General features: G+C 56.1%; 3 long non-coding RNA genes and 4 gene segments (V, D, J or C); 3 read left to right on the top strand and 4 right to left on the bottom strand.

The window, feature by feature from the left end:
- Nucleotides 1-4,596: 4,596 nt before the first annotated feature.
- LOC147579628 (Ig gamma chain C region-like) lies at nucleotides 4,597-6,403 on the bottom strand. The segment is given in 4 exon segments: nucleotides 4,597-5,049; nucleotides 5,158-5,487; nucleotides 5,614-5,646; nucleotides 5,923-6,403. Coding segments are annotated over 4 exon segments (1,158 nt in total).
- A 21,009-nt stretch (nucleotides 6,404-27,412) lies between these two features.
- LOC147579627 (Ig gamma-2 chain C region-like) lies at nucleotides 27,413-35,991 on the bottom strand. The segment is given in 5 exon segments: nucleotides 27,413-27,865; nucleotides 27,974-28,303; nucleotides 28,431-28,487; nucleotides 28,765-29,055; nucleotides 35,910-35,991. Coding segments are annotated over 5 exon segments (1,074 nt in total).
- A 1,170-nt stretch (nucleotides 35,992-37,161) lies between these two features.
- Nucleotides 37,162-67,938, top strand: LOC147579626 (uncharacterized). The gene is made up of 4 exons (XR_015251962.1): nucleotides 37,162-38,240; nucleotides 52,789-52,920; nucleotides 61,457-61,651; nucleotides 67,816-67,938. It is a non-coding gene; the product is annotated as an uncharacterized LOC147579626 (long non-coding RNA).
- LOC147579625 (immunoglobulin heavy constant delta-like) lies at nucleotides 58,199-87,598 on the bottom strand. The segment is given in 8 exon segments: nucleotides 58,199-58,429; nucleotides 58,758-58,906; nucleotides 69,421-69,735; nucleotides 69,895-70,221; nucleotides 70,475-70,543; nucleotides 71,635-71,724; nucleotides 72,372-72,653; nucleotides 87,004-87,598. Coding segments are annotated over 7 exon segments (1,074 nt in total).
- LOC112855920 (immunoglobulin heavy constant mu-like) lies at nucleotides 75,507-88,389 on the bottom strand. The segment is given in 7 exon segments: nucleotides 75,507-75,761; nucleotides 75,864-75,979; nucleotides 78,440-78,772; nucleotides 78,865-79,179; nucleotides 79,464-79,802; nucleotides 79,890-80,207; nucleotides 88,254-88,389. Coding segments are annotated over 7 exon segments (1,551 nt in total).
- Nucleotides 88,390-112,195: 23,806 nt separating this feature from the next.
- LOC147579624 (uncharacterized) lies at nucleotides 112,196-115,832 on the top strand. The gene is made up of 2 exons (XR_015251960.1): nucleotides 112,196-112,887; nucleotides 115,303-115,832. It is a non-coding gene; the product is annotated as an uncharacterized LOC147579624 (long non-coding RNA).
- A 1,829-nt stretch (nucleotides 115,833-117,661) lies between these two features.
- On the top strand, nucleotides 117,662-120,639 carry LOC147579623 (uncharacterized). Of its 2 annotated transcripts, XR_015251959.1 has the most exons (3): nucleotides 117,662-119,066; nucleotides 120,006-120,118; nucleotides 120,353-120,639. It is a non-coding gene; the product is annotated as an uncharacterized LOC147579623 (long non-coding RNA). The 2 variants fall into 2 exon arrangements; XR_015251958.1 differs by having other exon boundaries at nucleotides 117,662-120,118.
- Nucleotides 120,640-139,558: the final 18,919 nt, after the last annotated feature.

Genomic DNA, 139,558 nt, shown 5'->3' with positions numbered 1-139,558 from the left:
ATTCAAATCTTGAAGCCCTGACCCCCAGGACCCCAGAATGTGACTGTATTGGGAGATGGGGTCTGTTGAGAGGTAATAGGTTAAAGTGAGGTCACTAGGGTGAGTCCTGATCCAGTGTGACTGGTCCTCACCATGGACTCACTCCTCCTCTTGTAAGAGGAGGTCGGGGCACAGACACGCATAGCGGGCCGGATGTGTGAGGACACGGCGTCTACGTGCTGAGGGGCCACCGGCCCCATGACACCGGGTCTGCTTGCCAGCTTCCAGAATCGTGGAAACATCAGTGCACGTTGTCCACACCACGGGACTGTCGTGCTTTGCTAGCAGCCCGTGCTAATACACACCCAATAGGTGCCTCTTGCGGTGCCCTTGGCCAGGTCAGGATGCTCCCCCTGCGCCCCACAAGGCGTCACGTGACCCCTCGCACCTGCAGCGCACCTCACCCCCCGGGAACCCCAGGGGCCGGGGGTCCTGCTCCCACGGCTGGAGGGACCGACACACGGCACGGCCAGTCTGTGGATTTCACGGGGCGCGTCAACAGAGGAAGACTTTCCCCAGCCGGGTATGGAGTTTTTAAGGATATTTTATTGTCATTAAAAAAAAAAAAAAAAAAGAAAAAGAAAAAAAAAGAAAGAAAGAAATACAAATGGAAATCAAGGAGCTCCAGACATTTAAAAAGAATAAAACAAGCTAGCCAAGCTTCAGCAGTGGCTTTCCCATGTGTGGGAGCCCCGGGCGTCTGTCCCTGGGACTGGGGGCTCTGATTCTCCTCCCCTGCATGGCCATCTCTTCCCATGTGGGGGCCCTGACTTGGCACCCACCCAAAGACAGGGCGGAGAGCCAGTCCTGGGGGTCCGCCCGGCCGTGGGCTTGTCTCTCTCTCCCACCCCCCGTGTGAGCCTGTTGGGACTCAGGCCCCGGCCACAGGGTGGGGCGGGCTGGGCCTGCCGCCCTGGCCTCCTGGCACCTTCCACCTGTGTCCACCGAGGCTGTGTCCCACTGGCCCGGGGACCAGGTCACCAGACCCCTCTGCAGGAGGCCTGTCTGGCTGGATGTCACTCTGTCCCCGGCATCCACGGGGCTCCTGCAGCAGCCACAGGCCCAGGCCCTTGTCTGCGCGGTCTCCTCCGGCGCAGAAGATCTGACTGACCGTTAGTGACACGTCGGAAGCTTCCTCAGGATCTGGGCCGACGTGGCTGCTCTGGGGAAACCCTGCGTCCTGGAGCGTGGCCTGGACGGGGTTCGCACAGAGGCCGGTCCCTGCCAGACAGACACTGGGATCGCCAGCCGCCCGCCTCCTCCAGGATGAGCGTGCCCGCTGACCGTGCGCGGCCACAGCGGTGGCCTGGCGGCCGCCGTGGAGGGGCCAGCGGGCGTCCACCAGCTCAGGTTGGGGCACAACCTGCCGTCCACGCGATTCTCCAAACGGGGGGCTCAGGGCACAAGATGCAGCTCACAGGGGCCGCGAGGCCAGAGGGCGAGGGCGCAGGCCCAGGGTGGCTGTGAGGTCAGAGGGTGGCGAGGTCAGAGGGCGGGAGAGCAGGCCTGGCAGCAGGCTGATGCACCGGGATCCTGTGCAGGGTTGGGGCAGCGCTGACACCCGCCCAGGAGGGCTGGCCCTAGGCCCCCTGCCCGATCATGTTCCTGTAGTCGGGCGCGATCGTGCGCTTCAGCTCCACCACCGAGGAGAAGATCCACTTCACCTGCAGCAGGAGGGCAGGAGGTGACGTGGCTGGGACCCCCGAGGACAGCCCCCCTTCCAGGCGCCCCCCTCCCCGGGACCACTTGAGTGGGAGGGAGTCTTATGGGGATGGCATGGGGACTGGGAGGGGACAGAGGGGATAGCGTGGGGGTCAGTGTGGGAACAGCCTGGGGTCAGTTTGGGAACAGCGTGGGGACAGCATGGTGACAGTGGGTCCACTGCATGGGAACAATGTGGGGTCAGTTTGGGAACAGCATGAGGACAGCATGGTGACAGTGAGACCACAGCTTGACGTCAACGCGGGATCTGCAAGGGGTCACTGTAGGGACAGTGTGGGGACAGCATCCGGTCACTGTGGGGTCAGCGTGGGGTCAGCATGATGAGGACAGTGGGTCTACAGCATAGGTCAGCGTGGGGTCAGTGTGAGGTCAGCATCGGGTCACGGTGGGGACAGTATGGGGTTAGTGTGGGGACAGTGTGAGGTCAGCATGGGGTCAGTGTGGGGACAGCGTGGGGTCATTGCAGGGACAGCTTAGGAATAGCATGGGGACAGCGTGGGGAAAGTATGGGGTCACAGTGGGTCAGCATGGTGACAGTGGGTCCACATCATCGGGTCAGTATGGGGTGACAGGGGAGACAGCATGTTGACAGTGGGTCCACAGTATGGGGTCAGTGCAGGGGCAGCATGGGGTCAGCGTGGGGTTAGTGTGGGGACAGTGTAGGGTCTGGTATCATTGCGGTGACAGCATGGGAATAGCATGGGGAAAGGCTGGGGTCAGCATGGGGGTCAAAGGCAGGACAGCATGGGGTCAGTGTGGGGTCACAGGGGAGACAGCATGGTGACAGTGGGTCCACAGCATGGGGTCAGTATGGGGTCCAAGTGGGGACAGCGTGGGGTCATGGTGGGGTCAGTGTGGGGGCAGCATGAGGTCAGCGTCTGGTCAGTGTGGGGATAGCGTGGTTCCAGTGGGTCCCCAGTGTGGGTGTAGCGTGGGGTCAGCGTGGGGTCAGCGTGGGGTCAGTGTGGGGGCAGCATGAGGTCAGCGTCTGGTCAGTGTGGGGATAGCGAGGTTCCAGAGGGTCTCCAGTGTAGGGGCAATGTGGGGTCAGCATTGGGGTAGCCTGGGGGCATTGTGGGGTCAGCATGGGGTCAGTGTGGGGTCAGTCTGGGGGCAGCATGGGGTCAGTCTGGGGGTAGCCTGGGGGCAGTGTGGGGTCAGCACGGGGTCAGAGGCGGGGCAGCGTGGGGTCATTGTGGGGGCAGCGTGGAGTTTGTGGGGACAGGGTGAGGTCTGCGTGGGGGCAGCGTGGGGTCAGCGTGGGGGCACCATGGGGTCAGCGTCGAGTCAGTGTGGGGTCAGCGTGGGGTCAGTCTGGGGTAGCCTGGGGGCAGTGTAGGGTCAGCACGGGGTCAGCGTGGGGTCAGCGTGGGGGCAGCGTGGGGTCAGTGTGGGGGCACCGTGGGGTCAGCGTCGAGTCAGTGTGGGGATGGCATGGTTCCAGCGGGTCCCCAGCACTGGGACAGCGGGCCACAGTGCGGGACGGTGCGGGGACACCCACCTTGAAGAGGGTGACAGTGGCGCTGTAGCACACGCTGAGCAGGAAGAGCGTGATGAAGATGGAGATGGTGGTCCACAGCCCATCCAGCTCCCCGTCCTGGTCCTCCGCACAGCTGTCGTCCAGGAGCAGCTCTGGACAGGAAGGGAGTGGTCAGTGCCATGCCTGCCCATAGGAGTGGTTCCCGGGGCGACGGTCGCGGCCCTCCGTAGCCTCAGGGCACCGGCCTCGGTGCCCCCATCCTCCCGCCTGGGCCTGGCCCGTGGGGACGCGCTCCCTCTCTGCTCTGCGCTGTGCTGGGGCTGTCTGGGGGGAAGGCAGCCTGACCACCACACCCGTTCTCCTGGGGACCCGGCCCGGAGGGCGGGAGGGTCAGCAGAGCCCAGGGAAGGGTCGAGAGGGTGGCAGGGAGTGACCCTAGCGAACGAGTGGGTGCGAGTGTGGGGGCCAGCTGGGGGTGGGGGTTGGTGTGTGTTGGGAGGGGCCCCAGTGTCCTGGGGAGAAGAAGGGCTGGTCAGTGTGGTCGGCGAGCGGATGGGCTGCTGAGCGGCCGATGGGTGTGGGAGGGGGTGGGGACCAGGCTGGGGCCCACGGTGAGGGTTCCCAAGCCTGGTTCTGGTCTGGGCCCTGGCACATTGTCCCGTGTGAGGCCCGGTGGGTCAGGTGTGCGTGTGTGCGTGTGTGTGTGTGTGTGTGTGTGTGTGTGTTTGTGAAGGTGGCCCTGCTCAGTGGGAGGGGCTTGTTTTCAGCGTCCATGTGGGTGTCTGGGATGGTCCCTCCCCTGGGCACTCAGGACTGCTTGCCTCTGCCCGTTTGGGGCACCGGGGTGAGTGTCCCCACGAGTGGACAGGCCTGGCCCCAGGCAGGATGAAGCCAGGCGGGGCCACCTCATCTGAGGGAGGGTGAGGGCCTGTCCTCACAGCATGGGTCAGGCCTGGCTACTGCACTGGCACAGAACTACGGCTCAGAGCTGTCAAGAGGTCCAGGGGACGGGGGGAGCAGCGGAAGAGGACAGGCCAGCGTCCCACAGCTTGGGCGGGTCCAGACGTGGGAAAGACCGTGCGCCCCGTTCCCTGAGGGGCTCTGGAGGGCTTCTCCGTTCCCTGTCGGCCCCCTCCGGCCTTGAGTAGCCCCTGGCCAAGCCCTCTCTCTGTCCCAGGCGGCTCCCGGCCATGAGGTTCGCCCGCCTGTGCAGACCTGCCCACTCAGGTCCCGGCCCCTGGTGGGACCCACGCTCTCCCGTGAATGGTGACCCCTGAGCCTCGGGGCCTGGCCTGCCCACACCTCCCAGAGGCCCGGGTGTCCTGAGCTCTGCCTCGGAAAGACGCACGACAGTGTCACGGGTCCCAGGGCAGTGCTGGGTGCTTTATTCACGCAGGGTGCCTGCCCGGGGTGGGGGGATGTACACAGGGGTGGGCGCTCAGAGCCCGCGGGGGCCTGCTGGGGGGCCGGGCGCGCTGCTCATTTACCCGGAGACTGGGTGAGGGATTTCTGTGTGTGGTGGCTGTGCAGAGCTTCGTGTGACACCGAGCAGGTGTAGGTGTTTCCACTCTGCCAGCGGGACTTGTCCACCGAGAGCCTGCTGTACAGGAAGTAGGTCCCGTCGCTGTCCAGCTGGGGCGGGGTCGTCCGGTAGTTGTTCTCTGGCTCCGGCTGTCCGGTGATCTCCCACTCGACGGCAATGTCAGGCGGGTAGAAGCCTTCGATCAGGCAGGTCACACTGACTTTGTTCCTGCTGAGCTCCTCCTGGGCTGGAGGCAGGACGTACACCTGGGGCTCGTGGGGCTGTCCTGTGGGGTCAGAGGTCAGCACAGATGGTCACTCCCAGGGTGGAGGGCTGGCCTGGGTCCACCAGGCCCCACTCGACCTCCCTGTGCCCCATCTGTCCTGTTGCCCACCTTTGGCCTTGGAGATGGTCTTCTCGATGGGGGAGGGGAGGGATTTGCTGTTGACCTTGCACTTGAACTCCTTCCCCTTGAGCCAGTCCTGGTGCAGGATGGGGAGGACACTGACCACACGGTAGGTGCTGTTGAACTGCTCCTCACGCGGCCTCGTCTTGGCTGTGTGCATCTCGGTGTTATCCACAAACCATGTGATCTGGACATTGGAGTCATCTGGGCCCAAGTCCACCACCAAGCACGTGACCTCGGGCGTCCGGGAAATCGAGAGGGTGTCCTTGGGTTTTGGGGGGAAGATGAAGACGGACGGTCCCCCAGGAATCTCAGGTGCTGGTGTGGGAGACACAATGCAGGGTTAGCATTTGGGGGGTGCTCCTCTTGAACATTCCCCCCACCAGGCTGTCCCTGGATGCGGGCTATGGCCTTGGTGTGCAGGGCGGTGCCCTGCTGACTCACCTGGGCATTTGGGACACTTGCAGGGTGGGTGCACTGCAGAGAGACCAGACTGGAGGTTAGTGGGGCCAGGGGTGGGGACAGCTCTTGGGGTGGGCTAGGTCAGGGCAGGTCAGGGGGGCGTCCCCAGACTGGTGCCTGCCAGTGGAGATGAAGTATGGTGGGGCTGTGCAGCCTGTGCTCACACTGGACCAGGCAGCCAGGCCCAGAGGCCCTCCTCCCCGAGCTTGGGGGACAGAGGTGCCTCTCCTGTGCCCCGGGGTCCAGGTGGACCGGCTGACCTGGCCTGTCTCCCAGTGGACACCCTCTTACCGGACTTGTCCACCTTGGTGCTGCTGGGCGGGTGGGCCACGTTGCAGGTGAAGGTCTCACTGAGCCACCTGCTGGAGGGCACTGTCACCATGCTGCTGAGAGAGTAGAGCCCCGAGGCCTGCAGGACGGACGGGAAGGTGTGCACACCGCTGGTCAGGGCGCCGGAGTTCCAGGACACGGTCACCGGCTCAGGGAAGTAGCCTAACACCAGGCAGGCCAGGGCCACGGTGGCGCCAGATGTGGTCCCGCAGCTGGGGGCCAGTGGGAACACCGATGGGGCTGTGGTGGAGGCTGCAAGAGAGGAGGCCGTGTGACCACAAGGGTCTCGCTCCTGGGAGGGTCCGGGCAGGGTATCAGGTGCCCGGGCTTGGGGTGGCCCTCCGGGAAGTCTGCAGACCAGCCGCCCGGCGTAGCTCTCTGCCGCCCCAGGGCCTCGTGTTTCTGCGGCTGCACGTGCTGGCCCCATGGGCCTGGTCGGTGCTGGGTGACCTCCTGCTGGATTAGAGTCTCCTGGGCCCAGCCCCTGGGTCCCCACTCGGGCTTCCTGTGGGTGCTCGGCCTGAGCGAGCCATCTGTCTGAGCTCTGACCGGTGGCCCCTGCTCCCAACGGGCCTCTGCTGAGGCCCTGAGCCCACTGCCCTGTTGTCCCAGCCTGAATCTGCCCTGGGCCAGCGGGCCCTTTCTTGAACACAGCAGGCCTCTGCCACCCGCTGCCCGTGCCCCTCAGCCCGGAGTCCTCGTCGTGGCCTGCTGTCTGCCCTCCAGGCCTCACATCTTCTGGGTCAGCTCTGCAGCTAAAGCGCCCGGGCGCCGGATCCCGTCCCTGCCCTGAGCCCCTCCTCAGGCCTTCCTGGGCTCACTCAGTGCCCGTGCCCTGGGGCCTGTCCAGCTCCTCCCTGTCCCCAGAGCCCTCTTTCAGCAGAGGTCTTTCCTGAGCCTGCCTGCCCCTCAGTGCCGGTGGGAGGCTTGCCCCGCCCTGGCTGTCGTCTCGTGCACGGTGCCAGCACCTCAGAGCCCACGTCCCCAGCCAGACCCGACCCCTCTGCCAAGTCTGATGGCCCTGCCTGGCCTCCCCTCCCACCCACACTCCAGGCTGGCGGCCCTGCCTCAAACTCCCAGGCTCCCCCTTCCCTGCACCGGCTCCACTGCCCTGAGCCACCCCTCCTGGCTTTGTCATGTCCAGCCTTCTGTCCCCCATCCCCACGAGCCTCCAGAGCGGGGTCAGGGCCCCTGAGCCTAAGACTGTGGCCACCCCTGTCCCTTCAGCCCCAGAGACCTTCCTACCCAGGCTCGCCTCTCCCCCCTACCTTGTCCACCGGGCCTCAGGCGGCTCACGCCCTCCCGTGTCCAGGGAGGCTCTCCTGGGCCCGCGCCCTCGTGGTCTCTGTGCCGTACCGCTCTGCTCCCACCTAGTCCAGGGCTGCTCTTAGCTCAGTCCCTCTGCCCTTCACCCCTGAGGCTCCTGGGGCAGCCCTTGCTCCTCCTGCCCCCCCACCCCCGCCCCTGCTCACCCTCACATGCCCTGCCTGCTCCCCTGAGCTCCTGGTGCAGCCCTGCCTCTCCTGCCCTCTCCCTGCCCCTCCTGCTCTCCCCCTGCTCCTCCTGCCCTCCCATCCCCCTGCTCACCCTCACATGCCCTGCCTGCTCCCCTGAGCTCCTGGTGCAGCCCTGCCTCTCCTGCCCTCCGCTTGCCCCTCCTGCCCTCTCCCTGCCCCTCTTGCTCTCCCCTTGCTCCACCTGCCCTCCTAATCCCCTACTCACTGTCATAACCCCTGCCTGCTCCCCAGAAGTCCTGGGGGTGTCCCTGCCCCTTCTGCCCACCCCGTGCCCCTCCTGCCCCCCCCCCCCCCCGCCCCTGCTCACCTGCACAAGCTCTCTTGCTCCCCTGAGCTCCTGGCCTGGTGGTAGCTCCGAGCTGTCTGTGCTCCCCATAGGTTCACCTCCTTCTAGCAGCTCCTCCACCTGCCCCCACCCCTTTGCCTGGCCCCTCATGCTGAGCCCAGGCCTTGGATCCTTCTAGCTTCTTGCCTCTGCATGTCTGAGACCTGGTCCTGCCAGTTCAGGCCTCAGCTCCCCCTGCCCTGCAGCACTCCTAACCTCCCCCTGCCCTGCCGCCCTCAGCACCTCCTGGCCAGAACTCCCACCCCCGAGCCCCTGCAGACTCCAGACCTCACCAGAACCCTGCCTGCTGCAGGAAGCCCTCTCAGCTCAGGTCCCTGGGGACAGTCCAGGGTCACTGTGTCCTCCGGCCTACAGCTTGTCTGAAGCAACCCTGCCCCACAGCAGCCCCTGCCCCTCTTGCCGTCGCCCCTGCCTCTGCTCACCCTCACAAGCTCTGCCTGCTCCCCTGAGCTCGTGGTGCAGCCCTGCCTCTCCTGCCCTCCCCTCTGCCCTTCTTGCCCTGCTTCCTGCCCCTACTCACCTGTACCAGCTCTGTGTGCTCCCAGGGAGCTCCTGGGGCAGCCCTTCATGTCTTTCTCTCCCCCTGCCCCTCCTGCCCTCCCCCCTTGCCCCTCCTGCCCACTCCCCAGCCCCTCTTGTCCTCCCCCTGCCCCTCCTGCCCTCCCAACCCCCTGCTCATCCTCACAAGCTCTGCCTGCTCCCCTGAGCTCCTGGTGCAGCCCTGCCTCTCCTGCTCTCCCCCTGCCCCTCTTGCCCTGCCCCCTGCCCCTGCTCACCTGTAGCACCTCTGTGTGCTCCCTGGGAACTCCTGGGGCAACCCTGTCCCTCCTGCTCTCCCCTTGCTCCTCCTGCTCTCTCTCAACCCCTCCTGCTCTCCTCCTCCCCCTCTGTTCTCCCCCCTGCCCCTCCTACCCTGCCCCCTGCCTCTGCTCCCTATGCCAGCTTTGTGTGCTGCCTGGGAGCTCCTGGGGCAGCCCCCTGTCCCTCCTATTCTTCCCCTGCCTCTTCCGTTCTCCCCCTGCCTCTCATGACGTCCCCCTGCCCCTCCTGCCCTCTCCCTGGCCCTGCTCACCCTCACAAGCTCTGCCTGCTCCCCTGAGCTCCTGGGGCAACCTTGCCTCTCCTGCCCTCTGCCCTGCCCCTCCTGCCTTGCCCCCTGCCTCTGCTCACCTGTACCAGCTCTGTGTGCTCCCTGGAGCTCCTGTGGCAGCTGCCTGACCCTTCTGCTCTCCCCCTGCCCCTGCTGTCCTTCCCCTGCCTCTGCTCACCTGTACCAGTTCTGTGTGCTCCCTGGGAGCTCCGGGGGACAACACTGCCCATCCTGCCCTCGCTCCTGCCCTCCTGCCCTCCCCCTGCCCCTTCTGTCCTGCCCCCTGCCCCTGCTCACCTGTACAGCTCTGTGTGCTCCCTGGGAGTTCCTGAGGCAACCCCTGCATCTCCTGCCCCTCCCCTGCTCCTGCTTACCCTCACAAGCTCTGCCTGCTCCCTGAGCCTCTGGGGCAGTCCTGCCTCTCTTGCCCTCGACCCTGCTCCTCCTGCCCTGTCCCCTGCCCCTGCTCACCTGTACCAGCTCTGTGTCTCCCAGGGAGCCCCTGGGACAGCCCTACCCCTCTTGCTCTCCCCCTGCCCCTGCTGCCCTCCCAGGAACCCTGCTCACCGGCAGAAGCTCTGCTGGCTCCCCTGAGCTCCTGGGGGAGCCCTGACTCTCCTGTCCTCCCTCCAGCCCCTCCTGCCCTGCCCCTACCCTCCTGCTCTCCCCCTGCCCCTCCTGCTCTTCCCCTGCCCCTCCTGCTCTCCCCCTGCTCCTCCTTCTCTCCCAACCCCCTGCTCATCCTCACAAGCTCTGCCTGGTCCCCTGAGCTCCTGGGGGTAGCCCTGCCTCTCCTGCTCTCCCCCTGCCACTCTTGCCCTGCCCCCTGCCCCTGCTCACCTGACTAGCTCTGTGTGTTCTCTGCTCTCCCCTTGCCCATCCTGCTCTCCCCCTACCTCTCCTGATCTCCCCCTGCCCCTCCTGCCCTGCCCCTGCCCCTGCTCCCTGTACAAGTTTTGTGTTCTCCCTGGAGCTCCTGGGGCAGCCCCCTGTCCCTCCTGTTCTCTCCCTACCCCTTCTGCTCTCCCCCTCCCCCCTGTTCTCCCCCTGCCCCTCCTACCCTGCCCATCTGACCCTGCTCCCTATGCCAGTTTTGTGTGCTGTCTGGGAGCTTGTGGGGCAACCCTCTGACTCTCCTATTCTTCCCTTGCCTCTTCTGCTCTCCCCCTGCCTCCTATGCCCTCCCCCTGCCCCTCCTGCCCTCCCCTTCCCTACTCACCCTCATAAGCTCTGCCTGCTCCCCTGAACTCCTGGGGGTAGCCCTGCCCCTCCTGCGCAGCCCCCTGTACCTACTGCCCTGCCCCCTGCCCCTGCTCACCTGTACCAGCTCTGTGTGCCCCCAGGAGCTCCTGGGGCAGCTGCCTGTCCCTTGTGCTGTCCTCCTGCCCCTCCTGACCTCACCCTGCTGCTCCTGCTGACCTCCACAAGCTCTGCTGGCTCTCCCGAGCTCCTGGGGCAGCCTGCCTCTCCTTTCCTCCCCCTGCGTCTCCTGCCATGCCACTACCCTCCTGCCCTCCCCCTGCCTCTCCTGGTCTCCCCTGCTCCTCCTGCTCTCCACCCCCTGCCTACCCTCACAAGTTCTGCCTGCTCCCCTGAGGTCCTGGGGCAACCTTGCCTCTCCTGCCCTCCCTCAGCCCCTCCTAACTTGCCCCCTGCCCCTGCTCACCTGTACCAGCTCTGTGTGCTCCCTGGGAGGTCCTGGGTTAGCCCCCTACCTCTCCTGCTCTTCCCCTGCCCCTCCTGCCCTGCCCACAATCTGCTCACCTCTACCAGCTCTGTATGCTCCCTGGGAGCTCATGGGGCAGTGCCTGTGCCTTCTGCTCTCCCCCTGCCCCTCCTGCCATCCCAATCCCCTACTTACCCTCATAAGCTCTGCCTGCTCCCCTGAACTCCTGGGGGTGGCCCTGCCCCTCCTGCCCAGCCCCCTGTCCCTACTGCCCTGCCCCCTGCCCCTGCTCACCTGTACGAACTCTGTGTGCCCCCAGGAGCTCCTGGGGGCAGCTGTCTGTTCCTTCTGTTGTTCTCTGCCCCTCCTGACCTCACCCTGCTGCCCCTGCTGACCTCCACAAGCTCTGCTGGCTCTCCCCAGCTCCTGGGGCAGCCTGCCTCTCCTTTCCTCCCCCTGCGTCTCCTGCCATGCCACTACCCTCCTGCCCTCCCCCTGCCCCTCCTGGTCTCCCCTGCTCCTCCTGCTCTCCACCCCCTGCCTACCCTCACAAGCTCTGCCTGCTCCCCTGAGCTCCTGGGGCAACCTTGCCTCTCCTGCCCTCGCCCCTGCCCTTCCTGCCCTGCCACCTGCCCCTGCTCACCTGTACGAGCTCTGTGTGCCCCCAGGAGCTCCTGGGGCAGCTGCCTGTCCCTTGTGCTGTCCTCCTGCTCATCCTGACCTCACCCTGCTGCTCCTGCTGACCTCCACAAGTTCTGCTGGCTCTCCCGAGCTCCTGCGGCAGCCCTGCCTCTCCTTTCCTCCTCCTGCCCTTCCTGCCATGCCACTACCCTCCTGCCCTCCCCCTACCCCTCCTGGTCTCCCCTGCTCCTCCTGCTCTCCAAACCACCTGCCTAACCTCACAAGCTCTGCCTGCTCCCCTGAGCTCCTGGGGCAACCTTGCCTCTCCTGCCTTCCCCCCTGCCCCTCCTGACTTGCCCCTTCCCCTTGCTCACCTGTACCAGCTCTGTGTGCTCCCTGGAGCTCCTGTGGCAGCTGCCTGACCCTTCTGCTCTCCCCCTGCCCCTGCTGTCCTTCCCCTGCCTCTGCTCACCTGTACCAGTTCTGTGTGCTCCCTGGGAGCTCCGGGGGACAACACTGCCCATCCTGCCCTCGCTCCTGCCCTCCTGCCCTCCCCCTGCCCCTTCTGTCCTGCCCCCTGCCCCTGCTCACCTGTACAGCTCTGTGTGCTCCCTGGGAGTTCCTGAGGCAACCCCTGCATCTCCTGCCCCTCCCCTGCTCCTGCTTACCCTCACAAGGTCTGCCTGCTCCCTGAGCCTCTGGGGCAGTCCTGCCTCTCTTGCCCTCGACCCTGCTCCTCCTGCCCTGTCCCCTGCCCCTGCTCACCTGTACCAGCTCTGTGTCTCCCAGGGAGCCCCTGGGACAGCCCTACCCCTCTTGCTCTCCCCCTGCCCCTGCTGCCCTCCCAGGAACCCTGCTCACCGGCAGAAGCTCTGCTGGCTCCCCTGAGCTCCTGGGGGAGCCCTGACTCTCCTGTCCTCCCCCCAGCCCCTCCTGCCCTGCCCCTACCCTCCAGTCTCCCCTGCCCTTCCTGCTTTTTCCCTGCCCCTCCTGCTCTCCCCCTGCCCCTCCTGCTCTCCCCCTGCTCCTCCTTCTCTCCCAACCCCCTGCTCACCCTCACATGCCCTGCCTGCTCCCCTGAGCTCCTGGTGCAGCCCTGCCTCTCCTGCCCTCTCCCTGCCCCTCCTGCTCTCCCCCTGCTCCTCCTGCCCTCCCATCCCCCTGCTCACCCTCACATGCCCTGCCTGCTCCCCTGAGCTCCTGGTGCAGCCCTGCCTCTCCTGCCCTCCGCTTGCCCCTCCTGCCCTCTCCCTGCCCCTCTTGCTCTCCCCTTGCTCCACCTGCCCTCCTAATCCCCTACTCACTGTCATAACCCCTGCCTGCTCCCCAGAAGTCCTGGGGGTGTCCCTGCCCCTTCTGCCCACCCCGTGCCCCTCCTGCCCTCCCCCCTTGCCCCTCCTGCCCACTCCTCAGCCCCTCTTGTTCTCCCCCTGCCCCTCCTGCCCTCCCAACCCCCTGCTCATCCTCACAAGCTCTGCCTGCTCCCCTGAGCTCCTGGTGCAGCCCTGCCTCTCCTGCTCTCCCCCTGCCCCTCTTGCCCTGCCCCCTGCCCCTGCTCACCTGTAGCACCTCTGTGTGCTCCCTGGGAACTCCTGGGGCAACCCTGTCCCTCCTGCTCTCCCCTTGCTCCTCCTGCTCTCTCTCAACCCCTCCTGCTCTCCTCCTGCCCCTCTTGCTCCCTCCCTACCCCTTCTGCTCTCCTCCTCCCCCTCTGTTCTCCCCCCTGCCCCTCCTACCCTGCCCCCTGCCTCTGCTCCCTATGCCAGCTTTGTGTGCTGCCTGGGAGCTCCTGGGGCAGCCCCCTGTCCCTCCTATTCTTCCCCTGCCTCTTCCGTTCTCCCCCTGCCTCTCATGACGTCCCCCTGCCCCTCCTGCCCTCTCCCTGGCCCTGCTCACCCTCACAAGCTCTGCCTGCTCCCCTGAGCTCCTGGGGCAACCTTGCCTCTCCTGCCTTCCCCCCTGCCCCTCCTGACTTGCCCCTTCCCCTTGCTCACCTGTACCAGCTCTGTGTGCTCCCTGGAGCTCCTGTGGCAGCTGCCTGACCCTTCTGCTCTCCCCCTGCCCCTGCTGTCCTTCCCCTGCCTCTGCTCACCTGTACCAGTTCTGTGTGCTCCCTGGGAGCTCCGGGGGACAACACTGCCCATCCTGCCCTCGCTCCTGCCCTCCTGCCCTCCCCCTGCCCCTTCTGTCCTGCCCCCTGCCCCTGCTCACCTGTACAGCTCTGTGTGCTCCCTGGGAGTTCCTGAGGCAACCCCTGCATCTCCTGCCCCTCCCCTGCTCCTGCTTACCCTCACAAGCTCTGCCTGCTCCCTGAGCCTCTGGGGCAGTCCTGCCTCTCTTGCCCTCGACCCTGCTCCTCCTGCCCTGTCCCCTGCCCCTGCTCACCTGTACCAGCTCTGTGTCTCCCAGGGAGCCCCTGGGACAGCCCTACCCCTCTTGCTCTCCCCCTGCCCCTGCTGCCCTCCCAGGAACCCTGCTCACCGGCAGAAGCTCTGCTGGCTCCCCTGAGCTCCTGGGGGAGCCCTGACTCTCCTGTCCTCCCCCCAGCCCCTCCTGCCCTGCCCCTACCCTCCAGTCTCCCCTGCCCTTCCTGCTTTTTCCCTGCCCCTCCTGCTCTCCCCCTGCCCCTCCTGCTCTCCCCCTGCTCCTCCTTCTCTCCCAACCCCCTGCTCATCCTCACAAGCTCTGCCTGGTCCCCTGAGCTCCTGGGGGTAGCCCTGCCTCTCCTGCTCTCCCCCTGCCACTCTTGCCCTGCCCCCTGCCCCTGCTCACCTGACCAGCTCTGTGTGCTCTCTGCTCTCCCCTTGCCCATCCTGCTCTCCCCCTACCTCTCCTGATCTCCCCCTGCCCCTGTTGCTCTCTCCATGCCTCTTCTGCTCTCCGTCTTCCCTGTCTGGTCTCCCCTTGCCTGTCCTGCCCTGCCCCCTGCCCCTGCTCCCTGTGCCAGTTTTGGTGCTTCCTGGGAGCTCCTGGGGCAGCCCCCTGTCCCTCTTGTTCTCCCCTGCTTCTTCTGCTCTCTCCCTGCCTGTCATGCCCTCCCCCTGCCCCTCCTGTCCTCTCCCTGCCCCTGCTCACCCTTTCAAGATCTGCCTGCTCGCCTGCGCTCCTAGGCAGCCCTGATTCTCTTTCCCCCACCCCCCTACCCCTGCTGCCCCGCCCCTTGCCCCTGCTCACCTGTACCAGTTCTGTGTGCTCTCTGGGAGATCCTGGGGCAAGCCTCCTGTCCCACTGTTTTCCACCTGCCTCTTCCCACTGCCCCTGCTCACCCCCACAAGCTCTGCTGGCTCTCCTGAGCTCCTGGGCTAGCTCTGTCTCTCCTGCCCCCACCCCCCTACCCCTGCTGCCCTGCCCCTTGCTGCTACTCACCTGTACCAGCTCTGTGTGCACCTTGGGAGCTCCTGGGGCAGCCCCTCCCCCTCCTGGCCTCCCCTGCCCCGGCTCACCTACACAAACTCCACCACTGGTCCTTGGAGCTAATGGACCACAGCTGCTTTCTGCCCTTGCTGCCCCATGACCTCTCCCCCACAGGCGAGCTCAGCCCGCAACTACTCTGTGTTCTTAGGGCTGCCCCGGTCACAGCTGCCCATCCCAGACTCCTTAGCCCAGGTTTGGCTCCTGACCGTCTGCCCCTGTGCTACTGTCTGGGTTCTGAGCGCACGGGAGCCCCTGCCAGCCCCTCGTGCTCTGTCCCCGCTCACGGGCTGCAGTCCAGGACCCCATGGCCAGCACCTCTGACCCTGGCCTGGGGCCAGAGCCAGCCCCAGTGTCCTGGACAGGACCCTCGGGCCATCTGGGGTCCTCTTCTTCCCCTGTGCTGGGCCGGCCTCTCCCTGTGTCCTCACCTTAGGCCTGTCTGTCCATGTCGGCCTTGGTCCTGCAGTAGCTCAGTCCAGCCCAGCCCTGGGCTCCCAGCACAGATGGCAAAGGGCAGGCCTCAGGCCCACCATGGCCATCATGTTCCTTGAAGGCCCAGTTGCCACGTCCGGTGCGTCCAGCAATGTTGGCGTGGGCGCTCCTGCCCATGCCTCCCTCGTCCCTGCCCTGGCCGGTGCCCTGGCCCCCCAGGCAGCCTGTGTCCCCCATGCTGGCTGCTCCGGCCCGTCCGTGGGGCCCCGTCTCTCCTTGGCTCCTGCGCTGCTTCTGCTGCCCCCACGCCGCCCTCTCTCCGTGCGGAGCCTACTCACCAAGGGTTGGGGCGACGGAAGGCTGGCCCCAGCACCTCGGCCCTCCTCGCTCTGGCCCCAGGCACATGTGGCTCCTTGTGGCTGAGCTCTGTGCCCATAGCCCCCTTCCTAGCCCCCAGGCAGCCGTGGGAAGACTAAGAACAGGATTGAAACTAGGTGGCTCGGCGACACGCTTCCTGAAGTTCCCTTTTCTTCTGGGTACTTTCTGTCTCAAGGGCCTGAGTGTGCGGGGGTGGGCTGTGGGGGGTGGCTGGGGTCCCAAAGGAGGGCACAGGAACCCCGCTCTCACCTGGGCGTGTGTTGTGGGCACAGGTTGACCCACCCATAGCCTGAGGCCCCACCCTGGGCCTTGTCCCATCCACTCAGCAGTGTGGCCTCCCTGGTGGGACGCTGTCTTCCTCTGGCTTCAGCCACGGTCACTGTCATCTGCCCACGGTCAGAGGGAAGCTACTACCCTAGAGGACAGAGAGAAGCCTGATGTGCAGGGACAGAGTTCGTGGTGGTCACCGGACCTGAAAATGTCCTTGCAGCTGAGAGACCCTGTGTGGTCCCTGTGCTGCCCGTGCAAGGGGGCCGTGACCCCTCAGCCCCTGTGTTTGGACAACCACAGTGTGCACCCCAGGCTGCCACTTCCTGCGGTGTTAGGCCTCGATGGGGACGCCTCCGCACCACGTCCAAGTCCCAATCCGGGCCTGCGGGGCTGTGGGTGTGCCTGGAGCCCTCGGCCTGTGGTGCGAGGCTCTCTGCCCTGCTCACACTCATGTGAGCGAGGGCTCTGGGCTCCTCCTGGGGTCTGGGGCCTTGGCTGGGTGGGTCCGGCCCGCTTGGTCCCCGGGGCTCCCCAGAATGGCACCTTGGCCGTAGCTGGACGGCTGCACTGGGCCCAGGGCCTGACTCCCACGAGAAGCCACGTCTCCTTAGGTCCTGAGCTTAGGAATCCAGCAATGGCTCTTCTGTGCCCCCATCCCCACGGAGTTCACAGAGACCCTTGGGCTTCTGGAGAGGGGAGCAGACCCCGTCCCCTGCATGGGGCAGGGCAAGGTGATGGAGGAGCCCGTGGTCCTGGAAATACTGCAGTGGCCACTTTGCAAATGCCATCGGTCACCGTGTCGGTGAAGGGAGTGTGCACCCCACACTCTGGGCTCCCGCAGCCCGGCCCCCTCTCGCGGTGCCCGGCAGTTAGGGTCCTCTGCAAGCTGTGGGTCCCTGGTTGCTCAAGAAGCACATCCATCTACACAACTCTGGTCAGGTCACGGGAACCGATGAGTTTGACAAAACCCTCGAAGGTGTCCCGGCTACCGTGCGTTAGGGACATGGGGCCCCAGGCACCTGTAAAGGCAGGGTTTTGGCAAGACAAAGTGGCACATCGTACTTCCCTTGGACAGCTAATTCCCTCCCCTGGTCCCCATGCAGTGCCCCTGGCGTGGTGCCGGGTCGCTGTCCCTCGTGGGGGTCATCACGGGGCTCTGGGGCACCTGCTGTGCCGGATCAGTGTGGGGGAGGGCTGCCTTGGCTGCCGAGGGCGTGGCAGTGGGCCGTGGGCCGTCAGGCACTGGGTTTTGTCGGAGACCACACACCTGTCCCAGCCTAGGTTTGCAAGGCCCGTCCTTTCCAGAATAATCCTTTCACAGAAAAGTTGGTGAGGCGATGAAATTACCTAGTGTTGACGCTTTTCAACCATCATGCTGAACTCTGGGTTTGGCTTTCAGAAACATTCACCCTGTGGTTACAAGAACAAAGAGATGCTTTGGAGGTGTTCACGGATGTCCCTTCCAGGGGCCTCTCGCCGACCCGCGGCGTCAGAGCCTGCGGTGGTGGTCGTCCAGGGCAGGCGTGAGACAGCAGCCTGGCCCGGGGCTGGCTCATTCCAGCCTGACTTGCTGCCACAACGTCTCAGCAACCCCTCCCCTCCTCTTATGGGCACCTGCTTCCGGGTACCTGCAGATGCTTACTGTGTATATGTAATATTTTGTGCAGGCATATGAGGTATTTGTGTAGTACCCTCACGTGGATGGTGCGGACCATCCCCCCCCGCCGGGGGTGCCTCTTTCAAGCAAAGTGACCTTGGATGACATGATATTCTTTCTTTCAGAATGTGGAGGAGGGCTCGGGCTGCCAGGCCAGCACACACACCTGCCCTCCTCGTGGAGGAGGGCACTGGAAGGTCTGTTCGTGCCGAGAAGCCCTATAGTCAGCACCCCGTGGGCACATGTGGGCCGCGTGCCGGCCCGTGTGCCCTGAGGGGAGGCAGCCAGCTGGAGAAGGCTACACGCTGTACCATCGGCACTGCGTGATGTGGGGGACAGCACATGTAGTGTGACGGCGCGAAGGTCAGCGGTTGCCGGGCGTTTGGGGGGAGGGAGGAAGGAATAGGTGGGGCAGAGGGGATCTTCGGGCCGGGCGATTCTTCTGTAGGAAACGGTAGTGGGGGAAACTCGAGGACAGCAGCCTGAACAGCAGGCTGACCGGGGCAGCACCGCGGACAGGGTGCAGGCTCAGAGAACCTACTAGGGGTGGACCTTACTGTGAACTCCGGACTTTACTCAGCTGTCATCAGTTCACATTGGCTCAGCGTACACAACAAACGTGCCTCAGTCCAGCCCGGTCCACCTCAGACCAGTTCAACTCAGCCCAGCCCAGCTCAGCTCAGCTTAGCCCAGCTCAGCCCCACTCAGCACAATTCAGGCCAGCCCAGCTCAGCCTGCCGAGCTCAGCCTAGGTTAGCTCAAGCCGGCCCAGCTCAGTCTAGCTCAGCCCAGCTCAGCCCAGCTCAGCCCAACCCAGCCCAGCTAATCCCAGTTCAGCCCAGCTAATCCCAGTTCAGCCCAGCTCAGCCCATCCTAACTGAGTTTAGCCCAGTTCAGCACAACCAAACTCAGCCCTATTCAGCTCAGCCCAGCCCAGCCCAACCCAATTCAGCCCAGTTCAGCCTAGTTCAGCATAGTCTTGCCCAGCTCAGCCCAATTCAGTCCAGCCCAGCCCAGCCTGCCCAGCTCAGCTTAGTTTACCTCAAGCCAACCCAGTTCAGCCCAGCTCAGCCCACCTTAGTCTGGTTCAACCCAGCAGCTCAGCCCACACTAGTTCAGCTCAGCCCAGCTCAGCCCAGCCCAGATCAGACCAGTTTGGCCCAGTCGAACTCAGCTCAACCTAGCCCAGTGTAGTTCAGTTCAGCCCACCCAGCCTAGCCCAGTTCAGCTCAGCTCCACTCAGCTCAGCTGAGTTCAGCCCAGTTCAGCTCAGCCCAGTTAAGCCCCATCCAACTCAGTTCAGCCCAACACAGCCCAGCCAAATCCAGTTCATTTCAGCGCAGCCCAGCCCAGTTCAGCCCAGCTCAGTTCATATCAGCTCAACCCAGCCCAGCTAAGTCAAGTTCAGCTGAGCTCCACTGAGCCAAGCCCAACCCATTTAGCTAGCTCATTCCAGTTCAGCCCAGTTCAGCTCAACCCAGTTCAGTCCAGCTCAGCTCAGCCCAGCCCAGCTCAGCCCAACTCAGCCCAGTTAAGCTCATTCCAGGGCAGCTCCGCTCTGGCCTCTGCCTGTGTCCTGCCTGCAGACAGGAGACAGGCGACCCTGCTGCGTCTCGACTGTGGGTGTGTGCCCGGGTGTGTGCTGGGGGAGCAGGGGGAAGGTGACCCCCGCCCAGCCCTTGGAAGGCCCTGCTGACGGTGGAGGGCTGGGTGCGGGGGCAGTGTGGGCAGGGCGGGCAGGTGTAGCGTGGCATCCACAGTGCCGGCCCGCCCCCGAAGGCGGTTTTCTCCAGACACTCGGAGCCCTTTCAGGTCCGTTGCCGGAGTTGCCGTTTCCTGGGCTTTCTTTCTTCGGAAAGTCCTTGGATTGCTGTGAATCGTGCCTCGTTTTCGATGACGCGTTCTCAGCAGGTTGTTGCGGACACAGCGGAACACGACTGCTTCCTGCGTTTGTTTGGAGCCCCTGCTGCTGTTCTTGCTGGTTCGAAGGGCTGTCTGGATTCCGCTGCCTTTTCATCGTACGTGCTTGTGTCGTCTGCATTAGTGACAGTTTGACATCTGTCCTTTCAGTCTCAGCAGCTCGTTTTCGTCCTTTGTCACACAGCATTGGCCAGGACCATCTCCAAACTGTTTGACCGCACTGCTCACAGGGAAAACATTTGTATTGTAATCTAACACCCATACATATGTTATGAGCAGGTGGCACACACATGTTACCCTTCCATACATACGTTGTGTGTGTTCTTACGTGGCTGAAACATCTTCACACACAACACTTACATGGTACGTTCAGCGCATTACGATTTCTGTCCCCACCTGGCTGATTTCAGTCTGCAGGTTGGCCCGACACACGTTGTATAAAGGTCATGATGCGGCACCCTGGCCTGGTCGCCGGTCCGCACTGTCTGAGGTGGGGCCCCGAACCCCACGACCTGCCCCTGTGCCTGGACGGCAGCCCGCTCCCCCTGCATTCTAGCTGCAGCTGTGGCAAGGACTGGGCTTTGCCCTCAGACCAATCTCTCCAGGGCACAGTCTTCCCCGGAGTCTGCCCGTTTCTGCTTGTCCTCTGATGCCTTCCAATCACTGTCTGCCGGGCAGTTTTCCACTTTGTACTTGTGCCTGCAAAGGTTTAGTCTGAGACAAGGCACCGCACCGACCGCCGTTGGAATCAGAACCACTTTCTCTCCTGTGGCTTTTCAGAAATTTTCACTTCCCTGTCACGGGTGGAGCGCAGCGTCCTTTCTGTATGTTTGAGGGCTATTTGGATAGCCTCTGTGAAACATCTGTTCAATTCTCGTGTCCATTTCTCTACCGAATTGTGCGATATTCCCGATTGATTTGCCGGAGTGCCCTGCATATTCTGGATACTCTGAGAGCGAAATATGTCTACAGGAAATATTTTGCAAGACTTTGAAATGCACCAAAAGATTACTCCTTACAGGGGGCGCCTGGATGGCTCACTCGGATGAGTGTCTGATTCTTACTTTCGGCTCAGGTCTGATCGCGGGGTCCCGGGATCGAGCCCTGCATGGGGGTCTGTGCTGAGTGTGGGGCCTGCTTGGGATCCTCTCTGTCTCTGTCTCTGTCCCTCCCCTGCACCCTCTCTCCCTGTAAAAAGAAAAAGATGACTTCCCCGAGGGACCAGGCGGTCAGCACCCTGGTGCCTGCGGATGGGGCGCCGGGTGCGGCAGCTCAGGCAGCGGGGTGGGCGGGGCTCGGGCGCCTCTGAGGCTCTGGGCGTGTCTGTACTGGCCCAATTCCCTGCAGACTCAGTTGCCTGGTTCCCGGGGCAGTGTCTGAGCGTGGGGTGTAGGGGGTGTAGGGGGCCCTCCCCTGTGCAGTGACCGAGCCGCCATCTGGGTGCCTCTAATAGTCCACTGCCTGCTGCGTGTGGTCCGGGAGCCCGGGGCTGATGTCCCTGCCCCACGCAGGCTGGGGCTCAGCAGCACCCGGGGGCAGTCTCGTGGCCCTGTACCCCGCTGATGGCCGGCCGACCTGGGTCCCGGGGGTAGGGGGTTGGGCAGGGGGCCTGGGGGACCCCGTTCTTCCAGGCCCGCCCGTCCAGGTGGCTCCTGTCCAGCCGTCTGGCTGGCCCGACAGAGACCGCAGACACTCCTCACGGGTGTGGAGGCTGGATGCCCACATCAGGTACCAGCAGGCGTGGTGTCTGGGGGGTCCCCGCTGCCTGGCTCACGGACGGCGTCTTCTCTCTGCCCCTTCACGTGCCGGAAGCGGGGAGGCAGCTCGCTTTTTCATAAGGGCACTAACCCCAGTCGTGGGGGCTCCACCCTGACGACCTCTGGTGCCCCAAAGCCCCGCCTCCTAACACCATGACACTTAGAGCTAGGATTCCAACACACGCCATGTGGGGACACAGGTGCATCCTCCCCTTCCCGCCCCCACCCACGCTGACGTCTGTGCGTCTTGGGCCCCCCGTGGGGACAGGGTTCAGGCGCCAGCTGGTTCCCTCCCAGTGCCAGTGGGGGGGGGGGGAGGGCGGGACCAGGTGGGTCCCAGGTCCAGGAGTGAGGCCAGCCCGCTGGTCCGTGTGTGTGTGAGGCACAGGTGGAGGTGTGAACACGGGCAAAGGGAGATGGACCCGGGCCTGTGTCTGAGCGGAAGCCCAGGGTAGGGGGCCGCCGAGGAGCGGCAGGCAGCAGGAGGCCGACCTCAGGGCTCACACAGGAGCAGCCTGCAGGACCTTAGGGGGTCTGAGGGGTTGCATGGAGAGGCACATAGGTGTGTGTGGGTCCCTGGGGGAACGTGGGGGGGGGCCCACGTGGTATGGCGTTATCGGAAGGTCACAGGTGGGGGCCTCAGGGCCTGCTGGGAGATTGCTCTCAAAGAGCGGGCGTTCCTGCCCTCAGAGTGGAGGGTACGGTCATGCCCCGTGTTCCCGCGGGGGCCATGGGGTCAACCAGCTGCCGAAGACCCCGGCGTTCCGGTGGCAGGGTGGGAAGGATGGAGACTGATCTCGGGTCCAGGGGATGGAGCGGGGGCCCCGGCCCGGGGACCGAGAGGGAGGGGGTGCTGGGCAAGCTGTGTGGACGGTGTGGTCACCTGGAGCCCCAGGATCCCTGGGGGCCGGGGCGTTCTCCCCACGGCCGCCCTGTATTTGGTGCGGCCCCCACTGGTGAGGCAGCCCCTGCCCCTGGGGAGGTGGGAGGTGCTCCCTGAGCGGTCCTGAGGCACCGCGGCCGCGCTGGCCACGACTCTCTGCCCGCCCTGGGCCTCGGGCCGGGCTGTTGACCTGCACACTCAGAGCCCACGCCCCACTCCCACTGCGTCCCCAGAAGACCGCAGCCCCTCGTGCTGGCTTCCCTTCCCCAGGGCCCTTACTGGGAAGGCTGGCAGGTGTGGTCCCGCCTCTGCCCTCGAGGTGCACGTGTCTCCTGCAACCCGGGGCACCTCCGGGACCCGAGATCCCCAGGCACTGCAAGGACAGAATCCCGACTCCTTCGCTGCTGGCCAGGGACCCCATGGCCTCCTGACGCCAATGGACTGCCCGCCCCCACTTGGCATTCTTCCTGTAGAACTTGGTCTTTTCTGCCCCCCACCCCCACCCCCATCCCCACCCCCGGGTGGTGGTGTTCTCGCTGGGCCTCCCCCCGACTGAGTGTCCTGACCCCTCGGGCTGGTGTCCAGCTTCGCTTACCTGGGACAGTGCTGTCCCCCCGGGCCTCACCCGACCTGGCCTTCACTGGTGCTCCCACCTGGGCCCAACTCTCCTGAAATGCGTTCCCCAAATTCAAATCTTGAAGCCCTGACCCCAGGACCCCAGAATGTGACTGTATTGGGAGATGGGGTCTGTTGAGAGGTAATAGGTTAAAGTGAGGTCACTAGGGTGAGTCCTGATCCAGTGTGACTGGTCCTCACCATGGACTCACTCCTCCTCTTGTAAGAGGAGGTCGGGGCACAGACACGCATAGCGGGCCGGATGTGTGAGGACACGGCGTCTACGTGCTGAGGGGCCACCGGCCCCATGACACCGGGTCTGCCTGCCAGCTTCCAGAATCGTGGAAACATCAGTGCACGTTGTCCACACCACGGGACTGTCGTGCTTTGCTAGCAGCCCGTGCTAATACACACCCAATAGGTGCCTCTTGCGGTGCCCTTGGCCAGGTCAGGATGCTCCCCCTGTGCCCCACAAGGCGTCACGTGACCCCTCGCGCCTGCAGCGCACCTCACCCCCCGGGAACCCCAGGGGCCGGGGGTCCTGCTCCCACGGCTGGAGGGACCGACACACGGCACGGCCAGTCTGTGGATTTCACGGGGCGCGTCAACAGAGGAAGACTTTCCCCAGCCGGGTATGGAGTTTTTAAGGATATTTTATTGTCATTAAAAAAAAAAGAAAAGAAAAGAAAAAGAAATGCTAAAGGAAGTCAACGAGCTCCAGACATTTAAAATAATAAAACAAGCTATCCAAGCTTCAGCAGTGGCTTTCCCATATGGGACCCCCGGGCTCTCTGTCCCTGGGGCTGGGGGCTCTGCTTCTCCTCCCCTGCGTAGTCATCTCTTCCCATGTGGGGGCCCCAACTTAGCACCCACCCAAAGCCAGGGCGGAGAGCCAGTCGGGGGGTCCCCACGGCCGTGGGCTTGTCTCTCCCTCCCACCCCCGCGCGAGCCTCATGGGACTCAGGCCCCGGCCACAGGGTGGGGCGGGCTGGGCCTGCCTCCCTAGCCTCCTGGCACCTTCCACCTGTGTCCACCGAGGCTGTGTCCCACTGGCCCGGGGACCAGGTCACCAGACCCCTCTGCAGGAGGCCTGTCTGGCTGGATGTCACTCTGTCCCCGGCATCCACGGGGCTCCTGCAGCAGCCACAGGCCCAGGCCCTTGTCTGCGCGGTCTCCTCCGGCGCAGAAGATCTGACTGACCGTTAGTGACACGTCGGAAACTTCCTCAGGATCTGGGCCCACGTGGCAGCTCTGGGGAAACCCTGCGTCCTGGAGCCTGGCGTTTGCACAGAGGCTGGTCCCTGCCAGACAGACACTGGGATCGTCTGCCGCCCGCCTCCTCCAGGATGAGCGTGCCCGCTGACCATGCGCGGCCACAGCGGTAGCCTGGCGGCCGCGGTGGAGGAGCCAGCGGGCGTCCACCAGCTCAGGTTGGGGCACAACCTGCCGTCCATGCGATTCTCCAATCGGGGGGGTCAGGGCGCAGGATGCAGCTCACAGGGGCCGCGAGGCCAGAGGGCGAGGGCGCAGGCCCAGGGTGGCTGTGAGGTCAGAGGGTGGCGAGGTCAGAGGGCGGGAGAGCAGGCCTGGCAGCAGGCTGATGCACCGGGATCCCGTGCAGGGTTGGGGCAGCGCTGACACCCGCCCAGGAGGGCTGGCCCTAGGCCCCCTGCCCGATCATGTTCCTGTAGTCGGGGACGATCGTGCGCTTCAGCTCCACCACCGAGGAGAAGATCCACTTCACCTGCAGCAGGAGGGCAGGAGGTGACGTGGCTGGGACCCCCGAGGACAGCCCCCCTTCCAGGCGCCCCCCTCCCCAGGACCACTTGAGTGGGAGGGAGTCTTATGGGGATGGCATGGGGACTGGGAGGGGACAGAGGGGATAGCGTGGGGACAGTGTGGGAACAGCCTGGGGTCAGTTTGGGAGCAGCGTGGGGACAGCATGGTGACAGTGGGTCCACAGCGTGGGGTCTGCATGGGGTCACTATAGGGACAGCATTGGTTCACTGTGGGGTCAGCATGGGGTCAGCATTATGGGGACAGTGGGTCTACAGCATTGGTCAGCGCGGTGTCCGTGTGAGGTCAGCATCGGGTCACTGTGGGGACAGCATGGGGTTAGTGTGGGGACAGTGTGAGGTCAGGTTGGGGTCAGTGTGGGGACAGTGTGGGGTCAGTGTGGGAACAGCATGGGGACAGCATGGTGACAGTGGGTCCATAGCATGGAGTCAGCATGAGGTCATTTCAGGGACAGCATGGGAATGACATGGGGTAGAGGGGAGAGCGTGGGGGTCAGTGTGGGAACAGTGTGGGGATAGCATGGTGACAGTGGGACGACAGCATGGGGTTAGTGTGGGGTCAGTGTGGGGTCAGCGTGGGGTCAGCGTGGGGGAGCATGGGGTCAGAATGGGGGCAGTATGGGGTCAGTGTGGGGTCAGCATCGGGTCATAGTTTGGACATGTGGGGTTAGTGTGGGGACAGTGTGAGGTCAGCATGGAGTCAGTGTGGGGACAGCGTGGGGTCATTGCAGGGACAGCTAGGGAATAGCATGGGGAAAGTATGGGGTCCGAGTGGAATCAGCATGGTGACAGTGGGTCCACAGTATGGGGTCAGCATGGGGTCAGTGTGGGAAGCAGCACGGGTCAGCATAGGGATAGCGTGGGGTTAGTGTGGGGAAGCCTGGGATCATTGCGGGGACACTATGGGAATAGCATGGGGACAGGCTGGGGTCAGCATGGGGGTCACAAGCAGGACAGCATGGGGTCAGTAGGTGTCACAGGGCAGACAGCATGGTAACAGTAGGTCGACAGCATGGGGTCACAGTGGGGTCAGCGTGGGGGAGCATGGGGTCAGATTGGGGGCAGTATGGGGTCAGTGTGGGAACAGCATGGGGACAGCATGGTGACAGTGGGTCCACAGCATGGGGTCAGCATGAGGTCATTTCGTGGATAGCATGGGGATGGAATGGGGAGAGAGGGGATGGCATGGGAGTCAGTGTGGGAACAGCGTGGGGACAGCATGGTGACAGTGGGACCACAGCATGTGGTCAGCGTGGGGTCAGTGTTGGGTCACAGTTAGGACAGCATGGGGTCAGTTGGGGGCAGCACGGGGTCAGTGTGGGGTCAGTGTGGGGTTAGTGTAGGGACTGCATGGGAATAGCATGGGGTCAGTGTGGGGTCACAGGGGAGACAGCATGGTGACAGTGGGTCCACAGCATGGGGTCAGTAAGGGGTCAGTGTGGGGACAGCATTGGGTCACAGTGGGGTCAGTGTGGGGACAGCATGAGGTCAGCGTCTGGTCAGTGTGGGGATAGCGTGGTTCCAGTGGGTCCCCAGTGTGGGGTCAGTGTGGGGGCAGCGTGGAGTCAGCGTGCGGGCAGCGTGGGGTCAGCGTGGGGTCAGCGTGAGGGCAGCGTGGGGTCAGCATGGGGGCAGCGTGGGGTCAGCGTGGGGGCAACATAGGGTCAGCGTCGAGTCAGTGTGGGGATGGCATGGTTCCAGCGGGTCCCCAGCGCTGGGACAGCGGGCCACAGTGCGGGACGGTGCGGGGACACCCACCTTGAAGAGGGTGACAGTGGCGCTGTAGCACACGCTGAGCAGGAAGAGCGTGATGAAGATGGAGATGGTGGTCCACAGCCCATCCAGCTCCCCGTCCTGGTCCTCCGCACAGCTGTCGTCCAGGAGCAGCTCTGGACAGGAAGGGAGTGGTCAGTGCCATGCCTGCCCATAGGAGTGGTTCCCGGGGCGACGGTCGCGGCCCTCCGTAGCCTCAGGGCACTGGCCTCGGTGCCCCCATCCTCCCGCCTGGGCCTGGCCCGTGGGGACGCGCTCCCTCTCTGCTCTGCGCTGTGCTGGGGCTGTCTGGGGGGAAGGCAGCCTGACCACCACACCCGTTCTGCTGGGGACCCAGCCCGGAGGGCGGGAGGGTCAGCAGAGCCCAGGGAAGGGTCGAGAGGGTGGCAGGGAGTGACCCTAGCGAACGAGTGGGTGCGAGTGTGGGGGCCAGCTGGGGGTGGGGGTTGGTGTGTGTTGGGAGGGGCCCCAGTGTCCTGGGGAGAAGAAGGGCTGGTCAGTGTGGTCGGCGAGCGGATGGGCTGCTGAGCGGCCGATGGGTGTGGGAGGGGGTGGGGACCAGGCTGGGGCCCACGGTGAGGGTTCCCAAGCCTGGTTCTGGTCTGGGCCCTGGCACATTGTCCCGTGTGAGGCCCGGTGGGTCAGGTGTGCGTGTGTGTGTGTGTGTGTGTGTGTGTGTGTGTGTGTCTGTGAAGGTGGCCCTGCTCAGTGGGAGGGGCTTGTTTTCAGCATCCATGTGGGTGTCTGGGATGGTCCCTCCCCTGGGCACTCAGGACTGCTTGCCTCTGCCCGTTTGGGGCACGGGGTGAATGTCCCCACGAGTGGACAGGCCTGGCCCCAGGCAGGATGAAGCCAGGCGGGGCCACCTCGTCTGAGGGAGGGTGAGGGCCTGTCCTCACAGCATGGGTCAGGCCTGGCTACTGCACTGGCACAGAACTACGGCTCAGAGCTGTCAAGAGGTCCAGGGGACGGGGGGAGCAGAGGAAGAGGACAGGCCAGCGTCCCACAGCTTGGGCGGGTCCAGACGTGGGAAAGACCGTGCGCCCCGTTCCCTGAGGGGCTCTGGAGGGCTTCTCCGTTCCCTGTCGGCCCCCTCCGGCCTTGAGTAGCCCCTGGCCAAGCCCTCTCTCTGTCCCAGGCGGCTCCCGGCCATGAGTTTTGCCCGCCTGTGCAGACCTGCCCACTCAGGTCCCGGCCCCTGGTGGGACCCACGCTCTCCCGTGAATGGTGACCCCTGAGCCTCGGGGCCTGGCCTGCCCACACCTCCCAGAGGCCCGGGTGTCCTGAGCTCTGCCTCAGAAAGACGCACGACAGTGTCACGGGTCCCAGGGCAGTGCTGGGTGCTTTATTCACGCAGGGTGCCTGCCCGGGGTGGGGGGATGTACACAGGGGTGGGCGCTCAGAGCCCGCGGGGGTCTGCTGGGGGGCCGGGCGCGCTGCTCATTTACCCGGAGACTGGGTGAGGGATTTCTGTGTGTGGTGGCTGTGCAGAGCTTCGTGTGATACCGAGCAGGTGTAGGTGTTTCCCCTCTGCCAGCGGGACCTGTCCACCGAGAGCCTGCTGTACAGGAAGTAGGTCCCATCGCTGTCCAGCTGGGGCGGGGTCGTCCGGTAGTTGTTCTCTGGCTCCGGCTGTCCGGTGATCTCCCACTCGACGGCAATGTCAGGCGGGTAGAAGCCTTCGATCAGGCAGGTCACACTGACTTTGTTCCTGCTGAGCTCCTCCTGGGCTGGAGGCAGGACGTACACCTGGGGCTCGTGGGGCTGTCCTGTGGGGTCAGAGGTCAGCACAGATGGTCACTCCCAGGGTGGAGGGCTGGCCTGGGTCCGCCAGGTCCCACTCGACCTCCCTGTGCCCCATCTGTCCTGTTGCCCACCTTTGTCCTTGGAGATGGTCCTCTCGATGGGGGAGGGGAGGGATTTGCTGTTGACCTTGCACTTGAAGTTCTTCCCCTTGAGCCAGTCCTGGTGCAGGATGGGGAGGACACTGACCACACGGTAGGTGCTGTTGAACTGCTCCTCACGCGGCCTCGTCTTGGCTGTATACACCTGGGTGTTATCCACAAACCATGTGATCTGGACATCGGAGTCATCTGGGCCCAAGTCCACCACCAAGCATGTGACCTCAGGTGTCCGGGAAATCGAGAGGGTGTCCTTGGGTTTTGGGGGGAAGATGAAGATGGACGGTCCTCCAAGCATCTCAGGAGCTGGTGTGGAAGACACAATGCAGGGGTCAGCATTTGGGGGGTGCTCCTCTTGAACATTCCCCCCACCAGGCAGTCCCTGGACGCGGGCCATCGCCTTGGTGTGCAAGGTGGTGCCCTGGTGACTCACGTGGGCATTTGGGACAGTCGCAGGGTTTGGGTTCCGGTGGATTGTCTGTTTTGGGCACTGCAGAGAGACCAGACTGGAGGTTAGTGGGGGCCATGTGTGGGGACAGCTCTTGGGGTGGGCTAGGTCAGGGCAGGTCAGGGGGGCGTCCCCAGACTGGTGCCTGCCAGTGGAGATGAAGTATGGTGGGGCTGTGCAGCCTGTGCTCACACTGGACCAGGCAGCCAGGCCCAGAGGCCCTCCTCCCCGAGCTTGGGGGACAGAGGTGCCTCTCCTGTGCCCCGGGGTCCAGGTGGACCGGCTGACCTGGCCTGTCTCCCAGTGGACACCCTCTTACCGGACTTGTCCACCTTGGTGCTGCTGGGCGGGTGGGCCACGTTGCAGGTGAAGGTCTCACTGAGCCACCTGCTGGAGGGCACTGTCACCATGCTGCTGAGAGAGTAGAGCCCCGAGGCCTGCAGGACGGACGGGAAGGTGTGCACACCGCTGGTCAGGGCGCCGGAGTTCCAGGACACGGTCACCGGCTCAGGGAAGTAGCCTAACACCAGGCAGGCCAGGGCCACGGTGGCGCCAGATGTGGTCCCGCAGCTGGGGGCCAGTGGGAACACCGATGGGGCCGTGGTGGAGGCTGCAAGAGAGGAGGCCGTGTGACCACAAGGGTCTCGCTCCTGGGAGGGTCCGGGCAGGGTATCAGGTGCCCGGGCTTGGGGTGGCCCTCCGGGAAGTCTGCAGACCAGCCGCCCGGCGTAGCTCTCTGCCGCCCCAGGGCCTCGTGTTTCTGCGGCTGCACGTGCTGGCCCCATGGGCCTGGTCGGTGCTGGGTGACCTCCTGCTGGATTAGAGTCTCCTGGGCCCAGCCCCTGGGTCCCCACTCGGGCTTCCTGTGGGTGCTCGGCCTGAGCGAGCCATCTGTCTGAGCTCTGACCGGTGGCCCCTGCTCCCAACGGGCCTCTGCTGAGGCCCTGAGCCCACTGCCCTGTTGTCCCAGCCTGAATCTGCCCTGGGCCAGCGGGCCCTTTCTTGAACACAGCAGGCCTCTGCCACCCGCTGCCCGTGCCCCTCAGCCCGGAGTCCTCGTCGTGGCCTGCTGTCTGCCCTCCAGGCCTCACATCTTCTGGGTCAGCTCTGCAGCTAAAGCGCCCGGGCGCCGGATCCCGTCCCTGCCCTGAGCCCCTCCTCAGGCCTTCCTGGGCTCACTCAGTGCCCGTGCCCTGGGGCCTGTCCAGCTCCTCCCTGTCCCCAGAGCCCTCTTTCAGCAGAGGTCTTTCCTGAGCCTGCCTGCCCCTCAGTGCCGGTGGGAGGCTTGCCCCGCCCTGGCTGTCGTCTCGTGCACGGTGCCAGCACCTCAGAGCCCACGTCCCCAGCCAGACCCGACCCCTCTGCCAAGTCTGATGGCCCTGCCTGGCCTCCCTTCCCACCCACACTCCAGGCTGGCGGCCCTGCCTCAAACTCCCAGGCTCCCCCTTCCCTGCACCGGCTCCACTGCCCTGAGCCACCCCTCCTGGCTTTGTCATGTCCAGCCTTCTGTCCCCCATCCCCACGAGCCTCCAGAGCGGGGTCAGGGCCCCTGAGCCTAAGACTGTGGCCACCCCTGTCCCTTCAGCCCCAGAGACCTTCCTACCCAGGCTCGCCTCTCCCCCCTACCTTGTCCACCGGGCCTCAGGCGGCTCACGCCCTCCCGTGTCCAGGGAGGCTCTCCTGGGCCCGCGCCCTCGTGGTCTCTGTGCCGTACCGCTCAGCTCCCACCTAGTCCAGGGCTGCTCTTAGCTCAGTCCCTCTGCCCTTCACCCCTGAGGCTCCTGGGGCAGCCCTTGCTCCTCCTGCCCCCCCCCCCTCCGCCCCTGCTCACCCTCACATGCCCTGCCTGCTCCCCTGAGCTCCTGGTGCAGCCCTGCCTCTCCTGCCCTCTCCCTGCCCCTCCTGCTCTCCCCCTGCTCCTCCTGCCCTCCCATCCCCCTGCTCACCCTCACATGCCCTGCCTGCTCCCCTGAGCTCCTGGTGCAGCCCTGCCTCTTCTGCTCTCCCCTCTGCCCCTGTTTCCCTGCCCCCTGTCCCTGCTCACCTGTACCAGCTCTGTGTGCTCCCAGGGAGCTCCTGGGGCAGCCCGAGGCCTCTTGCTTCCCCCTGCCTCTGCTGCCCTCCCAGGAACACTACTCACCTGCACAAGCTCTGCTGGCTCCACTGCCCTCCTGGGGGAGCCCTGATTCTCCTGTCCTTCCCCTAGCCCCTCCTGTCCTGCCCTTACCCTCCTGCCCTGCCCCTGCCCCTTGTGCTCTTCCCCTGTGCCTCCTGTTCTCCCCCTGCCCCTACTGCTCTCCTCCAGCCCCTAGTGCTCTCCCCCTGCTCCTCCTGCAGCCCCAACCTCCTGCCCACCCTCGCAAGCTCTGCCTGCTCCCCTGAGCTCCTGGTGCACCCCTGCCTCTCCTGCCCTCCCTCCTGCCCCTCTTGTCTTGTCCCTGCTCACCTGTACCAGCTCTGTGTGCTCCCAGGGAGTTCCTGGGGCAGCCCTACCCCTCTTGCTCTCTCCCTGCCCCTCCTGCCCTCCCAGTAACCCTGCTCACTGGCACAAGCTCTGTTGGCTCCCCTGAGCTCCTGGGGGAGCCCCGACTCTCCTGTCCTCCCCCTGCCCCTCCTGCCCTGCCCCTACCTCTTGCTCTGCCCCTCCTGCTCTTCCCTGCCACTCTTGGTCTCCCCCTACACCTCCTGGCTTCCCCCTGCCCCTCCTGCTCTTCCCCTGCTCTTCCTATCTCCCAACCCCTGCTCACCTTGACAAGCTCTGCCTGCTCCCCTGAGCTCCTGGGGCAACCTTGCCTCTCCTGCCCTCTCCCCTGTCCCTTCTGCTCTCCCGCTGCCCCTCCTGCCTTCCCAACCCCCTGCTCACCCTCAGAAGCTCTGTCTGCTCACCTGAACTCCTGGGGATAGCCCTGCCCCTCCTGCCCTGCTCCCTTTCCCTGCTCACCTGTACCAGCTATGTGTGCTCCCTGGGAGCTCCTGGGACAACACTCTGCCCCTCCTGTGCTCCCCCACCCCTCCTGCTCCTCGCCTGCCCCTCTTGCTCTCCCCCAGCCGCTTCTGCCCTGCCACCTGCACCTGCTCACCTGTACCAGCTCTGTGTGCTTCCTGTCCCTCCTGCTCTCCCCACTGCTCCTCCTGCCCTCCTCCCTGCCCCCACTCACCCGTACCAGCTCTGTGTGCTCCCTGGGAGCTCCTGGGGCAGCCCTGTCCCTCCTGCTCTCCCCACTGTCCCTCCTGCCCTGCCTTCTGCCCCTGCTCACCTGTACCGGCTCTGTGTGCTCCCTGGGAGCTCCTGGGGCAGCCCTGTCCCTCCTGCTCTCCCCACTGCCCCTCCTGCCCTCCTCCCTGCCCCCACTCACCCGTACCAGCTCTGTGTGCTCCCTGGGAGCTCCTGGGGCAGCCCTGTCCCTCCTGCTCTCCCCACTGCCCCTCCTGCCCTCCTCCCTGCCCCCACTCACCCGTACCAGCTCTGTGTGCTCCCTGGGAGCTCCTGGGGGCAGCCCTACCCCTTTGCTTCCCCCTGCCCCTGCTGCCCTCCCAGGAACCCTGCTCACCGGTAGAAGCTCTGCTGGCTCCCCTGAGCTCCTGGGGGAGCCCTGCCTCTCCTGCCCTCCCCCGTGCCCCTCCTTCCCTGCCCCCTGTCCCTGTTCGCTTGTACCAGCTCTGTGTGCTCCCTGGGAGCTCCTGGGGCAGCCCTGTCCCTCCTGCTCTCCCCTTGCACCTTCTGCTCTCCCTCCACCCCTCCTGCTCTTCCCCTGCCTCTCTTGCTCTCCCCCTGCTCCTCGTGCCCTCCCAACCCCTTGCTCACCCTCACAAGCTCTTCCTACTTCCCTGATCTCCTGGGGCAGCCCCTGCCCCTCCTGCACTCCCCCTGCCCCTGCTCACCTGTACTAGCTCTGTGTGTTCCCAGGGAGCTCCTGGGGCAACCCTACCCCTCTTGCTCTCCCCCTTCCCCTTCTGCTCTGCCCCCTGCCCCAGCTCACCTGTACCAGCTCTGTGTGCTCCCTGGGAGCTCCTGGGGCAGCACCCTGCTCTTTCTGCTCTCCCCACCCCTCCTGCTCTCCCCCTGCCCGTCTTGCTCTCCCACAGCCCCTTCTGCCATGCCCCCTGCACCTGCTCACCTGTACCAGCTCTGTGTGCTTCCTGTCCCTCCTGCTCTCCCCACTGCTCCTCCTGCCCTCCTCCCTGCCCCCACTCACCCGTACCAGCTCTGTGTGCTCCCTGGGAGCTCCTGGGGCAGCCCTGTCCCTCCTGCTCTCCCCACTGTCCCTCCTGCCCTGCCTTCTGCCCCTGCTCACCTGTACCGGCTCTGTGTGCTCCCTGGGAGCTCCTGGGGCAGCCTTGTCCCTCCTGCTTTCCCCCCTGCCCCTCCTGCCCTCCTGCCCTGCCCCCTGCCCCTGCTCACCTGTACCAGCTCTGTATGCCCCCAGATGCTCTTGGGGAAGCTGCCTGTCCCTCCTGCCCTCACCCTGCTGCCCCTGCTCACATGCACAAGCTCTGCTGGCTCTCCTGAGCTCCTGAGGCAGCTCTGCCTCTCCTGCTCTTCCCCTGCCCCTCCTGTCCTTCCCCTGCCCCTGCTCACCTGTACCAGCTCTGTGTGCTCCCTGGGAGCTCCTGGGGCAGCCCTGTCCCTCCTGCTCTCCCCTTGCACCTTCTGCTCTCCCTCCACCCCTCCTGCTCTTCCCCTGCCTCTCTTGCTCTCCCCCTGCTCCTCGTGCCCTCCCAACCCCTTGCTCACCCTCACAAGCTCTTCCTACTTCCCTGATCTCCTGGGGCAGCCCCTGCCCCTCCTGCACTCCCCCTGCCCCTGCTAACCTGTACCAGCTCTGTGTGCTCCCTGGGAGCTCCTGGGGCAGCACCCTGCTCTTTCTGCTCTCCCCACCCCTCCTGCTCTCCCCCTGCCCGTCTTGCTCTCCCACAGCCCCTTCTGCCATGCCCCCTGCACCTGCTCACCTGTACCAGCTCTGTGTGCTTCCTGTCCCTCCTGCTCTCCCCACTGCTCCTCCTGCCCTCCTCCCTGCCCCCACTCACCCGTACCAGCTCTGTGTGCTCCCTGGGAGCTCCTGGGGCAGCCCTGTCCCTCCTGCTCTCCCCACTGTCCCTCCTGCCCTGCCTTCTGCCCCTGCTCACCTGTACCGGCTCTGTGTGCTCCCTGGGAGCTCCTGGGGCAGCCCTGTCCCTCCTGCTTTCCCCCCTGCCCCCTGCCCCTGCTCACCTGTACCAGCTCTGTGTGCTCCCAGAGAGCTCCTGGGGGCAGCCCTACCCCTCTTGCTTCCCCCTGCCCCTGCTGCCCTCCCAGGAACCCTGCTCACCGGTAGAAGCTCTGCTGGCTCCCCTGAGCTCCTGGGGGAGCCCTGACTCTCCTGTCCTCCCCCCAGCCCCTCCTGTCCTGTCCCTACCCTCCTGCCCCTGCCCCTTGTGCTCTTCCCCTGTGTCTCCTGCTCTCCCCCTGCCCCTACTGCTCTCCTCTGCTCCTCCTGCACTCCCAACCCCCTGCTCACCCTCACAAACTCTGCCTGCTCCCCTGAGCTCCTGGGGCAGCCCTGCCTCTCCTGCCCTCCCCCCTGCCCCCGCTCACCTGTACCAGCTCTGTGTGCCCCCAGATGCTCTTGGGGAAGCTGCCTGTCCCTCCTGCCCTCACCCTGCTGCCCCTGCTCACATGCACAAGCTCTGCTGGCTCTCCTGAGCTCCTGAGGCAGCCCTGCCTCTCCTGCCCTTCCCCTGCCCCTCAGCACCCTCCCTCCGCCCCTGCTCACCTGTACCAGCTCTGTGTGCTCCCTGGGAGCTCCTGGGGCGACCCCCTGCCTCTCCTGCTCTCCCCCTGTACCACCTGCTCTCCCCTGTCTCTTCTGCTCTCCCCCTGCCCCTCCTTCCCTCCTCCCTGCCCCTTGCCACTGCTTACCTGTACCAGCTCTGCTGACTACCTTGGAGTTCCCAGGGCCACCCCCTACAACTCCTGCCCTCCCCCTGCCCCTACTGCTCTTCCCCTGCCTCTCCTGCTCTCCCCCTGCTCCTCCTCCCCTTCCAACCCCCTGCTCACCCTCACAAGCTCTGCCTGCTCCCTGAGCTCTTGGGGCAGCCCCATGCCTCTTGCTCTCCACCTGCCATCTCTGCTCACCCGCACAAGCTCCGTTGGCTCTCCTGAGCTCCTGGGCAGCTGTACTTCTCCTGCCCTCCCCCTGCCCCTCCTGCCCTGCCCCCTGCCCCTGCTCACCTGTACTAGCTCTGTGTCCTCCCTGGGAGCTCCTGGGGCAAGCCCCTGTCCCTCCTGCTCTCCCCCTGCCCCTCCTGCTCTGCCCCTGCCCCTCTTGGCTTCCCCCTGCCCCTCCTGCCCTCCCCCTGCCCCTGCTCACCTGTACCAGCTCTGTGTCCTCCCTGGGAGCTCCTGGGGCAAGCCCCTGTCCCTCCTGCTCTCCCCCTGCCCCTCCTACTCTGCCCCTGCCCCTCTTGGCTTCCCCCGCCCCTCCTGCCCTCCCCCTGCCCCTGCTCACCTGTACCAGCTCTGTGTCCTCCCTGGGAGCTCCTGGGGCAAGCCCCTGTCCCTCCTGGTCTCCCCCTGCCCCTCCTGCTCTGCCCCTGCCCCTCTTGGCTTCCCCCGCCCCTCCTGCCCTGCCCCCTGCCCCTGCTCCCTGTACAAGTTTTGTGTTCTCCCTGGAGCTCCTGGGGCAGCCCCCTGTCCCTTCTGTTCTCCCCCTGCCCCTTCTGCTCGCCCCCTTCCCTGCTCACCTACACAAACTCCACCACTGGTCCTTGGAGCTAATGGACCACAGCTGCTTTCTGCCCTTGCTGCCCCATGACCTCTCCCCCACAGGCGAGCTCAGCCCTCAACTACTCTGTGTTCTTAGGGCTGCCCCGGTCTCAGCTGCCCATCCCAGACTCCTTAGCCCAGGTTTGGCTCCTGACCGTCTGCCCCTGTGCTACTGTCTGGGTTCTGAGCGCACGGGAGCCCCTGCCAGCCCCTCGTGCTCTGTCCCCGCTCACGGGCTGTAGTCCAGGACCCCATGGCCAGCACCTCTGACCCTGGCCTGGGGCCAGAGCCAGCCCCAGTGTCCTGGACAGGACTCTCGGGCCATCTGGGGTCCTCTTCTTCCCCTGTGCTGGGCCGGCCTCTCCCTGTGTCCTCACCTTAGGCCTGTCTGTCCATGTCGGCCTTGGTCCTGCAGTAGCTCAGTCCAGCCCAGCCCTGGGCTCCCAGCACAGATGGCAAAGGGCAGGCCTCAGGCCCACCATGGCCATCATGTTCCTTGAAGGCCCAGTTGCCACGTCCGGTGCGTCCAGCAATGTTGGCGTGGGCGCTCCTGCCCATGCCTCCCTCGTCCCTGCCCTGGCCGGTGCCCTGGCCCCCCAGGCAGCCTGTGTCCCCCATGCTGGCTGCTCCGGCCCGTCCGTGGGGCCCCGTCTCTCCTTGGCTCCTGCGCTGCTTCTGCTGCCCCCACGCCGCCCTCTCTCCGTGCGGAGCCTACTCACCAAGGGCTGGGGCGACGGAAGGCTGGCCCCAGCACCTCGGCCCTCCTCGCTCTGGCCCCAGGCACATGTGGCTCCTTGTGGCTGAGCTCTGTGCCCATAGCCCCCTTCCTAGCCCCCAGGCAGCCGTGGGAAGACTAAGAACAGGATTGAAACTAGGTGGCTCAGCGACACGCTTTCTGAAGTTCCCTTTTCTTCTGGGTACTTTCTGTCTCAGAGGGCCTGAGTGTGCGGGGGTGGGCTCTGGGGGGTTGCTGTGGTCCCAAAGGAGGGCACAGGAACCCCACTCTCACCTGGGCGTGTGTTGTGGGCACAGGTTGACCCACCCATAGCCTCAGGCCCCGCCCTGGGCCTTGTCCCATCCGCTCAGCAGTGTGGCCTCCCTGGTGGAATGCTGTCTTCCTCTGGCTTCAGCCACGGTCACGGTCATCTGCCCACGGTCAGAGGGAAGCTACTACCCTAGAGGACAGACAGAAGCCTGATGTGCAGGGACAGAGTTTGTGGTGGTCACCAGACCTGAAAATGTCCCTGTAGCTGGGAGACCCTGTGTGGTCCCTGTGCTGCCCGTGCAAGGGGGCCGTGACCCCTCAGCCCCTGTGTTTGGACAACCACAGTGTGCACCCCAGGCTGCCACTTCCTGCGATGTTAGGCCTCGATGGGGACGCCTCCGCACCACGTCCAAGTCCCAATCCGGGCCTGCGGGGCTGTGGGTGTGCCTGGAGCCCTCGGCCTGTGGTGCGAGGCTCTCTGCCCTGCTCACACTCATGTGAGCGAGGGCTCTGGGCTCCTCCTGGGGTCTGGGGCCTTGGCTGGGTGGGTCCGGCCCGCTTGGTCCCCGGGGCTCCCCAGAATGGCACCTTGGCCGTAGCTGGACGGCTGCACTGGGCCCAGGGCCTGACTCCCTTGAGAAGCCACATCTCCTTAGGTCCTGAGCTTAGGAATCCAGCAATGGCTCTTCTGTGCCCCCATCCCCACGGAGTTCACAGAGACCCTTGGGCTTCTGGGGAGGGGAGCAGACCCTGCCCCCTGCATGGGGCAGGGCAAGGTGATGGAGGAGCCCGTGGTCCTGGAAATACTGCAGTGGCCATTTTGCAAATGCCATCAGTCACAGCGTCGGTGAAGGGAGTGTGCACCCCAGACTCCGGGCTCCCGCAGCCCAGCCCCGTCTCACGGTGCCCGGCAGTTAGGGTCCTCTGCAAGCTGTGGGTCCCTGGTTGCTCAAGAAGCACATCCATCTACACAACTCTGGTCAGGTCACGGGAACCGATGAGTTTGACAAAACCCTCGAAGGTGTCCCGGCTACCGTGCATTAGGGACATGGGGCCCCAGGCACCTGTAAAGGCAGGGTTTTGGCAAGACAAAGTGGCACATCGTACTTCCCTTGGACAGCTAATTCTCTCCCCTGGTCCCCATGCAGTGCCCCTGGCGTGGTGCCGGGTCGCTGTCCCTCGTGGGGTCATCACGGGGCTCTGGGACACCTGCTGTGCCGGATCAGTGTGGGGGAGGGCTGCCTTGGCTGCCGAGGGCGTGGCAGTGGGACGTGGGCCATCAGGCACTGGGTTTTGTCGGAGACCACACACCTGTCCCAGCCTAGGTTTGCAAGGCCCGTCCTTTCCAGAATAATCCTTTCACAGAAAAGTTGGTGAGGCGATGAAATTACCTAGTGTTGACGCTTTTCAACAATCATGCTGAACTCTGGTTTTGGCTTTCAGAAACATTCACCCTGTGGTTACAAGAACAAAGAGATGCTTTGGAGGTGTTCACGGATGTCCCTTCCAGGGGCCTCTCGCCGACCCGTGGCGTCAGAGCCTGCGGTGGTGGTCGTCCAGGGCAGCTGTGAGACACCAGCCTGGCCCGGGGCCTGGCTCATTCCAGCCTGACTTGTTGCCACAGCGTCTCAGCAACCCCTCCCCTCCCCTTATGGGCATCTGCTTCCGGGTACCTGCAGATGCTTACTGTGTATATGTAATATTTTGTGCAGGCATATGAGGTATTTGTGTAGTACCCTCACCTGGATGGTGCGGACCATCTCCCTCCGCCGGGGGTGCCTCTTTCAAGCAAAGTGACCTTGGATGACATGATATTCTTTATTTCAGAAGGTGGAGGAGGGCTCGGGCTGCCAGGCCAGCACACACACCTGCCCTCCTCGTGGAGGAGGGCACTGGAAGGTCTGTTCGTGCCGAGAAGCCCTATAGTCAGCACCCCGTGGGCACATGTGGGCCGCGTGCCGGCCCGTGTGCCCTGAGGGGAGGCAGCCAGCTGGAGAAGGCTACACGCTGTACCATCGGCACTGCGTGATGTGGGGGACAGCACATGTAGTGTGACGGCGCGAAGGTCAGCGGTTGCCGGGCGTTTGGGGGGAGGGAGGAAGGAATAGGTGGGGCAGAGGGGATCTTCGGGCCGGGCGATTCTTCTGTAGGAAACGGTAGTGGGGGAAACTCGAGGACAGCAGCCTGAACAGCAGGCTGACCGGGGCAGCACCGCGGACAGGGTGCAGGCTCAGAGAACTCTTCTAGGGGTGAACCTTACTGTGAACTCTGGACTTTACTCAGCTGTCATCAGTTCACATTGGCTCATCGTTCGCAACAAACGTGGCACATGGGTGTGAGCTGTTTATAGTGCACAGACTGTCCCATCCCTGTGCTCCACGCCCAAAGTCTCCAGAATGTTGTGCGTCAACTGTACTTCAATAAAAATAAAAAACAAAATCTATTTATTAAAAGAATTCATTGTGCTGTACAGAAAAGCAAAAGCAGCACCACGGACAGCAGCTTGGTGGGCCAGGAGAACCCTGTGCACAAGGCCTGTTGTCCTTTGGGTTCACAGGGCTCAGCCCCTTTCTGGCAAGGAAGAGGCAGCCCATGCACAGTAAAATAGTTTTATGCAAGAGTTTACTGATTAAGAAAGCATCTGGACCGTCATCCCATGATCTCTCGTGTCTTAAAGCCATGGACAGTGTCCACTTCTATAATCTGAGTACCTGGCACCAAGCAGGATTGCCCCATAGAGAAGATTGGATTCATCCATAATGTGGTCGGTGGAATTCTAAGATGGTCCAGATTTTGATATGAAATTTGTATATATACTGACCATTTTTTTTTCTTTTTTTCCACCCTCTCATCTCCGTCCTATCTCACATAAGATGCATTAATGCTGATTTACCATATCTCAGTATTTAATTTGCAAGATATCCAAAGTTGAGCATTAGTTATCAAGAAGAGAGATGACACCATCCAAAGACATTTCAAGTGATGTATTGGACTTTGTACCCTCTTTTGGAAAGAGGGTTGGCATATTTTCAGTTGTATGTGGGATAATTTCACTATGGTAGGTATAAGATAATGTTGCTCTTGTGTTTTATTTGGAAACTAAAGGTGGTTCAAAGAGGCAAGTTTGGTTGACAAGGAGTGGATTGTGGTGGTTTTGGTCTATGTCAATTTAGTTAAGAAGTAACTAAATTTCTTAGGATCCTTTCCCTGAGTGGCCCCAGATTATGGTTGGTCATAAGAGACATTTACACAATTTTTGGAAAGCAAAAACGCCGAAGCAGCAGTTTTTATGTCTGGATTCTGGACATTAATCCCTTATCAGATGTGTGATTGGCAAATGTTTGCTCACTTTCGTAGGTTGGCTTTTCACTGTTGCTGGTGTCCTTTAATGCCAAAAAATCCTTAAATTCTCATCCAGTCCAATTCATCTATTTTTTCTTTTCTTGACTGTGCCTTTGGTGTCACATCCAAGAAATTCTGACACTGCAAAACTTTCCCAGTGTTTTCTTCTCAGCGTTTTGTAGTTTCAGGTCTTACTTACCCTTATGTCTTTGGTCCATTTTCAGTTAGTTTTTGTAGATGATGTTAGATAAGATTCCAACTGCATTTTCTTCCATGTGGATATCCAGTTTTCCCAGAACCATTTATTGAAAATATTGAAAATATCTTCCCCATTGAATGCTCCTGGCACCCTTGCCCCAAATCACTTAACCTTATATGTGAGGGTTTATTTCTGGACTCTCTACTCTGTTCTATTGGTTTATATGTTTGTCTTCATATCAGTAGCACACTGTTTTGATTACTATAGCTTTGTAGTAAGTTTTGAAATCAGAAAGTGTTGAGTCCTCAAACTTTGTTCTCATTTTTTCAAGATTGTTTTGGCTATTAGGGTTCCTTGAGATTCCACATAAATTATGGGATGGGTCTTTCTATTTCTGCAGAAAACGTCATTGGGATTTTGATAGGAATTGCACTGAGTCTGTAGATCGCTTAGGGAAGTATTGACACCTGTACAACCTTAGACCTCCCAGTTCATGACCATGGGTGTGCTTCCATTTCTCTGTGTCTTCCTTCCTTTGGCAATGGTGTGTAGTCTTCATTGCACAAGACTTCCACCTCCTTGGGTGGGTTTGTTCTTAGTATTTTATTCTTTTTGATGCTATTGCAAATGGAATTGTGTTCTTAATTCCTTTTCACATTGTTCATTGTTAGTGTGTAGAAATGCAGCTGGTTTTTGTGTACTGAATTTGTATACTGCTACTTGCTGAATTCATTTGTTAGTTCTAACAGTGTGTGTGTGTGTGTGTGTGTGTGTGTGTGTGTGTGTGTGAAATCTATAGGGTTTTCTGCACATAAGACCTTATCATCTGTGTGAACAGAGATGATTTTACTTCTTCTTTTCCAATTTTGATTATTTTTGTTTCGCTTTCTTGCCTAATTTCTCTGGTCAGAACTTCCGGTGTTATGTTGAATAGAAGTGGTGAAAATGAACATCCTTTCCTTGTTCCTGATTTTAGAGGAAAACTTGCAGTCTTTCACCACTGAATGTTATGTTTGTTGTGGATTTTTCATATGTGGCTTTTGATATGTTGAGGTAGTTTCCTTGTTTCCCTGGTTTGTTGAATGGTTTTTCAAATCATATATGTGTGTTGAATTTTGTCCAGTCCTTTTTCTGCATCAATTGAGATGATCGTGTGTTTTTCTTACCTTAATTATATTAATGTGGTATATTACACTGATCAATTAAAAGTTTTTAAAATGTTTGTTTATTTTTGAGAGAGAGAGAGACAGAACATGAGCAAGGAGGGTCAGAGAGAGAGGGAGACACAGAATCTGAAGCAGACTTCAGGCTCTGAGCTCTCAACACAGAGCCCAACGTGGGGCTCGAACCCATCAACCAGGACATCATGACCTGAGCTGAAGTCAGATGCTTAATGGACTGAGCCACCCAGCATCCCAAAATTGATCAATTTTTGTATGTTGAAACATCCTTACATTGCAGGAATATATCCCATTTGGTCATAGTATATAATCCTTTTAATATGTTGCTGTATTCGACTTGCTAGTATTTTGTTGAGGGTTTTGCATCAGTGTTCATAAGGAATATTGGTCTGTGGCTTTCGTTAGTGTCTTTGGCTTTGGTATAAGGGTGATGCTGGCCTCATAGAATGAACTAGGAAGTGCTCCTTCCACTTCAATATTTTTGAAAAGTTTGACATTGGTATTTGTTCCTCTTTGAATGTTTGGTAGAATTCACTAGCAAAACCAATAGGTCCAGAGCTTTTATTTGTCAGGATATTTTTGATTAACAGATCCAATTTCCTTACTAGTTATAGCTCTGTTCAGATTTTTTATTTCTTGATTATTTAGTCTTGGTAGGTTGTGAACTTCTAGGAATTCATCCATTTCATGAAGGTTATCCAATTTGTTGGTATATTGCTGTTCATAGCATTCTCTTACTATCATTTTCATTGTTTTTTTTTAAATTTTAATCATTCCTAGTGTGTTCTTTTTTCTTTTTAAGAAGTCTTCACATCCAGTGCAGAACACAATGCAGGGCTTGACCTCATGACCCTGAGATCAAGACATGAGCTGAGATCAAGAGTCAGATGCTTGACCAACTCAGCCACCCAGGTGTCTCATCCCTAAGTATGGTCTAGTTTTCCTTGTGATGTATACTTTGATCCATTGGTTGCTTAAGAGTGTGTTGTTTAAGTTACAAAAATTTGTGTGTTTTTCACTTTTACTGTTGTCATTTATTTCTAACTTCATCCCCCTGTGGTCAGAGAAGATACCTTGTATGAAATCTATCTCTTAAAATCTATTGGTACTTAATCCGTGTCCTAACTTATGGTCCCTCCTGGAGGATGCCCAGGTGCATTTGAGAAGAAGGTGTGCGTTGTTGTTGTTGGGTGGGGTGCTCTGCATGGGTGTCTGTGTGTGTCAGAACCAAGATCTGCTTGGTTCATTGTGTTGTTCAAGTCCTATTTCCTTACTTATCTTCTGTCTGGTTGTTCTGTCCATTATTGGGGATGAGGTATTGAAGCCTCTGTTATTGTAGAACTATCTTTCTTTGCCTTCAATTCCATGCAATTTGCTTCATACATTTTGTTGGTCTGTCATTGGATGTGTAAATGTTCATAACTGTTATATTGTCTTGCTGTATTGAAACTTTTATTGATATATAATGTTTTTCTTTGTCTCATAAACTTTTTTTGACTTAAAGTCTATGTTATCTGATGTAAGTACAGTCAATCTTGTTCTCTTCTGTCTATTATTTCCATAAAATATTTTTAAAAAAGTTTATTTATTTGATGGGGGGGGGGGGGAGAGAGAGGGAGAGAGAGAGAGAAACCCAAGTGGGCTCTGCACTGTCAGCAAGGAGCCTGATGTGGGGCTTAATCTCACAAACTGAGATCATGACCTGAACTGAAATGAAGAGTAGGATGCTTAGCCAATTGAGCCACCCAGGCACCCCACATAAAGTTTTTTCAATCTTTCACTTTCAATATTTGTTTTGTCGATACTACCCAAGGCAATGTACATATTCAATGCAATCCCTATCAAAATAACACCAGCATTCTTCACAGAGCTAGAAAAAATAATACTAAAATTTGTATGGAACCAGAAAAGACCCCAAATAGCCTAAGCAATCTTGAAAAAGAAAACCAAAGCAGGAGGCATTACAATCCTGGGCTTCAAGCTATACTACAAAGCTGTCATCATCCAGACAGTATGGTACTGGCACGAAAACAGACACTCAGATCAATGGAACAGAATAGAGAACCCAGAAATGGACCCACAAACATATGGCCAACTAATCTTTGACAAAATAGGAAAGAATAGATGAACACAACAGATGAACACAAGGGAAGATGAACACAAGGGAAGGGAAGCAAAAATAATATAAAAACAGGGAGGGGGACAAAACATGAGAAACTCTTAAATATGGAGAACAAACAGAGGGTTACTGAAGGGGTTATGGGAGGGGGGATGGGCTAAATGGGGAAGGGGCATCAAGGAATCTACTCCTGAAATCATTATTGCAGCATATGCTAACTAATTTGGATGTAAATTAAAAAAAATAAAATTAAAAAATTATTTGTTTCTGTGAGTTTAAAGTGAGTCTCTTGAAAAATAACAAGCATAGAGTTGGATCATGTGTTTTTTATCCATTCTGCCAATCTCTGTATTTTGATTGTATTTTCATTTAAAGTAATTACTGATGAGGAGGAACTTCTGTCTTTTTTTCTATTTGTTTTCTACATGCCTTGCAGCTTTTTTTTGGGTCCTGATTCCCTGCATTACTGTTATCTTTTGTGTTTAGTTTATTTTTTGTAGTGAAATATTTTTAAGTTCTTTTCTTATTATCTTTTATTCATGTTCTATACCTACATTCTTTGTGGCTACAGGGGATCATGTTCAACATCCTAAGGTTATAATGCTTTAATCTGAATTTATACCAGCTTCACTCTATCTCCCACCTCTATCAGTTGTTAATGTCATAAAACTACATCAAACATAACCACCAAAACATAACCTAATAATTCTTTTGAATATATTAGTCTCTTTTTCCTGTTTTATTGAGATATAATTGACAAATAACATTGTATTAGTTCAGGTGTCATTAGTCTCTTAAATCATGTAGGAAACAACACGTGGAGTAAAAACCAAAATTACAGCAACACTAACTTTTATTTCTTTATTTTTATTTATTTTTATGAGACAGAGAAAGAGAGAGAGAGAGAGAGAAAGAGAGAGAGAGAGAGCATGAGCAGGGGAGGGGCAGAGAGAGAGGGAGACAGTTTCCAAAGCAGGCCTCAGGCTCCGAGCTGTCAGCACAGATCCTGAAGTGGGGTTCCAACCCACGAACTGTGAGATCATGACTCGAGCCGAAGTCGGATGCACAACTGACTGACCACCCAGGCACCCCAATAACACTAACTTTTAGACTAAATAAAATATGTTAGTTTCTTGAATCATGTAGAAAACAACACATAAGTTTACAAACCATCATTACAAAGGTAGTAACGTTTGTAATTGCCCATGTGCTTAGCGTTATGAAGATCTTCATTTCTTTACTTGGCTTTGAGCTTCTGTCCAGTGTGTTTTCACTGAACCCTGTAGGTGACCCTTGAACATTTGCTGCAGAGCAGGACCAGTGGCAATGATCTTTCTCAGCTTTTGTTTCTCTGAGAATGTCTTAACTTCTTCCTCACTCTTGAAGGACAGGCTGGCCAGATAAAAGATTCTTGGCCAACTCTTTTTTTCTTTGAGCACTTTGAATATATCAGCCTACTGCCTTCTGGCCTCCAAAGGTTTTGATGAAAAACCTGCTTAAGATTTTTTTGAGGAGCACTTGTGTGTGATGAGTCACTTCTTTCTCACTGTTTTCAAGATTCTCTGTTTATCTTTGGCTTTTGAAACTTGATTATAATGTGTCTCTCAGTGTGAGTTTCTTTCAGCTCATTTTGCTTGGAGTTAATTGAACTTTTTGGATGTTTATATTCATGTATTTCATCAACTCTCAGAAGTTTTTAGCCCTTATTTCTTCAAATAGTCTCTGTGCTTTTTTCTATCTTCTTTTTCTGGGACTCCCACAATGTGTATGTTGATTCACTCCCACAGGTCACTAAGGCTCTGTTCACTTTTCTTCAATCTTCTTTCTTTCTATTCCTAAGACTTGAACATTTCAATTGTCCCATCTTCTAGTTCATTGACTCTTTCTTCTCAAAGAATCATTGCTAAAATCTGCTTTGAGTCTTCATTTCAATTATTGTACTTTTCATCTCCCCAAGTTCTTTTTTGTTTCTTTCTGGATTTTCTATTTCTTTATTGATATTTGCATTTTGCTCATATCATTTTCTTGAATTTCTCCACAACTTCCCATAATTCTTCAAGTGTTTTTAAGATGGTTGTTTTGAATCTTTGGTAAAACTGCCATCAATTCTCTTTTGGGAACAGTTTCATTTTTATGGCCTTTAAGTAGGCCTTATTTTCCTGGTTATTTGTATGCCTTGTGATTTTTTTTGTTGAAAACCGGACATTTGAATTCAATGTGGTAGCTCTGGACGTCAGATTCTTCTCCTTCCCCAAGCTGTTGTTGTTGTTGTTTATTATTTATTGTTTTTGTTTGTCTGATTGTGCTAGGTGGTCTCTGTGCCAATGGTCAGCCTGAGATGTAAACTTAATGTCTTAAGTCTTTTCTGAGCCTGAGGCTTTCCCTGGGCATGTGTCGTGACTTTCTAATTTTCCCCCCATATGCACTTGCTTTTGAGGGTCTTGGTTTTTGATGTCTGATTCCCAAAAAGTGAAAAACAGAAAAATACAGGGGCAGAAGAAGATACCAACACTTTATATCCCTTGGAAGTCATTCCACCCAAAGAGGGGGGCGCTTGCGACAATGGCCTCTCCCTCTTCTTTGTCGGCACTCTGATTAGAAGCCATGATCAGAGAACAGATCCCGCTATTTGGAGGACAGTGTCCTTTTGGCCCACCCTGACTCCCACAAGCCACGTGCAGGCTACTCCAGGAATGTGTGCACAGCTGCCTGCCCTGGGGCTGGGGCTGGGGGCTGGGTAGCTGCTACTTTGTTAAGAGCTAAAATTGGCCAGAGTTAAGCACATTTACCACCCAAGACTTCTCTCAGAAGTTGCGAGCCTTTAGCAGACTCCAGAGTTCCAAGTGGGTGCATCAAGACAGATTCTGTGAGTGTGACCGTTGTCCGGGTGGGGAGATGGGTTTCTGGTGCTCCCTCCTCTGCTGTCTTCCTGGGACCCTCTCCTCTCCCTGCTCTTTATCCAGCTCTTCTTTCCTACTCCCTGCCCTGATGAATGACGGAGCCTTAAACCGTCCACAGATGTAGAGGTAGGAGCCTTCCACAACCCTCACCAGAGACTCCCCATCACGGTCTCTGGTCGGGGAGTTTTGTCTGCCTGCACAGTGAACCCTTCACATCTGCACTTTCATAGCATCTCCCGCACTTGTGCAGAGTCCTTTATGCCCTATCACACACCTTGCACTGCTGATGGCACCCTCGCTGACCCACCTGGTTCATTAGAAGTATTTTCTGGTGTATCCGTACAGCGGACGACTCTCCAGCACGTACCTGGGGGCAAAACTGCCTGGTGAAGGAGCACAGAACTCTGGGCAGCTGGAGGCAATGATCAACTCTTTCCCAAAGTGGCTTTTTCAGTTTGACTTTCCAGTAGCGTCACATGCATGAAAAGTGCTGCAGACCCACATCCCGGCACTTGGTGTGCTCAGACGTCTTAATGTCTGCTGATGTCATTTTGCTAAGATGATATCTCATTCTGCTCCTGGGTTGAATTTTTTCTGATTATTGGTGAAGCTGACACCTTTTTATGTGATTATTTGCTTTTTGTATTTCTCTTCTCTGAAATATCTATTTACGTCTCTTGGCCTTGTTTTGTGTTGGATTGCCTTTTTTCTTGCTTTTCAGAAGCTATTTGCACGTTACTGGCAGAATTCCCTTATCAGCTGTAGGTGTTGCAAACATATCTTCCCAGATGGTAACTGGTCTTTCATTTTTGTTAAAGGTGTTGTTTTTAGCACCCATCACCCTAAGACGGACACTTGTTGGGATGAGCACTGGGTGTTGTAAGTAATGAATCACCGAATTCTACTCCTGAAGCCAACATTGACCTGTATGTTAACTAATAAAGGTTTAAATAAAAAAAAGAAAATACAAAAAAGGGTACCTTGTGATGGACCTCACATTTTAATTTTAATATAAATTTATCAGTAGTGTCTTTTATAGTTTACGTCTTTTCTAAAACAAGTTGGCATTTGGACCTAGGGGTGGAAACAGCTGTACTGTTACCTGACCTGGCTCACTGCACGGCCCACCCTGGTTCTGTCACATCCCATCTCTAAGTCCCTTTGTAAAGAAGCCCTCTGTGAACGCTCGTAATGGGACATGGGCAGGAAGGAGGTGCACCTTGTGCAGTGCCTCTAGCCTTTGAGAGCCATGGGCAGTGGAATCGTAAGGCTGGTGGACGTACTGGTAACTGTGAGTGGGGCAGCTTGGCTGGTGTTGAGTGAACTGAAGCACCGAAGGAAGAAAATGTCTCAGCGAGTCAGTCCCCTTTCCTGTCAACTCAGGGAACAGTGAGAGCATCAGAAATCTCCAATGACAGCGTTTCTTTTATTTATTTATTTATTTATTTATTTATTTATTTTTATTTTTTTTTTATGAAATTTATTGTCAAATTGGTTTCCATACAACACCCAGTGCTCATCCCAAAAGGTGCCCTCCTCAATACCCATCACCCACTCTCCTTTCCCTCCCACCCCCCATCAACCCTCAGTTTGTTCTCAGTTTTTAACAGTCTCTTACGTTTTGGCTCTCTCCCACTCTAACCTCTTTTTTTTTTTTTTCCTTCCCTTCCCCCATGGGTTTCTGTTAAGTTTCTTAGGACCCACATAAGAGTGAAACCATATGGTATCTGTCTTTCTCTGTATGGCTTATTTCACTTAGCATCACACTCTCCAGTTCCATCCACGTTGCTACAAAAGGCCATATTTCATTCTTTCTCATTGCCACGTAGTATTCCATTGTGTATATAAACCACAATTTCTTTCTCCATTCATCAGTTGATGGACATTTAGGCTCTTTCCATAATTTGGCTATTGTTGAGAGTGCTGCTATAAAGATTGGGGTACAAGTGCCCCCTATGCATCAGTACTCCTGTATCCCTGGGATAAATTCCTACCAGTGCTATTGCTGGGTCATAGGGTAGGTCTATTTTTAATAGACTCCACACTGCTTTCCAGAGCAGCTGCACCAATTTGCATTCCCACCAACAGTGCAAGAGGGTTCCCGTTTCTCCACATCCTCTCCAGCATCTATAGTCTCCTGATTTGTTCATTTTGGCCACTCTGACTGGCGTGAGGTGATATCTGAGTGTGGTTTTGATTTGTATTTCCCTGATAAGGAGCGACGTTGAACATCTTTTCATGTGCCTATTGGCCATCTGGATGTCTTCTTTAGAGAAGTGTCTTTTCATGTTTTCTGCCCATTTCTTCACTGGGTTATTTGTTTTTCGGGTGTGGAGTTTGGTGAGTTCTTTATAGATTTTGGATACTAGCCCTTTGTCCGATATGTCATTTGCAAATATCTTTTCCCATTCCATTGGTTGCCTTTCAGTTTTGTTGATTGTTTCCTTTGCTGTGCAGAAGCTTTTTATCTTCATAAGGTCCCAGTAATTCACTTTTGCTTTTAATTCCCTTGCCTTTGGGGATGTGTCGAGTAAGAGATTGCTACGGCTGAGGTCAGAGAGGTCTTTTCCTGCTTTCTCCTCTAAGGTTTTGATGGTTTCCTGTCTCACATTCAGGTCCTTTATCCATTTTGAGTTTATTTTTGTGAATGGTGTGAGAAAGTGGGTCTAGTTTCAACCTTCTGCATGTTGCTGTCCAGTTCTCCCAGCAGCATTTGTTAAAGAGGCTGTCTTTTTTCCATTGGATGTTCTTTCTTGGTTTGTCAAAGATGAGTTGGCCATACATTTGTGGGTCTAGTTCTGGGGTTTCTAGTCTATTCCATTGGTCTATGTGTCTGTTTTTGTGCCAATACCCATGCTGTCTTGATGATTACAGCTTTGTAGTAGAGGCTAAAGTCTGGGATTGTGATGCCTCCTGCTTTGGTCTTCTTCTTCAAAATTACTTTGGCTATTCAGGGCCTTTTGTGGTTCCATATGAATTTTAGGATTGCTTGTTCTAGTTTCGAGAAGAATGCTGGTGCAATTTTGATTGGGATTGCATTGAATGTGTAGATAGCTTTGGGTAGTATTGACATTTTGACAATATTTATTCTTCCAATCCATGAGCAGGGAATGTCTTTCCATTTCTTTATATCTTCTTCAATTACCTTCATAAGCTTTCTATAGTTTTCAGCATACAGATCTTTTACATCTTTGGTTAGATTTATTCCTAGGTATTTTATGCTTCTTGGTGCAATTGTGAATGGGATCAGTTTCTTTATTTGTCTTTCTGTTGCTTCATTGTTAGTGTATAAGAATGCAACTGATTTCTGTACATTGATTTTGTATCCTGCAACTTTGCTGAATTCGTGTATCAGTTCTAGCAGACTTTTGGTGGAGTCTATCGGATTTTCCATGTATAATATCATGTCATCTGCGAAAAGCGAAAGCTTGACTTCATCTTTGCCAATTTTGATGCCTTTGATTTCCTTTTGTTGTCTGATTGCTGATGCTAGAACTTCCAGCACTATGTTAAACAACAGCGGTGAGAGTGGGCATCCCTGTCGTGTTCCTGATCTCAGGGAAAAAGCTCTCAGTTTTTCCCCGTTGAGGATGATGTTAGCTGTGGGCTTTTCATAAATGGCTTTTATGATCTTTAAGTATGTTCCTTCTATCCCGACTTTCTCAAGGGTTTTTTTTAAGAAACGGTGCTGGATTTTGTCAAAGGCCTTTTCTGCATCGATTGACAGGATCATATGGTTCTTCTCTTTTTTTTGTTAATGTGATGTATCACGTTGATTGATTTGCGAATGTTGAACCAGCCCTGCATCCCAGGAATGAATCCCACTTGATCATGGTGAATAATTCTTTTTATATGCTGTTGAATTCGATTTGCTAGTATCTTATTGAGGATTTTTGCATCCATATTCATCAGGGATATTGGCCTGTAGTTCTCTTTTTTTACTGGGTCTCTGGTTTAGGAATCAAAGTAATACTGGCTTCATAGAATGAGTCTGGAAGTTTTCCTTCCCTTTCTATTTCCAATGACAGCGTTTCAAGAGGCCCCATATCCTGCAGCCAGAGGACAAATAGGACTGAAAATTGGGCCCAGGACCCGGGTAGGATTACAAAGCAGGTTGAAAAGCCCAGAGGGTCTTCCCATGAAGGGAAGGGCCTCGCAGTGAAGAATGGGACCCCAAGACCTGGGATGAACGCAGCTGGATTGGGGTCTGGGATCATGCAGAAAAGGAGGTGCAGGCCTCCCCACCAGGTCCAGAGCCCATCCTGCGGATGTGCTGGCCAAGCCTGAGGGAAACACAAAAAGGAGACAACAACCCATGAAGGCATAATCGTGCCATCGTCACACACCAACAGAGTGCACTTGGTCTTTGGGAACGCGTTGGATCTTTTTTATGGCCACAGGACACAACAGTGTGTGAATGTTCTGCAGGTTTGGAATGCGGAATGTGGCTTGTCAAGGCCTGCGTGTGCCCAGCAGTTCGGCTGGTTGATTAAAGCGTTAACGGTAGGTACATCTTTATTAATATGTGTCTGCTGGCCATGCACATTGCTGGGGGGTAGATGTTACCATCTCCCATGATGACTGGGAATCTGTGTAATTCTTCCCACAGGTCTGCTCATTGTTTGCTTTATCTTTTTATTTATGTATTTTTTAAAAATTATCTATCTATCTATCTATCTATCTATCTATCTATCTGTCTATCTATTTACGTCCACGTTAGTTGGCATATAGTGTAATCATGATTTCAGGAGTAGATTCCAGTGATTCATCCCCTACATATAACATCCAGTACTCATCCCAACAAGTGTCCTCCTCAATGCCCCTTGTCCATTTAGCCCATGCCCCTCTCACAACCCCCCCAGCAACCCTCTGTTTGTTTTCTGTATTTAAGAATCTCTTATATTTTGTCTCCCTCCATGTTTTTATATTACTTTTGTTTCCCTTCCTTTATGTTCATCTGTTTTGTCTCTTAAAGTCCTCATATGAGTGAAGTCATACAATTTTTGTCTTTCTTTGACTAATTTCACTTAGCGTAATACCCTCCAGTTCCATCCACGGAGTTGCAAATGGCAAGATTTCATTCTTCTTGATTGCCGAGTAATACTCCATTGTGTGTGTGTGTGTGTGTGTGTGTGTGTATATATATATCACATCTTCTTTATCCATTTTTCCATCGATGGACATTTGGGCTCTTTCCATACTTTGGCTATTGTCAATAGCACTGCTGTAAATGTTGGGATGCATGTGCCCCTTTGAAACAGCATACCTGTATCCCTCGGATAGATACCTAGTAGTGCAATTGCTGGGTTGTAGGGTAGTTCTATTTTTAACTTTTTGAGGAACCTCCATACTGTTCTCCAGAGTGGCTGTACAGTTTGCATTCCCACCTTGCTTTATATTTTGAAAGTGTGGCCCAGGTGTGTGTACATTTAGAGCTGTGTCAGCCCTTTTATCTCCAGTAATGCCTTTTGCCTTCAAGTCTGTTTTATTTGGGATTAATATGGCCATTGAAGCTTTCCTTGGGCTAATATTTGCACAGAATGTCTTTTGTAAACTTCACCGAGTTAGCTTAACCAGCCCAATATTTTATATTAAAACATAAAGCATAAAAAACACATTATGTATAGACATATTCCCCCGAAACCTTTGACATTTGAGTAGAGCATTTAGCCCATGTATATTTGAGTTTATCCCTATTGCAGTTCCTGGGTGTGCAGGTTCATGGGTCTCATCAAATTTGGAAAGCTTCTGACCATTATTTGGTCCATTATATGCTGCTGGAAACCGTGAATTCAGACCCGTCTAGTTCTTTGGCTCCTGGTCACTGTGGATCCTGCCTTTCTTTCGTTTTCTCGGCGTGTTACTTACTTGATCAACTGCTGGGCACACCAGCCTCTCTTCTCTGCCCCATTCTTTGCTCACATGGGCACCCTCCTCTCTCATCTCAGACCCAGAGGCCCAGGGCACCCCAGTGGGACCTCTAGACCTGGCTTCAGACCTCTTTTCCCGGTTGGGCCACCCCACCCTGTATGGGGCTCTGAGCTCGGGCTCTGCCCTGGGCCTCTGCGTGTCTCCTCCCTCACCATGCAAATATCCACCTTGACCTGCCCACCTGACAGCTTCAGGGGCAAAATCCTCAGGAAAGGATACTGGGTGGAATAGTGCCTCCCTCCAGATTCATGTCCTCCCAGAGCCCATGAATGTGACCACATCTGGAACTGGGCTCCTTGCAGACGTGATCAGTTACGATGCGGCCATATTTGAATGGTTGGCCCTAAATCCAGTATGACTCCTGTCCTTGTAAGAAGAGGGACATTTAGACACAGAGACACAGGGACACAGGCAAATGCCATGTGATGATGGAGCAGAGATTGGCCTGATGCTCTAAGGCCACGGGATGCTGTGTCTCTGGCAGCCACGCGAAGCTGGAAGAGGTGGGATCCTTCCCTAGAAGCACTGTGGGGGCCTGCCACACCTTGACTTCAGACGTCCAGCTTCCACGGCCTAGAGGGAGTGGCGTTAGGTGCCCCATTTACAGCCACCCCCAAACTAAAGCCAGAAGAGGAAAGAAGCCCCGTGTGTATTTTTGGGGAATGGTGTCTCTGGCGTGGTGGCTGTGTCTCAGTGTGCTGCAGGCAACTCTGTCTGCTTGTGTGTCCCTGCTGCGCCATCGGCCAATGGCCTCATCATGGCCCCGTGAAGATGACAGGAGTGTCCCCTGCAGCTGCGGGTGGCCGTCACCCCCCCTCCATGGTCGGGAGTCTCATATAATTATTTTCTCCTTTCGTGTTTGTGTTTCTTTGGTTTTGGTTGCTCTTCTTCCAACTTTTAAATTTGGACTCTTGGTTAACTCCGTGTTTTCTCCCCTCCAGACACGTAGGCTACAGTTCTTCTGCTGACGTGACTCAAGACGTGTGCGTCACTAGCCTGTCGTCAGGGAGCTTGCTGTGTGGGACCTGAATATTTTGAAATGTACTGAGTTGTGACCCAAGGCTCAGCAGACGGTGAGTTCCTACCAGTTCGCTGTGTGTTTAAGGAATAATTCTCCCTGAGTTCTGGGTGGGAATGCTGCGAAGTCTGCGACTGTGCTTGCGGCCCTGCTGCGCCTGTCTGTAGGGCTGTGCTGACCTCTCGAGCCCACTCGGGCCGGGCCCTGACCCACCCTGCTCTGAGCCTGCGCTTGGGAAGGCAGCATGGCCTCTGCTGGGCCAGATGCTGGACGCAGCCGCAGCACCTCCCTCTCTGCCCAGTGCCTCTCTGACCTCCTGCTCTCCAGCCTCGGCCGCTGAGTGCCCTGCTCCTGGCCTCTGGCACTCCCTGCCTCCTGGCTTGGACTTCTCTTCTGTGCACACTCCATCCCTGCTAATCCCCACCAGTCCCGTGAGGATAAACGCCGCCCATGTACCGGTGGCTCCAGATTCCGGTCCCCATCTCGGGCCTCTTTGCGAACAAGGCAGCCCAGCACCCCTTGTTGGATGTCTAATGGGCAGCTCCAACTCGCCATCTTGGAAAGGGAGCTCTTGACCCCGATCTCGGTAAGTGGCAATTCCATGTGTGCTGTGAGTTGGGAGGCCCTGTGGGTGCAATTCTGCAAACCCATCAGGTCTTGTGCCCTAGGATGTGTGTGCTCTGAACCCTGCTCTCTGCTGCCACTGCCCCCGCCCTGCTGCCTCCGTCTCCCCATGAGACTTCTGCACAGTGGGCTTTCCATCACCTCAGAGTGAAGTCCAGGGCTCATTTCTGCCCCAGGACCCTTTCATCTGCTGCGCCTTCTGCCTGCAGTGTGCCCCTTGCCCCCATGCTGACCCTGCAGGTCAGTCACACCCTCTAGGATGTGTCAAATAGCACCTGCCGTGGATGTTTGTGTCTGGTCTCCTTGTCTTTCACACGACATTTCCTTGTTTTTAACTGTGCTGTTCATCCCTCATCAGGACGATGGTGCCACGGTGCAGGGGTCCGAGTCCTTCCATGGTAACACCTGCCTGGCACACAGCGGGCTGTTGATGAGTAGCCGCTGTCTGGATAAGCGGTCATTTGTTTGAAGTGGCTTTTCTTTGGTTCGTTGTGTGTTTCCTTGGTTATTTGTGTTTACAACCTACTGGAAATGATCTCTCCCTCCCCACCTTCCACTGAAAACGTTTCCATGCAGGTCAAATTCCTCCTGCTCACTGCATTTCTCCATCGTTCATTTACTTGGACTCTGTGATGGTGGCTAGGCCATGTACTCAGATACTTGGTCAAACACTAGTCCAGGGAGAGAAGGTATTTTAGAAATGTGATTAACATTTAGATCAGTGGCCACTGAGTAAAGCAGATTGCCTCCACGTGACGGTGGGCCTTGTCAAATCAGTTGAAAGCCTTGAGAGAAAAGTGGCTGAGGTCCCATGAGGAAGAGGGGTTCTACCTCCAGACGGCCTTCTGAACTTGTCCACTCTGGGTCCCCAGGATGCTGGCCCGTTTTATAGATTTGGGCTCACCAAGCCTACACAATCATGTGTCCGAACCTGAAAGTGCCCCCCTTTATATGTATACATACTTTAAAAATAAGATCATCTCTCACACACACCTATCATTCAGTCATCTGCCAGTCATCTCTCTATCATCTGCCTATCATCCATCATTGTTTATTCTCTGAAGAACTCTGACCAACACAGACTCTTTTTGACGTTAGACGCTTTGGCCTCTGTTTCGGGAGCTTTTTACTTTGTTTATGGGGACTCTGTCCTTATAGGTATTTGGTCTTTGCTCTGCAGGCAGAGCTGTGAGTCTCATTTTTTAAAGTTCCTGGCCTTGCTGTCATTCTGAGAAAGTCCTTATTTACCTCAAGAGAATGTAAATGCTTCCCCGTAACTTCCTCCGGTCTTACTGTGGACTTGTGTCCCTCAGTAGCACTGATGCTGCCATTGGGGGCAGGGCCCCATCTCCTGGCACCGAGGCAGTCTTGTTCCGGCCACTTTTCTTCCGGAATAACCTCAGCAAACATGGGTTTGGCCGTGGGCCGGGAATGGACATCAGGGCCTTGGCTGGACAGCACAGGCATCTGGTTTCGGCCCAGGTGCTGGGAGGTCTCAATCCACAAGCCCTGGGGGGCAGGGCTGGCTCAACCCTTCCCCTCAAACACCAAGACATGGGGTCCGGTCGGATGTGGGGCCTGCATGGGGCAGACGGCTGGGCAGTGGGTTCCATGCTGTGGGATCAGGTTTGTCAAGCTGTGATTTAGGTGTGGGAGGACACACATGTCCTGTTTATCAGCACGGCTGGAAACAGGTGTTTCTGCCCAGAGCAGGCGGCGTCCCGGCAGGCGAGGCTGCGGTGGCCCGGCTGAGCTGTGGAGCGTGCAGGACACGGCCCTCCCCTCGGACCACATGTCACAGCGCTGAGTTCGGGCCTGTGGCCGCAGAGCTGGGGAAAGTCACAAACGCGTTGTGTGGAGGGAAACAGCCAAGCCAAGGCCCCATGGGGGCTGTCACATGCCTCTGGCAGATAGACAGTTTGGCCGAGGTCGGTTGGTGCTTATGTAAGACGAAAGGAGAAGTCATGGTGGAGGGCAGCCCACGGGATTCTTCTGCTGAAGAAGTGAACCCGGCTGGCCAGGAGGGGCTGGGCTCACGTATGCTTTCCCCAGACGGAGCTCTGGCACTAGACGGATGTGCTCTGTCATGTACTCTAGGGCATGTTGTAAGTTTGCTTCCTAGACAGAGAGAAGCTCAAATGTGGACCTGCTGGGCCCAAACAGACACCCAGCATGCTCAGGGGCTTGGTGCCCTGCCCTCTTCCATTCTCCCGGGGCCTGCGGATGGGGCTGTGGGGTGTCGGTCCAAGGGCAGAGCCCAGAGCCAGGGGCAGCTTCCTTGGGAACAGCTGGGAGACAGCTGTGGCTGCCCTGTGGCGTCTCTGGGTGAGGCTGGGCGGGAGGAGGAGGTTGAGGCCTGGCGGCCCAAGTGCACACCCTCCTTTGAGTCCTGCCGGACCATTCATTCGTTTGTGTGCTCACTCATTCATTCCTTCAGCTACTGTGCATGCTGGGCGTGTGCTGTCCTTGCTTCCATGGGGCTTGGAGGGCGACTGGGAGGAGGACAGACCCTGGGGCAGGCGGATGGTTTCGGGCCGTGAAGTCAGAGGAGCAGGCCCGGATGGCCTCGGGGTGGCTGGCGCTGGGGAGGCCTGGCCAGGCCAGCTGGGTTAGGCAGAAAGAGCCTTGTTCCTGATGTAAAGGGAGCCCGTCAGCGGCTTTGAGCCGGGGCTACGGGCTCACAGGTCTTTAGGGGACCAGACCGGCTGTGGGCTGGGGAGGGGGCAGGCCTGGAGGCGGGCTGTACAACAGGGAGCTCTGGGTGGGTGTGACGTGGCTTGGAGTGTGTGGGAGGCAGGTCGCGATGACTTCGGGGAGTCTTTCGGGGGCCACTCGGCAGGTGGTCATTTACTGAGGTGGCAGCCTGGGGGAGGGTAGACTTCCGAAGGAGGTAACTGGGAATACAGGGACCGCAGTGTATTGTAAATGTGTGCCGTGTGCAGGAGGACACATCCGGGGGACAAAGTGCTCTTGTGACTTAGGGTCCATGTTGCGGGGGACGTGCATTCACTGAGCAAGTGTTTCTGAGCACCTACCATGTGCTGGGCTCTTCTTTCTGTGTTGGGCATCATCAGGGAGCCACAGAAAACACTGTGCTCTTGGCATTAACTTTCTGGGTGACGGGAAAGAAACAACCAACCAATATACCAGAGTGTGCCAGAGGGGCAGAGAAGAAAACGCAGTGGGGAGCGGCACAGGGCAAGGGCATGGCCACTACAGGAACCGTGTGCGGACGAGCTGTGGGGGCACTGAGGCCTCCTGTGAACTCTGGACACAGGGCTGCCCTTGCCACTGATAGGTCGCCGAGGGCAGGGTGGGCAGGGTGAGCCCTCCGGGGCACAACCGTGGGCAGCCTCCTGAGTGGGTGCCACAAGGCTGGGGCAGCAGGTGGGCCCAGAGAGAGAACGAGATCTGTTCTCAGAGTTTGGCCTGAGACCCTAGATGGGGCCCCCTCGGCCGGCAGCGGTGACACGGGGACCCTGGGTGTGAGTTTCCTGTGGCTGCCACAGCAAATCCCACAGACCTTTGTCTCCTCGGGGTCTGGAGCCAAGAAGTCTGCCCCCAGCCCCTGGGCCACAGGCGGGCGTGGGCAGGCTCTGGGACACAGCCTGTCCCTGGTTTCCCTGCTCCAGGAGCAGCACCTGGGCTTGTGGCCACCACGGGCACCTTGCTCTGGTGTCACGCTGCCTTCTCCTGTGGCTCTGTGACAACAGTGACCCCCACCAGCCGAGACCACCTCTCTTCTTGTACGCTGACCTTGATGCCTCTGCAAAGTGCCTTTGCCCCAGAGGTCACATGCAGAGGCCATGGGGGTCGTCTGACCACAGCCCCGCGTCCGGTCGTGGCATGTCAGCTGTCAGGTGTGGGTCAGCCTCCACTGGCCACGTGCAGTGATGAGCATGAGCTGAAGCCGTGGACGGATGAGGGTGGGTGAGGACGGAGGTGGTGAGAGGGACGAGCAGTGACAGGGGGACACCAGCGTTGTGGCATTGGGGGCGGGGGGGCCGTGGACCGGCTGGGCTTGACGGTGGCTGCCCTCACTCTTGCCCCTGGCCAGCGGGTGGCGTCCACTGTGCTCGCCTGCCCCCGTGACCACTTCCTCTTCTGCAGCTGGGGACCCTGGGCGACGGCAGGCTTCCAACGGTGACTGTGCGCTGGGCAGCACCAGGGTCTCCCATGCGCCCCTTCAGGCACGACTGCGCGCACTGCCCCCGCCTGCTGCACCGGAGGGAACAGACCCAGGAGGCCGTGGGGCCAGGCACACACAGAATGAGCTCCACGTGTGGGCAGCACCCACTGCCCCCAGCTAGGTGCCTGGGAGCCGTGTGGCGCGTGGGCATGTGTCTGTGCGCATTCGTGAGCACACACGGTCTGCAGACCAGTGCGTGCACTATGTGCGTGCAAGCACGAGCCTGGCGCTTGCACGTGTGTGTGCGTGTGCTGTGTCTGCAGGCTGCAGTGTGCGCGAGCATTGCCTGTGTCTGTGCACGCGCGCTTCTGTGTGAACTGGGCTTGTGCACGTGTGTGCGTGTGCGTGTGGTGGGTGTATCTGTGAGCGTGCAGAGCGGCACCTCTCCCCCCCGCCGGCTTCCCCACGGGGCAGCCCCCCATGGCCCGCCTGCCACAGCCGCACCCCAATCCCGGCTGGGACTCTCTCTCAGCCCCGGATCCTCTGAGCCGACGGAGGCAGGGAGACAAGAGGCAGGGTATGTGAGCAAGGTTGTTTATGGGGCCGGCTGGCAGGTGGGAAGGCAAGGGCCCACAGCCAGGGCCGCGGGTTCGGGAAGCGTGGGCTGGGTTTGGCGGCCGAGCCCTGGGCACAGGTGGACAGAGACGAGCATGGGGCAGGCGAAGTGGGGCCGGGGCGCCACGCACAGGCCGGAGTCCCAGCCTCCCTTCTCTGCGGGTGCAGGACATCCGCTCTCCTGGGGCTACTTCACCTGCAGCAAGAGCCCAGGGGTTAGGAAGGGGGCTGGTGGCCGGAGGGTGCAGAGGGGGGGATGTGAGGAGCCAGGTCCCCAGACGACAGGGCCCAGACCCCGGTGTACTTGTGAGCAGGTGCAACGTGCCCGCTTCCTGGCCGGAGTGCTGTGGCAGAGGGGAGGAGCCTCTGATGCCTGACAGGCCCCGGGCCCATGTCCAGGGCCCATGGCAGCTGCACATCCCTCCCGCTCCCACCAGGCTCCCTGGGCTGGCTCCAGTGTGCCCCCCACCGGGCAGGGCATCGCCTCCCCCCAGCCCTGCACACAGGTGTGCTGGCTGCCTTACTTTGATGAAGGTGACGAAGCCGCTGTAGAGCAGAGTGAGAAGGAAGAGGGCCGCGAACGTGGGCCACAGTCTGCCGGTGTCTTCCAGGTCCGTGGAGCCGCTGCCGCTCTCGTCATGGCTCTGGGGGGCTGGGGGGTCCATGTCCAGACCTGGGGAACAAGGGCGCTAGTGAGGAGGTTCGGTTCGGAACCCGCACACGACGGGTTGCTGAGTGACAGGGGACTGCTCCGGGCATGCTTCTCCCGACCCGGAGTCTGTGAGGCTTCTCCCGGCTGGGTCCCCCGGTGCCCACAGAGCCAGACGGGGCCCCCCACCCCGTGCAGCAGACGGGCCGGAGCCGAGCACTGTGGCGCACAAGTCCCGGGCGCGGGCGGGAGGTGGTTGTCACCCGGTAGGGGTAGTCGCACAGGGGACCCAGCCAGGCAACGAGAGGTGGGAATGGCACGCACGAAGCTGTTCTGGGAGAGAGCCGGGAGGGCAGAGGGGCCCCGGGTGGCTGCCGCGGAGAGCTTGGGCGAGTGGGGGCAGGGCGGGCATGGCGGGATCTGCATCTCTGAGCAGCCGCTCCCCTGGACACTCGGGCGGGGGCCAGGATGGGAGGGGTTGCTGGGGTCCTGGTTCAGGGCCCAGTTCCTGTGTCACGGGGCGTGAGCGTGGAAGTCGGTTGTGTGTGCTTGCAAACTTCATAGCGGTCTGTTTATTCTAATAATGAAAACATGGCAATCTTTGTTAGTTTCATCTTTCTAGTAATTGAACCCTGTTGCATTCTACGAAGGTGTTGGTCCACGAGAACAGGAAATATTAACAAAGGCAGCTGTCCTTGCTCCGGATAATTTGAGAGAACCTGTTCCAGACACGTGAAGTGTAGTGGTGAACGGTTGGGGGGGTCAGCTGGACAGTCAAAAGTTACACAGTCCTGCACGGACAGTGCCCTGTCCAGGTAAAGGCCGTGTGTCTGACCCCCCACCAGAGCACCAGACTGAGCCCCAGGGCATCGAAGGCTGCTCAGAGGACAGGAGGGTGGGTGGGTGACATGTTCATTTGCACCCTTCAGTCCAGTGAGGCGGGCCAGGCCGGTGGGCTTCGTGTCGGGCTTGGCCCAGGAGATGCTGTGATGTGGTTGGACGTGATCGGAACTGCTGTTAATGACAGAATCTGGATCTCCTGTGGGTCTAACTCTGCTGCTTCTTATCTTGATTATGGCTGAAGCTTTTCTGCTTCTTTGCATGTCTTTTAATTTTTGATTGCACACCGGGCATTGCAAACAAACAGCCAGCACTGGAGAAGTGGAGCACATGATAGCACTTTCCTCGGGGCGGGGGTGAGGGCACATCTGGTCTATCGAATCAGGACTTGAGCCGGTGGGATGTCAGGACAGTTGGCTTCAACTCCGATGTTTGGGGTGGGTCAGGGCCCTCCCTCCACTGGGCTTCAGAGTCCAAGCACCATGCAGGACTGGAGATCTGTCCCAGCTCTGAGCACAGGTCCTGTCTGGGGCAGTCAGTGGTGGAGGGGATACAGTTGGGGCTCATCCCTACTCTTATTCCTCATGTCAGCCCATGTGGACGTTAAAGCCTTGACTGATTCCCCCAGGCCTCTCTCCTCCCTGGATGCCAATACCTCTGTCCGCCTGTGCCCAGGGTGGGGGTAACGTAACCGTGTCCGTCGGTGTCCAGGGTGGGGGTAACGTGGCCAACAATGTTGTCTTGCCCAGGAGCCAGGTCAGCTGGGCTTCTCTGAGTCCTCAGCTCTTCAGTGACTTTAAATAAAGCTGGTTAATAAAGTGCGTGTGGCGCCGTCCTGCTGTTCCCGCTTGCCACGCTGCCTTCATTATCTGTGACATCCTCACTGGAAGCGCACGCATCCCGGTGCTGGGCAGCAAGGCTGGGCTGTGTGGGCACGGCCGGCAGGAAGACACCCTCAAGGAGGCCATTGTGATTAGTGGGGGAAGGACTGGAGGCAGTTGGCAGAGAAGTCCGGACGCTATAGGGTCCCCACACGAGGTGGAGAGTGTGGACCTGTGGGGGGTAAGCTTAGGAATCCCCCGGGCTTACACCAACGGGTTAACAAGGCACAGAGAAGTACGAAGCTATAGGATGCTCACCCCCGAGTTTGGGTAAACAAGACAAGGCAACCGAGAATAGGGGGGTATAGAGGCCCCCGATGCATAGGTATATGAAATAAACAAGATTAGGCATTCAGGGCAGAAGCACCCCCAATTTAGTACTATAGCAGCTTTCACGGGAGAATAGGACCAAGCTGGGTAAATTGGCGAACTGGACTGTGGACCCCTGCACTGCAGGCGTAGCAGCCCAGAGCGGAGATGGTTAACGAAAGCAAAGGTGCCTTGTCAACCCTGAAGTCACGTGTCCTCCCTGCCTCATCCCTGAGGCTGAGATAAACAGAGGTGCTGCCTCAGGTCAGCTGTAAACAACCTTCCTCCCCACTGCCCGGCGCCCGGATTTTGTTTTGTATTAACCCAAACCTCTAACCCCGAGGATCCTCAAGACCCCCTTTCCCTCACGTCCACAAGTTAATGTTCACAGATTCCTCGTCTCTTTGTGCACGTCCATCGCCGTGTTTGTAAGCCTTCTGATCCTGATACAAACGGGGCAAGGGCCCTTATTCAGGTCTTGTTTTTTCCTGGACATTAGCCATCTCTCACTTTAATCCTGTGCCCTGCTCTCTTGCTGGCCAAGAGAGAACTTTAGACTTGGAGTCTACGACCCCAAGTGACCCCAATGTGACAGAAGGAAAGGGGACTATGGGCCGACGTGGCAAGGTGCTGCCGCGGCCAGGCAGTGCGACACAAGGACTGCAGGACGCCGCAGAACGCTAAAGGAGCTCCAAGAAAAAAAACGCACATGCACTGGTTACAGTCTCTACCTGATGAGGTGAGGGATAAAGTGAAACTAGATTCGCTGCCGCAGAGCTTTTTGGGAGATCTCCCATGGGGCAACTCCCTCCCTCTGACTCCCTAGCCCCTGAACAAACGCGCTATGTTCGAATTTCTCAGTCCCTAGGAGAGAGAGCAGGGACTACTCTAAATTATAAGGCTCTCCTTAGATTATTGGCTGTCCAACAAAATTGCCCTTGGTTCCCAGAACAAGGAACTTATGACCTTGATGTGTGGGGACGAGCAGGGAAAACGTTACAGGCCAGGCATTCTAGAGGGGCTAATACCCCCCTAAACTAATCCTCACCTGGTCCATTGTCCATACTGCCCTTCTCCCCTCAAGCTCGGATGGTGTGTATGAAGATGTAGTTATCTAAAAAGGAGGAGAAACCTCGCTCCCCCTCTAGCCAGCCTGTGCCTGTGGCTCCTTTACAGCCAGGAGATAGTCCTCCTCCCCCAAAACGATGGTACGGTATCGATATCGAGCCTCTGAAAACCTCACCGACCTGCTCTGATAAAGTCCTCACCCCAGTGCAAAAGTGCATTAAAAAAAGCCCATAAGGCCAGTAAACTCCACCTATTTCCCATCGACAGGCAAAATGGGCAATTTGGTCACGAAGGCCTGCTCTTTCTAATTGTAAAAGAATTGCAAAAATCAGTTCGGCTGTATGTCCATCACAGCCCTTTTACATTGGGTATTTTAGAAAATATTCGCGGCTCTCATTCCGTGTGTGCCTGGGACTGGGGCTCTCTTAAGAACATCATCCGGACCCCAGCCCAGTATGCTGTCTGTGCCCAAGAGTTTCATGACGTTCGCATGACTCGTGCTGTGCAGAACTTTGCCACTGCTATTCTGGTGTCTTTTCAACAACTGACACAAGGCAGTATCCCCAACCAAGGCAGCCAGCCCAGCTTCCAGTCATTGTCAGCAAAGCAATGCACCGAAATAGTGCAGTGGATTTTACAGAGGGCATCCCTGATATAGGGACTCTAACTCTCTCTGTCTCACTGTTTCTCCCTATACACTCTGTTAGTCTTACTCTATGTGAGGGCCTCTCCCTCATTCATTTCCTGGGTTAATAACTATGATGATTAGAACCAATTGTCTCTGGCTAGTCTACCTCGGGATAGAGATTTTAAGGAATATTCCCAAGCAGCTGCCGAAACTCCTTTTGTTTGGGGGAACTTCCCTGCCTTTTCTGGCCCAACGTGGACTGCCTAATTCCACTAGTGCAAAACAAAACAAAACAAAACAAATGATACAAAACAAAACAAAAATCGATATCTGTTCATCTAGCTGAGCTGACAGACTTTAGGACCATATAAACTCTTTGTCCTCTGTGCCCCTCTCTGCCTTCAGGCCTCTTGGAGGTTCCTCACCTTTTCTGTCTTCTCTCCCCCTTCCTCCCATTTCTGCACCGCCTGGGGTAAGGCCTGCTATCTGAACCTTCAGTGCTTCAGACAGCACTCCTCCCCATGCCGTCAAAAGGCAAAAACATGAAGACAAAAGCTTCTGCACTGCAAAGGAAACAATCAACAAAACTAAAAGGCAACTGACGGAATGGGAAAAGATATTTGCAAATGACATATCGGACAAAGGGCTAGTATCCAAAATCTATAAAGAACTCACCAAACTCCACACCCAAAAAACAAATAATCCAGTGAAGAAATGGGCAGAAGACATGAATAGACACTTCTCTAAAGAAGACATCCAGATGGCCATCAGGCACATGAGAAGATGCTCAATGTTGCTCCTCATCAGGGAAATACAAATCAAAACCACACTCAGATATCACCTCACGCCAGTCAGAATGGCTAAAATGAACAAATCAGGAGACTATAGATGCTGGAGAGGATGTGGAGAAACGTTGCACTGTTGGTGGGAATGCAAATTGGTGCAGCCACTCTGGAAAACAGTGTGGAGGTTCCTCAAAAATTAAAAATAGACCTACCCTATGACCCAGCAATAGCACTTCTAGGAATTTACCCAAGGGATACAGGAGTACTGATGCATAAGGGCACTTGTACCCCAATGTTTACAGCAGCACTTTCAACAATAGCTAAATTATGGAAAAAGCCCAAGTGTCCATACACTGATGAATGGAGAAAGAAATTGTGGTTTATATACACAATGGAATACTACGTGGCAATGAGAAAGAATGAAATATGGCCCTTTGTAGCAACATGGATGGAACTGGAGAGTGTGATGCTAAGTGAAATAAGTCAGGCAGAGAAAGACAGATACCATATGTTTTTACTCTTATGTGGATCCTGAGACACTTAACAGAAGACTATGCGGGAGGGGAAGGAAAAAAAAATGGTTAGAGAGGGAGGGAGCCAAACCATAAGAGACTCTTAAAAACTGAGAACAAACTGAGGGTTGATGGGGGGTGGGAGGGAAGGGAGGGTGGGTGACGGGCATGGAGGAGGGCACCTGTTGGGAGGAACACTGGGTGTTGTATGGAAACCAATTTGACGGTAATTTTTTCATATTGAAAAAATAAATTGAGGTAAATTCATTGGATATCTAATGAGATAAGAGGCTAAAGCACTAACTACCAGATGTAGGTTTGTGCTTTTGACTTGTTGCAAAATAAAGACTAAGGATATTTGGAACTGTTAAAAAACATGCTTTATGCTTAATGGATTCATAAGTCTACCGCCTACATTTTTCTAAGTAACAGACAATTCACAATTGGTCGCTATCTAGTTTTCACTGGAGACTAAGGTTTCTAAGAGCTAAAATTCTGCTAAGTGTAGTTAAAACTGATAAAAATAACAAAGCAGCTCTGTATGTAGGAAAGTAGGAGATATGAAAGAAAGATATAAGAAATGTAAATATATTTTGTTGAAGGTAAAAGAAAGTAATTTTGTCCTATACAAGACTGGTTCTTTGCAAAGAAATGGCTTGGGACAAAATCTAAATGCAAAGAAAAGTTGTGGAAGTTTCGTGCAGGAAATCTTTAAAAAGGAATTTTATGTGTGGTCGGGACGGACTAAAGTTAAAGTAAATGGATTTGAAAACTATACGGGGTTGAGATTCAAATTCCTCCTCCTTTGAGCCAAAGGCTGGGAAAATGATGGCAATACCCTTGGTGCTGGCCTCCAAATCCTCCACGTTTGTGTTCCTGTTTAGCAGGGGACTGGATGCCTCTGCCAGATGACGGGGGGATGATATTTGAAGGGCTTTTACTCAGATACGTGGGAGCCGTTTTGCTAAACTTAGCCCATCGTATGCCACAAATGGATATTCACATGGCTGAAACATATTTGTGTGGTCATTGCCGAGAAAGGCAGGGGAATAGACCTTGGCTTTGGCCCTTTAAAATTTTTTTTTTTTTCAACGTTTATTTATTTTTGGGACAGAGAGAGACAGAGCATGAACGGGGGAGGGGCAGAGAGAGAGGGAGACACAGAATCGGAAACAGGCTCCAGGCTCTGAGCCATCAGCCCAGAGCCCGACGCGGGGCTCGAACTCACGGACCGCGAGATCGTGACCTGGCTGAAGTCGGAGGCTCAACCGACTGCGCCACCCAGGCGCCCCGGCTTTGGCCCTTTAACCCCCTGCCTCAACGGCCAGTGATCGATATGTCAGTTACTGCTGAGCAGAAGTAAAATTAGTGCACCCTACAACAACTACAGAAAACATAACACATTTTCGTTAATGGTAATGAATAAGTAAGTCAATACATAAACGTGTAAATAATTTTAACAAAAAGGGTAAAACAGCAGGACAACATGCCCTTTTAAGTTGTTTCACTTAAGCCTTGGTTGGAGTTACCCGTTTCTTACAATCCACAAGGCCAAGCAATTGTAAAATGAGCAGATATTATGCTCAAAACATGTGAAAAAACAGAAAGGGGGAGATACCCCTGGCTGTCTGCATGACAACCTCAGCTTCTTGATCGGGCTGTGATTACTCTTCACTTTTTAAATCTCAATCCTCAAGGACTCACCCCAGCTGAGGGACATTCTTTGAAATCAGATAAACCCTCTCACCCCGTGGTGCTCTGCAGAAACCCCTGAAGGGGGGCCCACACATACTGGGCCCACTCAGCTTCCCACCTGGGGCCGAAGATATGCTCGCGTTCTTTCAGATTCCCGACCTCTGTGGATTCCCTCAGAGGGAACCATGAGGGAATGGCATGGTGGAGACCCTAGGATATAGTCCGATGAACCAAGACTTCCGGAGAATGACCCCGAGGGAGCGGCCCCCTTCTTCAAGGTGGGAGAAGCCTCTTCGTGGACTCCTCATCCTGAAGCCACTCTACAAACACAAGTCCTTGCCCATGATATAACACGGGGAAGCCTTAAAACGCCTGTCTAACCAGGCTGGCATCCTCTTACAACACAGTGATATTGCATATACCCCCGATTCGCATCTGATGGCCGTGACTTCTGTCATTAACAAAAATTCAATACGTGTAACTCCTTGCCCTCATCTGTCCAGGCCAAGCTCGATATTCATATCGGGCTCATCTCCTTAACCCACCTCTATTTGACAGCTTAACACTCCTAGGAGGCAGCGGGGTCAGTACTGTTGTCTGGACATGTCCTCCACTGTGCAGGGCTGCCCATGGCCGGGCCTGGGCTGTTGGGGGGTGTCCGAGCCACTGGAGGCTGGCACAGCCTTATTCTTATTAGCAACAATGACACTGAGTTCATGGGAGGAGCCACTCTTAACCCTCCCTTCCAAATGGAACAAGAGCATTGGCTTTAAATGCCAAGACCTCAGTGGTGGCTTCCTCCAGCACCTCCTGTGTGTGTTACCAAACTCAACAACTTATCTGCTCGTATTAAACGAAGAATCAATTGGCTTTTGCAAGTACAGCCCAAAACCTCTACAAGGCCAGACAATTTTCCCTTTTTTCTCAGCCACAAGCTTTGCTATACCTCAAAAAACAAGCATATCTCACACTCCTAATGTTATAGCTTGCTCTAGTCTCAAATATTCAGACCACCCCTGGAACATTATTCCCTGGACAACCTGTTATGGAGAGACTGAACATAATCTTCACTGGGGTAATTGGACTGTTATGATAGGGGTCCTAGAGGATATCATGAAACAAAATAGTCTAATAAGACCGTATCCTTTGGCCAGCCTAGCAGGGGGATATTTTTTGGAAAAATGGAGATTCGTCTGGCCCTATAGTTTCTGCATATAAAGGAAAATTAAAACGACCTTGGCTTGTTAGTCTTTGGAAGCTAGGTCTTCCCTTCTTCACTCTTCCTATTAGCCATGGTGAAATTTATGTAGAACCACATGCTAACCTAACTGGGGCCTCCCTGTACGATAACCAGTTCACATGGACCAGTTCAAGGGACTACTTGTGTCCCTTCTCCCTATGTTCTCTTTGCTACCTCCACCATCCAGATCTGACAACTAGGACATAATTATAATATCTCTATGCCCCAAGGCTGGTTTATGTCCTGCATAAGTCATGATAACATCACCCAATTAAACATCTCCTCTTTATTAGTGCTTAGACAGTGCGTCTCAGCCTGGTTCCTGTTAACAGCTCTGTGTCCTACATGCATCCATCAGGACCAGGCGTGCTTTCCAAGCTTCTTCGACACTGACACTCTGCTGCAAGGCGGAAAAGATTTGTTAGCCTATTAATCACGGGCATCCTAGTAGCAGTAGGCGTTATCACCCCTGCCACCGTAGCTGGAGTCAGTCTGCATCATACTATCCAGACAGCCCATGTCCTTAACAAATTAATAACACCAAAGAATCTGTAAGCCAAACTTCGATTAATAAACAAGTCTTGGCCTGCCTTGAAGCTCTTGAGGCTGCAGTGGAATTCATTGGAAAGAAACAGGAGGCCTTGTTCCTCCGCTCTAAACTGCCCTGTGACCCTAACAACCAGCATATACGCGTGACTGCCATTCCTTAGAATCACTCCCAACTTGGGACGCTGTCCAGACACACCTTTGAAGTGACTTTTCTTCCCACCTCTCTGACAATATAGAAGATTTAGATACGACATTGAGCCAACAGCTACAATATACAGAGGATCAGCTTAAAAATGAATGAGCTGATTCCTGGGGAATGTGGCGTTACCTAAATCCTTTCTCACTTACAGCTAGCACCCATCTCAAATTCTGGATCACTCTGGGAGGCAGAATGCTTTTACTGTGTCTCTTTTTATGTCTTTGCAGAATCTCCCTCCAAGCCATCCAAAAGCAAAAGGAGGACCAGGAGCTCATCATGACAGTTCTCAAACACAAGACTAGAAGAACCAAGAAAAGCAAAAAGGGGGAAATGTGGGGGATAAGCTTAGGCCAAGGAGCAGGCCAAGGAGCAGGCCAAGGAGCAGGACACAGGCCAAGGAGCAGAACCAGGTCAGGAGGAAGAGGTCAGGGGCCTGGTGTGGGGGGACCTTCCGTGTGATGCTTTATAACAATGATGATGCTGGGCATGTGCGTGTGCTCAGGTGACCAGGGGTGCACGTGCACACACACCTGCAGCCTACACCTGGGGCTCTGTGCATGACGGCAGACCAGTCTCCAGCCTTGGCTGAGTCTGTCCAGGGGGCTGGTCCAGCCTCACCTGTGATATCACCTGTGATGGAGAGGCCTGGTTTGTGCCTGGGGAGGGCTCCCATCTGCTGGGTGTAGGAGAGTGGACATTGGAGGAGGTCAGCGTGGACTGGCTCTCAAGGAGCCTCGGGTGGGGGGGTCGATCTCCTTACACACCTGCTTAGGGGATCAGGGGAGGGAAGGTAAGCAGGGCCAGGAGGCTGCTCTGATGACTGGAGAACAGATGTGCCTGGGGGCCTGAGCCAGGGAAGAGGGTGCCCAGAGGGCAGGGGGCAATGCTGTGGAGATGGGCTGAGGACCAGGAGTCCCAGCCTCATTGGGGACAGGGGCTGGTGCTGGGACATCACGGGGAGGCCTGCTGGGACACAGGCAGGTGGACTAGGGGGCTGAGGACTAGGGGGCACAGGCTTCCTGTGTGACCCCCCCCACCACATTGCTGGCATGGCCTCCACATGGCATCTGCCTCTACCCGACTCCTAGGGCCACCTCTCCATGTTCGAGCAGCGGGGGGATGGTGTCCTGCTACCTGCTTGGCCTGAGGTGTCCACCTCTGTCCCTCCAGGGCCTTGCCTGGGTGCTGCCCCCTGAAGAGGTGGTGAGGGGGCCTGATAGCCAGCCTCTGAGGGGAGAGTGAGCCCTGGACCTCCAGTGTGAGCCCCCACCCTAGTGGGCCTCTGTCCCCTCTGCCCTGCAGGTGGCCTGCAGTCAGGGCCTGCTGTGGGCATGTGCGGGTCAGATTCTCTGGGCACCCCAGCCCAGCTCCCACTTCTGGGTGTACCTGGCTTCTGAGGTGCTGACTGTTCTCCCAAGCCAGTGGGGGTCTGGGGCTTGGGGAGGCTCAGATGTCCCTGGGAGGGTTGTGTCTGGGATAACCAGCCTCCCCAGGGGAGGCCCCTGCTCTGAGCTCAGCAATGGGGCAGGTCTTGGTGGGAAATGGCTGCTCCTTGGGGGCCCGGCAGGGGTGACACCTACCTCCCACCCCTCCTAGTCCAGCACATGGCCTGTGGACATAAGGACAGGCTTCAGGGGGACAGGTGTCAGGGCATCCAAAGCCCTGAGTGCAGGGAAAATGTGTGCACACTCCAGGTGCCCACCAGGCTGGGGCAGGGTCATCCTGGCTGGGTGGCACAGTCCCTTGGCTGCAGCCCCAGGACCTAGCCCTTCAGCTCCTCTGGGACTGCCCCTCCCCCCCCAGCCCTGGCCCCGTGCCCATGTGTGACTCACTGGCCGTGTCTGGGCTCCAGCTGGCGTTGAGCAACCTTCGGGAGGCCTCGTGCCGGACCACACACGTGTAGGTGTCCGGGCGAGGGGCCTGGGCCGTGCGGATGTGCAGGATGCTCCAGGTCTCGAAGGTGCTGCTCCCCAGCTCGGCTGCGGGGGGTGCAGTGGCAAAGGAAGCAGAGTCTACCTGGACCTGGTCCCTTAGCCAGGTGAGGAGGACGTCTGGGGGCGAGAAGCCGGACACCTTGCACAGGAGCCAGGAGGCTGCTCTGGACACAGTCAGGACGTGGACCGTGAGGCTGCTGGGCGCAGAGGCAGCTGCGAGGAGAAGCCTGGTCATGCGCGGGCCACCCGGGGCCTTGGGGGAAGCTGGGTGGCCCGGGTCCCGGACAGAGGAGCGGCTGTGCCAGGCGGGGGGTGCGCGCGCAGTGCCCCCAGCCTCACCGTGTTCCCTGGGGGCTGTGGAGGGGGCCTCACCGTGTTCCTTGGGAGCTGCGGACACCACTTGGGAAGCCACGTCCGGGCCGCTCAGCGTGCAGGTGATGTTGGCCCCCGAGGCCCAGGAGGCCACGGGCAAGTCCAGGCGGCTTCTCAGGCTCTGGGAACCATTGGCATTCTCCTCCAGCGGCCCACTGTCCACACCCGCGTGCAGGGGCGCCCCGGCCACCTCCCAGGACAAGCGGGCCTCCTGAAGGCCAGCCCCCACTGCCAGGCAGGTGAAGGTGGCCCGTCCCTTGAGCCATGGGCCCTGCAGGGGAGGCTGTGGCAGGTAGAGGCTGGGAGGGCTGGTGTGGTTCCGACACTCTGCCAGAGGACAGTGGCCTCGGTCACTGGGGGCACTGGGGCGTGCAGACCCGGCCTGGGGGTGGTGCTGTGGGCAGTGCGACATGCCCTCTCTGACTGCCCGGCCTGCTGCTCTCCCTGGTGCAGACCCGGCCTTTGTCGCCTCCTGGCCTCCCGCCGCCGGCCCGGGGGCTTGCTCCCGAGCTGGGCTGTCCCCGGGGCTCCCAAATCTGTTCTTCCCCTTCTTCCCCGCTCTGTGCCCCAGGGCACTGACCTCTGAGACTGGTGTCCGCTGTCCTTTCCGGCTCTCTGGTTTGCGCCTGGGTGTGGCTGGTGGAAGGCACTGCGGAGGGAGGTGGGGGGAGAGACTGTGTGCTGCACACGTGGTCGGGCCGTGGCCTCCCTGGGCCCCTCAGCCTTCCTGCTCTCTGGGGTTCTGAGACCTGCCCGGACCCGCCACTGCCCCCTAGTCACCACGCCACAGTCACTTCCACACTTGTGGCGACAATGGCCGGTGAGTTACCGGTCCCAGAAGTTTGCTCTGTAAAGGGTCAGACAGCAAATCTTTAGGCTTTTCTGCCTCTCCTCCTCTCACCCCCTCCCCGCCTCCGCCATTCCTCTCAAACTGCAAAGACTGTTCCCAGCTTGTAGGAGGAAACAGGCTGTGGGCAGCGTCTGGCTGCGGGCGTGCTGAGGCTCACATGCCCCGGGGGACGGGGACCGGTGAGCGAGTCCCGCTGCACAGACCACTCTGCATTCTTGCCCGGGGGACTCCCCTGTCTCTTGATCAGTCCCCCCACGTGGAGCCAGGGCCCTGGCCGTGTTTGGAGATGGGGGTGTCGCGGTTCTGGCCTGGGTGGGGGCCACCCGTGGGGGGAGGCTCTCTGTCCAAATGCTTCTGCTAACGTGGCACAGGAGTGACTGTCAGACCCTCCTCCGGAGACGCCAGCAGGGCGACGGGGAGCCAGTGTGGGCGGGAGGGGAGGGCGGCTCCTGCTGCGGGGAGGCCTTGGGTCCCATGCCACGGCCCCCGAGCCTTCAGGGGGCATGCTACAATTCTGTAAGGGTCACTCCTGGCCGCTTTGGTGACGCATCCTCAAGTGAGGCCCCATGACAAGCTCAGGGCCCAGTCCTGTGGGCTGCTGGGTCAGCTGCGTCCCAGTCCTGGCCCGTGGGCCTGCCTTTGTCAGCTATGCTTTCGCGGGGTGTCTTGGGTGGGTCTCCTGTTCACAAAGGGCCAGAGGCGTGTCTGCTGGTGCCAAGCACAGGGCCTGGTGCACAGTAGGTGCTTGGTAGACGTCAGTTCAGGGCCTGTCTTTCCTGGCTCAGATGGGACTTGAAGCCTTGCGGGAGAAGTCATGGAGGGCTGCCTGAAGGGGGCATCCTAAGAGATGGGAAGGCAGGAAAGGGTGTGCTGGGGTGGGGGCTCCTCACCTGAGACCCTGGCAGTGCTGGGCACTGTGGTGGAGTCCTCTGCTGGGGTTGGCCCAAGAGTCGACAGGGGGGTCTTATTTTCCCAAGATGCTGAAATCAGAGGAAAGTGGCAGGTGAGGGCCGGACCGTGTGTGCACTGAGGTGGGAGGGCTGCGTGGTGGACGGGAGGCCCTGGAAATGGCAGGAGGGAGGGACGAGCTGGTTGTGCTGTGCAGGGGTGGGGGCTGCGTGGTGGACGGGAGGCCCTGGAAATGGCAGGAGGGAGGGACGAGCTGGTTGTGCTGTGCAGGGGTGGGGGCTGCGTGGTGGACGGGAGGCCCTGGAAATGGCAGGAGGGAGGGACGAGCTGGTTGTGCTGTGCAGGGGTGGGGGCTGCATGGTGGACGGGAGGACCTGGAAATGGCAGGAGGGAGCGACGAGCTGGTTGTGCTGTGCAGGGGTGGGGGCTGCGTGGTGGACGGGAGGACCTGGAAATGGCAGGAGGGAGCGACGAGCTGGTTGTGCTGTGCAGGGGTGGGGACTGGGCTGTGGGGAGCCTCACACTCAGCCTCTGCCTTTCTTTTGCACCCTGAGGACAGGGTCTGCGGGGAAAGGGTTTGAGGGTCGGGGTGACGAGGGGTGACCCTCATGGGCACCGTGCTGAGGCCTGGGTGCCTGTGTCGGTCCTTGGGGTCAGGCCCTGGAGGAAGGTGTGGGAGACCCGGGAGGGCCCTCCTTGTGGTCTCGGGGCCACCCACCTGGCCACTGGAAGGCCTTCTGCAGCTTGCCGCTGGCGGTGCTGCACTGGTGGGGGTCTGGCTTCCACCGGGCAGTCAGGAAGGACAGCTCAGTGTTGTCTTGTGCCTTCAGCATGAAGAGATTGGTCTTTGTGGCCTGGTCCTGCTTCTCCGAAACCAAGGTCACCTGCACTGACTCTCGGGAGTATCCTCTTGCCAAGCAGGCCAGGACTACGGGGTCGCCTTCTTTCGGGGCTTGACACCCCGAGACCAAGGGGAACACGTGCAGCGCTTCTCCGGAGGCTGAAAGACAGACACGGGGTTCCGGGGTTGGGGCTCCCAAGGGTGCGGGGTGGGGGTGTGTGGCAGGGCAGAGCCGGCCGAGTGGCTGGGGCTCCCACTGCGGAGCCCGAGGTTGGGGTTGCCCAGACCCCAGTGCAGGGTGGTCCCTCCGTGATGGGCCCGGGGCCATGTGTCCCCACACCCAGGGCTCCAGCTGCTGGCCCCTGGCCACCGCGGCCCAGGTGCCGTTTGCCTGCAGAGGGGCCACGTGGCCAGACTTCTGTGTGGTTCTCCGAGGAGTGGGTGGGGTCGGCCCTCCCCCCCGCCCCCCGACCCTGTGCCCTGGGGCGGGGTGGACAGGCTGTGCTGCACACTGGGCCCTACGGGCGGCAGGTCCCAGGATGAGGGACTCCAGGTGGGCTGTCCCAGTCCCCTTGTCCTCTCCCCAGGGACCTGGCTGGCCAAGGGCGGCTGAGCAAGCGTGAGGTCCCTGAGGGCTCTGCTGTATCTTAGTCTGTGGGCCCGTTCCTCCTGGCTCCTGCCTCATCCCACGTCCCCCCAGGGCACCGTGCTGCCATTGCGTAGACAGGGTCAGTCATGCCCATTCTTCAGCCTGGACTGAGGTTGTCTGGGTGGGTGGGGGTGCCAACCCCCCTCCTCACTGGTCCCCTGGGGGCGGGACCCACCTCTCTGCTCTCCCAAGCACCTGGCCACCGTGCCCCTGCCTTCTCCCATCCACATGCCAGAGGCCCCCGCTGTGCAGCCTCCCTGTCTTCCCCTCGGGCCCTGAACTTGGGTCTGTGGGCTGCATTGCACCCTAGACCCCAGTGCCTCAGAACGTGATCTTGTTGGGAGGACGCAGTCACAGTAGATAAAGTCATGAGGTCATACTGCCAGAGGGTGGGCTCCAAATGCAGCGTGACTGTCCTTACAAAAGGGGATATAGACATGAACAGGACGTGCTCTGCATGAGGAGGATGGTGGGACTGGGGGGAGGACCGGTGATCAGACAGGCCTTATGCCAAGGATGATGGTGGGACTGGGGGGAGGACTACGGATCAGACACGGCGCTGCGAGCAAGGACGATGGTGGGACTGGGGGAGGACTAGGGATCAGACACAGCGCTGCGCGCGAGGACGACGGAGGGACTGGGGGGAGGACCATGATCAGACAGGGCGCTGCGCATGAGGACGACGGAAGGACTGGGGGGAGGACCAGAGATCAGACACGGTGCTGCGCGCGAGGACGACGGAGGGACTGGGGGGAGGATCAGGGATCAGACACAACGCTGTGCGCGAGGACGATGGAGGGACTGGGGGGAAGACCAGTGATCAGACACGGCGTTGTGTGCGAGGACGACGGAGGGACTGGGGGGAGGATCAGGGATCAGACACAACGCTGTGCGCGAGGACGATGGAGGGACTGGGGGGAAGACCAGTGATCAGACAGGGTGCTGAGCGCGAGGACCACGGTGGGACTGGGGGGAGGACCAGTGATCAGACACGGCGTTGTGTGCGAGGACGACGGAGGGACTGGGGGGAGGATCAGGGATCAGACAGGGCGCTGCGCGTGAGGACGACGGTGGGACTGGGGGGAGGACCAGGGATCAGACACGGCGTTGTGTGCGAGGACGACGGAGGGACTGAGGGGGAGGACTAGGGATCAGACAGGGCGCTGAGCCCGAGGACGACAGTGGGATTGGAGGGAAGACCCAGGATTGGACACAACGGGCAGTCGCCAGGGTTGGGGGGCATGGAGGGAATGCGCCCCCAGAAGTGACATGGTCAGCGTCCGGCTCCCGCTGTGTCGGCTGCCGCAGGAGAAGAGGGGCATACACACTCCGGTGTCAGAAGTGGAGCACCGGACAGAGCTGACACGTGGAAGTACCCATGTGGTGTCAGAACCCGAGGCTGTGGTTCTGAGGTGCACGTCAGAAAAAGCCGGACTGCCTTGAAGACTGTGCGCATGAATTTGGATGTCACAGGCAATTCTGATGAGGGCTTGGAGAGGAAGGGAGGGCGGAGGGCCTCATGTCTCGGCTGTGGGCCGTGTGGACACGCGGCTCGGGACGTTTCTGAGCAAAGTGCCAGAGGAGGGGCTGGGCCTCTGCTGTCTGCTCCTGGTGGATGTTGGAGAAGGGAGAGGGAGAGGAAGGCAGGGAGCTGGCAGAGAGGAGCCAGAACTAGAAGCTTTGGGAGGGTCTCTTCCTGTCTGGACACAGGGCCCAGGGTCTCGCCGGGCCTCCTTTTGCTAAGGCATCACCTGTGTGGTCCAAGCAAGCATGTCATAGCAGCCATGTGGCTACCCAGGAAAGGTCTGGCCTCCACCTGGGCCCTCGCTGCCACCGCCCCATGGCCTGTGGCCGCCCTGGCTATCTGTGCCGTGTCCAGGCGAGCCTCTGCCACGGGTCCCACCCCCGCCTCTGCCACGGCCTGGCCCTCGTCTACGGTGGCCTGGGGGGACGGAGACTGTTCTTGTGCCTCCCCTCCACCAGATGCTCTCCTAACCGTCTCACCAGAAACTTCTCCTCCCATCCACACGCCCCAGATGCCTCAGCAGGTGGGACAAACCCTCGGGACAGGGACTTGTAGGTGGAGAGCCCTGTTGGAGAGCCCTGAGGCCCAAGCTTGGTTGCTGGCTCCCGACGTGATTGGGACCCTCTCGAGCTCGGCTGCCGTCCTTCAGCAGACTGGATGAGCCTGAGACTCTGGGTCTCCCTCACGGAGATCTTTCCTCCATGTCCCCTGGCAGGCAGTGTGCAGACAGACCCCCCCCTTTCTCACACACGCTTCGCAACGAGGGATGGCCACCCCTGGATGCACACACAGCACACATGGGTGCAGTTCGGGATAAAGAGCCTTCACGAGGAAGCAGTTTCACAGGATAAAATATACACATTTATTTCAAGGTGACATGTGTGCACACTGCAGAGCGGTGCTGCGTCCACAGCACTTGGCCTGGTCTTGAGAAGCCTGCGTCTTTGGGTGGCAAGCGGGAGGGGTGACGTGGGAAGGATTTAAGTGCAAGTCGACAGGGTCTGCAGGCTGGGAACCCCAGGCCCCAAGGCGGTGCCCCCCTGGGTCCCATCTTCTGGGTCTCTGAAGTTCTTAGCGGGGAGGGTCATTTCACCTGCAGACGACAGACACATGAGCTGTTTCCCTGCTGCCCGAGGACAGTGGGTCAGGCTCAGCCTGAGGCCATCTGTGCCCTCCCCCTCCAGGCTGCTACTACCTTGAACAGGGTGACTGTGGTGCTGTAGAAGACGCTGAGGAGGAAGAGAACGATGAAGGTGGAGGCCATGGTGTTCAGATTCTCGAAGCCCTCCTCCTCGGCGCTCACCTCCCCCTCTGCAGGGGACACAGCACAGAGGGGTCAGGCCCAGCACCAGCACAGTCCAGCCCCAGAACCACCCTCGGCCCTCGGCTGTGCTGCACCCGGGAGGGACAGGTGGGGCAGGAGAGGGTGTCCATGGCCTCCTGGCCTTGCAGTCTCCCTTGCACCCACCTTGTGGGGCTGAGGGCTCCTGGGCTCAGTCGGGAAGGGTCTAAGCCAAGCGTTAGCTGGGCCTTGACAGCCCAAAGCAGGGGGCCAGGTGGAGGCAGAATGTGGCCAAAGCAGAGCAGGGTAGCCCTGAGCACCTTGTCTAGGAGCCCTGGGATGGCAGAGAGTGCGACAGAGAAACATAGACGTGGGGGTGCGGCCTGGGCTGGGGCCGGAGGCAGTGACCCCAGAAGAGTGGCTCACAGTGTCCTGAGCTCTCCTGTGGGGTGTGGTGACACAGCCGTAGCCACCTGCGGCTGAGAGGCACAGAGCAGGGCCCCCTGCCACCTGTGGTTTGGGACAGGTGTGGCCCTGGCCACCGAGGCCAGCGAGGGCTGGCAGTGAGGAGCTGGCAGATGTCTGGGCCCAAAGGGACCTCTTCACTTCCTAGTGAGATTCCCACTCGCTGTCTCTCCTTCTGGGAGTGACTAGCATTTGTGGGGCCCTGGCTGGCTTGTCTGCCCTCCCAGAACTCTGGGGCCAAAGGGTCAGACAGAGCCCTGAGGCTCCAGGGAGGCTAACACTGGGGTGGTCAGGCTGAGGACACTCAGTGGGGTCTGCAGCCCCTGCACAGGTGAACTCAGGTGCCCAAGGGCTTGGTGCCAGAGAGGGCCTGGGACGGGGCCCGAAGGGGGCTGTGTTGCCTTTGCCCATTCAGGAGAGGAGATCCTACTCAGGCCCCTCCCCTTTTCTGCCCACTGGGCTCTGTTCTCCCTCACTCCTGCTCCTGGGGCCTCACTTCCCACCCTTTCCAGGGCTGGGTGTTTGCAGGGGCTCCCCACTCAGATCACGCTTTCTACAGCCTCCTTCTAGGGAGGGGCCTCCCCACCTCTGGGGCCGGTGTCCAGGCACTGCCTGCCTTGTCCATTCACCCGTGGGTGCCTGGGCATGGCAGGGGCTTCCTTTGGCCCCGGGCCTGCCAACGGTGGCTATGGTCAGTGCCCAGGCTGGGCCAGCCCATGGACACACCTCCGAGCTGAGACAGAAGGACGAGCAGAGCGTGGGCATGAAGGCCTGCAGAAAGTGACGTGGCTGGAGAGGGCGGAAGTGCCTGCCTGAGGCACCGAGTGACCTCGTGTGTGCACGTCAGTGTATCTGTGACTGTGTGTATGTGTGTGTACCTATGTGTGCATGTGTCTGCGTGTGTCCACATGTATGGGTGTGTGCTTGTATGTATGTGTGTGCATGTCCATATCCCTGTGCATCTCTGTGTGTGTATGCAAGTTCCTCCACGTCTATGTCCATGGGTGTGTATGCATGTGTATTTGCACCCACGTACAGTGCATGAGTGCCTGTGTCCATGTACATGTGTGTTTCCTGTGTGTGTGTTTACATGCCTGCATGGGTGTGCATGTGTGTGTCTGTGTGTCCATGTTTCTGTGCCTGTGCATGTGTAAGTACCCATGTGCATGCACGTGTGTGCCTGTGTGCATGTGTGTGTCCATGTGTCTCTGTGTGTGCATGTGTGCATGTGTGTGTGTCCATGTGTCTGTGTCTGTGTGTGCATGTGTGTGCATGTGTGTGTGTCCATGTGTCCATGCCTGTGTGTAAGTACCCATGTGCATGCACGTGTGTGCCTGTGTGCATGCGTGTGTGTCCATGTGTCTGTGTGTCCATGTGTCCATGCCTGTGCACGTGGAAGTACCCGTGTGCATGCACGTATAAGATTGCATGTGTGTGCATGTGTGTGTGTCCATGTGTCTGTGTGTGTGCATGTGTGCAGGTGTGTGTATGTGTGTGAGTCCATGTGTCTGTGCCCGTGCGTAAGTACCCATGTGCACGCACATGTGTGCCTGTGTGCATGTGGGTGTGTCCATGTGTCTGTGTCTGTGTGTGTACAGGTACCCACGTGCATGCACATATAAGCCTGCACATGTGTGCATGTGTCCGTGTGTGTGTACGTGTGTGCCACACACCTGGGTGGCCATGAGAGCAGCGAGAGGAGCACGGAGACTTTCAGAGGCTGGGTGGGGGCAGGGGCGGTGGTGGAGGTTGGTCTGGGGGTGAGGACAGCACAGCTGTGGCCCCGGTAGGCGAGAGCATCGCTCACTCAGGACGAGCATCTTTTGAATGGATGTTTTTATTTCTAATTTTGATAAAACGCCACATCTCACCCCATTGACACGGTTAGTTTGCACACATGCACACACAGCGACGGGTTCCCCAGGGACTCTGGGATCCACCCAGAGTGGGGCGGCCCACAGGTCAGTAGCAGGTGGTGGCCGTGTCAGACAAGACCAGGGACACGTTGTACAGGGTGGGTTTACCGGTGGACTTGTCCACGCTCCTCTCCGTCACCATGTGGGGCAGGGCCTCGTGGCCCACAACACAGGTGTAGGTCTCCCCCGAGCTCCACTCCTCCTCACTCACAGTCAGGGTGCTGTGGACAAAGTAGAGGTGGGGGTCCTGGGGCTCGGGTGTCGGGTCACTGGTCACGTAACTCTCAGAGGACATGGGTTGGCCTTTCTGCAGCCATTGCACGAACACATCTGCGGGTGAGAAGCCCTTCACCAGGCAAGTGACTGTGGCTGACTCCCGCAGGCTCAGCTGCTCCCGGCTGGGTGGCAGGACGTAGACAGAGGGCGGTTGCTTGTTGACGTCTGTGGGAGGAAAGGCGGCTGTTAGCTCAGGTGGGGGGCTGGGGGGAGAGGCTGTGGGAGAGTCCCGGGGCAGAAGAGAAGCAGACTCCTACCCTTGGGTTTAGAGATGGTCTTCTTCAGTGGCGAGGGCAGATCTGTGTGGGTCACCGTGCAGGTGAAGTCCTCCCCTGACTCCCAGTCCTCTGCACAGACGGTGGCCTCCCCCGTGGCACTGAAGGTGTTGTTGAGGTTGCTCTGGAAGATGGTGGTGGTTGGCAGAAAGTCGCCATTCTGGCGGGTCCAGGAGATGTTCAGGCTGTCGCGGGTGGTCAGGTCTACGACCCTGCAGGACAGCTTGGCCGACTTGGTTTGGAAGATGCTGGCGAAGGTGGGGGGAATGGCGAAGATTCTGATGCTGGCCTGCGTGTCTGGATCGGGAGAGAGCTTGTGTCAGTGACTGGCTGGATGGGCAACCGGGCAAAGGGGGGAGGTTTTCCCAAGAGAACAGAAGCTGGCCACGCCGAGCCTTCCTGAGCCCCAAGGACCCCTTGGAGGGGATGCTGGGCCCCCCCACCTGACAAGTGGCCCCCTCCCTGCCCTTGGCCGCTCCAGGAAGCCAAGGCTCAGGAAGCGGCTGCCCTGAGTGGACACCTATGAATGTGAGGAGGGGTCCCTGCCCCGAGGGGCTGCACCAGGGGCCAGGACCACTCACTGAGGATGCATGCGGAGGACACGTTCTTCTTGAAGGTCAGCCCATTGTGCTCCACATTGCAAGTGAACACGCTCTGGCTGAGCCAGGCATTCTCGGTGATGGTCAGCGTGCTGAGCACCCTGAAGGTCACGGGCCCGGGCCCTTGGTTCTCAGCCTCCACGTTGCCTGGGTTGAAGCCTGACTTGATGGGCTTTCCATCACGAAGCCAGGACACAGAGATCTTCTTGGGGCTGAAGCCTGTTGCCTGACAGAGGAGCTGGGACGTGCGCTGGTTGTTGTCAGAGAAGGCGTCACGGGGTGGGATGAAGACAGTCACGTTGGGGGACAGCTCTAAAGGCACTGCGGTGAAGGGGACAAGACGTCAGCCCACCTGACCCCCCTCCCTGCCCCCATCCCCGGCCATGGGTAGGAGAGCCCGACTCTCACCTGGGATGGGCACGTTCACCTCACTGTTGCCCTGGGGGTGTTTCACATTGCATGTGAGGAAGTCATCTGAACCCTGGAGGACGTCCACGGAGGGCAGGAGCACCTGAGAGGTAGCCACGTACTTGCCCTCTCTCAGGACTGGAGGGAAGGTCTGGATGTCCTGGTTGTTGACCACACTGTTGTTCTTGTAGTTCCAGGAGAAGGTGACGGAGCTGGGCAGGAAGTCCCGGGCCAGGCAGCCCATGGCCACCAGGGGCTCATCGGACAGGGAGCTCTCACAGGTGATGAGGGGGAAGAGATTTGGACGGGATGAGGTCTCTGAGGACCAGAGAGGGACAAGAGACAGGGGTGAGAAGGCGTCTCCTTCCCACGCTCTGCCAGGCGGGCCAACGCCAACCACATGGCTCCCTCATTTCACTACCACGAGGGCTGCCCTCGCGGCCTCCCCAGCCTGGACCGACGGCGCAGTGGGCAGCTGTGTCGAGGCCCAGGTCCTGCTGCGAAGGGGAGGCAAGGCGGCCCCTGCCCTGCTGCAGAAGTCCAGCTCTGGGCTTGTGGGAAGTTGGGGGTGCTTCACGCTGGGAGGGGCGGATGTGACCTCCTCCCAGCACCTGCCACCCTTGCACTCAAGTGCACTCTGGTGCCTGGCTCTCAGCTCAGGACAGCTCGGCCCTGACTGGCGGTGCCTTCCCTCTGAGACCCCAGAGCCACGTAGGCACACTCAGCCACGAGCCCCGTGAACCGTCCATGTGGCAGGCTGACAGCATGGAGAGAGGACCCCCCAAGCACCCAGACAGACCACCAGCCCAGGCCTGTGTGTCTAGGGTCAGCAGAGACTGTGAACACGAGGAGTGGGAATTATGCAGATTCCTCTTGGCCCGTCCTTTGCACAACCAGGTCATTGAGGTCAGCCCAGTGTTAGTCAGGACAGTCCAGCAAGGCCAGGTCTCCCCAATTAGAACTAAGTGGCCCAACATGGGTTATTCTAGCACAAGCCTGGACATCAGACTCCTCTAAGCCAAGCCACTCAGAGAGTCCATTTCTGCTGGGCCAGCTCAGTGACCCTGATTAATTGGTTTGGTGTACTAACCCTAGCACACATCAGCCCAACCCAGCTCAGCCCAGCTCAGCTCAGCCCAGCTCAGCCCAGCTCAGCCCAGCTCAGCCCAGCTCAGCCCGGCCCAGCCTGGCCTACTCCAGCTTAGCTCAACCCAGCTCAACCCAACTCATCTCAGCTCAGCCCAGCCCAGCTCAGCCCAGCTCAGCCCAGCTCAGCCCAGTTCAGCCTGGCTCAGCTCAGTCCAGTTCAGCCCAGTGCAACCTAGCTAAGCTCAGCCTGGCCCAGCCCTGCCCGGTTTAGCTCAACCTATCCTAGCCCATCCCAGCCTAACCCTGCTCATCCCAGTCCAGCCCAGTTCAGCTCAGCCCAGCTCAGCTCAGCTCAGCCCAGCGCAGCCCAGTTCAGCCCAGACCAGAACAGTCCAGCTCAGCCCAACCCAGCTCAGCCCAGAGCAAGCCAGCTAAGCTCAGCCTAGCCCAGCCCAGCCCAGCCCGGTTTAGCTTAGCCCAGTTCAGCCCAGTTCAGTCCAGCTCAGCCCAGAACATCCCAGCCCAGCTCAGCTCAGCTCAGCCCAGCTAAACTCAGCCCAGCTCAGCCCAGCTCAGTTTAGCCCAGGTCAGCCCCAGCTCAGCCCCAGCTCAGCTCAGCCCAGCTCAGCCCAGTGCAACCCAGCTAAGCTCAGCCCAGCTCAGCCCGGTTTAGCTCAACCTATCCTAGCCCATCCCAGCCTAACCCTGCTCATCCCAGCCCAGCCCAGCCCGGCTCAGCTCAGCCCAGTTCAGCTCAGTTCAGCCCAGTTCAGCCCAGTTCAGCCCAGCTCAGCCCAGCCCAGCTCAGCCCAGTGCAATCCAGCTCAGATCAGTTTAGCTCAGTCCAGCCCAGCTCAGCCCAGTTCAGCCTGGCTCAGCTCAGCCCAGTGCAATCCAGCTCAGCTCAGTTTAGCTCAGCCCAACCCAGGTCAGCCCAGCCCAATTCAGCCCAGCTCAGCCCAATGCTAAGCTCAGCCCAGCCCAGCCCAGCCTGGTTTAGCTCAACCTAGCCCAGGTCAGCTCAGCCCAGCTCAGCTCAGCTCAGCTCAGCCCAGTTCAACTCAGCTCAGCCCAGCCCAGCCCAGCTCAGCCCAGTTCAGCCTGGCTCAGCTCAGCCCAGTGCAACCCAGCTCAGCTCAGCTCAGCTCAGCCTAGCCCAGCCCGGTTTAGCTCAGCCCAGTTCAGCCCAGCTCAACCCAGCTCAGCCCAGCTAAACTCAGCCCAGCTCAGCTTAGATTAGTTTAGCCCAGCTTAGCCCAGTTCAGCTCAGCTCAGCCCAGCTCAGCCCAGTTCAGCTCAGCCGAGCTAAGCTCAGCCCAGCCCAGCCTGGTTTAGCTCAACCTAGCCCAGCTCATCTCAGCCTAGCTCAGCCCAGCTCAGCTCAGCTCAGCTCAGCCCAGCCCAGTTCAGCACAGCTCAGCCCAGTGCTAAGCTCAGCCCAGCCCAGCCCAGCCCGGTTTAGCTCAACCTAGCCCAGCTCAGCCCAGCTCAGCTCAGCTCAGCCCATCTCAGCCCAGTTTAGCTCAGCCCAGCTCAGCCCCAGCTCAGCCCAGCCCAGTTCAGCCCAGCTCAGGCCAGTGCTAAGCTCAGCTCAGCCCAGCCCAGCCTGGTTTAGCTCAACCTAACCCAGCCCAGCCCAGCTCAGCTCAGCCCAGCCCGGCTCAGCTCAGCCCAGTTTAGCTCAACCTAGCCCAGCCCAGCCCAGCTCAGCTCAGCTCAGCTCAGCCCAGCCCGGCTCAGCTCAGCCCGGTTTAGCTCAACCTAGCCCAGCCCAGCTAGCCCAGCTCAGCTCAGCCCAGCCCGGCTCAGCCCAGCCCGGTTTAGCTCAACCTAGCCCAGCCCAGCCCAGCTCAGCTCAGCTCAGCTCAGCCCAGCCCGGCTCAGCTCAGCTCAGCCCGGTTTAGCTCAACCTAGCCCAGCCCAGCTAGCTCAGCTCAGCTCAGCCCAGCCCGGCTCAGCCCAGCCCGGTTTAGCTCAACCTAGCCCAGCCCAGCCCAGCTCAGCTCAGCTCAGCTCAGCTCAGCTCAGCTCAGCCCAGCCCGGCTCAGCTCAGCCCGGTTTAGCTCAACCTAGCCCAGCCCAGCTCAGCTCAGCTCAGCTCAGCCCGGTTTAGCTCAACCTAGCCCAGCTCAGCTCAGCCCAGCCCAGCCCAGCCCAGCCCAGCCCAGCCCGGTTTAGTTCAACCTAGCCCAGCTCAGCCCAGCTCAGCCCAGCTCAGCTCAACCCAGCCCAGCCCAGCCCAGCCCGGTTTAGCTCAAACTAGCCCAGCTCAGCCCAGCCCAGCCCAGCCCAGCCCGGTTTAGCTCAACCTAGCCCAGCTCAGCCCAGCTCAGCTCAGCTCAGTTCAGCCCAGTTTAGCCCGGCTCAGCCTAGCTCAGCCCAGTTTAGCTCAGCTCAGCTCAGCCCCAGCTCAGCCCAGCCCAGTTCAGCCCAGCTCAGCCCAGTGCTAAGCTTAGCTCAGCCCAGCCCAGCCCAGTTTAGCTCAACCTAACCCAGCCCAGCCCAGCTCAGCTCAGCTCAGCCCAGCCCAGCCCGGCTCAGCTCAGCCCAGTTTAGCTCAACCTAGCCCAGCCCAGCCCAGCTCAGCTCAGCTCAGCTCAGCCCGGTTTAGCTCAACCTAGCCCAGCCCAGCTCAGCTCAGCTCAGCCCGGTTTAGCTCAACCTAGCCCAGCTCAGCTCAGCTCAGCTCAGCCCGGTTTAGCTCAACCTAGCCCAGCTCAGCTCAGCTCAGCCCATCCCAGCCCGGTTTAGCTCAACCCAGCCCAGCTCAGCTCAGCTCAGCCCAGCCCAGCCCAGCCCAGCCCAGCCTGGTTTAGTTCAACCTAGCCCAGCTCAGCCCAGCTCAGCTCAGCCCAGCTCAGCCCAGCTCAGCCCAGCTCAGCCCAGCTCAGCTCAGTTCAGCCCAGCCCGGTTTAGCTCAACCTAGCCCAGCCCAGCTCAGCTCAGCTCAGCCTGGTTTAGCTCAACCTAGCCCAGCTCAGCTCAGCTCAGCTCAGCCCATCCCAGCCCGGTTTAGCTCAACCCAGCCCAGCTCAGCTCAGCTCAGCCCAGCCCAGCCCAGCCCAGCCCAGCCTGGTTTAGTTCAACCTAGCCCAGCTCAGCCCAGCTCAGCTCAGCCCAGCTCAGCCCAGCTCAGCCCAGCTCAGCTCAGTTCAGCCCAGTTTAGCCCAGCTCAGCCCAGCTCAGCCCGGTTCAGCTCAGCCCAGGCCAGTTCAGCCCAGTTAAGCTCAGCCCAGCCCAGCCCAGCCCAGCCCAGCTCAGCCCAGCTCAGCCCGGTTCAGCCCAGCCCAGTTCAGCCCAGATCAGCCCAGCTCAGCCCAGTTCAGGCCAGCTCAGTGCAGCTAAGTTCAGCCTAGCTCAGCCCGGTTCAGCTCAGCCCAAGCTCATCTCAGAAATGCCAGCTTAATCTGGTTTAGTCCAGCTTAGCTGAGGACTGCTTTGGGCAGCCCAGTGTAGTCCTGTACAGTGTAGTCCCAAAAGCCCAGTCCTGGGACTGGCCAGAAAATGTCAGGCCACCAGACCGGCGTGCCTTCGCCAAAGCCATCTTATCCAGGAATCCTGTACAGCTGAGCCTAGCTCAGGGTCAGTGCCTTCTGGTGCCCATCCCTACCTTTCCCAGCCTTGTGTGTCCTTGGGGATTTCTCCAGTGGAATCCCCTATTTTTCCATGGCCCGGTCCAGTCTCAGCCAGCTCTTGGCCCCCAAGCATTATCAGTCACTACCACCTCAGTTTCCTGGGTAAAATACTTCCCGGCAAGTTCAAATTCACCAAGACATTTTATAAGGACTGAGGAGTGTTTGCCGTCATCAGAGTGAAAACCCGTCTTTGCCTTAGAATAGGCAGAGACTTTGCTTCAGAAAACTGTGCTGGGGACTCTCCCCATGGGGCCTTCACTGTCCTGGGTACATGCCCTTAGCTGGTCTCCTCCCTTCTGAGTCTAAAGTAGGCCCCCAACTTTAACTAAATTTCCTCTAAATAAAAATCATCATTAAACATGACCAAAAATTCATCTCATCTGAATTTGCGCATATAATGCTGCTCTTTGTCCTGAAGCTTTTCACAAGGTGAAGGCTACTTTCAAATGCACAATAATGACCTCAAATCCGAAGCTGCGTTTATGACTCAAAGATGGCATGAAAGGCACTTTGTTTATGTTAGAGCATCTGAGCCATAGAATCCATAGTTAAGAAGCCAAGACAATGGCCACTCAGGAGTCATACAAATAAATCTCATTGTTTCCCTGAGCAATCTTAAAAAATGACTCCTCCTCAAGCAGAAACCAAAACACCACACACAAACTTTCCGGAGCAGCAAATTTGGCAGCCGGGACTGCCTCTCTCTTACCATTTTGGCTCCCTGGTCACCAGACAGTCCCGTGGGGTCTTTGGTATTGAAGAATTCCTCCAAATCCATTAAAATTGGCTCTTTGATGAATAGCCAGTTGGCAGAAGCCACGGCAGCCCCGGGGGGCGGGGGGGCAGGTGGACCCTCCACTGGGGCTCCTTCAGCTCAGGAGCCGGCCTGAATTCCTTTCTGATTCGAGACCTGACTGGGCTTCCTCTTACTCCAACAACCAACACTCTTCACTGAAATCATTCAGGACAATCAGCACACATGCTTCGCCTAAAACATGTCCCAACAAGAGTGCTCGAAAAGCAGTCTTGAAAGTGCTGACATGATTGAAGGCCACTTTATCAGGATATCTAAATGCTTCTTAATCACGAAGAGAAAATCAACCAACTTAAAATATTTAGAACACAGTAATTATGAAAACAATGCTTCGGGGTGTTAGAAAATGTTTGAGATTAATGACCGTTTGAGGAAATAACTAATTTAAAAAGTTAACATGAATGCATTGATAAACTGTCCCCCAGACTTCTCATTTCTTACATGTCTTAGTTTCAAAATGAGTATAAATGAGATGTTGGCGAGCGAAGACTGAAGAATTAAATTCAAATCGTTAAAAAAGGAACTGTTCCAGCTTCTGCCAGCATCTCGGTCTTATTTTAGAAATGCAAATTATGCAGGTGTTGTTTTTCAGACTCGCAGGGCTGAGCAAAACCTCCCGAAAACCATTTCTTCATAACCATAAGCTATAAATTTGTCAAGTCTGTTTACTTGTTTCCCGAAATAGACCGTCCCTGTGACCTGTTTCCGGCCACCTGGTGCAGGTGTCCGGCCCCACACGCCGCCCCCTGGCCAACTCCACAACACCACTTCCAGAATAGCTGAATTAAATAAAAAGTAAACTAATTCATTACTGTCAGAACTCAGCTCTGGGTAGGGGGGCCACAACACCGTGTTGCTATGTCCTGTATCTACTCCAGAAAGACATGATTCATGCTTGCTAATTGACTGATAGGATTAAAAAGTTTGGCATGCTCGAAAATCTCTCACATTTTAAAGTCTCAGTGGTCTTAATTATTTTTCTCAGGAGCCACTTCAGACACACCCTGTCCTTTGATAGTTATCGCGCCTCTCACAGGGAGCAAGCTGTCTTCTCCCAGAAGCTGCCCGCACTGAGCCGAGCTCGGTGGCCCCAGGCCTGCCCTTCCTAGGCGCCTAGTCCTTGCAGTTGACCAAGAATTGTAAGCACAGAACACCACTCCTCATCCCGAAAAAAGTCTTTCACGGCGCGCTCTCTGTGCGGCATTCTCGTGGCGCTCTAAACACAGCTGCCCACACGCACTCGTGAGCCGACACCAGGATCCAGATAGCGAGACCTCTCCTGCCACAGCCACACTGTCCTGTGGCCATGGGGGTCCTGGCAACTCACCCACACATGGCCTGTCCAGCCTCCAGCCCCTCTTCAGGGGCTCAGTTACTGCCCCGGACATACTGGCACTATTCCAGTTTTAGAAAAGCATCAGAAAATCAGGAGGCTCTGAAATCCCTAAGGCACCCAGCTCTCGTCCCCTCCCGGCCAGCCTGTCCCTGGGGGACAGTCCTGAGGACCAGCCATCGATGTCCAGAAAACCCCACAGACAGGAGTAGAAAATAAAGGCCCCAGCAGGGCCGCTCCTACCTGAGGACACTGTGACTGTGGTTCCATGGCCCCAGAGATCGATACCGTAGTAATCACAGTGGTGAAGTCTCCATTTGCACCCATCAAAACCCTGGGGGCCTCACCTGGCATCGCCCCCTCTGGAGGCCTGCACTTCCAGGCCGCACGGAGGCCGACCCTCCAAGTCACTGTTATCTGGAGGGTCCTGGACCCCCTCACTGGTCCTGCTCCCCACACCCCACTGCCCCTGAGACCCCATGTCCTGGCCTGGCCCCTCAGAAGCCAGACCACCGCCTGCCTGGGCCGCCCGACTACAAACTGCAGCCCCGAACAGGAACTCAGAAGTCCAATCAGCCCCAAGGGCCACTGCCCCGGACGGCAGGTGCATCAGGGCCACAGACTCCAATTATGTTGATTATACCACAGTCACAGGGGCCCCCCAGGAGGCTTCAGTTACGTGGCCAGGCCACTCAAAGGAGCCGCCTTGTCCCCAACTGTGGAAAGGTGATCTCCAGCCCCGTGTCTGGGGGACCCTGTCTCTGCCTCCATTTCCTGGCCTCCAAAATGCCCCAAACCCCAGATCTCCCCAAGTGCAGCCAGAGTGGGAAGGGTGAGGACCCACCTGAAGACACGGTGACCAGGGTCCCGGGGCCCCAGTAGTTGAACCAGTTGTCACATTGTGACAATGTTGGTGGGGCCCCAGACAAGAAGTGGGGCCTGGCTAAGGCCTCGGTCCACCTCAGATCACAGCCAGTGGGGCTGAGAGGACCAGGTGGCCCCTGAAGCTGAGGGTGGCTGAGGTCCCCGGAGAGCCTGGCCACCAAGCCAGCCCTAGGTCCGAGACCCTGGCACCCTCCGTTTTCTCCCCAAATGCAGCCAAAACCTCCCGACAGAGAGAGGAGAGGAAAGCCGGGAGGACTCACCTGAGGACACCGTCACCAGGGTTCCTTGGCCCCAGTAGTCAAAGTAGTCACATTGACACGGGTCCCGCTAAGGGGTGTACAAAAACCTCACCCCCTGACCACTGCCTGGCTTCCTGAATCCTCAGGTGTGAGCCCCCTCCAGCCCTGGACACGGAGCCCCCTCTGCCAACCTGCCTTCCACAGGCCGGAGGCCCTGCTCCCTGCAGAAAGGCCATCGGCAAGGTGGGAACCCCACAGCCTCAGAAGCAGCCCTCTGGCTTCCCCAGAAGGCCCCACACAGACCAAGGAGCCTCCGGATATTTCTTCCTCAGCCCCGAGACAGAGGGAGCAGACAGAAAGTCATCTTACCTTGGGAGACGGTGACCTGGGTACCTTGGCCCCAGATACCAAAACTATTGCACAGGGATACAGTCCCTGCTTCTCCCCAGACAAAAATCTTCCCTGGCCCCTTGCACGGGCTGGGACTCATTCCCCAAGGATGCAGCGGACACAGCCGGCTTCCCTGCCCCCAGCCACCCAACCCCAGGGCACGAGGGAGGCAGGCAGGGGTGCAACTACTCGAGGAGATGGTGACCGGGATGCCCCGTCCCCACATGTCGAGCTCATAGCGACTCTAGTGTGCCAGGCCAGCCCCTAGCACACACATATCCAGGCCTGGCCCCAACCCTGCTCTGCCACAACTTCTCCTTCCAGCCAACACCTGTCCCTGGGGCTTCTCTTCTCCCTGCCGGCTCTCAGCTTGCTTACCACCAGGGGCCCTGTCAGCTCTAAAGGCTAGTCCATAATGGGGCTGGGGCCCAGCAGGCCTCAGGCACTCAGCCCATGGTGGAGCTGTGACCGGCCCAGGGACCTGGCCTGAGGCCCCCAGAGCAGGTGCAAGGGGGACTCACCTGATGAGACGGTGACCAGGGTGCCCGGGCCCCAAAACTGGAAGTAATCATAGGCACAGTGAGCTGTCCCTGTGCTGGGGACTGCAGAACCCCCCACAGCCAGGGTCCCCAGGGAGCCCCAGGAACTAGAAAGTCTGTTTTCTGCTTGAAGAGATGATCCACCCTGGGCCCCGGCATGTTCCTTCCTGACCTCAGTCTCCTGGCCCGGGCTTTGGATGTCCTTCCCGACACCCGACTCCCTTTGGTCCCGAGGTCACGTTCTTGCTGCTCCGCCTTCCGATGACCTTCACTGCCTGGGGCCCAGTGTTGCCCTCCCTCCCTGAACCACTGGCCTAGTTGCGCCCCAGCACCCAGTCCGCTGCATACACCATGCCTCCCCCGGGGCCTTGGCGACCCAGTCCGTCCCTCTGGCTGGAACGCGTCTCTCTGTCATGACCACTTGGGAAATCCCCTGGCCTTCTGTGACCAGCTCAACACCACTCCCTCCCCTCCCCCGGCTTCGTTGGGTTGCCCAGCGACTCCCGCCCCTGGCCCTGCAGTGAGCCCCAGAGAATGAGCAGCTGGCCGCCCTGGGAGTGCTCTGGCACTGGGTTTCTGTAGAGCTGTCGGTCACGGTGGCCCTGGTTAGCACTATGGTTCCTGGCTTAGCCAAAACCCCACGGGCTGTAGGGCAGGCAAGGGGGAGCTTGGTGGTGGGCCACAGGGCACACAGGAGACCTGGACCTCCATCCGCCCTCATTCCTGAGTCACGAGCACACAATGATCAAAATGTTGAAGGCCTCCCCTGCGCATTTTCCTTCTTTCTTTCAGAAATAAGAACAGATCCAAGGCTGGGTCCATGAGCCACCTGCATTTGAGCTGTGTTGTCTGAGAACATCCCCAGTGGTGGCCCGTGGGCCCCACCCAGGCTCATGGCTGACCAGAGAGGTCGGCCCCATGGGGCCAGAGTCTCAGTCTGTGAGACTGCCCCTCCTCAGCTCACACAGGTAGAGGCAGCAGCATCTACGTCGTTAACTCTGCCCACTCATGTCTTCTGTGGACCAGGACTCCCAGGAGGCCAGGGCCACACCAAGCCCTTCATGCCCCCGGGGAGAGATGTCTGTGTTCCCACCCATCAGACCTGGGGCTGAGTGCTGGGACCCACAGGCTCCCATGGGCCAGCTGTGAGTGTGGCGGGTGTGTGTGACAGGGCGGGGGGAGACAGAAAGGAGACAACCAAGGACTGGGAGGTATGATGAGACCCCGAGGCTTGTGGCCGAGCAGGTGAGGGAAGGGCATGCTAGAAGCACATGTGTCTGTGTGCCTGTGGGTTTGGGTACATAACTCCAGGCACAGGGACAACCAGAGCCCTGATCCAGGCTGGGCTGTGGGCCTGGAGAAGAGTGGCAGGTGGCTTGGTTGTAGATGGACTCAAGATGGCCTATGTGCCCTTTGAAGAAGCTGAGGGTCTTTCTCTGGAAAGTTCTGTCTAGTATGGCATGGAGGATGGATGTGGGCTGGGCTGGGGCCACCAGGAGTAGGAAGGCCGTGGGGCTGTGGGAGGCAGAGGGCAGGGATGGCAGGCGTGTCTGCGGTGGGGCTCCCAAGAAGCAGGACAAAGGCTGGGGCTCCAGGTCACTGGCCTGGTCTTTGGGAAATGGGGGCAATGCTGGAGGTGTAGGCACAGCAATGGTGCAGGTGGTGATGTTGGCCTCAGGTGTGAGGTGCCGGGGAGACCCTGCTGTGATGCTGGGGTTCAGGACCTCTCCAGAAACAGCTGGACCGCAGCATGTGGACAGTGTCCGGGTCTGGGGCAATGAGGGTGAGCCTGGGGAGTGCTGTGGGGATGCCCTGTGTGAAGGCGGATAGGCTCAGTGGCCTGGAGGTGTCTGTGGAGGAAGCAGGCGGGGGAGGAGAGGCAGGGGTGAGGTGGGGAGAGTAGAGTAGGAACAGAGACTCTGTAGCCTGAGTGAGAACTGGCCAGTCCTGGGGACCCGGGGTCCAGGGCAGACTGAGGAGTGGGGCATGGCCTGTGCCTTCTCCCCACTGCCATGCCCAGCCTCCAGTGCCTGCCCTCCATGGCCCGTGGGGGTGGCTTCTGGCTTGCAGACCGGGCTTCCTGCAGCCCCAGCCCCTTTATGGAGGCTCTTTGTGCTGTGGTCTTGGCTCTGGGGCCTCCTGTCTCCTTTTAGGGACCAAAGGGCAAGGTCTGCTTCTGGCCCTTGAGGAAGCACCTGCTCTGGCTTTCTAGGGCCTTCCGTTCCTGGCTGGGGCAGGGAAGGTGCCCTTCATGCCCTGCTGGCCCTCCCCCACAGTAGAGAGCCAGCCAGGCTGCAGGCATCGTTTGGCCTGCAGAGGACCCAGTTCAGCTCTTGTAGACCAGTGTGTCCTATCGGGCCCCTGGGCAGGGTAGGAGCTGACCTCAGCAGAGCTCTTTGAGCCTTCTAGAAAGATCTCTGACCTGTCATCCCTGGTTTTTCCTGGCAATCCATGTGGAGTTTGGGTCGGGGCAGCTGTGGTGGGTCCTGAGCCTGCAAACCATGCTGCTGGCTGTGGTCATGCCCAGGCTGGGCTCCTTCTGCAGCATCCCACAGCCCAGTTCCAGGAGCCTGCCCTTGCCCCTCTCTCCACCACAAGCACACGTCAGGGAAAGGACATGGGTGTCACAGGTGGGTGCCCCAGTGATTGCCGGGCATGGTGTCTGGATCGGTGTAATGAGGTGTCCAGAATGGGGCTATCTGCTCAGTCTTCCAGGCTCTGCCCATAGCTTCAGCCTCCAGGGGCCCTACCCCTTCCAGAATGGAGACTGAGAAGGTGTCTCCTGGCTCGGCTGCTACGAGCAAGACTCCAGTGGAGCTGAAGGCTGAACCCCTGGGATGGGAGGGGAGGGCACCCTGTCACTCAGCTCCCCTGTTAGTCATGGCATGTCCATGCAAGTGCTTCTGAAAACAGCCAGTGAGCTAAGAGTGGCTAGATGGGGCCTTGAGGTCCTTCCAGGCCTTGGTGGGCTAATCACACTCTAGGGTCGCATTCCCCCAGGATCGGACACTGTGGTAGACCAGATGGCCAGAATGCAAGTAGTTGAAAACATTCCTAATGTGCACAGGGAGAGGCTTTGTGTCTGAGATTTGCCTTGATGGCCTCCGCCATCAGGGAACTTACTCCTGAGCATTTTCCCCCAGAAGGAAGGTCCTTATGCATGAGAAACATGACAGGAAAGTCCTTCTTGCTTCACTTGTTAGACCAGAAGCAACACAAGAGCAAATGGCTGCTGCCGCCGATAAACCAACAGTTGTGAGAAGCCACCAAAGGGAATAGAAAGGAATGAGAAACTGACTTTCCCTCCTCAAATACCCTATGATGAGCAAAAAAAGAGTAAAAACCAGAAAGAAGGCAAGAGCTCACAAACAAACAAACAAACAAACAAACAAAATGGGTGGGAACACAAACTCATGCTATGGTCAAAGAAAGAGCGAGAGTCCAGCGGCTGCTGGCACGCTCCCCACTTCACCCCTACAGCCCACAAGATGCAGTGGGGAGTTAACAAAGCCCGGAGAAGGCCCATATGTTCCTCCCGTTCCTGAGGGAAGGGGCTGGCCACGGGGTCCACATGCCACAGGACAGAGCACTTTCAGTGCACGGGAAAAAGGATCCACAGCGTCAGTCTTCTCAGTGAGTGAGGAGTCAGGGCAGGAGTCTGCCCAGATGCCGAGGCTATGGGGTAGTGGTCGGGGGCCTCTGTGGATGTCTGGCTGCTCCTCCGTGGTGGGAGAGGGGCTGCTGCCGGCACTGGCTCCTGAAGCAGGAGGGACGGCCAGGAGCAAATGCACTCTCATTGTCAGTCTGGCTTTTTGTTCAAGAAAGGAAGCCGCAGCTTCTCCTGAATCTCCTTGTCCAGACCATATCCTTGTGTCCATCTGGGGCCTCCATCATGGTCTTGTCCCCCGGACCTAGGAGTGTTGGTTCTCTTTTCGCTGGGGTCCAAGAGCACATACTGCTGGATGGACACCTCATTTCAACCTGCTCTCTGGCTGGCATGGGAGCTGCCACAAGGACGGGGAGGGCGGCCACAACGGGCCATTAGTGATGGAAGCAGTGGCTCCAAGACTTGGCTACTCAGGGCAGTACCCCTCCCCCCAGAGTAGGACAAGCCTGTCCCTCTGGTCAGTCCCTGCAATGACTTGGACATTCACAGGACCTCAGAAATCATGACATCTCCTTCTCCCCTTCTTTTCCTGAAGGCTGGGCTGAAGCAGATCAGGCCAAGCTCAATCCTCAGCCAACGGCACTGAGGGGTGTCTGTGGCACGATGTCCCCCTTGCCGTTCCCTCGCCATTGCTGGCATGCTCTTGCGGGGGCGGGGGGGGGGGGGTTCCAGCTGTATGCACTTTTGAGGCAGTGTTCAAGCTTTTCTCTTGTGGGCTGTCCTGACTTGGCCTCAGAGGCTCTCACCCCTTTCCCACTGTCCCCACAGACTCCTGTCATCAAAGGCTCCCAGCGAGGAGTGAGTGAATGGGAAGAGCCAAGTAGCCTCGGAATTCTTGGGGCGCTCCCAATGGCCATCGGTCAAGGCTTGGCACCTAAACTGTATTAGAGAAAGTGGATGCTCTTTGGATAAAGGGTCTGGGTGGACAGAACCAGGAATCATGGCTCCCTCAGTTACCAGAGCATGAAGACAATGAGGGGCCGCCACCACAGCCACTGACCCACCAGAGTTGGCCTCTGTGTGGTGAGTTGCTTTCCTGTTGGTGGCTCCCTAAGGCCCCTGCAGTGGGTAGACCAGCTGGTTTTCTTGGAGTAGGGAAGAGGCAAGGCTGTGCAGAGGTGCAGCTATGTCCTGCTCCACATTTACCACGATTTTCCTTGGAAAGACTCTTGAATGCTCTGAGGCTTAAGATCCCTCATATGCAGAAACACAGGTAATAGCATCTTGCTTACGAGAGTCTTGTGGGATTAAGAGGTAGTGATGCATAAGAGGCCCCTGGTGACAGGAACTCACAGAGAGAAGATCTAAGGAGAGTCATCAGCTATGACATGGAGGCTGAAATATTTGCCTCCGTAAAATTTAAAAGTCATTTTATTTTACTTTATTTCATCACGATGAGTGCATTCCTATCTCACCTGCCCCCTCCCCTGCCCTTCTGTAACCATCACTTAGCTCTTTATAGATAAGAGTGGTTTTTTTTTAATTTAGGGAGAGAGGTTAGGGGGAGAGGCAAAAGTGGGGGAGAGATAGAGAGAGAGAGAGAGAGAGAGAGAGAGAGAGAGAGAATCCCAAGGAGGCTCCATGCTGTGCATGGATGTGGGGCTTGATCCCAGGACACTGGGATCTTGACCTGAGCCAAAATCAAGAGTCGGATGCTCAAGTGACAGAGCCACCAAAGGGCCCTAAGAGTCTGTTTTTTGGCTTGTCTCTTTTTCTTTGTTCCTATGTTTTGTTTCTTAAATTCATATATGAGTGAAATCATATATTTGTCTTTCTTTGATTGACTTATTTAGCTTAGTATAATTCATTCTAACTCCATCCACATCCTTGCAAATGGCAAGGCTCCATTCTTTTTCATCACTGAGTAGTATTCCATTGTATACATATACCACATCTTTATCTGTTCATCAGTTGGTGGACATGTGAGCTCTTTCCATAATTTGGTTATTGTTGATAGTGCTGCTATAAACATTGGGGTGCATGTGCCCCTTTAAATTAGTATTTTTGTATCCTGTGGGTAAATACCCAGTAGTGCAATTCCTGGATCATAAGGTAGTTCTATTTTTAACGTTTTGAGGAATGTCCATACTGTTCTCCAGAGTGGCTGCACCGGTTTGCATTCCCACTAACAGTGGTAGAAGGTTCCTGTTCCTCCACATCCTCGACAACACTTGCTGTTTCCTGAGTTGTTAATTTTAGCCATTCTGACAGGTGTGAGGTGAGGTGGTACCTCATCGTGGTTTTAATTTGTATTTCCATGATGACGACTGATGTTGAGCATCTTTTCATGTGTCTGTTGGCTACCTGTAGGTCTTTGGAGAAATGTCTGTTCATGTGTTCTCCCCATTTTTATATTGGATTATTTGTTTTTTTTGGGTGTTGAGGTTAAGTTCTTTATAGATTTTTGATACTAACCCTTTATGAGATATGTCATTTTCAAATATCTTCTCCCATTCTGTCAGTTGTCTTTTAGTTTTGTTGATCATTTCCTTCACTGTGAAGAAGCTTTTTATCTTGATGAGGTCCCAATAGTTCATTTTTGCTTTTGTTTCCCTTGCCTCTGGAGACATGTCTAGTAAGAAGTCACTGTGATCAAGGTCAAAGATGTTGCTGCCTGTTTTCTCTTGTAGGATTTTGATGTTTTCCTGTATTACATTTAAGTCTTTCATCCATTTTGAGTTTATTTTTGTGTATGCTGTAAGAAAGTGGTCCAGTTTCAATCTTCTGCGTGTTGCTGTCCAGTATTCCCAACGCCATTTGTTGAAGGGACTGTCTTTTTCCTATTGGATATTCTTGCTTGCTTTGTTGAAGATTTGTTGACCATATAGCTGTGGATCCATTTCTGGGCTTTGTATTCTGTTCCATTGACCTAACTGTCTGTTTTTGTGCCAGCACCACACCATCTTTAAACTTTTTTTTTTTTAACTTTTTTTATTTATTTTTGGGACAGAGAGAGACAGAGCATGAACGGGGGAGGGGCAGAGAGAGAGGGAGACACAGAATCGGAAACAGGCTCCAGGCTCTGAGCCATCAGCCCAGAGCCCGACGCGGGGCTCGAACTCACGGACCGCGAGATCATGACCTGGCTGAAGTCGGACGCTTAACCGACTGCGCCACCCAGGCGCCCCTGCACCATCTTGATGCTTGCAGCTTTGTAATGTGGCTTGAAGTCTGGAATCATAGTGTTTCCAGCTTGTCTTTTCTTTTTCAAGATTGCTGTGCATATCTGTCATCTTTTGTTGTTCCATACATATTTTAGAATTATTTGTTCCAGCTCTGTGAAGAATGCTGATGCTTTCTTTTAATATAATTTATTGTCAAATTGGTTTCCATACAACACCCATTGCTCATCCCAACAAGTGCCCCCCTTCAATGCCTATCACTCACTTTACCCTCTCCCCCACCCCACATTCACCCTCAGTTTGTTCTCAGCATTTAAAACTCTCTTATGATTTGCCTCCCAATCTCTCTGTAACTTTCTTTTCCCCTCCCCCTCCCCCATGGTCTTCTGTTAAGTTTCTCAAGATTCACATATGAGTGAAAACATATGGTATCTGTCTTTCTCTGCCTGACTTATTTCACTTAGCATAACACTCTCCAGTCCCATCCATGGTGATGCAAATGGCCATATTTCATTCTTTCTCATTGCCAACTAGTATTCCATTGTATATATAAACCACATCTTATTTATCTATTTGTCAATTGGTGGACATTTAGGCTCTTTCCATAATTTGGCTATTGTTGAAAGTGCTGCTATAAACATTGGGGTACATGTGCGCCTATGCATCAGCACTCCTGTATCCCTTGGGTAAATTCCTAGCAGTGCTATTGTTGGGTCATAGGGTAATTCTATTTTTAATTTTTTGAGGAACCTCCACACTGTTTCCCAGAGAAGCTGCACCAGTTTGCATTCCCACCAACAGTGCAAGGGGGTTCCCGTTTCTCCACATCCTCACCAGCATCTATAGTGTCCTGATTTGTTTATTTCAGCCACTCTGACTGGTGTGAGGTGGTATCTCAGTGTGGTTTTGATTTGTATTTCCCTGATGAGGAGTGATGTTGAACATCTTTTCATGTGCCTGTTGGCCATCTGGATGTCTTCTTTGGAGAAGTGTCTATTCATGTCTTCTGCCCATTTCTTCGCTGGATTATTTGCTTTTCGGGTGTGGAGTTTGGTGAGTTCTTTATAAATTTTGGATACTAACCTTTTATCCTATATGTCATTTGCAAGTATCTTTTCCCATTCCATCGGTTGCCTTTTAGTTTTGTTGATTGTTTCCTTTGCAGCACAAAGGATTTTTATCTTGATGAGGTCTCAATAGTTCATTTTTGCTTTTAATTTCCTTGCTTTTGGAATAAGAAATTGCTATGGCTGAGGTCAAAGAGGTTTTTCCTGCTTTCTCCCCTAGGGTTTTGATGGTTTCCTGACTCACATTCAGGTCCTTCATCCATTTTGAGTTTACTTTTGTGTATGGTGTAAGAAAGTGGTCTAGTTTCATTCTTCTGCATGTTGCTCTCCACTTCTCCCAGCACCATTTGTTAAAGAGACTGGTTTTTTTCCATTGGATATTCTTTCCTGCTTTGTCAAAGATTCGTTGGCCATACATTTGTGGGCCCAATTCTGGAGTCTCTATTCTATTCCATCGGTCTCTATTCTATTCCATGTTTCTGTTTTTGTGCCAATAACATACTGTCTTGATGATTACAGCTTTGTAGTAGAGGCTAAAGTCTGGGATTGTGATGCATCCTGCTTTGGTTTTCTTCTTCAATATTACTTTGGTTATTTGGGGTCTTTTGTGGTTCCATACAAATTTTAGGATTGTTTGTTCTAGTTTTGAGAAGAATGCTGGCGCAATTTTGATTGGGATGCATTGAATGTGTAGATAGCTTTGGATAGTACTGACATTTTAACATGTTCTTTTGATCCACGAGCATGGAAAGTCTTTCCATTTCTTTGTGTTATCTTTAATTTCTTTCATCAGTGTTTTATAGTTTTCAGCCTACAGATCTTTTAACTCTTTGGTTAGGTTTGTTCCTAGGTATCTTATTGTTTTTGGTGCAATTGTAAATGGTATTGATTCCTTAATTTTTCTTTCTGTTGTTTCATTATTGCTGTATAGAAATGCAACAGATTTTTGTATGTTGATTTTATATTTTGCAACTTTGCTGAATTCATGTACTAATTCTAGCAATTTTTTGGTGGAGTCTTTTGGGTTTTCTACATAGAGCATCATATTGTCTGCAAATCATGAAAGTTTGGCTTCTTCCTTGCCAATTTGAATGCCCTTTATTTCTTTTAGTTGTCTGATTGCTGAGGGTAAAGATTCCCACACTATGTTAAATAGTAATGATGAGAGTGGGCATTTCTGTATTGTTCCTGACCATAGAGGAAAAGCTCTGTTTTTCCCGATTGAGGATGACATTAGCTGTAGGATTTTCATATATGGCCTTTATGATGTTGAGGTATGTTCCCTCGGTCCCTACTTTGTTGAGGGTTTTTTATCAAGAATGGATGTTGTACTTTGTCAAATGCTTTTTCTGCATCTGTTGAGAGGACCATATGGTTCTTATCCTTTCTCTTATTAATATGATGTATCATGTTGATTGATTTGTGAATATTAAACCACCATTGCATTCTGGGAATAAATCCCACTTAAACATGGTGCATGATTTTTTAAACATACTGTTGGATTTGGTTTGCTAGTATTTTGTGAGGATTTTTGCATCCATGTTCACGAGAGATGTTGGCCTGTGGTTCTCTTTATTGGTGGTGTCTTTATTTCATTTTATTATTAGGGTAATGCTGACATCATAGAATGAATTTGGAAGTTTTTCTTTCTCTTGAATTTTATGGAACAGTTTGAGAGGAATGGGTATTAACTCCTCTTTAAATGTCTGGTAGAATTGGAGACTGAAATCTCGTCATGAGAAAACGGCTGCCTTGGCTCAAATGTTTCCGCTTCTCCTTTTCTGTGTGATGCTCATGAGCTGTTTGTTTTGTTTGTCATCTTGTCCACAAGTGCTTCCCCTCAGTGGACACAGTAAGACCACTCACACTTGCTGAGAGGACAGACATTTTAGTCTCCATCCTATCCTAGCTGTTCATGTCATGATTCCTGCTTTTCAACTCCCAAAAGAAGTTTTCCATTTCAAGCTGCCCTTCTCTGCTCTTTGAGTATATGCAGTGGTTGCTCTGTTGTGACAACGTCCCGCATGTGTGGCCTCCGCTCTGCGAGGTGTGAAAGCCCTGGCTCCTTGTCATGCCCACTTCCTTCCCGCCTCTGGTCACAGGGTCCTCCTCGGACCTCTGCTCTCTTACTAAACAGTGTACCTGGCTCTGCCTCCACCCCTCCCACCTGGGTCTACCTCATTGACGTCCTTGGGCAGCTAGCTCTCCGCGTGCAGCCGCGGCTGTCACCTGCCCTGACCTGGCACTTTTGCTGGTGGGGAAATTTCTGCTTTGTCGGGACAGAACCCATCTCCTCTCTGTTCAGTCTCCCCAGCCGCTTGGGTCTCAGCCTCATGTTTTAACCACATTAGTATTTTCCACGGGTTTTGTGGCCCCAGCTTCTCCGTGCATCTATTGGTGGCTGACGTATTTCACGAGCAATTTTGCCATGTGGGGGTTATAGAAACCTATTCACTGGATTCTTGAATGTTCAAACTGTGTTTCAGTAGTGTTACTTTTTCTTGTTGTTGATAAGGCACTTTATTTCTAAAACTGAGACGTAATTGACAGATAACGTTGTGTAAGTTTAAGGTGTCCGCGTATGATTGTTATGGCAGAGCTAACACCCCATGGGGGGGGGGTCACATAATTATCATTTATTTTTCGTGTTGGGAATAATTAGGACGTGGTCTCTCAGCAAGTAGGAAGTTTACGATACAGTATCGCTGACTGCACTCCCTAGGCTGTGCATCGGACCTCCAGAACTGTTTCATCTACTAGTCCTAAGTTTACACCCCAAACCACGTCTCCCCTACTCCCCCGCCTCCAGCCCTTGGTTGCCATCTTTTGACCTTCTGTTTCGAGGAGTTCGGCTTTTTAAGTTTCTGTACATAAGTGAGATCACACAGCGTCTTTCTGTGGCTCGTGTCACTCTGCATAATGCCCTCGAGGCCCACCCGTATGGGCTGACAGCAGGATTTCCTTTGGGTGGCTGAGTGACACAGTCCACAGTGTGGGCTCCACGTCTTCTCTATGTGTCCGCCCGAGGTGGACACTTAGCTTGCTGCCACGTCTTCAGTGGCCTTATTCTGGAAGGACAGACAGGCTCCTGCCTTCCCCTGTGACCTGTCGTGCTGCTCACGGCTGCCTGGCGCTGATCGTGGGGTCAGAAGTGGAGGAGCCTGTGTCTCCCCTTTCTGAGGAGTTCGTCTTTTTGAATCCTGCCCAAGTCGATTCTTTCCAACGCTAACTAACGAAAGAAGAGGAGGGAAGATGTATTTTAAGATGGAATTCATACGCTCCCTCCTGGCACAGGCACAATCTGCGGCCGACAGGGAGCCTCGCGCGCCTGAGACGAGGGACCCAGCGTGCCATGGCCGGCACGCGGCGTCGCGGGGGTCCCGGAGGACGCTGGTCACGTGTGCGCCCGTCCTCCGGTGCGCGTCACCGCCACGCGCACAGCGTCTTCCTTCGTCCCCGAGGCCGGACCGTGCGTCTGTCTGACGGCCGTCGCGGGCGTTGTGTTTCCCGTCACAAGTCCCGCTGCTCCGTTCATTGCTTTCCACTGGTGACGGATGATCGGGTGGACGTGTCCTTCTGTGGCCCGGTTTCCCTGGGGACTCCTCCGGTGCGGGTGCGGCTCGCTGCTGTTTTCCCAATGCCGATACTGTGCCAGTTCACACTCGCACTCGTCGTCTCCCGAAGTGACCCCCTGGACGCGCTCTTTTTGTAGCGTCTCGCCGGAGGGAGGACAGGGCGGAGGACCGGGCGGACGCCGGGGCGGGGCAGCCTGGGGAGCTCCGCGGCCCGGGGACGGGGACGGGGTGGGCGGGCGGCTGGGGTGACCCGCGCTGGGCACTGAGGGGCCCTGCGGACCGCGGTCCCCGCCCCCCCCCCCCCCCCCCCCCCCCGCGGGTCGTGGCACACGAGGCGCTGGGACCAGGGAGAGGTGTTGGTGGGCAGAACGCCGGGCCTTCTCGGCTGTCCTGTGGCCTCCGTCACGTGGGCTCTGCAGGTATCAGCGGCTCGTGGCTCCTCCCTGCGTCCTGTGCATTCGCGTTACCTCAGTCTCCCTAGGGTCACTAAAAATGGACGTTCCCCTCGCCACGATTCTACATGTGTGTCTCCGCCGATTCTGGGAAGCTGAGGGGCAAGTGCTGTGTGTGGGGGGGAAGGGGGAGGGGGAGGGGGGGGAGGGGGGAGGGGGGTCCCGGAAGGAGGAAGTCACAGGCGGTGGGAACTGCGAGCCCCTACCGCGCCCAGGAGCTCCTGGGACTCAAGCTGCTTCCCCTCCTTCTCCACTCGGCTCTGCGTCCCCAGAGGGGACCTGTATCCAGTACCTGGCCGGGCTCTCTGGCCTCCGGTCCAACCAGCTCCGGGCCCCACCCCCGCCCCGGCAGGTGCAGCCCCCCTCCCCCCCCGCCCCCTCCCCTGGAACATCCCCAGGGGGACCTGCTGCTCCCCCAGCTCCCCGCCTGCCCGCCCGCTGGTGACCTGGCCGCATTCGTGCCTCTCTCCACCCTTTACTGCTGCCTTTGGGGTTGGTTAATTAAACAATATTTTCAGTATTTCATTTATGCTCCTCTGTTGGCATCACAGCTCCTTCTGCCTGACAGTGACGACTGTACGCTCGTTGTACCGTGTTCATGGCTCCCACACATGCACACGGCCCCCCGCCCCCCCAGCAGGCTCTTTTACTTAAAATGGGTATGTCTTTTGCATGAAACCTTCCAACTATCTATTGGTTGGATAAAGTTGGTCTTTATTCAAATAAATAATTTTATTTCCAACAGTCTGTATTATCTGTATTGAATGTTGGTTGTATATGTGCGTACATTCATATGAAGATTTTCTTTATTCAGCTTGTATAATATAGACTCGAAAACATTATACTTTTTATAATTAAATATTAATGTCTTACATATGGATTTACTCTGTAAGGAAGAATTGAAGGGGTTAGTCCCCCAAGTTCACGCACATGGAAAATATATTTTAATGCCCGTGTTTTGGGTCATAAAATTCTTGAGTCATATTTTCTCTCCAGCAGAGTTTTATGGGCATAAATAAACTTTCATTTTCTTTTGAGAAATCAGGTCAGATTGGTTCTCGTCTTGTCAATGATCTGATCTCCTTTTGCTTATTTCGAAGTTGTCAATTGCAAAATGAACAAATCTTTTAGAATTTCTAATGTTTACTCTTGAGAGAGAGAGAGAGAGCAGGGGAGGGGCAGAGAGAGAGGGAGACACAGAATCCAAAGCAGGCTCCAGGCTCCGAGCTGTCAGCACAGAGTCTGACGCGGGGCTTGAACTCATGAACCTCAAGATCATGACCTGAGCCGAAGTCGGACACTTAACTACCTGAGCCTCCTCCTGCCTTTTAGAATTTCTAAAAGAAAGAAGAGTTTTACCAGGCGCCCCTCCTGCCTTTTAGAATTTCTAAAAGAAAGAAGAGTTTTACCAGAGCGCAAGTGAAGCTGCTGCTGGGACCCACACTCGCTCTGGAAGCAACCTTTAGTGTGGGGGATTCTCACATGAAGAGCCACAGATCTTCATGAACGAAGAACATTCCAGAAAGTCACCGACTCATGTCCTGTTTCCAGTACGTGCAAGGCTGCAGTCTCCAACCTTATGGGAACGTGGGGAGGTCTTACTCTTATCTTTCTGTTTGCAACGTTTCCTGCAGGTTATTTGCCGCTGAAGTAGACGTATGGCATGTACTCAGGGCAGAGAAGGAGCCCCTGCTGGGAAGTCTGGTCGTGTCGTTCTGGCCTTGGTCAAAGTAGAGCCTTCCTGGGCACTCAGGAAGTGCCTTAAAGCTGAATATCTCCTGTATTTTATTGAGCCCAGTAACTGTATTGACTGCTCTGGGTTTTTTCCTGAGAAGTTTAATAATGTTCTGAAACACTGTTCGAACACTGTTTCGAATCGTGTTGGTTGGTTTAAGATTCCCTATCGTCTTTCTGCAACTGGCCGGGACTGGTGGGACTGCATTGAGGGGCAGCCCCCAGGACCCCCAGGTGTGAGCATGTGTGAGGTGTGGTGATGGGCTTCCACAGGTCTCTGGCGTTGGGGGTGTGTGACCTCTGAGGTTTCCATGCAGACGACCCGCAGGGTGACACTGACTCCAGGGAGGAGGCTTCTGGGTGGAGGGACCCCCCCACACACAAGGCCCCCCTCAGAGCCAGTGTGGGCCTCGTGAGTGACTGTGGGGTTTTCTCTGAGAAGGGGAGGGCTCTGGGAGGGTTTCCAGCAGGTGCATGGGGTGGGGGAGGGTCCAGAGAAGGTCTTGGAAGGTCTGCTGTTGCCACCTAGGGCGGTGGGGTGCACCGGGAGGCGGGGGTGCACAGGTGGGCCATGGGCCCCAAGCAGGCCATGCACAGTGGGCTGTATGGTGTCCTCTGAGTGTGTAGGGCTTCACAGTGGAGCCTACAGGGTTTGGGGTGGATTAGACATGGGGAGTGAGACAGAGCAGCCGTGAGTGTGGGTGGCCACGGAGACGGAGCAGGGGGTGTGCGGTGGTGGGGCAGGAACCCGCAAGCTCCAGGGAGCTGCCAGTGCCCAGGTGGCGTGTGGGCATCTGGTCCCTCCAGGGCCAGGACCATCAGTGTGTAAATGGTGTTTGAGCCGGAGGACCGGAGGACGTGGAGGGATGCATGCAGGAGGACTAGGACCTTCGTCCCGGGTCCTCGGTCAGGAGTTGGGGGGAGGGCGGGAGCAGCGAACGGACACCGGCCAGGGAGGAGAGGCCAGACTGCAGACGCCTCAGAGGCCAGGAACGTGCCTGAATGTGCGGGAGGAAGGCGGGGGTCACTTGTCTGCAGCTCACGGGCTTGGGTATCCCGGAACCATTAACCAAACCCAACTTACCTGGGACCCAACTTTGATTTCTCTGACTTAAATGGTCTTCATGCTTTCAAACCATTTATTCTTTTTTTTTTTTTTTTGAGTCTTTTAAAGCATTTTTATTTAAATCTGTAAATGTGCACAGAGGACACAGGATGTCCCCAGGCCTCTGGCTCTGCACAGGAGTATGCTGGAACAAGGAAACAGAGTGAGAATATCCTACTGCATTGTGGGACAGAGACATATCCTCATTATAGCTATTAAATGTAGGTAACATTTGTCTAATTAGCCCTATTGTAGGGGTGTCTGGGTGACTCAGTCTGTTAAGTGTCTCACTTCGGCTCAGGTCATGATCTCACGGTTCTTAGGTTTGAGCCCCACATCGGGCTCTGTGCTGACAGCTCGGAGCCTGGAGCCTGCTCCAGAGTCTGTGTCTCCCTCTCTCTCTGCCCCTCCCCTGCTCACACTCTGTCTCTTTCTCAAAAAGAAATAAAAAAAATTAAAAAATGAATTAGCCCTACTGTAATTGCATTCTCCTTTTACAAAATCTTGCATTTATGCATCTAACCTACAAAATGTGAAAAACGCTCTAGAGAGTTGAAGAAAGGAGTTGGAATGAATCACCGTCAGAAGACAGGAGATATATTTTAAAAATAGAGTTAGGTGTTTCCACACACACCACGAAAAGGTCCTGCTACCGGTCAGTCCTAACTGCAAATAGTCCTGTTTGATTAAGTAACAAGATTCATGCAACAGAAAAGAAAGTAGCACCATAGAATCTGTAAGTTCAAATAAACATCCATTCTTGTTTTTGTGTGATGGTGACAGGTATGTGTGCACCTATGTGCTACCTGTCCCAACATGGGGCCGTCTTTTGTTTGGTGTGACTGTGTCCTTGTTGGCTGCCTGTGAAGGCGGCCTCTTTGGGGACCCACACACATGCAGGCAGGTGGGGGGGGCAGGCTTTTCTCTTATTCTGATCAAAATAGGAGATGACCTCAGCTGGGCAAGCAGGTAGGGAGGGAGCCTCAGACTGGGGAGACCGGATGGGACCCACAGCATAATCCCAGTGGGGGTGGTGGCTGGGAAGCTCCTCCATGGGGATCAGTCAGGATGCGTAAAATAGAAGCCCCACTGCACCAGCTTAATCCCCCCGTGTGAGAACAGAGGAATCTGTCAACACCACTGGGGGCCAAGATTTCATCTATATTTTTGGCCCACTATCTTTAGTAGGTGAGCAAAGGGGCTGCTCACCTCTGGGCCTTGCATCTATATCCCAGGATAGGCAGGCAGCAAACAGCAAAGTATACTCTGGAAGCCTCCTTCTTCCCAAGTAGATCTCACTGGCCTCTGTGGGTCCTGTGGCCACTGGGCTGCAGAAGAGACTGGGAGGTGCTGGGAAGTTGAGGGGAAAGTGGATATCAGCTGGGTGCTGGGGTGGCCTGCCCCACACAGACTGTGTGGTGAGGGTCTGTAAGAGCTAAGCCCAGCAGCCTGCAGCCCCCTTCAGCATGTGGCCACCAATTCAAAATGGCGCCAGGGAGCATTGGGGTCATGACCCCTGTGTGTCCAGGCCTGGCTGTGGAGAGTTGGGCTCACCTTGCTGGGTCGTGAGGATGGCTGTGGGTCGAGGTCACGGGTGCCATGCCGGTGAGCTGGAGGGTCCTGAGGGGTCCCTGCAGGTGAGAGTAGGGGAAAGCAGCAACTACCCCAGGAAGGGTGGGCCAGGAGGGGGCAGGGTGACCCCGGGTGCGTGTGCATGTCACCCTGAGGCTGCTGGGCTCAAGGACCAGAAGGGAGAGTGTTTGGGAGGTGGGGGTCCCTGTGAGGGCCTTCTCAGTAATCAGTCTTGTGGGGCTGGGGAGGGAGATCTGTGGACCATCGTCTTCTGGAAGGTGGGGAATGGTGTGGCCTCCTTTCTGGCCTCTGGCCGAGCAGTGCGCCCTGGCAGGAGTGCGTCCTCATCCAGGGGTGCATGGGGTTCCCTGGGACCCTCCCCAGAATGGTTGCATCTGGATCTGCAGATCAGTAAGATTCCTGGGGTAGGGGGTCTGTGTGCACTGAAGCTTGAGGGTGCTGACCTTAGGGACCTGGAGAAGTGGGGCTTTTGTCCCCTGCCTGGGGACAGGAGCACTGACTTGTTGGTGTCCTATACTGCTGGGGGCTCCAGGGCTGGGGCGTGCTCCTCTGTGCCTGGACCTTGCACATCTGGGTCCCTGTGTCCCCTTTGCCCGCTGCATCACCGCCTGGGACCAGGGCTCCTGAAGTGCAGCCCAGCTCTGTCTTGGGCTCCAGCTTGTTCCTGAATGACTCAGGCCCCCCCATCTGAGGCTCCCTGTCCTCCCAGAGGGCATCCTTGCTAGCCCCTCGGTCCCCGTTGCCAAAGTCCTGGACGCTTCTCCTCTCCACCTGCAGCTAGAGTGCCTGGTCCTCCAGGAAGGGGCCCTGACTGACCCACACACTCCAAGCCACACCCTGTGCCTCCCCTTCTCAGTGTCACCTGTACGTGTGCAAACGTCTGCATACCCTCAGGGCCGCGTGTGCCTGCTGTGTCACACCCCAGGGCCTGGCTAAATTCCCTGGGCTGATGAGTGAGGGAGTGAGCGAGTGCAGTATTGTGGTGCTGGGAGTGAGGGAAGAAATATAGAGTTGACCAGAGGAGAGAAACTGCAGGGAAATCCATGGAGGGAAACCCCAGCTTTAAGGTAAAGTACCTGAAAACCTCCCAGGCCTGAGTGCAGGGAGGGCAGGGAGGGGAGGGGAGGGGTGTGGAGGAGTGCGGTGGGACAGGAAGGGAAGGCAGGAGGGGGTTTGCTGCCCTGGAGCTTATCTGCTTCCTGCCTGGGACATGTGGTGCTGAGCCCAGGGAGCTGCGCGGGAACAGGGTACCTGGAGCCTGGCTGGCTCTGCCCCCAAGACCGGTGCTGGCCCGTGGGGACCTGGGCTGGATGAGCCTTCACCCAGGAAGGGAGGCCTCTGAGTTGGGGGCTCCAGGCCCTCTGGAGACTGGCTCACAGGTGACAGGTGGGTGGGTGCAGGCTGGTGGAGGGCCCCAGTGAAGTCAGAACTCCTCTTCCTTGCTCCACATGGTGGGCTCGGGCTTTTGGGAGTCCTGTTGTGGGCTGGGGGACCCTGGCTGCCCCATGTGGCCGAGTCCTCAGTGCTGGGACAGGGGCTCTTGAGGACCCAATGGCTGCAGCATGGGGGCCCCAGGGAGAATGCTGCCTGGATGACCGTCCCCACAGGGGAGGGCACTGGGCTCAGGGGTGATGGGCAGAAGGGGCACACGGGTCCCTCTGGGTGGTCTTCCTGGTGCTGCCTGCTTGGCGGCCGGTGGCTGACGGGCACCCCATGTGCTGGCCACCAGCCGGGCATTCCTAAAGGGGCCTGAGGCCTGGCTGGACTCTGTCCAGCAGTGGCACCTGGATGACTGACGTGAGGGGTCATGCCTGCTGACCCCTGCCCAGGGCAGCAGTGGCAGGAGCAGATGCTTGTGTCTCCCTGAGGGACACAGGCCTTGAAGGTCTGCTCTGGAGGGTGAGGACAGGGCCCAGCCCCCCCGACCCCCCGCCCAGCCCAGCCTCTTGTCCTAACCCGGAAGCGGGGAGGCTGAGGGGCGTCCAGGGCTATCCAGTTACCCCAGGAGCCCGCGGACACCTCCTGGCTGGGGGCGGGGCTCCCCTGTCGGACTGCTAGCTCCAGGCTGGGCCCCCAGAGCCCATGGGGACAGTTTTGGCCACAGCCAACGTCTCAGTGCTAGTTCCCACCGGACACAGTGACCCCGGGCTGCTCAGAATACTCCAGGCTCCTCCTTGGCCGTGAGGTCCCCGCACGGAGGGATGGGCTGCTGGGTGGAGGTATTCTGTCTGGCGGGGCCTGCGGGTGGGTTTTATGAATGGCCTGAGGCACTGTGAGCCCACCCGCTACTACCCACTCTGCCTCAGGCCTGCACAAAATCCACCAAGGACCTCCAGGTGGGGAGGCTGCACTGGGCAGCCTGTCTCCTGGAACAGGACCCTCCTCAGGCTATCACTGACCCCCTGAAATGGGTGGGAGGATGCAGACCTCAGGCCGGGAGGCAGGCCCTTCTGCTGGTGGACCCACTTGGGGGCAGGGGTTTCTGGCCTGGAGGGTGTCACTGTGGGACCAGCTTCCGCTATACCACCATGACACAGACTGACTCATAAACCTCCTGGCCTGCTGGGGGCTCAGCCCCCTCCTGGGTCTTGTCTGATAGATGAACGCTGGGGGCTCAGGCCCCTCCTGGGTCTTGTCTGATGGGCGGACGCTGGGGGCTCAGCCCCCTCCTGGGTCTTGTCTGATGGACGGATGCTGGGGGCTCAGCCCCCTCCTGGGTCTTGTCCCATGGATGGCGGGGGGCGGGGGGGCTTCTCCATGCTGGACACTCCCTCTGAGCTCTGGAGTCTGGAGTTCCAGTGCGTGAGGATTCTGGGGCACGTTCAGCCCAGTCTGGTGTCTGGTTGAGCCCCATATGGGTGGGTGGGCTCTGAGGCAGAAGCCAGCCTCCCCCAGCCCACCCTGCGTGGAGCGGGGCTGCAGCCTGAGCCCGGGTCTGGTGGGCTGGCCTCCTGCTCCTTGGGCTCTGGGCCCCCGGGCATGTTGGGTCCGTCCTGTCTGTGAGGGGTCTGCTGCTCAGCCATGCTGGCTGGTCAGTGTCAGCCAGAACGGGATGCCTGAGGGCAGAGGGGCAGAGGGCTCAAGGAAGGGCTTTTGGGTCTGTCCTGGGCCACTGAGGGGGTTGTGACACCTTGAGAGGGTCTGTACAGAGTCTCCCCTCCCTCCCGTTCCCCCTGGGGTAGGGGTGTGGCACCTCAGCCCAGCTCCCCCTGCAGCAGCCTCAGCCACTCCCCTGCACTGGCAGTGCCCTGTACACCTGCCCTCCACCTGGCAGGTGTGGGGTCACGGGCGCCGGGACTTGGGAGCCGGGCCAGCACCCTGGGCTCGGCCCCGGGCTCACAGGGCGCTCGGCAGGGGGGTCAGCTCAGATCTCGGTCAGGTTCCGGGCCTGAGCTGCCCCCGCCCCAGTCGCTGTCTGGTATCCGCTCTGCAGGAGTCACAGTGCTGTTGGATATCATGGTGGGGGAGCCCGGCTCCCCATCCTCTGTGGCTTCCCCTCCCCGGAAGGGTCTTAGCACAGCACGTGGAGGGAAGAGGAGGGAGAGCTCAGGGAACAGGGAGAGGAGGTGAGGGCTGGGGGCCATGGGGAGGGCTCCCTGCAGAGGGCCTGCCAGCTGACTGTACCCCAGCCACGTGCCCAGGCCCGAGCCCAGGGTGCAGGAGGGCCTCCTGGGTGTGCAAAAACCCCACGCCATCCTCTTGTTCTCAGAGGGGGAGCCTCCCAGGCAGTGAGGCCGGGCGGCTGGGAGGAGAGGGGCCGGCTCTGGAGGTCAGCGCTGTCCATACCCTTTCCTCCCAGGGTGCTTGCGCTGGACCCCGGTGCCCAGACCACAGTGCCCCAGCCCTGCCTCAGGACAGCACCGGCTTGAGGTCTGCAGCCTCTGATGACAACTGGGGGGACAGCATGAGGGGACAGGGCCCAGCCCCTAGCAGGAAGCAGTGGGGCCCAGGGAGGGAGGCTGGTTTTGAGCATAAGCCGTGTCGCCGTAGGAGGTAGTATCCCGGTACCCACAGTGACAGAGGCTCAGACAATATGGCCTGTCCCTGGGGCCCAGAGGCAGGCCCTGCTCACAGCTGCTCAGCCTGTCCTGGCTGAGGCCACGGTCCCTCAGTCTGCCTCCGAGGGACATGCTGAGGCAGGTGTCCCCTGGGGAGGTTGAGTGTGGGCTGGGGTGGGAGCTGGGGCTTGGTCGAGGGGCCCTGGGTCCCCCTGGGTCCTGACCCTGGCGTGGCTCATCTATAGTCTGTGGTGAGGAGCTGGGCATCTAGGACTGGTCCCTGTGGCCTGTGGAGGGGGTGCTGATGGAGCCTCTGTGGAGGGGAGGACCGACGGATGGACGTGGGGTGACCTGTGCCAGCCTGGGGGCTCTGTGCTCACTGTCCTGGTGAAGGCAGGGCGGCTGCTGGGCCTGGGCTCTGTGACTCACAGGCCTGGTCCCTCTGCCCCTGTGTGCACCCAAGCCTGTGGTTTCCTCCTCCCCAGGCCCAGCACAGCCCCTCTGGCTATGGATGTGCCTCCTCATTTAGAATCAGTCAGCCCCGGAGACCCCCTGAAGCACAGACCCCAGCGTGAGGGGCCCATCCCTCCAGGGCCAGAGGCTAGAGGTGAATGCCTCAGACTGAAAAGGGTGAGCTGCCAGGCCTGGGGTCAGAGGGTGGGCCCCCAGGCAGCAGGTGGTGCTGGGCCTGGTTGCTGCTATGAGGGGCATCACTGTGGTACCACCGTAGTTATAGACACTGTCTGATGCCCCATGACAATAACCAGGGCCTGGCCCCTGCAGGCGGGGCTGGGGGGAGGAGCTTCCTCAGGACGGGGAGGGCCCAGGGGCCATTAGGGCTGTGGAGGAGGCTTGGATCTGCCCTGGGACCAGGATGCATGCCCGTTGCTGCGGTGGGTGCCTGGAGGCCGCAGTCTGCAGCCCTGGGTGGGCTGGGACGGGAGAGGACGTGCCCAGAACGCCTGGGCTGGTAAAGGTGGATGCAAGGACTGTGGACTCCTTGTTCGTGGATGCCAGGACTGGGAGGCACTGGGGCAGGCTGGAGATGGAGGTGTGGGTCTGCTGCATTGCTGGGGCTTGAAACAGTTGCTCCAGGGTGGGAACAGCGGCATCGGGGGCCATGGGCTGGCCGGTGAGGAGCTGTCCGCTTGTGGGAGTCTGCGGTGGGCTGGCAGGGACCTGGGGCTCGGGCTCAGGTCCGAGGGGCACTGGATGGGGCCGGCAGTGGGGGAGGAAGGTAGTGGCTTCCAGACAGGCCCTGTGGAGGGGACAGTCCCCAACGCCACTGCCCTTTGCCTTTGCCTGCCCATCCGGGAGATTCGGGCTGAGCTTCGCTGCTGTAAGTCATGCAGTAGATGCGGTCCTACCCCAACCTCCCCCCTGCCCCACCCGCAGTTAAAATCCCTGCTGTCCTACAGCCAGTCTCCCAGGAAGGTCCACCCAGTGGGGGTGCCCCTGCTGGGAACAGAAGCCTGGACATGGGCAGGGGCAGAGTGTGTTTAGGAAGGCCCAAGATGTGCAGGAGAGGGCCGGAGCTAGGGGGCCACGTGGCTGGGAGCTGGATGAGGCCCTGGACAGCGTCCTTCCCCAGGAGCCTGGCGGGTACGGAGGGGAGCGCAGCTCTGGGCCCCTAGCAGGGCCTGGGCTGGGCTGGGTTAGGCTGGCTGCTCGGAGGGGCTTTCCCTGGAGGGCACTCACTGTGGGTGGGTTTCTAGCCTCCCGGCAACGACCAGAGCCCGCACCGCCCGTCTCCTGGGGGACAGGCCCCAGGAGCCCCCGCTGGCCCGTCCAGGATCAGGACCCATGTCCCTGAGGACGGCACGGGCTGTGAGGTGCCCCACTCCCTGAGAGCCTGTCCTGCCTCCAGTATCAGTGAGCTCCTACGCAGCCTAGTGTGGGCCTAGCTCCAGTGTCCACTCCTGCCAGCCCCGCAAGGGTCTCTGGGGGTCCTGCCCACTGGGAGTTTGCCCAGGGTAGACTCTGTCCTTCCTGCTCGGTTCCGCCGTGGTGTTGAGATCCCGTCTGTTTCTGCCAGTGGGGATTGTGCGGCCACCTCAGAGCCCTTTGAAGCCCCCAGCTGCGGGTGGATGTTGTACCTGGACACAAGCCCACAGGCCGAGCTGGCTGCCGGTGGCTCAGGAGGCCTAGGGTCCCGCTCTGGCCCTCAGGAGCCGAGCTGGAGGGCCCTGCTGCTCTGGCCGGTTTTTGCTGCTGGGTCTGTCACCGTGGGCATAGTCACTACCGTAGTAACACAGTAGAAAGTTCCCCGTCAAAAAGCCCCCGAGCGCGGCGGAGGGGCCCCTTCCCTGCCAGATCCCTAGGCGCCCAGCCTGGCGTGTCTGCACAGGTGTCCAGAGCTGCCCCACGTGGTGGGCAGCTGGTGTGGTCCGGCTGCCCTGTCTCCCCAGGGACACCTGCTGCAGGGGCGGGTGGAGACTGAGCTTCCACGGGCGTGGGCACAGGGGGTGTGGGTGGTGGCCCGGGGTCTCACACACTCTCGGGGTGTGTGCTCACATCTGTGGCCCAGGCCACGGGGAGAGTGTCCACTTCGGGGATACTGTGTCTGCAGCATGTCTCCAGGGTCGCTGGGGGCCTCCTGGTGAGGCCAGGTTTGGACGAGGCCAAGGGGACCACAGAGCATGGGATGGATGGACCAGCCAGACCCGTCGAGGGGCACGTGGGTCTATCCGTCCTCCCAGAAGAAACGTTTCCCAAATCAGGTTCAAACAGCCGTCCCTGAAAGGGGGAGTCCCGCCCACCTTCCCGGGTCCCACGGGGCAGGCCCCCAGTCTGCTTGGGGAACAGGTGCTGTGGGGTGACGTGGGGTTGGGGTGATGTGGGGTGTGGTGGGGTTTAAGTGATGTGGGGTGTGGGGTGACGTGTCCGGGTAGCCCAGTGGCTATAGGGTGGAGCAGGGCCCGCTCACCAGGGCAACCCCTGTGCTGTCCCTGCCCAGACAGGCAGGTCTGGCTGAGGTTTGGGGTGGCTTCCGCTGGTGGGTTTCAGGGTCTGATGGAGTCAGCAGGCAGGGTCCTGGCGCGGCGTCCCGGAAGCCCTGTTCCTTCCGTTGTGCCTGCTGCGGGTGGGTTTGGGTTACAGGCTGCACTGCCCTGGTGACACCATATGCATGGTGATGTGGCCCCACTCAAAATCCGGGGGAAGGCGTCCCTGCTGCGCTGTGAGCAGGGCCACAGCTGGGACCCCCCGGGATGGGGTTTTGGATGGGTGCTGTAATGCTGTGGTAGCACAGCTACTCCCGATACAGTAGTCACCACAGTGACACAGACCCGCCTCCAATCCTTCTTCCCAGGGGGGCTGCGGGGCTGGAGGGGGAGGAGCCTGGGATGCCCAGGGCTGATCCGAGGGCAGAGGCGGAGCCCGGGGAAACTCCTTGCCAGAACACGGCACTAGGCGGCCGCCCATGCCACATGGTGGGGCGTTGTGAGGGGTCACTCTGGGGCCAGCAGGTGGTTCCCACCCGGGGAGGCTGGAGCGGACAGGGGTCAGTCCTGTTGCCGCTGAGCCTTGCACTCGGGGTCTGAGTTGTGCTCAGACCCGCGAGGGCGTCTGGCTCTGCCTCACCGGCCCCTCTCTGGCTGTCTCCCTTTGCCATCTGCCTGTGGACCCATCTACCTTAGAGCCACCTGGGATTGTGCCATTGTGGTGACAGGCCTCAGTGACCAGCCACTGCCAGAGCACCTGCTGTCCTCGGATGCAGTTTCAATTCCCCCTGGTTCTAGCAGGACCTGGGGCACATGCAGGTGAGGAAGTGCAGGTGTGGGGAGGCCCAGGTGCAGGGGAGGCCCAGGTACAGAGGCCCAGGGGAGGCCTAATCCTGGTTTAAGTCTTAGTTCAATGAGCTGGACGGAATTTGCCCTCCTCGAGGGCCCTTCATGTTAGTATGAAAACCGGCCTGCGTTGCTCTTTTTGGGCTCTTTGGAGCATGATTCACTTACAGAGTCCAGGAGCAGGTCTGCGTGGCAGTGACCGCGTCTGTGGAAGTCTGAAGCCCCGTCCACGAAGCCATCTGGGCCGGGGATGTCGGGTCTCTGGACAGCTCCCACCGCGGTGTCCACCTGCTGAGCCGTCTGGCTAAGCTTTGTTGCTAGGAAAGGAAACGTGACGCCTATTCTGTGCTAACAAGTGCATTCTGCTGGGTCGTCCCCAGCGTGAGCTGCTGCGATACCCTAGTGGGCGAGTCCACACCTGCACCTGGCGCCTGCCCCACCCGAGCCACAGGAACAGCAGTCATTTGGGGGAGCAGGGGTGTGGACATGCCCTCAGCCGACCACTGAGCCTCCAGTGTCCCAGGTCCCCTCCTGGGGCCGGAGAGGGCAGGGCCGTGGCCCCAGGAGGCCTGGCAGCTTTGCGGGGGTGGGGCGCACATTTGTACAGCAGATGAAGGATGCTGGGGCGGGGCACGTGGTGGTGGGCTGAGTGCTCGCTGTGAGGGCTGCAACCTGGTGCCTGTCTTCACGTGGTCCTCAGCACCCACCCCGCGGGGCTGTTGTTATTACTGTTATGACTATGCCACTGTGCGGTGGGTGTGCTGAGGCCCAGGCCTCCACACATCTACCTCCCCCCTGCTCCCTGCTGGTAGAGGTCGCTGGGATGAGAAGGAGGGGACGGAGCTGGGTGGCATCTGGCCAGATGCACGTGTTCAGGGGCCGTGTGGATGGTGCAGTTTGAGGTCCACCCTGGTCCATGAACCCTGGGCTGGTGGCCAGTGCCCACCGGTTCCCCACTGGGACCACCACGGGGTCTGGGAGAGCGGCCTCTCCCCTCATGTCCTCCAGGCCACTTCTGGAGCCATGGCAGACAGCGTCGTGGGATGGCAGCTCTCCCGGCATCCGAGTAGCCCCTCTGCCTGACATCTCGGCCCCAGGGTTAGGGTGGGCTTTCCTGTGGGGCTGTAGCCTGACGAGGGAGCCCCTGGCCGTCCCTGGCCCATGTCCAGCCACAGCAGCCACAGTGCTGGGCCCCAGAGACCAGGGTGCCCCATACTCCTCCTAATTTTGAGGAGTGGTCTTGGGGGAGTGAGGGGGACAAAGTTGGGGAGCCCCTTCTGGAACGTTCCTCCTCCCCAGCTCCTCCCCCTCACCCCTGGGACTCTCACCTCTTGGAGCCATGGTGGTGTCGGGTAAGCATTTCTGGAAACTTCCATCTCTGAGCTTTAGAAACCATTTGTGGATTTTAAGGGCTTTGATCCCCAGGAAAGGTGGAGAAATAAGTCAGCCAGGCCAAGTGCTGAGGACAGACGAGCCTGCAGGCGCAGAAGCCTCTCCTGCAGCCTCCTCGCTGTGAAACACGTGTTCTTGTGTGCAAGAACACATCTGACGACGGAGCAGGCACACGTGCCCTCTCCCACGGGCACACAGCCGTGTCCGTGGTGCTGTCCTCAAGAAGCGGCAGGACGTAGTCGGAAGGAGAAAGCGCGCATCCGTGCCTGGTCCATGGGTCGCCCACAGGAAGCCTGCTCGCCCCAGACCTGCAAGGGTCCCAGCCTCCCTGGCTGCCGGTGGGCAGCCCTGTGGGGTGGAGGGTGGTTAGGGGCTTTGGCTGCATCCTGCGTCCCTGCGCTCAGGGGTCCTGGGCGCCCCTGTGGTCTCATCCTGGTGGTCCATGTTCCGCTGTGTCCAGGAGCTCGGACTGGGGCTTCATGGACATTCTGCAGCTGGGCCCTCCCAAAGAGCTGGCAGTGACCGGGGGCTGCTGAGGGGGCAAAGGTTAGGCTCGCTGATGCTCTGCCCTCGGCAGAGACCAGTCAGACCCCTCCCCAGCAGAGCAGACTGCACTGGGCCTTGGCCTGAGGGGGGTGGGGGGGTGGCTGCTGCCCCAGCTCCCTTCTCGGTGCGACAAACCGTCTGAGGCCTGTCTCTCTTGGGTCACATCACAACTTGCATCTGCTCTCCTGGCCTCTGTGTTCATGTGGGGGCTGGGGACGGTGCCGCTTGGTGCCAGCCTCCCTCAGGCAGTCCTTGAAGGGCCCCTCTGCCAAATACACGTGTCCTTTCCCAACTCCGGCCTCCCCGGGAGTGCTGGCCCCTCACCCTCGCCAGGTTAGGCGCTCAGGAGCACAGCCTGCGTTGCTGGCTCCATGAGCACAGGCTCCAGGACGTGATGCAGGGCCCCCTGGTCTAGGGGAGCACTCACTCTGGTTCTCGTCGCTTCACCAGGGCGGACAAAACACTTTTTCCTGCACCTCCCTCCGCACCAGTTACAAGCCCCGTGCCTGCCAGTGGTTCAGGCCCAGAGCTCTTCGTCATCCCCAGCTGGGCAGGGGCCCAGGCGAGGCTCAGTGACAGATGCCTGCCTGCTGCTGGGAAGGACATGGCTTCCTCAGTGCCCCCAGGATGTCAGCTCGACTCTCTGGATCTTCGCTTTGCCCCAACGGCGTGGTGGAAATGTGTCTAGTCCTGAGAGGGGGAGCCCAGCCCCGAGAGGGGTGCTCTGATCCCAGGAAGCAGTGTCTGGCCCAGAGAAAAGGATCCAGAAGCATCCAGGGCCACACCCTGCACGTCGCTTGGCTGAGGGCCCCTCCTTGTGTCCTCAGAGCTGGAGGGGTGGTGTCCTCTCTCTCCTGTAAGGATGTTGTGATGACATTTAGGGCTTTGATAATAATCCAGGAGAGCCTCCCCATCTTGTGACCTTAACTAAATTCATCTGCACAGACCCCTTCTCCATATAAGGTGACAGTCACAAGCTCTGGGAATAAGGACCTGGATATTTTTTGGGGGCCACTTGTGAACCCTTCACTCCACCCACTCAATGGGCATTTATGGAACACTGACTGGAAGCCAGACCCGCCTTCTGGGACACGCCAGTGATTGGTGGATTCCAGAAGCTTCTGCTGCTTCAAGTTTAGAACTTGAGCCCCAGGACTCACCAGGTATCACTTGGTAGACGACAGGCAGGTGACAGCCTCTGTCCTGCTCAGGCTTGATCTGCCAGGGCATCACAGCCCAGGGACAGCCCAGGGCTGATACAGTTCCTGGCTGCCTCTATCTGACCCTGGGTGGGTTTGAGGGCCTCTCCATCCCTCTGGGCCCCAGGTCCTTCCACCCCAGGGTCCTGGCCCCAACCCAGCTGGTCACCTGGGGATTTGGATTTTGTGTCACCCCCTGGCTTGGGTCACCTGGTCCACCTGGCCTTCACACATCTCCTCCACCTGGGACAGAGGCACCCTCACCCTTCCTCTCTGAGCTGTCAGCCCACACAGCCTTCCCTGGGCTGTGATGCTAAGCCCCCCATGTCCAGGCCTGTGCAGGGAACTTTGCTGTCAGTGGGTCTAGGGATGTGCCCCGTGGGGCTGCAGGTGGCAGTGAGGACAAGGTGGGAGGCAGTGGGTGCAGGTGCCTGTGGGTCTGTGGCCGCCCTCTGCACCTGCATCCACTCCCTTGTCACCTCCATTTTTAGGGGGACAGGCAATGCAGGTGAGTGCTTGGAGCTTGGCTTTCCCTAAAGCCAAGCCCTAAGTTACACACCAGAATCTTCCGCACCACTGTGTGTGACAGACCTCAGACACTGTGGCCTGGGTCCGTTGATGACAACTTTCTTGTTCTGACCCTGCTTAGCCCTTCAGCCTTGTGGGGTCCCAGCTTGTGGCTACCTGGGGTCAGTGGGCCTGGCCTCCCGGCTGCAGAGATGCCACTGACCACCTACACTTCCCCACAGTTAGCGAGCCCAGCCGCCCACCTGTCCCCACTCCGTGGGCACACCCACTTAGGTCATCCAGTAACTGGCATGGCTGCTGTCACACCCTGTCAGGTGAGACCCTCACCAGCCCTCCCTGGGGCCTAGGAAACGCAGGTGTGGGCTGGCCTCCTACATTGAGCTCTGTTGAGCTCGGTGGTTTCTCGGGACTGGTATTCTCCCCGTAGACCCAGGCCTGCCCCGAGGTTGGGGTCCTGCAGACCCAGAGGGAGGACCCCTCAGAGCACCCCCCCCACCCCCAGACTGGGGCAGCTGCATCCCTGGGCGAGGTCCCCAGCCTCAGACAGAGGACCCTGGGGAGCCCCGGGGGGACTGGTGCTGCAGGGGCGCCTTCTGGCCTTCCCCTGAGGAGTCCCTGGGGTCTCTAACATGGTGGGTCTTCAGGGAGCTGTGCCTGCCCAGCCTGCATGTCCTGACCACACTTCCCCGGTCCCTGGGCCACACCTTTTCTAAGGGACGGCCCCGCCCCAGCTCTGTGCCTGTGGTGGGTCACCAGTGTGAGGACCCTTGTCTTGTCCACCCACCCAACAGGCCTGGGCAGCCCTGCTGGGGCACCTGGCCCCCGTCTTTCCTGTTGGGAGACAGAGATGCAGCAGAGAGAGACCATGGGTGGCTGCAGAGCTTATATTTTGGGGGCCCACAGGAGGGAGCTCGGGGGGGGGGGCACAGGAGGGAGCTCACAGGGGGGCCCATAGGAGGGAGCCCACGGGGGGGGGGCACAGGAGGGACCCCACAGAGTAACCCACAGGAGGGAGCCCACAGGGGGGCCCACAGGAGGGGGCCCACAAGAGGGAACTCACAGGGGGGCCCACAGCAGGAGCCCATAGCGGGGAGCCCACAGGGGGGCCCACAGGAGGGAGCCCATGGGGGGTCCCATAGAAGGGAGCTCACTGAGGGGCTCACAGGAGGGGACCCACGGGGGAGGGGCCCATAGCTGGGAGTCCATAGCGAGGAGCCCATGAGGGGGCCCATAGGAGGGAGATCACAGGGGGAACCCACAGCAGGAGCGCATAGCAGGGGGCCCACAGCGGGGAGCCCACGGTGGAGGGGCCCAAAGGAGGGAACTCACAGAGGGGGCTCACAGTGGGGGCCCACAGCAGGGGGCCTATAGCAGGAGCCCACAATGGGGACCCCACAGTAGGGTGTAGACGGCTTGTTGCCCAGAGCACCTTGGCGTGTATGAATGTGTGCATGGGTGCGTGCATGCCGTTCCAGCTCACAGTGAGTGAGCGGCTCCCTGGTGGCTTCTCGGCATCACAGGCCCAGGGGTATGTCTGTTGGCTCCACAGTCAGCTTCAGCCACCCCCTTGCTGCCTGGGGGCCAGGACTCCAAGAGCATCCTGGCTGCAGGGCTCCCGACCCAGGGCCTCTTCTGAGCCCAGGCCCGTCACACACGGCCATCCCATGTCGCTGTCCTGAGACCACCAGCCAAGGTGCCTCACTTCAATCCAGCTACTGAGCCTGGGAGAGCCCCCACCTTTACAGATGTGCCGAGTACAGCGGCCCTGATACCGAGATGAAGGCCTTGGAGACCCAGGGCACTCAGCCTCGGGTGGAGGCTCAGGGACCTGGTTGTTTTGGCCGCGGTGCCTCCTGGGGGGTCTGCCTCACCAGCCGCAGGGGGTAGAGACACCTGGGTGGTCCTGCTCTGTGGAGAGGACCTGAGCCTGGAGGCCTCACCCTGTCCAGGGCCCTGGCTCCCCCACCTCCTGGCTGTCAGCCAAACTGCCCGCGGGATTTAGTTTATTTGCTGTTCCCTTGTGTGGCTGTTGAATCAGGAAGGAGAGAGGGGCCAGCAATGCACTGGCTCACAGACCCTCGGCCTCTGTCCCTGGGCAAATAAGTGCACAAAGGAACCTTGAGTAACCCTTAGCGCTTTGCCAAGTCCCTACGTGCAGGATTCCAGGCAGGCTTGCTTTTAGGAAACCTGCGTGTGTCACGTCCACATGGATGACGCGTGGGGGAAAGAACATGTGACATGTTCAGAATACAGAGAAGCAGCCAAAGGCCTTAAATAACTTAATGAGGTTTCCTTGTAACACAAAAGCCAATCAGATTTTTAATTGAGAAGTGATGTGTTCTCTTTCGGACACACGAGTTTGCAGCCCATCGTTTGCTTACCTCCGTGTGCCATCGGAACCGTCATTATTATCCTGTGAGCCGAAGCGGCACAAACGGGTTGTCAGAGCAGATGCTGGTTGGTTGCTGGGTCATGTGAGCTTCTGAGGTGAGTTTGCTTTTACTTCCAACATTATCTTGTTTGGGATATAGCTCACCCAGCTACTGTGAGCTTGGGAAGGACTGGGTGTCCCAGCCACACACAGGGCGGGGGTCCTGCTTAATGCTCCTCCCACACACGCACTTCTTTCTTTAAAATATTTTTTAAATTTAAAGTTTATTTATTTTTTTTGAGAGGGAGAGAGAGAGAGACACACATGAGAGGGAGCATGGGAGGGGCCGAGAGACAGGGAGACGGAGAATCCCAAGTAGGCTCCACTCTGTCAGCACAGAGCACAATGTGGAACTCGAACTCACAACCATGAGATCATGACCTAAGCCGAGATCGAGTCAGATGCTTAACCCACTGAGACCCCCAGGGGCCCCCCACATGCTCACTTCTTTGGGGTTTATGTCCTCCAATAATGCCAGAAAGACTCGTGGGGAAGAAATAGCTGGGGTCAGAGGCTGTGGCCAGCCTGGTGGTGCTCATGGGCTGGTTTGCGTCTCTACACACTGCTCTATGCATTGACACAGTCACACACAGCATGCATGTGCCACACTGGGTATTTTTGTGCATAAACGGGACACACACACACACGTATGTGTGACTTGTTTTTCCCATGTAGGAGCGTCCCTTAGAGCTCCTTCAGTGCGGTGTCCCTGTGAGCAACAGCACATCTCTCTAACCTGTTCCTTTGAATGGTCCGTGCTATCAGGCTGGGTGTGGCATCATTATTACTTGGACCATACGCACTGTTTTCATTTTCCGGCTGCTCTTGTGTATTTTACCATCCGTAGGACGTATTTGTATTACACTGAATATACAGGTTACCGAAACAGGATTGTCTGCCTCTGTGGTAGGAAGTTTTCCCACTGAGGATGATGAGGTGGTCCCTATTCATGCTTTCTGTGCCCCTGATCTACTGAACCCTTGCTGATCTCCCAGGACCTGTGAGAGACTGGGCCCCCAGACCCACAGCCTGGCATCAGAAGGCAGCACAGCTAGGCTCTTTCCTCCCCCGTATATCAGCACCAGAGGGAAGACTCCTGGAAAAGAGGGTGAGTGGGACAGGAGCTGGGAATGGGGCCCCACAAGCAATTAGGGGCCAGGCTGAGACACTCCATTTCCCCAGAGACGACCAGGGCTGGTGGGGGGAGCTGGTGGGGGCTCACTCTCATAGCAGCCTGTCTGGAGACCCTTGTTGTCTCCAGGGGTTCAAGAGCTCAAAGCTGGCAGGGCAGCCGGGACACCATCCCGGGGGACCCCACCCCAGCCTGCCTCCCACCCTCCAGGCAACACCTGTCACAATAGGCATGCCACAGTGGCAGGGATGCAAACGCGCCAGTGGAACAGACGCCCCGCCTGAACAGTACATGGTCCACAGCCTGCAAAAGTACCCCAGGCCTGACACTCAACTAGAGATGTAGTGGATGAAACCTCCAGGATGCAGTAAAACAGTGCCCATCATTCCAGCAATCAAGACAATCTAACCTGAGGAAAAAAACAGTCAAATGACAGCAACAGTCAGGTGAATTCCATGTTGCAATTATATGGCGATGTTTTAGAGCCGGAGAGCCAACTGGTGGTCGCCAGAGTGGAGGTGGTGGTGGTGGTGGGGTGGGGGGAGGCGGGGACAGGTGACAGGGATGGAGCAGGGTGGTGTAGGGAGGTGCTGAACCACTGCGCTCACTCCTGAAACTAATGGGACACTGTACGTTAACTACACTTCAGTAAAACACACACACGAGGTGCCTCAAAAATTAATCACAAATTTTATTGAAGCAAATGAAAAAAATCAGAAAATGGAAGCAAAGAAGTAGAATCTATAAAAAAGAATCAGAACTTACAGAACAGGAAAACACAGTCTGTGCTGGGCGGACACTAGAGCAGAGACGGAGTGCCCAGTCGGCGGACTTGGGGATGGGACGGTAGAAACGACAGAGAGGAACAGACTTCCCAGAGCAGCCTGGTGGGGACCTGAGGCAAGAACAGAGGTGTCACCCGGTAGCACTGGAGCCCCAGAAGGAGGGAAGGCAGTGGGCGGGAAGACTGAGGAAATAATGACTGAGAAGTTACCACATTTGGTGAAGGGTACAAACTTCCAAAAAGCAAAACCGGATAAGCTCGAAGAAATTACGACAAGACGTTTCACAACGAAGCCTTTGCAAACCAGAGTCCAAGGAGTGGTCTCGAAAGCAGTGAGAGAGAAAGGACATGTCACCTGGGGAGGGTTTCCCATCTGAGGCCGTGGGGGCCACGAAGAGGCTGCACAGGCTTCCCAAGTGCTGGACGTAGAAGGGCTGCTAGTTGTGGGCACCACATCCAGGGAACACGGCCTCTGGGAGCAGAGGGAAGTAGGCATGTGCACGTGTGAAAAGACACTACAGGAATTGCTTGCAGACGTTTCCGTGAGGACCGGCTTTGTGACGTGTTATGTAGCGTTCCTCAGACAGTCGGCAAATCAAAGGAGAAAGACTCAAGGGGCTTCATGGAGGAGCAGTGGTGAGACCGGGGGTGTCCACACAACAGGCTTTCTTTTCCTCGAGTTTTACAAATCATATTTGACGATTGAAAGAGAAACCAAACGTTTAAGACAATGTTCTCCACGGGTGGGGAGGGTACAGGGACAGACGGAACGGGTGGCGACTGCTTGCTGGAGGATCTCCAAGTGTCTGTGATGATGCACCTGCTATGAAAAGTCCATGCAAAGACACACGTTTCGCTGTAAAGATTTGAAGGCACGTAAACCCTGATGGATCCTAAAATATGTTCAGGTGCCACAGGAAGGCAACAAGGGTGAACAGAGAAATGAAAACTGCAGGAACCAAATAGAAAGCACATGTAAAGAGATTTAAGGCTAATGTGTCAATAATTACTTTCAATGCACGGTCAGACAGACCAATTAGAAGATAGGTTGGCAAAATGGATCAAAGAGGTGACCTGACTATATACTGCTTGTAGGAAACTCACTTCAGGGAAGCCTGGGTGGCTCAGTCAGTTGAGTGTCTGACTCTTGATTTCGGCTCAGGTCATGATTCCAGGGTCATGGGATCGAACCCTGTGTCAGGCTCCATGCTGAGCGTGGGGCCTGCTTGGGATTCTCTCTTTTCCTAGATCTTTGCCCCTCCTATGCTCATGCTCTCTCTTTCTCTCAAATAAAAAAAAAAACTCATTTCAAATTCAATGACAGATGGAGATAGAAAGTGGAGGGTTAGAGAAGGTGCATCACATGCCCGGTGAGTATGAGTCCCAGTGGCTGTATTAACATCTGAGAAAGTAGTCTTTGGAGCAGTAGAAGTTACAAGGGTGCAGAGTGACCCTGCTTAAGTCCTTAAGAGGACCCTGCAGAGTGACGGGTCCTCTTACCCATCCACGGGAAGGCACGACACCCTAAAAGTGCAGCCTCAAAACTGATGAAACCACAATTTTATTATGATCAATAATAATATCAATGTTATTACCAAATTCTGGTTTAATTTTCTGCTTTTAAGGGACATTGGAATGATGCCATTGAATTTTTATTTACTTACCTGCCATCAACATCCTTCTAAGGGATCCGCATCCTAATTCCCTGTGGTTTTTATGTTCACTGGCGCATTATGATTTTGTTCTCTGTCGAAGACACCACGGATCCCACTCCAGAAGTGGGGGTGGCAATGACAAAGTGTTTCCCAATTTTTTCTTGTGTTTATGCAAGAAACAATTTGGAGGGGTGCCTGGGTGGCTCAGTTGGCTAAGCGTCTGACTTCAGCTCAGTCACGATCTTGTGGTTCATGATTTCGAGCCCCACGTCAGGCTCTGTGCTGACAGCTCAGAGCCTGGAGCCTGCTTCATTCTGTGTCTCCCTCTCTCTCTCTCTGCTCCTCCCCTGCTTGCACTCCGTCTCTCTCTCTCTCTCAGACATGAACAAATGTTAAAAAAAAGAAACAGAAACAACTTGGAGAGGTGTATTTTCTACCTGTCTTTGGATTCCTTCTCTCCTACACATGGTCTGGTGGCTTCTAGGGTTGACCTTCTGGCAGTCTCCTGTCTTGTGCACAAGGAGGATGGAGGCTGGTGTCTGAGGTTAGAACAGGGAGGCCTGCGATGTGGAGGAAACATCCGTTGGGGATGTGAGGGGGACCACGTGTTTGCGAAGGAAGGCCTGGCCAGTGGCATCACCTGCCAGAGGGCACCTCCTCGGATGAAGCCCGGTGACATTGGGTGTCTCGGTTCAGTGCTATTGTGATGACAGAGGATGGCAGAGATGGTGTCACTGGGAAGGGTGGAAATTCATGCGACAAGTCAGCATGAGTTCCAGCAGGGGACTTGGAGGGGATGCGTGGGGTTGGGTACAACCAGTCTGCTGTGTGCTTGTCTGGCAAGGGACATGTGCACCCTATGTTTATAGCAGCACTATCGACAATAGCCAAAGTATGGAAAGAGCCCAGATGTCCATCGACGGATGAATGGATAAAGAAGATGTGGTGTATATATATACAATGGAGTATTACTAGGCAATCAAAAAGAACAAAATCTTGTCATTCGCAACTATGTGGATGGAACTGGAGGGTATTGTGCTAAGTGAATTTAGTCAGAGAAAGACAAATATCCTGTGACTTCACTCATATGAGGACTTTAAGATACAAAACAGATGAAACATAATGGAAGCAAATATAATATAAAAATAGGGAGGGAGACAAAAACATAAGAGTCTCTTAAATATGGAGAACAACAGAGGGTTGCTAGAGGGTTTGTGGGAGGGGGTATGGGCTAAATGGGTAGGGGGCATTAAGGAATCTACTCCTGAAATCAGTATTGCACCATATGTTAACTAACTTGGATATAAATTTAAAAAGCAAAATAAAATTTGAAAATAAAAAAAATAAAAAATAATTGAAGGGAGGGATGAAGAGTTTCCCAGACAAACAAAGCTACAGAAGCTCATCACCACTAAAATAGTCCTGCAAGAAATATTAAAAGGACTTCTTTAAGCTGAAAAGGAAGAGTGCTAGTTAGTAACAACAAAACATATGAAAGTATAAATCTCACAGGTAAAGAAAAATATATGTTAAAGGTAGTGGGATAATCACTTATAAAGCTAGTAGGAAGTTTGAAAGATGAAAGTCGCAAAAATAACTGTAACTACATAATTACGGAGGGGACACACAAAATCAAAAGATGTGAAATGTAACATCAAAAACATAAAACATCGGGGCGCGGGTGGCTGGCCCAGTCAGCTGGGCATCCAACCTCAGCTCAGGTCATGATCTCACAGTTGGTGAGTTCTGTGCTGACCATGCAGAGCCTGCTTGGGATTCTCTTTCTCTCCCTCTTTCTCCACCCCTCCCCTGCTCATGCTCGCTTGCTCTGCCTCTCTGAAAATAAATAAATAAACATTTTTTTAAACACATAAAACATGGGGGAATAAAAACATAGACTTAGAATGTGTTCAAGCTTAACCTTGTTATCAACATAATATAGACTTATAAATACAGCTTTCATATGTAAGCCTCAGGGTAACCACAAAGCAAAAACCTGTAGTAGATACACAAAGAGCAAAGAAGGGCAATCTAAACGTAACACTAAAGCAAGTCAACAAGCCACAAGGGAAGGGAGTGAGATAAGATGAAATGAAAAGAGAAGAACTACAAAAACGACCAGAAAACAACGAACAAGATGGCAATAAGGACAAGTCTATCAATAATCACTTTACAGGTAGATGGACGACTCCGTATTTCCGAGGTGACAGTTTTCTTCAGACTGCTCTTAGCTCTGCTAGGTAGAAACCAGACACCAGCAGTGGAGGGAACACCCTGAGGTGGAGCCCTAAGTCCTTGAGTGGACAGACAGAGAGGAGCTGCAGGTGAGAATGCACGAGCTGCACATTAACACCCCAGGGTCAACATCGTGACCCTGTTGCTCCCAAGACCTGGAGGCTGACAAAGAGCCACAGGTGCAGAGCTTGTGATGTCCTCCTCCACCTCCACCCTAAGGTAACCCTTAGATTCATCACAATGCATTTGCTTTGTGGGACAGCCCCTTCCCATGGAGAAAGCCTGCCCTGAGGTTCCCTACAAACCTTGTAGGGTCAAAAACTCCCCCTCCCAACCTGTGGAGTGATTGGAAGCGTCTCCATTAAAGACCACCCCTCTGTCCACCCCAGCCCCTCCCAGCCCAGAGAGACCCATATCCAACCCAAAGTAACCTGGGACCAATCTGCACCTTGAGAATGCACTTTCCAATTAATAAACTACTTTGCACTTGCTGCTTTCCTCCTGGCCGTCTTTATTTGAGCTCAGATCCCCATGTAAGGAATCCAAGGACCCAGATCTCCATCCACAAAACACTGACTACCACACCAGTAACAGCTCCAATGTGGTCAAAACCAAAACCCCAAAAGAATTTTAACTGTATGGAAATTTAAAGGCCAGTTCTAAAATTTATAGGAAAGTGTACATAGCTTAGACTCTTCGGGACAATCCTGAAGAATGTCGGGTTAGTCGTGCAGATGGATTCCGGAACATACCAAGAACATGTGGTATGAAGACTGGTGTTGGCAAGAGGCAGACACAGAGTTTGTTTTTCTTTTGCTGTGTTTAAAATTTTTTAAGTAGGCTTCATGCCCAGCATGGAGCCCAATGTGGGGCTTGAACTCACAACCTTGAGATCAAAGCCTGAGCTGAGATCAAGAGTCAGATGCTCAACCGACTGAGCCACCCAGGCACCTGTCTTTTGCTGCTTTTGAGTCTCTCTTTAACTTTTGACATTTTATTTATAATGAGTCTTGGTGTGGACCTTTCTTGGTTCATCCTATTGAAGATCTCTGTGCTTTCTGGACCTGGATGTCTATGTCCTTCCTTAGATTAGGGAGGTTTCTAGCCAATATTCCTTCAGAGAAGTTCTTGGCCCCTTACTCTTTCTCTTTTTCCTTCTAGAACCCCTAAAATGTGGATGTTAGTCTGCTTGATATTGTTCCTATCTTCATTCTTTCAAATTATTTTTTTCTTTTTGCTTCTATTTGAGTGAGTTCCACTGCCTTGCCTCTGGTATCTACTGTTCCTCCTCGTCTGCTGTTGAACCCACTAGTGTATTTTTCCATCCAGTTACTGTATTCCTCACTCTGTGACTTCTGTTTGGTATTTCCTACATTTTCCCATCTCTTTGTTGAAGTTCTCCCTGTGTCCATCCATCCTTCTCCCTGGTTCAAAATCTTTATGACCATGACTTTGAACTCTGTCAGGTAAATTACTTATCTGTTTCATTAAGGTTTTTTTTTTTTCTTGAAGTTTTATCTTGTTATTTCATTTGTAAAATATTCCTCTGTTTTGTTTTGTTTTGTTTTTGTTTGACTCTCTGTGTTTGTTATTATATATCAGGGAAAACAGCCATCTCTCCCACTATCCAAGGAGTGGCCTCATGTAGGAGAAGAAACTTATCTTTCAATTCTGCCCAGCTCTTGGTTGCTTCTTCAGCCTTTGTGATAGTCCAAGCAGTCAGATTTATTCTTGTTAGTCCCCAGTTGCTGATGATAACTTGAGACCTGTGAGTGCTCCCAGGACAAGACCTCAGTCAGCACCTAGTTTCAGGCTGAATGGAATCCAGGCACTCAGGCAAACAGCTTTTGAACTTTGTAAATACATACTGTCCTGTGGGACTACAATTGTGCACCCTGCTGTTCTCCAGACTACTGTCCCCTGGATGACGGTACAGATGTGGAGCTCCAGATGAGTGTATAAGCTCCCTTCTAAGAGATACTGGTGAGAGCTGTAGCCTCCAGACATGTGGGGGTCCTGAAGCCTGGTCCTCACACTGAGGCTTCCGGACAAGTAGATAGATCTCTTGCACCGAGAGACTTGGGGTGTGTTTCAATCTGCTGTCTGTGTGGTGCCCTGGTGTGGTAATATGCCAAGACCGTTCTCATTGTTATGGTCCCAAGGGACCCAGGAATGCAAACCCTCTGGCTTCTTGTGCTCATGGGGTGTCCCCTGTGCTGCTGCTGCAAACACTGGGGACCAGACGTAAGTAAAGGTTCCCCTCCAGGAGCTCCCAGAACTGTGGAGCATGGCAGAGGGAGGGTGTGTGCACCCATTGGCTTGTGCAAGGTGCAGAGAGCACACAAGGGACTCAAAGGGACTCCCTTCATGCCTCTGTCCCGGGAGAGAATCCCCACAGGGCCCTGTCCCATCACCAGGTGCTTTAAGATTATCAAATGAATCTCCTACACATGTGTTTTGGACACTTTCCAGGCTGCTGGTTCTGTTCTGCACTTGGGGACAAGTGAGTCTATGCACCAAATACTTGCTAAGATTTGGAGAAACTGGGTCTCTCATACACTGCTAGTAGGTATGCAAACTGGTGCAGCCACTCTGGGAAATAGTTATTTTTTATTATTTATTTATTTATTTATTTATTTATAAAACAAAACAGGCCATTATCGTTTGACCCAGCATCCAGCTCACCAGCATTAATTCCAGAGAAAGGAAAACTTATGCCCATAAAAAACCTATACACTAATGTCCACAATAGCTTTGTTTGTAATAGTTTCAAACTGGAAACAACCAGGATGTTGTTCACTGGGTGAAGGGTTAAGGATGCCTCAGTGTATCACACAGTGGAACACAACTCAGAAATAAATAGAACTGCTGGTTCATGCAGCAGGCTGGATGGATCTTGAGCACGTTATGGTGAGTAAAGAGAAACAGTCCCCAAGTGTGAAATACTATATGAGTCAGCTTACATAACATTTTTGAAATCACAAAATTATGTGTATGGAGAACAGATTAGTGGTTACTAAGGGTTAGGAGTGGTGGTGGGTGGTGGGAGAGGGGGCAGATGTGACTTTAGAAGGATAGCATGAGGGGTCACTGGGTGGCTCAGTCGGTTAAGTGTCCGACTTCGGCCCAGGTCATGATCTCACAGTTTGTGAATTCGAGCCCTGTGTCAGGCTCTGTGCTGACAGGTTGGAACCTGGAGCCTGCTTCGGATTCTGTGTCTCCCTCTCTCTCTCTGCACCTCCCCAGCTCATGCTCGCACTCTGTCTCTGTCAAAAATAAACTTAAAAAAATTAAAAAAAAAAGAAGGATAGCATGAGGGGGATCTTCCTGGTGATGATCTCCTGCACCTTGTCTGAGGTGGTGGCTACACAAATCTACACATGTGTAAACATGACATAGAAACACACACACACACACACACACACACGAATAAATCATAACATTACTCAAATTTTCAGTCATGAGATTCCTCTGAGAGACTTGGGAGTTATCAACTGATTCTCACTTCAGTAGACCCTAGTGCCTCAAAGTTTACAATAAATGTTATCACTTTACTCTCCAGGTTGCTTAAACTTTGCTAAGAATTTAAAGTGAATACGAAGTATAAGTGAATAGGGATATTCTCAGAAGTAACAAATTATTATACCTTGCCTACTCCCAGAAGGAATTATTCAAATATAATAAATATTCCTTGAAATTGAATGGAACTCATTTTGGATTGGCTTTTAGAAAATAATATGAGCTAATATAAATTTAAAATAAACTCAAAGATTTCAAGAACAAAAAAACTTGCTGTTTAAGCTATAAAAAACACTAGTTCTTGAAGAAAAATTATGCTTGCTCAACCTTAACTTGGAAAGAAAAGAAATGACTTAATTATGATTTAAACTAATCACTTAGTTTACCAGGTACAAGATAAGAAGTGGGAGAATGGAACAGAACTGTATTTTTAACAACTTAAATTAGTTACAAATAAGTTTTATAATTTTACAGAAAAACATGAACACAATAATCCTACTCAGGATGAGTCTTTCGGAAAGTTGAGCTAGTTGAATGGCTCTGGTTTAGGAAGAGACCTCAGCCTTCTTGATTTTAATACATCATAAAAATAGTATTAAAGTCCTACTGGGGTTCATTGAGGTGCTTGGATTTATAGATTCATGTCATATCAGTTTGGGAAGTTTTTGGCCATTATTTCTTCAAATATTGCCCTGCCCCTTTTTCTCACTCTTCTCCTTCCATAATGCACATGCTGTTTCTTTTGAAGGTGTCCACAGGTCCTTAGGCACTGCTTACTTTGCTGATCCACGGACTTGATGATGTCAATGATCTTATCTTCAAGTTCACGGATTCTTTTTTCTGTCTGTTGAAATCCACTCTTGAACACTTCTAGTAATTCTTCATATCTGTTATGGTATTTTTCCTCTCCAGAATTTGATTTCTTTTTACCATCTCTCTCTCTTTTCTTGATTTCTCCTTTCATTCACACGTTGTTCTCCTGTTTCCTGTAGTTCTTTGTTTATGTTTTTCTCTTGTTTGTGGATTATATTTAAGTTGTTTTAAAGTCTCTATCTGGGAAGTAAACCAATATTTGGGCTTTCTTAAAGACAGTCTACCAATTTATTTTTTCCTGTGAGTGGGCTATACTCTTCTCTTTCTTTACATACCTTGTGATTTTTTTGTTGTCTTTGAAAGCCAGACTGAATATTATAATATGGTAATTCTGGAAATCAGATTATTTGCCTTCCCTTTGGTTTTCTTTTTTCCCCTTTGGATTGCTGAAGGATGTAGTAGTCCATCTGTCTAGTGAGTTTTCCAAGCTATCATTATTATTATTATTAATTTGCAAAGACCATATTCCTTGTCATGTGTGGTAGCTGAAGTTTCTGTTTCTTTAGCTCATGGTCCACATGCCAGGAGCTAAACAAACATTTGAAAAAAAAAAAACAACAACCAGAAAAAGAGACTGATGAAATAAAGAAACATATCCCCAAACATCTCTCTCTCCCTTTGCAGATTGGCTCTGTCTTGGGTTCTCCAACACTTAGCTGGTGAATCTGCCACTGAATCTAAGGATTAGCCCAAGGTGAAAACTTGGCATCTTGTCAGGACTTTTCTGAGCATGGATTTTGCTTTGGTCGTGTATGCAGCTTTCAAAATTCCCTCATATACATGGGTGCCTTTTAATGGGTGTTTTGAATGTCCTAATTCCCCAAAGACTCTCCCTAGATTTTCTTCCTATACCTTAGACAGTCTATTGTATGTTTTGACCATATCTTTTCTCCAGGCATCTGCAAGTCATTGGTTGTCTTGCAGTGTTTTCAAGTAATGCCCACTGCTTTTAGGGCCTGAGTTTGTGTTAGGTGAAACAGAGATAAGCTCTCCATGTCTGTCTTTCCTGTGGCTCCAGATGCATTAGAACAGGCAGAATATGCTTTGTTCTGTTCTTTCTGGAATCAGGGGCCAGGGACTCACACTGGGAACCTGGATCACTCTTACTTCAAAATTGCTGTTATGCTGGTATGGGCAAGTAGAAACACTACAAAGCTTTACTTCTGTTTCTGAGTTTCCTTATATTTGATTCAGTGTTTTCCTGGGTGCTTCAAATCTTTGACAGTTTTCAAGTCTGACAATGGTAGTTCTGACCGTTTCTCCTTGCTTTTTTGATGTTTTTGTAGGAGAATGAGAGCTTACTCTACTATTCTGTCACTGTCATTCACTCTCAGTGACTCACTTTGAACAAATAGAGACTGGAAAGGGAAAGTCGTAACACTATTAGACTCATACTATCTATAGAAGAAGAGGTGAGAAAGTGGAAGGTGAGTGAGCAGAGACAGAAACAATGGCCCAGTTTCACTCAGTTACTTTGGTATATGGTAAGATGATCTCGTGTTCTAGGGAAAATAAGATTTCTGTTATCTGGAAGATCACAAGACACACACATTAAAAAGAGGTGATTTTTCCTTGGCTTAATAGACGTGTTCCAGGAGTCTTTGTTTAGCATCCGACCCCAGACCTCCACATCCCAAGCGTGCTGTTTCTGTGACTCTGGGAATTCTACTTTAATTTTTTTTAAAGCTTTATTTATTTTTGAGAGAGAGAGAGAGAGAGAGAGAGAGAGAGCACGAGCAGGGGAGAAACAGAGAGAGGAAGACACAGAATCTGAAGCAGGCTCCAGGCTCTGAGCTGTCAGCACAGAGCCTGATACGGGGCTCAAACCCATGAACTGTGAGATCATGACCTGAGCCAAAGTCGGACACCTAACCTGACCGAGCCACCCAGGTGCCTCTGGGAATTCTAGTTTAAAAGAATCACAGATTAATGGTTGTCAGGGACTGGGAGGAGGAGGGAATGGGGAGTTAATGTTTGATGGGTACGGGGTTTCTTTATGGGATGATCAAAATGCTTTGGAACCAGAGAGAGGTGATGGTTGCACAACATAATGAATATACAAAACAGCACTGAATTGACACTTCAAAGTGGTTAATTTTCTGTTGTGAATTTTATGTCACTTAAAAAAAGGAACAAACACAAGTTCTGCAGGTGGAAATCAGCATTGATAGGAAAGTGCCATTCCTAAAAAAGAGAGACTTAAGCCAATCACAGACCAAAAGGGAATGCATTTTTTCTTTAGCACATAAAACCTTTTAAAAAGTCATATTTGCAGAAGTGGCAAGTTTTTAATAACTGTGTGCACTCTCCTCAACACATGTATTATTTTTGTTTTAAATTAAGAAAAAACAGTAGAACCGCTACAACCGTATATTCAGTTTCCTGTGAGCTCTGTTAATGAATCTCGGCGCAAAAGCAATCTAAGACACAGCAGGAAACTCTGCCTTTGCTCACTTCTGTACCTGCTTCTGGTCTGAGCCCTGCGCTTGTGTTCTGGGCACCCCGTGGTGGCTCCTCACTGCTCTCTGGTGACCTGAGCGCCCCCTGTTGGTCCTGAGTGACCCCTGGTGACCTGAGGGCACCCTGGAGTTCTGAGACCCCAGTGACCTGAGTGCCCCCTTGTGGCGTGAGCACGCCCTGGTGACCTGAGTGCCCCCTGATGTCCTGACTTCCCCTGGTGTCTGGAGCACCACTTGGGAATGGTTACATCTGAGCAGCCCTTCATGACCTGTGCCCAGCCCCTCCTGTGTCCCTGCAGGGAGGTTTGTGTCTGGGCTCACAATGATGCCCACTCACTTTGTCTCTTGCACAGTAATACATGGCCGTGTCCTTGGTGGTTGCTGAGCTTAGCTGCAGGGAGAGCTGGTTCTTGGACATGTCTGAGTCCATGACTAATCGACCTTGGAGAGATGGTGGGTAGTCTTTATACCATCTGGGCATGTAGTACATCCTCCCTGGCCACTGGAGACCTTTCCCTGGAGGCTGCCTGAGCCATTTCCAAGTAACACTCTTGCTGGAGACAGTGTCCCCAGAGATGGCACGGGTGAGGGATAGGACCTGTGAGGGCTGCACCACACTGGAGCCCGACTCCTGAAGATGCATCTGGGACAAGACAACTGGGGACAAAAGGAGGCAAGGTTAAATACCACATAGTTCTGTCAATGCTGCTGTGAACCATTGAATCCCCCCGATACCGACCCCACGGGAGACCCAGCATGGGGAGGAAAATGAGGAAGAAGATAGGCATTTTGCTGGGTCAGCCAGGTGCCAGCAGGCTCTGTGGCCTCTTGCAGGGATGCTATATTTAAACTGGAAACCACACCTGGCATTTGCTTGAGCATCACTAGCTGATATAAGGTCCTGGGCTCCCATCGCCTGCTGAGGCACAAGGCCTAGCAATTCTATGGCTGGGTTTCTCCAGAGGCATGCACTTAGTGCAGTGACTCCCAGATTCTGTGCATGGAATCTTCCATTTAATGCTATTTATTTTGGAGAGAGAGAGAGAGAGAGAGAGAGAGAGAGAGAGAGAGAATCTGAAGCAGGCTCCAGGCTCTGAGCTGTTGGCACAGAGCCTGATGCAGGGCTCAAACCCACAAACTATGAGATCATGACCTGAGCTGAAGTCAGATGCTTAACTGAGCCGCCCAGGTGCCCCAGATCTTCCATTAATACTGGAGTCTGGGGGCGCTTGGGTGGCTCCGTCAGTTGACTGTCCGACTTCAGCTCACGTCATGATCTCATGGTTCACAAGTTCGAGCCCCATGTTGGGCTCTGTGCTGAAAACTCAGAGCCTGGAGCCTGCTTCAGATTCTATCTCCAGCTCTCTGTGCCCCTCCCCTGCTTGTGCTCTGTCTCACGGTCTCTAAAATAAATAAACATTAAAACAAAATTAAAAAAAATACTGGAGTCTGTATGCCCAGATCCCATTCATTCATTCACTCACTCATTCATTCAACAAACAAACCCTGAGGGCCAGTTACACAGCAGCATCCCTGCAGGTCCTAGGACCTATCAGCCAACAAGACAGATGCAGCTATTCCCTGGGATCACACCTGGGTCCTTGTGACTGAGACACAAAACAACCACCCTGGCCCCAGGAAGCTTGCGAGTGGAAGGACAGCCAGTCAGTGTTCTCATCCCTGAGGACCTACAGAGCCAGGGACATAGGCCTGGGTTTGTGTTTTGCATCCAAATGGTGGGGTGCAGTCAAGCCAAGCTAAGTGGGCTGTGGCTCTCAGCATGGAACCATGGACAGGAACAGGTGTGACCCAGACACCCAGGATGGTGGACACGGCCCAGGATGGGGGGTTGGGGTGAGTGGGCAGGACCCCTTCCTCTCAAAGCACCCCTAGTTGTCAATCAGCAAACGGTGATGGCTAATGACAGATACATGCTGTATGAGGGTCTTTGAAGAGACTCCTTGTTTGGTGACACATGGATACAGGTGCTAGGTGTCCGTCCTGGTACTTTCCTGAGCAGCTCCCAGCTGGCCACATCCTGAGCCCCACTGTCCTTGGGCCTGTGGTCTTCAGCAGTCAGACATGCTGCATCCATGGTGTGAGGACAGGGGATGCCACCATTTCTCACCACATCCAAGAAGCCTGTAGGCTGGCTGACTGCTAGGGCCTGCCTACCACTGCTGGTCCCTGGAAAATGCTGACCTGCAGAGGGGAGGGCAATGGGGTGGCCATCTCCCACGCTACTCTGGTCAGTGGGAGGAGGGCAGGGCAATGTCTCTCAGCTTTGACACCCTGTACAGTTAGGCCTTCATCCCTGGCTTGGAGAGGTGTGCCTCTATGTGGAACACACATGGGCATGACCCGGGAACACGCATGGCCGTGACCCGGGAACAAGCACAGGCGTGACCCGGAAACATGCACAGCCGTGACCGGGGAACATGCACGGGCATGACCTGTGAACTCCATCCAGGGGCAGGTTCCCCAGACCTGAGGTAGTCTCCAATGGAGCTCACTGGCTGGCATCACAGTGCCTGAGACTGGAGACCCTGCTGGGGGACTAACCTCCAGCAGCCCCACAGTACCACCATGGGGGGTCCTGCAGAGCCAGAAGAGAAGAGCTCTGAAGGTAGATGGAAGGCTGGTCCTCATGCCATTTGTGCTGACGATTGGGGCTGGGATCTCCGCAGCCCCCACGGCGAGTGGGCCAGTGTGACCTCATCACAGAGAAGGGCCTGCAGGCTGGGAGGCTGTTTTCCTATAAGTGGCACACTCAGTGCCCTCACTTCTTCACTGGGACTTTTCTTCATTCACTTTAAAGTCTGACTGTGGCCCAGAGAGGGAAGAAACTTTCCTGCTTGAGTTGCTCATCTCATTGTGGTTTCTGCCAGGGCACCTGCCCATCGCCAGGGTCCAGGCTTGCCTGCACAGGAGGAAGACCCTGCTTGGTCGGGGCCACAGCAAGTGTAGTAGGGCTGCTGTGGCAAATCAGAAACCTCTAGGCTGTCAAATGTGTGGCCAGCTTCCTCCTGGGGGCCTCATTTCCTGGGCAGGCTGTTTCCTGTGCTGGGTGCCGAGAAGTTCTGATGCAGGATGGATGGGGTAGTGTCTAACTGAATTTTCTAAGAGATGGACAGAATACCCCTAGGCCTGTGGCACTTGGGAATGAGGACCTCCCTGAGAGGGGATGCAAATGTCCACCCCAAGTTCTTGCCAGGGCCCATGGTGCAGCTTTGGAACAGGAATCACGGCTGCTATGGATGTTTCTGTGGGAGGTGCCATAGCTGAGGTGCTGTCCCAGCCCCTTCCCTCCCCAGAACCATCCCCGAGGCCAACCACAGCTGCTTACCCTCACCCACAGCCCTGCCCTTGCTGTGGATCCCCCTGAAAGCCCACCCCGGGCTGCAAGGAAGAAAAGTAGAACGGTGTCTGTTCAAAGATTGCACTATTATACGTGTACAGAGTCTTGAGGTATCTACAAAGAAATCTATTGAAACTAAGTAATCAAGGATTCTTTAGTATACAAGCACCCAACATGTGGAAAATGAGTCTGGGAAGAAAAATGAAAACAGCAATAACATGAAAAACAACCATGAAATACCATGGTAGAAATCTAAAAAAGGTGCAAGGTGCTTGTGCTGAAAATTATGAAGCAGTGCTCAGAGAGTCTAAATACAAGAAGAGATAAGCCATACAGTACATTTATGGGTTAGAAAACTCAGTGTACTCAAGGTGCCAGTTGTCCCTGAATAACACCCAAGTTCCAGTTCACTCCCGGCAAAAATCCCGGTGGGTTTTGAAAATTGACAAGACACTTCTAAGATTGCAAAGGAGCTAGAATAGTGAAGCGTTTTGAAGGAGAACAAATTTGTAGTAATCCACTGCCAGAGATGAAGATTCACGCCAATCCACAGCGATTAGGACCACACTGGTGTTACCACACAGTGTGCACAGTCAGCCCTTCATGACAGCAATGCCCATGCGATTCGGTGGGGACTGCACAGCGGAGGGAGTTTGTGCCCTTCAAACGGAAACAACATTGATCTGAACCATATGCCATAACAACAATTAGAGAAGTTTCACACACCTAAATATAAAAGATAAAAATAAAACTTGCAGAAGAGAACAGGAGAATATTTTCGTGAACTTGGGATATTTAAATATTTCCTTCAAAGGAACAACTAAAAAAATGATACAAAATTGGACTTCTTCAAAAGGAAGCTTTTTTTTTTTAATTTTTTTTTTCAACGTTTATTTATTTTTGGGACAGAGAGAGACAGAGCATGAACGGGGGAGGGTCAGAGAGAGAGGGAGACACAGAATCGGAAACAGGCTCCAGGCTCTGAGCCATCAGCCCAGAGCCCGACGCGGGGCTCGAACTCACGGACCGCGAGATCGTGACCTGGCTGAAGTCGGACGCTTAACCGACTGCGCCACCCAGGCGCCCCCAAAAGGAAACTTTAAAAGAAACTAGCGAGGGGAAAATAGGCAATCTACAGGCTGAGAGAAGAATTTACACTTACATTTATATTTATATGCATATTTAAATTTAATACATACCCCTAAAAAGAACTTCTATCATACATATTTTAAAGAGTGTAAATTAATAAAAAGAGACAAATAAATCAATAGAAATGGACAAAAGACTTTGAAAAGCACCTAAAAGTTAGACTATCCAAATGGCCAATAAATGTGGGAAGAGGCCTGAGCACCATTATCCACCTGGGAAATGCAAATGGACCTACACTGACCTACCACTAAAGAACGGTGAGCTGAGGGAGGCTGGCTCGGCCAGGAGAGTGAGCATGTGGAGCAACTCGACCTCAGGCAGGCGGGGCAAAGACAGTGGGTTCAAACACCAGTCGAGGATGGTTGGCAGTCTCTGACAAGTGATGCACTTCACTTCTGCCCCAGGAATCCCAATGCTGTTACACACCCAAGAGAAATGGATGTATTTCTTCAGCAGAAGACATTGCCGAGAAGTCTATACCGGCTGTATGAGTTTCCGCTGGCTGCTGTAACAAATGACCACAAACACAGAGGTTTAAAATAGCACAAATCTCACTCAGTCTGAAGCCTGGTGCTGTGGGGCTGACGTGAAGGTGTTGGCAGAGCCATGTTCCTCTGGAAGGCTCTTGAGGGGCTGCCTGCATCACATGGCTTGCAGTCTAATAGACGTCTAATTCTGCTGTCATGTCTCCTATTTAACTGACTCTCCTGCCTCCTTCTTACAGTGACTTTCGTGATTATTCTGGGCCCAGGGCGAGTCAGGACAATCTCTCCATCTCAAGAGTCTTAAATGTGTCTTAAAAGTCCCTTTCACCATGCATGGTCACATACTCACAGCCCTGGGGGCCATCACTGTGCTGACCACAGTGGTTTACTTCATATCAGCTCCACGTTGGGAGTAATGCAGTTACACACCAATTTGAGGACAGATAAATAAACTGCTATATATCCTTGAAATTTAATATCACACAGTAATTAAGAAAAGAACAAACTGTGTAAACAACAATACAGATGCATCTTTTGAATGAAATCAAAGACATATAAGTAAAAAGTACATGATTTCATGTATATGAGGCTGCAGGAGAGGGTGTTCCATTGTTATGGGAGCCGGAATAAAGTCATCTTTGGCAAAGTGGGTGACGAGGGGTGAATGTCAAGATGCTGTGCTCTGTGGCAAAATTCTAGATGCTGATATGTGCTGTGGTCACAAACATATACATATACGATTTAAAGATTAGTACCTTTTGCACATGATACTGTGTGCACACATCTACACATACCTGTGTATTCATTATACCTAAAAAATTTAAAGGCAAAGAGATAGAAAAAATACATACAGAAGGGGAAATAATGCTTAGAGTTTAATTTGTGGAAAAGCTTAATAAAATTAATACAAACCGAGTGCGACAGAGGGAAAAAGAAAGAAAGCAGAAATTACCCCTAAGGGGAAGGAAGGGGACACCATGAAAGATCCTACGGCTAGATATTAAAACAGTAACAAAGACAGTCTAAGTAAACTTAAGGAACTAAACTGGAACAATTAAATAAAACAGACAAAAACATTCATGAAACTTTGGAAAACTGGCACAGGAAGCAACAGAAAATATGAACGGTGCAGTGTCTTCTAAAGAAATTTAATCCACAAGTATGATATTTATCATCAAAAAAGGGAAAACACACTTCATCTCAGTTTTACTGGCACATCCCCCCAGTTACTTAAAAAAGAAATAATGCCGATCTCACACAGCCGTGCAAGGAACACTGCCCAGTTTGCTCCAGGACAACACTGCAACCTTGACGCTGAAATCTAGGAGAGTATCACAGAGGGAATAATTACAGACTAATCATGTCTCATAAACAATAAAGCAAAAACAAAACAATGTGTTAAATAGCAAATCAGTCAACATACTAAAAGCAAAATACAACATGACCAGATAGGATTTTTTATGGACAAAGGGATAGTTTAACATTTGAAAATCAATGTTGTTCACCATGTTAACATGCAAGGGAGAAAAAAAAAAAAAGTCAGTAGGTGCAGAAGAATCGTTTGATAAAACTCAAGATACATTTATGACTAAAATCCATAGCAAATGTGACTAGAAGCTAATTCCTTTAAGAAAGGGCATATATGGGGACCTGACTCTGGGGCCACTCTTCTTTTAAAAACTGGGATTTATTTGACATACAGCAACATTCCTAATGGTGAAATATTGAGCGCTTGTTTCAAGGTGTTTGGTAAGACACTATTTCTAGTCACACTGTTTGGACGTCCCAGTCAGAGCACACGGGCAGCTGGGTCTCAGCAGGTAAACAAATGCTCCTGGAGACTGCCAGTGATGGGCCACTCCTGGAGATGACTCCCACAGGTGTGGCAGGATTAAGAACACGACTTCGGGACAGAGAGGCCCCTGGAGGAGTGTCTGTGGGTGCCAGGATCACTGGGGCAAATGGGAATCTGGAAGCTACCCCCAGAGAGTCGGTGAGGCAGTGGCAAGAACTCCTGACCCCCTCTGATTGTTCTGCCACCACCTTGCACCTGCAGCCAGCTGGCCAGGGAACAAGAGGTATCAGGACAAATACAAATCTAAATTGAAACAAAAACAGTCAAGTGTCCGACTCTTGATTTTGGCTCAGGTCATGATCTCATGGTTCGCGGGATCGAGCCTCCCATCTGGCTCTGTGCTGACAGCTCGGAGCCTGCTTGGAATTCTCTCTCTCTCCTTCCCTCCCTCTCTGCCCCACCACTGCTCGTGCAAGTGCTCATCTATCCCTCTCTTCCAAAAAAAGTCATTTTTCCTAGTGCAAGAAAGATAAAGAGATCTCCTCCCCCCCTTTCCTTAGAGACTTTGGGATTATGAATTCTTTCTCTGCTTCTCTGAAATGTATGTAAGACTTTATAAGCTAAATTGACCTGTTGCCAGCGGGATCACCCAGGCATGTTCCCTCAAGGACCTGGGAGCCATGGCTTTCAAATGTCATCATCTGGGAAGGCAGCGCCCCATCACCCAGTTTCTGTGAGACAGAGGGAGCCTAACTTCACGGGCACCTGGCTCCAAGTTGCAAGCCTACTTCCTGTCATAAAATATGGGAAATTTACTTTTCCTTTGGATAAAGGCAATTAGTGAGCACAGACGTCCACCCTAATTTCCAGGTGAATTTGTGATAAACAGTGCTGTCAACTTCTTGAGGCTGGTTGCATCTCTGTCAAAAACCTATTGGCCATGTTTGTGTGGATGGTTTTCCACACAGAACTCAGTTCTGTCCCATTATCTATTCCTTTGCTAGGATCACACAGTCTTTATTGCTGTAATTGTATTGAGACTTAAGACTGTGTATGATCCCCCCAACTTGGTCTTCAGCACTGTTTTGGATGCTTCAGTTCCTT

This window comes from Puma concolor, chromosome B3 (assembly GCF_028749965.1).
Source record: "Puma concolor isolate L17-30 chromosome B3, mPumCon1.1.hap2, whole genome shotgun sequence".
NCBI lineage: Eukaryota > Metazoa > Chordata > Mammalia > Carnivora > Felidae > Puma > Puma concolor.
This window is presented reverse-complemented; position numbering and strand designations above follow the sequence as displayed.